This window comes from Podarcis raffonei, chromosome 2, assembly GCF_027172205.1.
Source record: "Podarcis raffonei isolate rPodRaf1 chromosome 2, rPodRaf1.pri, whole genome shotgun sequence".
Classification (NCBI taxonomy): Eukaryota; Metazoa; Chordata; class Lepidosauria; order Squamata; family Lacertidae; genus Podarcis; species Podarcis raffonei.
Genome location: NC_070603.1, coordinates 43447881 through 43558174, shown reverse-complemented (window position 1 = coordinate 43558174; position 110294 = coordinate 43447881). Strand labels below are relative to the sequence as shown.

Below are 110294 nucleotides of genomic sequence, written 5' to 3'. Positions count from 1 at the left end.
CACAGTGGACGGTGAAATGAATAACATAGTTTGGGGTGGAAGGTGAACTACAGTGAAACGGAACCAGCGATGCATGTGATGAATTCAGGGCAGGATGGAAAACAGTGCCTGCTTACATCCCTAACAGGGGCTGGGGCAAAGAGTTAACAACCCCTCTCCCATCTCCACATATTTCCCTACATCTCATCTAGCTTGGTCACCATGTACATCCAGATATACTGGATGTTTGCGTGGTGAGTTCCCGCCTCCCCCCAATGGAAATAAAGACACGTGACAACATTGAATTAGGTTAATGGGCTAAAATTGGCCACAACTTTATTGGTTACAGGTAAGAGCGGTATTGGCTTAGGCATTGGTCCTATCAGACTATCCAGCTTCAGCCTGTTTGCATGAAGACCGGGAAGGGTTAACACCAGTAGGGGGAGCGCTGCTGATGCACATCAACTAGGTACTCCCTCGGGGTCACGGCTCGGGGGCACGCTTTAGGCCCTGACCTCCATAGCCTTTGGAGGAGGCAATGCCCCCCCAGAATCCTTTACCGGACTACCCTTCAGTGAATGAGGGAGGTGATGGCGCTCCCTCCCCCATCTGCATAACAATACCGCTACCAATGCCTAACCGCCAAAACCAAAGGAGTTGTGACGATTTGCTACGAGGTAGGCGAAAAACCAAATGGCTGGTGCCAATTTGCCAAGTGGAAAAAATTCCTACCAGGCCCCTTAACAGCGACCAACCGTTAAAAGAGGGAGATCCCGGGGCCGCGCTTGCCTTAAGTGAGGCAAACCACACACCCCGAGCCAGACGATTGGCTGGCTCGGGGGATGACGCGGCCCGAGGATTCCCCTGATCGCGCTGGGGCTGGAAACAGCCTCTGCGCGCAAGATTGAGGGCATGAAGCCCGCAACTCCACCTCCTCCTTATGTCGGAAGTGGCTTTGTCCAAAAGGGGAATGGGAAGCCTTGAGTCGGGATTGTGAAGAAATCAGGTTTGGCATTTGCTAAAGCAAACTAGCAAACAAAATTGACAAGGTGCTGCAGTTTGGCGGTTCTTGACTTGTGGCTTAACAAGCTGCGCTGGAAGCTATTCAAAAAAGTTGGGCAGAAATAATAATGTGCAGTTAGGAAAGTTGCAAACAAGCCACCACAAGGGTATTTTGCCTCTTTGAGGATCATTTGCTTGTTACAGAACCCCTTGGGTGTGAATCCCTGGGGTGTCATTAAAAAAAACTAGATCCAAACAAACATTCCCAACAGACAAAATCCCACAGTTCCCTGTGTTGATGACACAATGAGCTCCCTTAACAGTGAGCAAAGTGTAAAGCAGAGACAAGGCAGTGGGACAGTATGCTGTATACACAGAAGGGCCTAAGAGAAACCTCAAACCAATGAGAAATCCCTACACGCCACAACTAGTCCCCATTCACTAAACTCAGTGCACAGCTTGCTTGGCAGAACTCTTTCTTCTTCTTCAGTAATAATACTACTGTACTAATAATAATTTATTTCTTATCTTCCCTCACCCTAAGGTCCCAGGGTGGGTCACAGCACTTAAAACAAAATGTTAAAAACAGTTTAAAACAAATCACAATCCAGGCCCCTTCTACTGATCTTAAGACCCAATAAAGGGTGTAGAGAAGCTGATGGCCTTTTAGACATTTGGGGGCTAAGCTGTTTAGCGCTTTAAACTCTAAAGGCAAAAGCAACAGAAGAAAAACTTATTTCAATGGGAGTTAAAATAGATGAAAATGTGAAAATAGCAGCTGAGTTATCAACCCAGGTCAACAATTTAGTACAAAAAAATTCAGATCTGACGAAAATAGTGCTAGACCTTAAAGGTAAAACACAGAACCTAGAGGAAGCTCAGAAAAAATTACAAAATGAAAATAGAGAGTTGAAAAGGGAATGCGATAAGATAAGGAAAGAAACAGCAGATCTGAAAGCACAGCAGGATTCAACTTTGGACTCTATTGCGATGTTGCAAATGAGGAGAAGGGAGAATACCCTAAGATTCAGAGGACTAACAGAGGACGCAGAGGAAATAACTGAGAAAAAATTCTCAAAAGATCTAGCAGCTTGGTTAGACCTAGAAGAAGCAGAAGTAGCACAAAAAATAGAAAAAGCATTCAGAGTCAAATCTAATGTAGCAAAAGCAAACAACTGGCCGGCTGATTGTTTAGTCTCTTTTAACTCTATGGATTTCAGAAATAGAATTTTACAAGCTAGTAACAAGAAGAAATTCCAATTGGAAGGAAGGAAGGAAGGAAATGATATTATCGTCCACAAGATTATTCCAAATCGGTTGATAAAAAAGAGAGAAGCTTATAGACCTCTGGCCGAGGCACTAAAGGCAAAGGCCTTTAGTGACTATAGGTGACTATAGACTATAGGTGGGAGTACCCTGAAGGCATCTCATTTTTCTTTAAAGGGAAACGTAGAAAGTGCTTGTCGGCATTAAATGCGGACAAGTTCTGGAGAAAGTACCGGAAAGACCTTGGAGGAAAAAGGCAATTGTTGGGAGAATCAGAGGAAACTGAACAAACAGTTGAGAGTTAGGAGACAGATCCAAGAAGGGAATTTATTAAATGTATACTGAGACCTTGAATGTGTAATTTTTTAAAAATATATTTTTTTAACCCATTCATAAGAAATAAAGTATGGATTATAAATTTATTACTTGGAACGTAAATGGTTTAAATGAAAAATAAAAAAGGAACAAGGTGGAACATATTCTGGTTAAGCAAAAATATGATCTAATCTGTCTGCAAGAAACTCATGTAGCGGAAAAACATAAAAGAGTATTAATAAATAAGAGATTGGGGCTTGAGTTTATTGCATCAAGTAAAGAAAAAAAGAGAGGGGTGGTAATCTATGTAAAACCTCAGCTGGAGCCAAAACTGCTTTACAATTATGAAAAAGGCCGAACAGTGATTATAGAGGTTAAGATCAATAATGAAAAAGTGATAGTTATTGGAATTTATGCACCAAATGAATGTGCTTCCAAAATTAATCTTTTTATTTCAAATGATTCCAATACTGGGTGAAGCAGGTTGTCTCAAGATATGGCAAAGAGAAATTTCCAAATTCCTGTGGGAAGGGAAGAAACCTAGGATTAAACACCTGATCTTAATAGACATAAAAGAGAGAGGAGGCTTTTCCCTACCCGACCTAAAACTTTACTACGAGGCAGCCTGTTTCACCTGGCTAAAAGATTGGTGCACGTTGCAGGATCCGGACCTCCTGGACCTGGAAGGTTTTGACAACCGTTGGGGATGTCACGCCTACCTAATATATGGAAAAGTGAAAATTCATAAAAAATTTACCAACCATATAATAAGACAGTCACTCTTTGCTGTATGGGAAAAATATAAAGACCTGCTGGAGCCTAAAGTCCCGTGGTGGACTTCTCCAGTAGAAGCCATAGCAGTAAAACGGAAAAATACTCAGGAAAGCTGGCCAACATATAAAATACTTCTAAAAAATGAAGATAACCAAATAAAATTTAAAAACTTTGAGGAAATAAGAGAACACATTTCAGACTGGTTCCAATACCATCAGTTATTTGAAAAATTTAAATCTGACAAACAAAAGGGGTTCTCAGCAGAAATTTCCCGATTCGAATCTGATCTTGTAAATTCTAAAAGAAAAACTCTTTCCAAAACTTACCGACTCCTCCTTGACTGGAGAGTCAAGGAGGAGGAGGTAACAGTGGCAATGGTGAGGTGGTCCCAGGATTTTGGCCATTCAATAACCATGGCCCAATGGGAAAATTTATGGAAGATCAATTGGAAATTCACAAACTGTTACACGATTAGAGAGAACTTTCAAAAAATGCAACATTGATGGTATCTAACACCATGGAAACTTTCAAAAATGTATAAAAATGTGTCAAGTAATTGTTGGAGATGCGGAGTCTCAGGAACATTCTACCATATGTGGTGGATATGTAGGAAAATGCAGGTATTCTGGGAGAGTATACATGCAGAACTGCAAAAAATGCTAAAGATCTCTTTCAATAAAAAACCAGAGGCCTACCTCCTGGGAATAACAGATTTGGATATTCCACAAAAGAGGAAGGGTAACTTTTTATATGCGACGGCGGCAGCAAGAGTTTTGATCACAGCAAAATGGAAGAGTAATGAAATCCCCTCTATACAAGATTGGATCCAAAAGCTGACAGAATATGCCGAATTAGATGGTTTATCAGAAAAAATAAAGAATAAATCAAAACAGGAATTTGTTTCTAAATGGGAGGTTTTCAAAGAATATCTGAAAAATAAATATAGTTTAAATTCTGTTGCAGCATTCGAGGAACTTCAGTAATAGTTTCTAGGTAGATAGAAGAAATTAGATTTATTGAGAATAAGTTTAATTATGAAAAAAATGTGTATTGGCAATAAGTAATATGAATTTGAAATATGGAATAGATGGGAAGTTGGGTTTTTAGTGTTAAGACCAATAGATGTTTTATTGTTTGTCAAGAAAATTATGTGTCTATGGTTATTTTTGTAATTTGTGTGTAATTTGGTATTTGTGTTTTTTTGTGTGTTTTTTTCTTGTTGTATAAATAAATATTAAAAAAAACCTCTAATGTGAGTTTGTGTTAAGGAGGAGAAAGTGTGTAATAGCAGGAAAACCCAATCTGTTTAAAGCATCCTGGATTATTGTTTATAGAAAAAGAAGGCTTTAGCTCTTTGTCTCTGCAACAATCCCATTCACAAATGTACAATACACAGACTGTACACAACTAAGCAGTTCAGCCATCCTTAGCTAGGGAAGGGCTATCCCTTGCCCCTTTCCTGAGGTGGTGATTTGACTGCGAGAATGGCACTTTCCCAGTGGCTTATCTAGTTAACAATAATATATATTCCCCCCTCCCTTGAGCAGTGAGGCATTAGTCAGGCATCAGGGTGCCTGGCTTTCCTGTGGTTTATTACATAGAGGAAGCTGATAGTGATAGAAAGAAGGCAGAAGTATCCGGTTGCCGATTACTTTGGAAACCATTACAGAAGAAGATTTGAGGCCACCATGGATGACAGCTATGAGAATGAAGAGTATCAGAATGACATTGTTTCAGAGAAACTGTCCCATGCTTCGGAAATGTCCTCGAAACATGGAGGAACAGGTAAACATTGACATTGACTTCCTTTCCCCTAATTTCAGTTCCGTGGCTTCCTCATTTCTCCTGAGCTGATCATGTGCTCAAAGGAACAGACTCTACATTCCCAAAGCATAAGCTTTAGCAACACCATAGCCTCAAAATATTTGTGTAGGTCCCCTGACAGTTCCCAGCATGTACAATTGTCAAGTTGAGTAATGTAAGGGTGGCTACTGCTTCTTTCCTTCTGGGCTCTGCCTCACCTTTAGGTGGCCTCGCCAAGTAGCTCTGTCCAAGGCTGCATGGAGGAACAGATCTTGATACCAAGGTGCTAGCCAGCTCAAGAACAGCCTCTACAAAATTAAAGGGAGGGAGATCTAGTAACATCTCTCAAGAAAAATGGGTCTGTGTTTGGAAGAATGTCTCTATAGGTGCATTAATTAAAAATAAAAACTCGATAAAATATGTGAGGTGCGACGGTGGGAGAGCGACCATTGTATATGACAATAACAACCAGGGCTATGACTACATTGTAGACAACGACATGCTGATGAGAAAACTACCAGAGAAAGAACTGGAAATAGAGCAAGGTGAGAAATATAGATTATAATTATATAGATTATATTAAGATGACCTGCCTCTTACATGTTAAAAAAAATGTAAACATGTCTAATGGAGTGTGCAATACTGAAAACAACAGTTTTTAAGTTGACTTATGCTCCTCAGAAATGTGGTGAGTATTAAATTATTGATAAAGGCAATCCCCTCCCTCCTTGTTCTTGTGTTCCTAAACAGGAGAGGGCAGATTTCAGCCCTAAGACATACCAATTGAAGACAGGAGTAAAACCTATGTTGGGGACAGACATATACTTAGACCACTTCCAGACTATTTTGCAGGTGGGAATTCAATTGAATTCCAGATGATCTGGAAATGACCTTAGACAGGATGAGTACATGCTCAGCCCAGGTATTTGTTTTCAAGGTGGTATAACTGAGCGCATATTCCTATCCCACAAAAATCCACTCTCTGTCCTCCTCAGTTACCTGCCTAATTTGAAGGTTGTGTCTTCGTGTGTGTGTGTGTGTGTGTGTGTGTGTGTTTGCTTTTGTTAAACAATTGGGAATCAGAAGCCCTTTGCCAATCTAATGCAAATAGCAAACAGAGCCAACAGTAGACCCCAGTCTACCTTCTACCCATCCCTCAAGATCAAAATGTTAATGACAGAAAAACATAGAATATGGGCTGCCCTTTCAAGGAGCATCACATATGTTGCCCTTGGAAATTATGGCCCAGGAGCATTAGAGTTGCATGACCACCGTTCATATTCGAATGTGCACAATGCAGATCTGGAAATGGTAGGATCTGCACTATTGTCTGTCTCAGGGTTTGATGGCATGGCACGCACAGTGTCTTCTACAGGGCTTGTGAAATTTCTCAGTGAATATCCCCTCAGAAATCCACGATTCATAAGATACTGTTTGCACTGGCTTGGCCTCTCCTACACTGAACACACTCCCTTAAAACATGCCCACATTTCATTGGGTGATAGGATGGACACCCTCTCTCCCTTCTATTCTGAGCCGAAGTGCAAATAACTTTTCTCTGTGAGCAAGGATGGTGGTGGCTGGTGTAGGTGCCTTTCTTCCATTGATGGGCCTGCACCATTTTTGTGTTTCTTTCTCTTTTTCTGCTCTTTTTTTAAGACATGGAACCATTTTGTATACTGCCCCACCCTATGGTGGCCATTTTGTGTTGTTCCACCTTCCTTACCCATGGCACATTCTCAAAATTCCAAATGTGTCCACTGGCCCCCAGAAGCTGGCAAACTCTGGTCTATATGGAATATAGTAGTGGGTATCAGTAAGCTTGCATGCCCCCAGTCTGTAGAGGGCAGGGATGACACTAACAGACAGTCAGGGAAAATCCACTTTGTGGTTTCCCATTAACCACCTAAGCTCCACTCCTTCCTTCTGCTCTCTCTCCTTCCTCCTGCACAAGGCAGCCATGAAACCTCCTCTCACAATGTAAACTTAGAATCCAAAGCCATCCTTCTGACAATGAATAACTGTAGGTACAGAACCTTTTGTTCTTTACCAAGGGGACATATTTTATTTTAACTTTTAAAGCAATGCTGTTGATATGTGAATGAGATAGATGTTGGTTTGTGGGTTAGCTTCAGCTTCCAAGCCTTTCTTTTTTAAAAAAACAACACACACCTCTGTTAAATACACTTGCACAATAAGCCAACCAACATTATTTTAGAAACTGATCATATGGGAATGATTGGAAAGGAGCTGCATGTGTTCCTATTGATAATCCTCTTGATAATCTCCCAGATACTGTACAGATGCCTTTCCCTTGCCTAGTAGCCTGGCAATTGAAACAAGCTGTTCCTGCAGTAACTTTTGTGAATGTCTTCTCATTTCTTTCTAGCTCTGTTTGCATCCAGTTTTGGCAAATGGGACCGCCACAGGATAACCTTTTTCGTAATCTACCTTCTGACAATCTTTTCCCTGATAATGGCAAATGCTGCCTTTGTGATTGCATTTCTCAGATGTAAGTCCAGGTTTGAAGCTAATTGCTAGCTTGAGTCTGCATCCTCCATAGCAGGCCATGGGCAATGACTGCTCCAGGGCTGGATCCGCTGGGTTTATGTTTGTGGGTTCACTGACTAAGTCTTACAGCAGTTGCAGAAAAGAATGTGACATGGTCTGGCCTTCCTTTCAATATTAAAACTCCTGTCCCTTAGGGTTTCATAGATTTTCAGACCTCTGCAGACTTGTGGCAAGGCGTGACTTAGCTGCTGAAATTGTACCCAGGCATTCACTGTACTGTATAGGAGCCCTAATACTGAAGGCCTGTGGTTGGTTACAGTGATCTCTTAAACTTGATGGTGCCTTTCCAAGAGGACTGAGCTCTGCACACCAGTTCTGTTCTTGAAGAAGAGCCATGGAGGAAACTAGCTCCCATCCTGGTATGTCAAAAACTGGCAAGGACCGGCAAGCACACGTGCATATGTTGAGCCTGGATTCCGATGCTTTAGAGTTGGAAAAAGTTCAGAAAAGGGCAACCAAAATGATCAAGAGGATGAAGTGACTCCCCTCTGCGCAAAGGCTGCAGCGCTTGGGACTTTTTAGCTTAGAGAAAAGGCAAGCGAGTGGGCACATGATAGACATTCATAGTATTATGCATGGCATGGACGAAGTGTGTAGAGAAAAATTGTTCTCCCTTTCTTATAACCCTAGAACTCCCAGATATCCAATGAAGTGGAATCGTGGAGGTTTCAGGACAGAGAGAAGAAAAAAGTACTTCATGTAGCACATAGTTTAACCATGGCATTCACGCCCAGTGGAGGCAATGGTGGCTCCCAACTTGGATGACTTTAAAAGAGGATTGGACAAATTCATGGAGGACAAAGCTATCAATGGCTGCTTAGCATGATGGCTCTTATCTGCCTCTACAGTTGCTCAAAACCGCAGGACAGCAGGGAGGCTACTCTTGTGCTCCAATCCTGTTTGTGGGTTTTCTAAAGGCATCTGGTTGGCCACTGTGAGAATGTAGTACTGGACTAGATGGGCCATTGGTCCAGCAGGCTCTTCTTATGTTCTAATGTTATGTAATGCTCAAGCTACTGTATGAATCAATTAGCATCAGTCAGAATGCTAAAGAGTTTATTTGCCAGTCCAGTAATAGTCTAGAGGCCACACTACCAATGGGGAAGACGCTGGTGGAGGCATTGTGTACTACAATATGGATAAACAGAAAAGACCTACAGGCCACATGTGTGCATTTGCTAAGTGTCCGTCTGTAGTGGTATATGGTGCCAGTCACAAAAACATGCTGTAAACAAAGAGGCATTCATTCTGTGCTGCATTATTTCACAAATCTGTGTATTGCAGGCTTTCCAATATGTGCATTCGATTGGCATGAATTCCAGGACAAATGCTACTACTACTCCAGAAAACAAGTCTTTTGGGAAAAGGCCAGGAGCACCTGCCAAGACCTGAGTGCAGATCTGGTGATTATAGATAGTGAAAAGGAACAGGTGAGTTTTCCCTGTGATGGACATCTTGCACAAGAAGCTCCTCTTCTGCTACCAGGAATGTTATGATTGCAACCTACCTTGAATCTTCCCAATCAGAACAATAAGGAGGGTAGCACACAAAAACACCTGCTAGGTGTAACCTCATGGAAAGGTGTAGTTAAAGATCAGCTTGGGGAGCCCCGAATAACAGCTATTCCAATTAATTTTACTTTCTTCTCAAATGAAATTTTCTCTTTTATATTGCTAAAAAAGTTGGGTGCGACCCCCGAGTGGTAACAAGATTCCAGGGAGTTCCAGGCACCCACCCAGGGTCTGTGTTCCTTTGGAGAATTGAGAAATGGCAGAGACTTTAAGAAATATAGTTTATTCACCTAATTACACCTTCAGTCTGCATGTTGGGAGTCCCAATCTTACAACATGGTGATCTCAAGCAGGAATTGTTTCCTAGAGCCAGTGCAACACAGGAGTCAAAGACATCTCTCCCAGCCAGTCTTCAGCCAGCCTGCCCAAGATGGAACTCACTCTTGTTTCTTCCCCTTCTCCTTCCCAGCTCACCTTGCTCTGAAGACTCTCCTTTCCTGACACCTTAAGCACACACCCCATCACCATGGCAACCTCTGTGTGCCCAAGCCCAAGAATCCATTTTGAGCCATCAACAACTTTTGTCATGTTTTATACCCAGGTGAAGAGCTGGCTTGGAAAGGAAGTTTAGCCTGTTTTCCCCCACCGGCTTGCAATCTTCCCTTCAGTACTCTAAATAATCAAATTCCTACCATTTATTAATTTATAGGGTTTAGAGGAGGTCCCCCTCCACAAATCTATAACAATTTGTTTTTCATTATGATCAAACAAAAGTTTATTGCAGTAAAGGAAGTTAAATAAGAAAGCAGTGTCACATCCCTAAGACACTCTTCACATGGGCCAAACTTGGACTTTGGCTCTTTTGCATCAAATGTAAACAAACTAAACAAAAATGCCTCCTATTGAGGTGTCTTTGGTCCTCCTGGCAGAGGCTCTTTGAGGTCTCTCAAGCTGAGGTCTCTCCCAGATGTGCTTCTGGAGATTCTGCAGTACAAGTAAGCTGCTCCTTTCATACGACCTAAATGCTTTCACTCTCCAGTGATACTTATTTAAAATTCTAAAGCGGGACCTCCAAAATTGTACTGCTTGCTTCTACCTGCCCCCCAAAGGCCTTTGTTTCTCATATATTCCAGTGGCAAATGAAAAATGATCACAAAACCAACCAGTAAATGGTAGCACAACAGAACATTTAAAGCTGTCGGCTTAAATCCACAGTCATAAAAAGACATAACGTAAAAGGCAACCCTGGGAGCACTGGAGGGAATGAGGTCTTTAGTAATGTTTCTAGCTGTAACTGCTTTTAGATGTTTTCAATTGTAATTATTTTTAGAATGCTTTAATTGTTTGCCTGTTTAGTTTTTGAAATGTTGTTGTGTTTGCCACCCTGGGCTGCTTCAGGAGGAAGGCGGGATGTGGATTCAATAAATATATAAAAGAAGTAAATAAAGAAGTTCTTCTAATGTCAGCTTTCTATGTTCTAAATTGTTGCAAGAAGATACTGTTTTTTTCCGTGTATTGGACGAGGTTTTTTGACTCTAAAATCATGTCAAAAACTGGGGTCGTCCAATACATGGATAGTGGCATGTTGGGGGGGGGAGGAGAAGCGGCACGCCGCTAGTGGGAGTGCGGCTTCCCCCGATGCTGGAGCAAGTGGGGAGCGATCTGGGGGGGGTGTTTCCTGCCCACAGCTGCGTGAGGGCAGAGGCTCAACAACTTTGGGCCATCTCCCCTCATTTTCTTAAAACTGAGTCCCCCAGAATGGGGGTGGGAAGTATTATACATGGGGGCGTCTTATAGATGGAAAAATACGGTAACTGTTTTGCAAGAGTTAAAATTCCCTGTCCCAAAGTTGGGGCTTGGAGACAAGAAATCTCTGGCTGTGTGAGCACATTCCTGTTTGCTTTGTATTCAGTTTGGGAAGCAGTGAGCACGTGACGTTAGAAAAAATTCATATCTATCTTGTTTCTTATGAAGCACCACGTGTCAATGTATCCACACACCCCCATCCAAACCATCTTCAATTTCAACTGTTCAAAAAGAACAACCTAGCTACGTTTTAAGTAGTCCATGTGAGGCCTGAAAGGACAAGAAAAACAAGAAGGCAGAAGTTCACCCATCCCTCAGCATGCTAAGTGTGTGCTCTACTTCTTAGCTATGTGAACATATGATTTACTCATATTTGTGCATATGATTTACTCACATTTGTACAAATAAATGTGGGGTGCGGTCCCCAGGCCCACTGCTGGGAACACTGAGGAGCGGGTGAGGAGAAAATCCATCAATTCTCTATCTTTTTCTAGGATTTCCTCGTTTATAACATGAAAAAGAAGACCTCACAGTGGATTGGCTTAAGATACATGACAACAGAAATGGCGTGGCAGTGGGTGGATGGCACAAATGCCTCTTACACGTGAGTGTTGCTTTTCAGTCGATTTATCTCAGATCTCTCATGATGTTTCAAAAGCACAGCTGGCTAACCATGTTAAATGGGCAGTTTTGAGCTGAAAACTGCCATGTGCATTACTGTTTCTATCTGTGTTGGGGTAGCAGCACATCCGGGTTTTTAGTAAGTGGCCAAAAGAAAGCATTCTGTCAGAATTCACATCACTCCCTCTGTTTCTCGCCTCCCCCTCCAACCCCCAGGACCATGTCACACGATGCCTTGTTATGGAATTCAGTATCTCATCACAAGACTTCAGAAAGAGAGGACTCATCCTCCTTGACCCAAAAAAGCTCAGTGCCCCTGGTCTTACAGCCACATGCTACAACATTGTTGGGGTGTGGAGGTGGGCTTGGACTCCAACTTCGGTAATGTTACTGGTTATAATAGTGGCAGCAAAGTTTGCAAGGGATTGCTTGTGTTCTGTTCAGAGCCGAGTGAGACCAGCTGGCTTGCCTTAGTTTGCGGCAGAAATTATAAAAAAAGCTGCTACCTAGGGTTGTGCTGTTGCACTGGGTAAGGAAACAGCCCCTTTCCTATCTCAGCAAACATTTCTGGTAAATTATTATTATTAATGAGTTTGTATTGAACTGCATTAACTGTTCATTGAACGGTTTGTTTTCTATTTGACTGGTATGCCACTATGTTTTTTAGCTCTGGTTCTATGGATGGAAATATGGTCTCGTCTACTTCGTTGTTCAGCTTTGTTGTTGGGAGAGCAGCATGCAAATACTAAATCAAAATCAGCACCTGAAAGAAAAGCATCAGAAATGGCACCGAAGGGGCAAAGGGCATTTCTTGGTGGGTGGGGAAGGAGGTGAGCATGTGAAGAGTAACCACAAGGGACTAGAGAGAAGAAGGCGAGTGAGAACTGACAGTTTGGCAAGTTCATCACCAGGCAAATGTTTGCTTTTCTTTTTCTTTTTCAGACGATGGGGGCCTTCTGAACCGACTAGCAAAGCTGGCCGTAATCCAAAAGACTGTGTTGTCATGAAGAAAGGAGAGAACCATAAGTGGCGTAATGGCTCGTGCAACTCCACCAATCTGTTTGTTTGTGAAAAGAGCATGCAGCTTGCCTGTGTCTGGCAGGCTTTTCATAGTTCTCACTGAACCATCTTCTGTTTGGTATTGGTGTACATCCTCAATCAGTTACAGAATGCTATGCACAAATGCTATAGATCAGTTTATTGCTCTGGATCTGGTGTGGGTGTGTGCCCACTCATGAGAATCCTTCCAGAAGGGTACTCCAAATCACACAGCCATCTATTATTGCAGCAGCAACAGGCCACACAACAGAGACACAAACATGGAGCCCACACAGCCATGATCTCCTACATCCTACATAGGTGTGACTTTGCCCCAAAGGAAAAATGAGTCACATCAGAAAGGGCCATACTCTGAAACTAGCAGACTTCCAGGACACCCCAACACTGACCTCAAGGTCATGAACCAAAGGAGGGGAACTTCATCATGAACTTGCTGAATGAACACTTATCAGGAAATTCAAGTGTATTTCATCTGGTCTGCATTAAGATCATGGGGTTTGAACCCTCTACAGATGTTCATTAGCCAATAAATAGCAGGATGTTGTCCTCAGCGCTTCTTTGTGACTTGTTATTGTAAATATTTTCCACTAATTTCAGCTCTTTTGAGAATACATTGCTTTTGTTTTCTTCTTATATGACAATTTATAACTTAAGAACAAAGTGTCTGCGATAGAGAACAATGGACAGACTCAGACCACATGGCCATCATAGAAACTTTTATAAAATTTGCATATGATGATTTATATGGATAGATTCCTCTGGGAAATTTAAGATGATGTGTGAGTGTGAGTACTTCAATTTGCAAGGCCACCAGTCACTCTATAAGCCAAGAAGAGGATTAGGCAGGGCACCCATGGTCAAATATGAAAGACCCAGGACTCATACCCTTTGGGCTATCCTCTAACATGAAGACATTTGCTACACAACCTAGCGATACACTGAAACAACCACAAATACAATTTGGTTTAAATGGAATTTGTTTGCATTTATTGTATTCATATCTTTTGGGAAAGTACCTTTTTAGTGATTACCTTCCTTACCGCAACCTTGATCTCTTTGTTTCTCAAAGTAAAGATAATGGGACTGAGAAATGGAGTAATTATGGTGTAGGGTATGGAAATCAGCGTGTCATCCTCTAATGTGTCAGCTGAGCTCGATTTGAAATAAATGATGGAGGCAAATGTATAGTGCACACTTACCACAATGAGGTGGGCGGCACAGGTGGAGAAAGCTTTCTGGCGGCTCTCCGTGGAGGGGATGCGCAGGATGGTGGAGAGAATTAAGATGTAGGTCAACATGATGAACAGAAGGCTGCCAGCCAAACCCAGCATGGTGATAGTAGAGATTGTCACTTCAGTTGTATTGTCGGCAGTGCAGGCTAACCTAACCACTGCCCTCATGTGACAAAAGAAGTGCCGGATGGCATTGGGGCCACAAAAGGGCAACCTAAGGATCTGAGCAGCCTCACTTAGAGATATGAGGAATCCCGCAATCCAGGAAATGACTATGAACCAAAGAATTACCCGCATATTCATAAGGACAGGATAGCGCAAGGGGTGGCATATTGCTAGGTACCGATCATAGCCCATAAATGTAAGAATGAGACAGTTTGTTGCACCCAGTCCAAGGAAAAGAAACATTTGTGCACCACACCCTGCAAAAGAGATTGTTCTGACTTTTGCTAGCAAATCAACCAGCATTTTGGGGACAATGACTAAACTGTAACAGGTTTCAGAGCAAGACAAAGCAAAGAGGAAGATGTACATGGGAACATGGAGGCTCCGATCAGAATAAACAACGGACATTATCAGCAGATTTCCTATCAGAGTTAGGATGTACAGGAGCAGGAAGAGGATGAAAAATGCAATCTGTAGCTCTGGAGGCACAGAGAACCCAAGCAGGATAAATTCTGTCACTTGTGTGTGATTCTTCTTCATTGTGTTGTACCAGCACCTTAGAAAGAAGAAGATCACAGTTACCAAACACAAGGCTCAGTCTTATGGACAATGAGCAGCATGGATCTTTCACATTGTTACTAGTTATTAAAAGATCACTATGAGCGTACGAGGATGTGGGTGGCGCTGTGGGTTAAACCACAGAGCCTAGGACTTGCCGATCAGAAGGTCAGCAGTTCGAATCCCTGCGATGGGGTGAGCTCCCGTTGCACAGTCCCTGCTCCTGCCAACCTAGCAGTTTGAAAGCACGTCAAAGTGCAAGTAGATAAATAGGTACCGCTCCGGCGGGAAGGTAAACGGTGTTTTTGTGCGCTGCTCTGGTTCGCCAGAAATGGCTTAGTCATGCTAGCCACATGACCCGGAAGCTGTACACCGGCTCACTCGGCCAATAAAGCGAGATGAACGCCGCAACCCCAGAGTCGGTCACGACTGGACCTAATGGTCAGGGGTCCCTTTGCCTTTACCTATGAGTGCACCTAGATTGCGTCAGAATCCCTTCTTAACCATCTGATATATTATAGTTTAATAATTACAAAATTTAATAAACCAATTATAACCTCCTTGCCTTTTTTACCAGCAAAATATGTACCACAGGACTCAACCTCAAAAGTTCTGACTTCATCCATTTTACAATTGGTTCATCTGTCTTATGATTGTCTACACCTGTCAACTGCCCTGAGACCTCCAGATATAGGGTGGTATATAAATTCAATTAATACTAATAATAAAAAAAAACAATAACCGACTGGCTCAAAGAAAAGGATTCAAAGACAGATCTACCTAGCATCTTGTCTGACTCCAAGGATTTAAATGATGCTTCTTTCTGCAAGCTTAATTTCTTTGCCAGGATCAAAGCATTTTTAGTTTTCTCTGTCTATTTGCACAAAACTGGCTCTCCATAAAAATACATGGAAAAACTAGCTGCAATTGCACTTTAGATTTTATTCTGAAGCAATTAGTTTAGTGGCTAAGTGTTCAAATGCATGTTTGATTCATGGAATGCCTATCATTTACAGGTCCACACTTTTACTATATAAAGGATGGTATTTAACTAAGTTCTATTCAGAGCACCTAACTTAGGTTGTTTCTTAATTTCAGTGGATAATACTTACTTGAATATCACTCAAAGTGGGCAGAAGCTTACTTAGTTGAATACCACCCAACCTGGACACAGGGTTGGTGAGATCTAACTGCAGTAGGTTTGTTGAGGAGAGTGACACTGCCCCTTTCCTCTCCTGCACCATACCTCTATTAAGTTCATCGCCTGAGGCATTCTTCTCCATTCCCAGATCACTTCCACTAACTGCAGTGGTTGAAATTTATATACTTTCCAACTGCACACCACTGTGTGGATCAACAAGAAGGCCAAAAATGATATATATTTTTAAGGACATTGCCATATACCTGAGCTGGTTAACAGCTAGTTTCCCAGGTAATTCAGCACCATTAGAAGTCATGCAATAATGCTTTGGTCCTTCAGAATGTGAGAGAAGATCAGTAGTGATGGAAACAAGTGAAAAGTTCAAGAATGCTTGGTTACCATCTCTGTTGTTCTCAGTGAGGAACCCTAAAGAATGTTGGAGTTCCCTGAAACATTGTTTGAAATGAGTTCTCAAACAAAGCACACTTTCTGATTGTCAGAATGATCCCAATAACAGGAGGCTTACCTTCCGTTTCTGATCTGGAGCTGCAAAAAGAAAAAGAGAAGGAGGAAACTACAACTGGCCAAACAAAAACAAAAAAGAGAGTAAACTCAAGTAAGGACCAAAACGTCTTGCCACAATTTCCACTGAAATCTGTGGTCCTGTTGCAAAGGAATGGGTGGAGAGCATGTCATCCCCTAACTATGCAATAAGTTTAACATTCCATTCCAAAAAGTAAAAGAGAAAGGTAGCTTAACCCTGTTCGCAGGTTGTGGGGATTCAGTGTCAAGATCCCAGAGACATTCGTGGAGCGAGGTCTGTGGGGAAATTACACTAATTTGGCTCAGGAGATGTTTAATAAAGGAAAGCATATCAGATATTTCATCATTTGTTATTTACTCCAGAAAAACAAAATTAAGTTCAAGTTTCAGAAACTCAACGGGCCAATGTTTTTTAGTTTAAATAAATACTAATTGGTCATATTTCTAATTAGTCATATTTCTTCATCTACACGCACAGCTATTTCTTACATGCATAGCTGAGATATGAAAAAGCACTCTATGTTTTTGGATCCTGTCTGTCCATTGAGCCATGCTTGGTTCACTTCTTGAATCCTTCTTAAGGACTAACCTTTCAAGAATAAAAATGGTTCAGAACTGCTGCTGACTCAAGCCCACTTTGCGAAATGCACCAAAAGAGTCTTGGGCTGTTTTTGCTGCAAGAGACTAATATGGCTACACTCTTTAAATATCTATAAATTTTAGTTGAGATTCTTTTGTAGACCACATAAACGGTTGTCTGAGGTGTTGTTGTTTTTACAGAATCATAGAATTGTACAGTTGGAAGAGACCTTGAGGGTCATCCAAATTCCTGCAGTGCAAAAGTCTCGACTAGAACATCTATGACAGATGGCCATCCAACCTCTGCTTAAAAACCTCCAAGGAATATTTTCATTCCACTTCCAAAGGAGTCCATTCCATTGTTGAACAGCTCCTATGTTCAGAACATCCTTCTTGGTGTTTAGTCAGAATCTCCTTTCTTGTAACTTGAATCCCTTGGGTTGGGTCCTACCCTCCGGAGCAGGAGAAAAGAAGAAGAAGAAGAAGAAGAAGAAGAAGAAGAAGAAGAAGAAGAAGAAGAAGAAGAAGAAGAAGAATTTGGATTTGATATCCCGCCTTTCACTCCCTTTAAGGAGTCTCAAAGCGGGTAACATTCTCCTTTCCCTTCCTCCCCCACAACAAATACTCTGTGAGGTGAGTGGGGCTGAGAGACTTCAAAGAAGTGTGACTAGCCCAAGGTCACCCAGCAGCTGCATGTGGAGGAGCGGAGACGCGAACCCGGTTCCCCAGATTATGAGACTACCGCTCTTAACCACTACGCCACACTGGCTCACTTCAAGCTTGCTTCATCTTCTATATGACAGCTCTTTAGATACTTTTGTTTTTAAACTAAAAATAATAAGGATTTTTATTTAATTTTAACAATTCAGCCCCTTAACAATGTAGAACTTTTATATACCCTTAATCTGGAAAATAAAAAAAGAAACTTTTCTGATTGAGAAAGCATAATATTATACCTATTAAGCACCAAATGTTGACAAAAAAGAAAAGAAAAAACATAGAAAATCTATAAATAGAAAATAAGACAATATTTATTGATGATAAGAGGTCAGGTTTATTTGAGTGGCAGTCATTTAGTAAAAAATTCAAGTGAGTTTGGGGCAGGGATGATTATTAATGAACTAAGTGTTTCTTTTATTAGACAATGGAGAAAAGGATGTGCTTGTGTGAATGTGAATGTGGGGGGAAAGGGGGTAGAAATGGAATCCCAAGGCCTTTTCCTTTTGTAGGATCACTCTAGCCATATAGAGCTATACACTGCTTTTTGAGGGATTATTATCTAGAAGACTTGCAAACGTAATAAAACTAAGCCAAACCATCGTGAAGCTATCCTTTTGTTTCCGTTCCCTCAACAACTGTAATTTATTGCTTAGTTTTTTCAGTAGGGTGACGTCCCATTTTTGAGGTGGCAAGGGCCCCATCAATGTTGATGGGCATAGCCATTCAAATGGTGTGTGTGTTGTGAATGATTATGTGGGGCGGGGCTTACCTGAGCCCCCCAATATTTTGTTCATGTTGGCACCCCTGATGTAGTGATTAACAAGTTATTGATTGATGTTATAAAGCATTGACTTCTGCTGAGTCATATTACTACCCTTGTCTAGCCCTCAATAATGTATCTTTCACTGTTCAGGAAAAAACCTCCCTCTACTAGCAAAAGATCAGAGTTCAGTATACTATAGTAGAAAGCTACATTGATGGCAGCTAGCCCAAGGAATCAGGATAAATCATGTTGTTGCATTCTTCTCTTTTGAGGCACTTTTTAAAATCAGTGTTTGTGACCTTTCCAAGCCCTTTCCCACACGCTCCATGCGTTTGATGCTCCTGTGAATTAGGAGACCAGCACAATAGTAAACCCGATGTCAGCAACCTTTTGGGGCAAATAGAAATGCTACACACAAAATGGCTCCCATGTGGAGTGGCATCACACAAAATGGCCGTCACATCCAAAAGAGCAGGAGCTCACTATTTACTCTGCATCCAGTGTGCTCCTGCTACTGGTTTGGGAAGCAGTGAGCACATGATGGTAGAAAAAATTCATATCTATCCTGTTGTTTCTTATGAAGCACCATGTGTCAATGTATCCACACACACCCCATCCAAACCATCTTCAGCTTCAATTGTGAAAAAGAACAACCTAGCTATGTTTTAAGTTGTCAATGTGAGGCCTGAAAGGACAAGAAAAACAGGAAGGCAGAAGTTCGTCCATCCCTCAGCATGCTAAGTGTGTGCTCTGCTTCTTAGCTATGTGAACATGTGCATATGATTTACTCACATTTGTACAGAGACATGTGGGGTGCAGTCCTCAGGTCCACTGCTGGAAATACTGAGGAGCGGGTGAGGAGAAAATCCATCAATTCTCTATCTTTTTCTAGGATTTCCTTGTTTATAACATGAAAAAGAAGACCTCACAGTGGATTGGCTTAAGATACATGACAACAGAAATGGCGTGGCAGTGGGTGGATGGCACAAATGCCTCTTACACGTAAGTGTTGCTTTTCAGTTGATTTATCACAGATCTCTCATGATGTTTCAAAAGCACAGCTGGCTAACCATGTTAAATGGGCAGTTTTGAGCTGAAAACTGCCATGTGCATTAGTTTCTATCTGTGTTGGGGTAGCAGCACATCCGGGTTTTTAGTAAGTGGCCAAAAGAAAGCATTCTGTCAGAATTCACATCACTCCCTCTGTTTCTCGCCTCCCCCTCCAACCCCCAGAACCATGTCACACGATGCCTTGTTATGGAATTCAGTATCTCATCACAAGACTTCAGAAAGAGAGGACTCATCCTCCTTGACCCAAAAAAGCTCAGTGCCCCTGGTCTTACAGCCACATGCTACAACATTGTTGGGGTGTGGAGGTGGGCTTGGACTCCAACTTCGGTAATGTTACTGGTTATAATAGTGGCAGCAAAGTTTGCAAGGGATTGCTTGTGTTCTGTTCAGAGCCGAGTGAGACCAGCTGGCTTGCCTTAGTTTGCGGCAGAAATTATAAAAAAAGCTGCTACCTAGGGTTGTGCTGTTGCACTGGGTAAGGAAACAGCCCCTTTCCTATCTCAGCAAACATTTCTGGTAAATTATTATTGCGTGGACAGGCGGAGTCCCCAGATCCCCCGCGGTCCCCCCGTCATGCGGAATAACGACTCGAGACAACGTGCTATGGGATTAAATTGGCCACAACTTTATTGAATTTCAAATGTGGGTAGACCTTGGCTCAGGCATTGGGCGTTCTCCCTCCCCAGTCCCCAGCCGGGGATCTAGGGAGCATCAGGGTTATCCAGTGTGTGTGGGGGGGATGGGCCGGCTCTGGAGAACATATGTTCAAGCAGAGACAGCCGCCCCCGTTACGCCGCCGCCGCAGGGGAGAGCAATGACAACCTTTCGGCGCACGGCCAAAGCCTCCCTTCAGAAACCCCTTTAACGGGGAACCCTGGTATCGCCGCCGCAAAGAGGAAGATGGACTAAAGGATTCCGCCCAAGGCCTGATACTGCCAAAGTTGTGACGTTTTGCTACGGGAAAGGCGAAACCTGCCAATGCAGGGAAATTCCTTTCCGGCCCTTTAACAGCGACCTTACGTAGCAGCGCCCGCATACCTGTGAAGAAAAGTTAACCTGCGAAACCTGTGAAGAAAAGTTAACCTTCAAAATAAGACATTAACTGAGGGTGGGTAGGGTGGGAGAAGCTCTGGAGCCAAGTGAGGATTCCCAGGTAAGATCCTCCCTCTATTGTGTGGGCAGGTAATCCCTCCCCTACCTGGACTGGTCTCCTTGGCAACGCTTCCCCCAGGTGGGATTGGGCAAATGACTGAGGTAGGCAGAGACCTCCAGGTACCCCACCTGAGGGAAGGGAAGGCCAAGCCTAAGCTATTGGAGCCGCTCGAGATCCAGGGGCTGCACGCGTCCACGCAAAGGGCGCCCCCCGTTTTTAAGCGGGGAGCGGTCATTATTAATGAGTTTGTATTGAACTGCATTAACTGTTCATTGAACGGTTTGTTTTCTACTTGACTGGTATGCCACTATGTTTTTTAGCTCTGGTTCTATGGATGGAAATATGGTCTCGTCTACTTCGCTGTTCAGCTTTGTTGTTGGGAGAGCAGCATGCAAATACTAAATCAAAATCAACACCTGAAAGAAAAGCATCAGAAATGGCACCGAAGGGGCAAAGGGCATTTCTTGGTGGGTGGGGAAGGAGGTGAGCATGTGAAGAGTAACCACAAGGGACTAGAAAGAAGAAGGCGAGTGAGAACTGACAGTTTGGCAAGTTCATCACCAGGCAAATGTTTGCTTTTCTTTTTCTTTTTCAGACGATGGGGGCCTTCTGAACCGACTAGCAAAGCTGGCCATAATCCAAAAGACTGTGTTGTCATGAAGAAAGGAGAGAACCATAAGTGGCGTAATGGCTCATGCAACTCCACAAATCTGTTTATTTGTGTCTGGCAGGCTTTTCATAGTTCTCACTGAACCATCTTCTGTTTGGTATTGGTGTACATCCTCAATCAGTTACAGAATGCTATGCACAAATGCTATAGATCAGTTTATTGCTCTGGATCTGGTGTGGGTGTGTGCCCACTCATGAGAATCCTTCCAGAAGGGTACTCCAAATCACACAGCCATCTATTATTGCAGCAGCAACAGGCCACACAACAGAGACACAAACATGGAGCCCACACAGCCATGATCAGAGCTTGTAGGGCAGCGGCTGAAGAAGGAACAAAAAGGGTTTTCTTGTGTGAGTTTCTTGTGGCTGATTAGCTGCTTTCTCTGTGCAAAGGTCAGAGGGGGCAGGGCTTCTGTTGAGGTAGGGGATTAGCTGTGGGAGGAGCTTGTCAGAGCTTGTAGGGCAGCGGCTGAAGAAGGAACAAAAAGTTTGATCCATCTTTTAGATTTAGGGGAGCTAGTCTCAAACGTTTGTTGGGGGAGATATAGGTTTATTTGGGGGGATTTATTTGTCCTGTCTTCACGCTTTTTATGATGGAGGACCGCTGTAGTCACCCCCAACGACACCTTCTCAAGATGGAGGGTGAGGGAACAGCTGCAGTCGCCTGTGGTTCCTGCGCAATGTTTGCCATCTTGCCAAAGGTTGCAGGCAGCTTTACCTGCAGCAATTGCATGTTGATTGCCCTCTTAAAAGACAAAGTCCAGCAACTGGAGGAACGTGTAGCTACGCTCCAAAGAATTAGAGAGCTGGAGCTCTCCTTGGAAGCAACAGAGCACACCGTCTCCACCAAGGAGGAGACAGGGGACTCCCCTGAGAAGGAGGCTAGTTCACCAACACAGGAGCCAGATATATGGAGAAACGTGACTCAAAGAAGTAGGAGGCCCAGGGTTCGCTCTGATTGTTTAGAAATACGCAATCGCTTTGAGGTCCTTTCCCCTAGCATGGAAGACGAAGAGCAGACTCCATTTGAGGATCTCTCCCTCATTACAGTCGATCAGGTATATGAAGACGAGCAGCAAAGGCAGTCTTCAGGGAATGTGCAGGCGACCTTGGAACGGACAGCTCACGGAAGAACCCCGACCAGACCTAAGAGGAGGCGTGTAGTGGTGATAGGGGATTCCCTACTGAGGGGAACAGAAGCAGTGATCTGTGGGCCTGACAAGATGTCTCGGGAAGTGTGCTGTCTCCCCGGGGCTAAGATCCAAGATGTAACTGAACGACTGCAAGGAATCATAAAACCCACTGACAAATACCCCTTCCTCTTGGTTCATGTGGGAACCAATGACACTGCAAGCAATAGCCTCCAGAAGATCAAAAGAGATTACGAGGCTCTGGGCAGGAAATTGAAGCAATTAAATGCACAAATTGTCATCTCATCTGTCCTCCCAGTTGAACGACGTGGCCCAGGGAGAGAGGGAAAAATAGTGGAAGTGAACAACTGGCTTCGCAAATGGTGTAAACAGGAACGGTTTGGATTCTTAGATCACGGAATGCAGTTTCTTGAAGATGGACTTCTGGCAAGCGATGGGCTGCACCTCACAACGGTTGGTAGGAATGTTTTTGCAAAAAATCTCAGAAACCTCATCAGGAGGGCTTTAAACTGACTAATGTGGGGGAGGGAGACAGAGTTCCTGAAGGTAGGAGTCTATCAATTGATGAAGATGATCATCCAAATGTCATAGACCGAATGGAGCAAACAGCACGCAGACCTAGTGGTGGGAGGAAAAAATCCTTAAATAAGAGACACGGGGGAATGATTAATGGACTTCAATGTCTGTACACTAATGCGCAAAGTATGGGAAATAAACAAGATGAGCTTGAGCTCTTGGTACAGCAAACTAAATATGACATAATAGGCATCACTGAAACCTGGTGGGATAAGTCCCACGATTGGAATGTAATAATGGAGGGATACAATCTATTTCAGAGAAACAGACCAGACAAGAAAGGAGGAGGAGTGGCGTTATATGTCAGGGATGTGTATACCTGTGAAGAGATCCAAGATTTAGAACCTCAAAGCCAAAGTGAGAGCATTTGGGTCAAAATTAAGGGAGAGAAGAATAACAGTGACCTCATTGTGGGAGTTTACTATAGATCCCCAAGCCAAACGGAGGACATAGATGATGCCTTCCTGGAACAGATGGCCAAGCATGCAAAAGGAAGGGAGATAGTAGTAATGGGGGACTTCAATTACCCGGATATTTGTTGGATGTCAAACTCAGCCAAGAGCATAAGGTCAAACAGATTCCTCACTGGCCTTGCAGACAACTTCATTGTCCAGAAAGTGGGAGAAGCTACAAGAGGAACAGCCATTTTAGATCTGGTCCTAACCAATGTTGATGACCTGGTTAGTGGGGTAGAAGTGGAAGGATCATTAGGCGCGAGTGATCATGCTCTTCTGAAGTTTACTATACAGCGGAAAGGAGCAGCCAAGCATACTAGGACTCAATTTCTCGACTTTAAGAAAGCCGACTTCATAAAACTTAGGGAAGTGCTGGGTGAGATCCCATGGACAGTAATACTAAAAGGAAAGGGAGTTCATGATGGCTGGGAGTTTGTTAAGAGGGAGATAGTAAAAGCACAACTTCAGGCAATACCAATGAGACGGAAACATGGAAGGTGCCTAAAGAAGCCAGGGTGGCTATCTAAAGAACTTTTAACTGAGTTAAGATTAAAAAAGGATGTGTACAAAAAATGGAAAAGGGGGGAAACCACCAAAGAGGAATTCAAACAAATAGCCAGCACATGTAGACACAAAGTCAGAAAAGCTAAAGCACAGAATGAACTCAGGCTTGCTAGAGAGGTTAAAAGCAACAAAAAAGGCTTTTATGGGTATGTTCGTAGCAAAAGGAAGAACAAAGAAACAGTGGGGTCACTCAGAGGAGAAGATGGTGAAATGCAAACAGGGGACACAGAAAGGGCTGAACTCCTCAATGCCTTCTTTGCCTCAGTCTTCTCCGATAAAGAAAACAATGCCCGACCTGAAGAATTTGGAGCAAATGATTCAGCAGAGGAAACACAGCCCAGAATAACTAAGGAGATAGTACAAGAATACTTGGCTAGTCTAGATGTATTCAAGTCTCCAGGGCCAGATGAACTGCATCCAAGAGTATTAAAAGAACTGGCAGATGTGATTTCAGAACCACTGGCAGTCATCTTTGAGAATTCCTGGAGAACAGGCGAAGTCCCGGCAGACTGGAGGAGGGCAAATGTTGTCCCTATTTTCAAAAAGGGGAAAAGAGAGGACCCAAATAATTACCGCCCAGTCAGTCTGACATCAATACCAGGGAAGATTCTGGAGCAGATCATTAAGCAAACAGTCTGTGAGCACCTAGAAAGGAATGCTGTGATCACCAATAGTCAGCATGGATTTCTGAAAAATAAGTCATGTCAGACTAACCTGATCTCGTTTTTTGACAGAATTACAAGCCTGGTAGATGAAGGGAACGCAGTGGACGTAGCCTACCTTGATTTCAGCAAGGCATTTGACAAGGTGCCCCATGATATTCTTGTAAAGAAGCTGGTAAAATGCGGTCTTGACTATGCTACCACTCAGTGGATTTGTAACTGGCTGACTGACCGAACCCAAAGGGTGCTCATCAATGGTTCCTCTTCATCCTGGAGAAGAGTGACTAGTGGGGTGCCACAGGGTTCTGTCTTGGGCCCGGTCTTATTCAACATCTTTATCAACGACTTGGATGATGGACTCAAGGGCATCCTGATCAAATTTGCAGATGACACCAAACTGGGAGGGGTGGCTAACACCCCAGAGGACAGGAACACACTTCAAAATGACCTTGACAGATTAGAGAACTGGGCCAAAACAAACAAGATGAACTTTAACAGGGAGAAATGTAAAGTATTGCACTTGGGCAAAAAAAATGAGAGGCACAAATACAAGATGGGGGACACCTGGCTTGAGAGCACTACATGTGAAAAGGATCTAGGAGTCTTGGTTGACCACAAACTTGACATGAGCCAACAGTGTGACGCGGCAGCTAAAAAAGCCAATGCAATTCTGGGCTGCATCAATAGGAGTATAGCATCTAGATCAAGGGAAGTAATAGTACCACTGTATTCTGCTCTGGTCAGACCTCACCTGGAGTACTGTGTCCAGTTCTGGGCACCACAGTTCAAGAAGGACATTGACAAACTGGAACGTGTCCAGAGGAGGGCAACCAAAATGGTCAAAGGCCTGGAAACGATGCCTTATGAGGAACGGCTAAGGGAGCTGGGCATGTTTAGCCTGGAGAAGAGGAGGTTAAGGGGTGATATGATAGCCATGTTCAAATATATAAAAGGATGTCACATAGAGGAGGGAGAAAGGTTGTTTTCTGCTGCTCCAGAGAAGCGGACACGGAGCAATGGATCCAAACTACAAGAAAGAAGATTCCACCTAAACATTAGGAAGAACTTCCTGACAGTAAGAGCTGTTCGACAGTGGAATTTGCTGCCAAGGAGTGTGGTGGAGTCTCCTTCTTTGGAGGTCTTTAAGCAGAGGCTTGACAACCATATGTCAGGAGTGCTCTGATGGTGTTTCCTGCTTGGCAGGGGGTTGGACTCGATGGCCCTTGTGGTCTCTTCCAACTCTGATTCTATGATTCTATGATTCTATGATCTCCTACATCCTACATAGGTGTGACTTTGCCCCAAAGGAAAAATGAGTCACATCAGAAAGGGCCATACTCTGAAACTAGCAGACTTCCAGGACACCCCAACACTGACCTCAAGGTGGCTATTCATGAACCAAAGGAGGGGAACTTCATCATGTACTTGCTGAATGAACACTTATCAGGAAATTCAAATGTATTTCATCTGGTCTGTATTAAGATCATGTGGTTTGAACCCTCTACAGATGTTCATTAGCCAATAAATAGCAGGATGTTGTCCTCAGCGCTTCTTTGTGACTTGTTATTGTAAATATTTTCCAGTAATTTCAGCTCTTTTGAGAATACATTGCTTTTGTTTTCTTCTTATATGACAATTTATAACTTAAGAACAAAGTGTCTGCGATAGAGAACAATGGACAGACTCAGACCACATGGCCATCATAGAAACTTTTATAAAATTTGCATATGATGATTTATATGGATAGATTCCTCTGGGAAATTTAAGATGGTGTGTGAGTACTTCAATTTGCAAGGCCACCAGTCACTCTATAAGCCAAGAAGAGGATTAGGCAGGGCACCCAGGGTCAAATATGAAAGACCCAGGACTCATACCCTTTGGGCTATCCTCTAACATGAAGACATTTGCTACACAACCTAGCGATACACTGAAACAACCACAAATGCAATTTGGTTTAAATGGAATTTGTTTGCATTTATTGTATTCATATCTTTTGGGAAAGTACCTTTTTAGTGATTACCTTCCTTACCGCAACCTTGATCTCTTTGTTTCTCAAAGTAAAGATAATGGGACTGAGAAATGGAGTAATTATGGTGTAGGGTATGGAAATCAGCGTGTCATCCTCTAATGTGTCAGCTGAGCTCGATTTGAAATAAATGATGGAGGCAAATGTATAGTGCACACTTACCACAATGAGGTGGGCGGCACAGGTGGAGAAAGCTTTCTGGCGGCCCTCCGTGGAGGGGATGCGCAGGATGGTGGAGAGAATTAAGATGTAGGTCAACATGATGAACAGAAGGCTGCCAGCCAAACCCAGCATGCCAATAGTAGAGATAGACACTTCAGTTGTATTGTCGGCAGTGCAGGCTAACCTAACCACTGCCCTCATGTGACAAAAGAAGTGCCGGATGGCATTGGGGCCACAAAAGGGCAACCTAAGGATCTGAGCAGCCTCACTTAGAGATATGAGGAATCCCGCAATCCAGGAAATGACTATGAACCAAAGAATTACCCGCATATTCATAAGGACAGGATAGCGCAAGGGGTGGCATATTGCTAGGTACCGATCATAGCCCATACATGTAAGAATGAGACAGTTTGTTGCACCCAGTCCAAGGAAAAGAAACATTTGTGCACCACACCCTGCAAAAGAGATTGTTCTGACTTTTGCTAGCAAATCAACCAGCATTTTGGGGATAATGACTAAACTGTAACAGGTTTCAGAGCAAGACAAAGCAAAGAGGAAGATGTACATGGGAACATGGAGGCTCCGATCAGAATAAACAACGGACATTATCAGCAGATTTCCTATCAGGGTTAGGATGTACAGGAGCAGGAACAGGATGAAAAATGCAATCTGTAGCTCTGGAGGCACAGAGAACCCAAGCAGGATAAATTCTGTCACTTGTGTGTGATTCTTCTTCATTGTGTTGTACCAGCACCTTAGAAAGAAGAAGATCAAAGTTACCAAACACAAGGCTCAGTCTTATGGACAATGAGCAGCATGGATCTTTCACATTGTTACTAGTTATTAAAAGATCACTATGAGCGTACGAGGATGCGGGTGGCGCTGTGGGTTAAACCACAGAGCCTAGGACTTGCCGATCAGAAGGTCAGCGGTTCGAATCCCTGCGATGGGGTGAGCTCCCGTTGTACAGTCCCTGCTCCTGCCAACCTAGCAGTTCGAAAGCACGTCAAAGTGCAAGTAGATAAATAGGTACCGCTCCGGCGGGAAGGTAAACGGTGTTTCTGTGCGCTGCTCTGGTTCACCAGAAATGGCTTAGTCATGCTAGCCACATGACCCGGAAGCTGTACACCGGCTCACTCGGCCAATAAAGCGAGATGAGCGCCGCAACCCCAGAGTCGGTCACGACTGGACCTAATAGTCAGGGGTCCCTTTGCCTTTACCTTTGAGTGCACCTAGATTGCGTCAGAATCCCTTCTTAACCATCTGATATATTATAGTTTAATAATTACAAAATTTAATAAACCAATTATAACCTCTTTGCCTTTTTTACCAGCAAAATATGTACCACAGGGCACAACCTCAAAAGTTCTGACTTCATCCATTTTACAATTGGTTCATCTGTCTTATGATTGTCTACACCTGTCAACTGCCCTGAGACCTCCAGATATAGGGCGGTATATAAATTCAATTAATAATAATAATAATAATAATAATAAAACAATAACCGACTGGCTCAAAGAAAAGGATTCAAAGACAGATCTACCTAGCATCTTGTCTGACTCCAAGGATTTAAATGATGCTTCTTTCTGCAAGCTTAATTTCTTTGCCAGGATCAAAGCATTTTTAGTTTTCTCTGTCTATTTGCACAAAACTGGCTCTCCATAAAAATACATGGAAAAACTAGTTGCAATTGCACTTTAGATTTTATTCTGAAGCAATTAGTTTAGTGGCTAAGTGTTCAAATGCATGTTTGCTTCATGGAGCGCCTATCATTTACGGGTCCACACTTTTACTATATAAAGGATGGTATTTAACTAAGTTCTATTCAGAGCACCTAACTTAGGTTGTTTCTTAATTTCAGTGGATAATACTTACTTGAATATCACACAAAGTGGGCAGAAGCTTACTTAGTTGAATACCACCCAACCTGGACAGAGGGTTGGTGAGATCTAACTGCAGTAGGTTTGTTGAGGAGAGTGACACTGCCCCTTTCCTCTCCTGCACCATACCTCTATTAAGTTCATCGCCTGAGGCATTCTTCTCCATTCCCAGATCACTTCCACTAACTGCAGTGGTTGAAATTTATATACTTTCCAACTGCACACCACTGTGTGGATCAACAAGAAGGCCAAAAATGATATATATTTTTAAGGACATTGCCATATACCTGAGCTGGTTAACAGCTAGTTTCCCAGGTAATTCAGCACCATTAGAAGTCATGCAATAATGCTTTGGTCCTTCAGAATGTGAGAGAAGATCAGTAGTGATGGAAACAAGTGAAAAGTTCAAGAATGCTTGGTTACCATCTCTGTTGTTCTCATTGAGGAACCCTAAAGAATGTTGGAGTTCCCTGAAACATTGTTTGAAATGAGTTCTCAAACAAAGCACACTTTCTGATTGTCAGAATGATCCCAATAACAGGAGGCTTACCTTCCGTTTCTGATCTGGAGCTGCAAAAAGAAAAAGAGAAGGAGGAAACTACAACTGGCCTCAGGGAAAAAAAGAGAGTAAACTCAAGTAAGGACCAAAACGTCTTGCCACAATTTCCACTGAAATCTGTAGTCCTGTTGCAAAGGAATGGGTGGAGAGCATGTCATCCCCTAACTATGCAATAAGTTTAACATTCCATTCCAAAAAGTAAAAGAGAAAGGTAGCTTAACCCTGTTCGCAGGTTGTGGGGATTCAGTGTCAAGATCCCAGAGACATTCGTGGAGCGAGGCCTGTGGGGAAATTACACTAATTTGGCTCAGGAGATGTTTAATAAAGGAAAGCATATCAGATATTTCATCATTTGTTATTTACTCCAGAAAAACAAAATTAAGTTCAAGTTTCAGAAACTCAACAGGCCAATGTTTTTTAGTTTAAAAAAATACTAATTAATCATATTTCTAATTAGTCATATTTCTTCATCTACACGCACAGCTATTTCTTACATGCATAGCTGAGATATGAAAAAGCACTCTATGTTTTTGGATCCTGTCTGTCCATTGAGCCATGCTTGGTTCACTTCTTGAATCCTTCTTAAGGACTAACCTTTCAAGAATAAAAATGGTTCAGAACTGCTGCTGACTCAAGCCCACTTTGCGAAATGCACCAAAAGAGTCTTGGGCTGTTTTTGCTGCAAGAGACTAATATGGCTACACTCTTTAAATATCTATAAATTTTAGTTGAGATTCTTTTGTAGACCACATAAACGGTTGTCTGAGGTGTTGTTGTTGTTTTTACAGAATCATAGAATTGTACAGTTGGAAGAGACCTTGAGGGTCATCCAAATTCCTGCAGTGCAAAAGTCTCGACTAGAACATCTATGACAGATGGCCATCCAACCTCTGCTTAAAAACCTCCAAGGAATATTTTCATTCCACTTCCAAAGGAGTCCATTCCATTGTTGAACAGCTCCTATGTTCAGAACATCCTTCTTGGTATTTAGTCAGAATCTCCTTTCTTGTAACTGGAATCCCTTGGGTTGGGTCCTACCCTCCGGAGCAGGAGAAAACAAGAAGAAGAAGAAGAAGAAGAAGAAGAAGAGGAGGAGGAGGAGTTTGGATTTGATATCCCGCCTTTCACTCCCTTTAAGGAGTCTCAAAGCGGCTAACATTCTCCTTTCCCTTCCTCCCCCACAACAAACACTCTGTGAGGTGAGTGGGGCTGAGAGACTTCAAAGAAGTGTGCCTGGCCCAAGGTCACCCAGCAGCTGCATGTGGAGGAGCGGAGACGCGAACCCGGTTCCCCAGATTACGAGACTACCGCTCTTAACCACTACACCACACTGGCTCACTTCAAGCTTGCTTCATCTTCTATATGACAGCTCTTTAGATACTTTTGTTTTTAAACTAAAAATAATAATGATTTTTATTTAATTTTAACAATTCAGCCCCTTAACAATGTAGAACATTTATATACCCTTAATCTGGAAAATAAAAAAAGAAACTTTTCTGATTGAGAAAGCATAATATTATACCTATTAAGCACCAAATGTTGACAAAAAGAAAAGAAAAAACATAGAAAATCTATAAATAGAAAATAAGACAATATTTATTGATGATAAGAGGTCAGGTTTATTTGAGTGGCAGTCATTTAGTAAAAAATTCAAGTGAGTCTGGGGCAGGGATGATTATTAATGAACTAAGTGTTTCTTTTATTAGACAATGGAGAAAAGGATGTGCTTGTGTGAATGTGAATGTGGGGGGAAAGGGGGTAGAAATGGAATCCCAAGGCCTTTTCCTTTTGTAGGATCACTCTAGCCATATAGAGCTATACACTGCTTTTTGAGGGATTATTATCTAGAAGACTTGCAAACGTAATAAAACTAAGCCAAACCATCGTGAAGCTATCCTTTTGTTTCCGTTCCCTCAACAACTGTAATTTATTGCTTAGTTTTTTCAGTAGGGTGACGTCCCATTTTTGAGGTGGCAAGGGCCCCATCAATGTTGATGGGCATAGCCATTCAAATGGTGTGTGTGTTGTGAATGATTATGTGGGGCGGGGCTTACCTGAGCCCCCCAATATTTTGTTCATGTTGGCACCCCTGATGTAGTGATTAACAAGTTATTGATTGATGTTATAAAGCATTGACTTCTGCTGAGTCATATTACTACCCTTGTCTAGCCCTCAATAATGTATCTTTCACTGTTCAGGAAAAAACCTCCCTCTACTAGCAAAAGATCAGAGTTCAGTATACTATAGTAGAAAGTTACATTGATGGCAGCTAGCCCAAGGAATCAGGATAAATCATGTTGTTGCATTCTTCTCTTTTGAGGCACTTTTTAAAATCAGTGTTTGTGACCTTTCCAAGCCCTTTCCCACACGCTCCATGCGTTTGATGGTCCTGTGAATTAGGAGGCCAGCACAATAGTAAACCCGATGTCAGCAACCTTTTGGGGCAAATAGAAATGCTACACACAAAATGGCTCCCATGTGGAGTGGCATCACACAAAATGGCCGTCACATCCAAAAGAGCAGGAGCTCACTATTTACTCTGCATCCAGTGTGCTCCTGCTACTGGTTTGGGAAGCAGTGAGCACATGATGGTAGAAAAAATTCATATCTATCCTGTTGTTTCTTATGAAGCACCATGTGTCAATGTATCCACACACCCCCATCCAAACCATCTTCAGCTTCAATTGTGAAAAAGAACAACCTAGCTATGTTTTAAGTTGTCAATGTGAGGCCTGAAAGGACAAGAAAAACAGGAAGGCAGAAGTTCACCCATCCCTCAGCATGCTAAGTGTGTGCTCTACTTCTTAGCTATGTGAACATGTGCATATGATTTACTCACATTTGTACAGAGACATGTGGGGTGCAGTCCTCAGGTCCACTGCTGGGAACACTGAGGAGCGGGTGAGGAGAAAATCCATCAATTCTCTATCTTTTTCTAGGATTTCCTCGTTTATAACATGAAAAAGAAGACCTCACAGTGGATTGGCTTAAGATACATGACAACAGAAATGGCATGGAAGTGGGTGGATGGCACAAATGCCTCTTACACGTAAGTGTTGCTTTTCAGTTGATTTATCACAGATCTCTCATGATGTTTCAAAAGCACAGCTGGCTAACCACGTTAAATGGGCAGTTTTGAGCTGAAAACAGCCATGTGCATTACTGTTTCTATCTGTGTTGGGGTAGCAGCACATCCGGCTTTTTAGTAAGTGGCCAAAAGAAAGCATTCTGTCAGAATTCACTTCACTCCCTCTGTTTCTCACTTTCCCCCTCCAACCCCCGGGACCATGTCACACGATGCCTTGTTATGGAATTCAGTAGCTCATCACAAGACTTCAGAAAGAGAGGACACATCCTCCTTGACCCCATTACTTTGATTAAAGGCCAGAATCTGAGAGTTCCTGTGGTCTTGCAGTAAGGCCCTCTCCTAACATGGGTCCCATCTGCACTATACATTTAAGATAGCATCATGGCACTTTTAACTGGCATGGCTTCCCTCTAAAGGCTCATGAGCATTGCAGGTTGTTAAGGGTGCTGAGAGCTACACAGAGCTCCAATTCTTAGAGTGGTTTAACATTCTGTCCCTCTTCCCAGGGAACCATAACTTTGAGAGGGTAGTAAGAAGTCTCCTAACAACCCTCAGAACTGCTGCTGTCCCCCACAGAGGCGCCACCTTGCGCCAAATATTGAGGGAGCTGGGTGAAGATGCAGGTTGGGTGACATTGCAGGAGGAGCAAGGGGATGGAGCTGAATGCAATGGCTGGCAGCTTCTCCTCTCTTTCCCTCAGCATCCTTCCAGGGCAGCAGCAGCAGGAGCTAGTCACTCAAGCTGGTCTCCCAGCCACATGCTACAACATTGTTGGGGTGGGGAGGTGGGCTTGGACTCCAACCTCGGTAATTTCACTGGTCATAGTAGTGGCAGCAAAGTTTGCAAGGGAGTGCTTGTGTTGTGTCCAGAGCTCAGTGAGACCAGCTGGCTTGCCTTAGTTTGCGGCAGAAATTATAAAAGAAGCTGCTGTCTAGGGTTGTGCTGTTGCACTGCATAAGGAAAAAGCCCCCTTCCTATCTCAGCAGGTATTCATGGTTGGTTGGTTGGTTGGTTGGTTGGTTATTTATTTATTTATTTATTTATTTATTGTTTGTATTGAACTGCATTAACTGTTCATTGAATGGTTTGGTTTTTTCCTTGACTATGTTCTTTAGCACTGGCTCTATGGATGGAAATATGGTCTTCTCTACTTCGCTGTTCAGCTTTGTTGTTGGGAGAGCAGCATGCAAATACTAAATCAAAAGCAGCACCTGAAAGAAAAGCATCAGAAATGGCACTGCAGGGGCAAAGGGCTTTTCTCGGTGGGTGGGGAAGGAGGTGAGCATGTGAAGAGTATTGGTGTACATCCTCAATCAGTTACAGAATGCTATGAACAAATGCTCTAGATCAGTTTATTGCTCTGGATCTGGTGTGTGTGTGTGTGTGTGTGCGCGCGCGCACGTCCACTCATGAGAATCCTTCCAGAAGGGTACTCCAAAACACACAGCCATCTATTATTGCAGCAACAACAGGCCACACAACAGAGACACAAACATGGAGCCCACAAAGCCGTGCCCTCCTCCATTCTACATAGGTGTGACTTTGCCCCAAAGGAAAAATGAATCACATCAGAAAGGGCCATACTCTGAAACCAGCAGACTTCCAGGACACCCCAACACAGACCTCAAGGTCATGAACCAGAGGAGGAAAACTTCATCATGAACTTGCTGAATGAACACTTATCAGGAAATTCAAGTGTATTTCATCTGGTCTGCATTAAGATCATGGGGTTTGAATCCTCTGCAGGTTTTCATTAGCCAATAAATAGCAGGATGCTGTCCTCAGCGCTTCTTTGTGACTTGTTATTGTAAATATTTTCCACTAATTTCAGCTCTTTTGAGAATACATTTGTCAGGGGCTCAGGAGCAGAAGCACAGGGGAGAGAGGAAATGGAGAGCGAAGGAGAGGAATCCGAGGGGAGCGTAGGGGAGTATGACAGTGACCCGAGAGATTCCATGAGCTTCTCCAGCGAATCAGAAGATTCCCAGAAGGGGGCGCCGATGGTGAGGGCAAGGGGGGTCCCAGGGGGGACACACCAGAAGCAAGGGGCCAGCGGGGAGTCCCAAGGCAGCAGCGGGGGATCAGGACCAGCTCCCCCACCAGAGCGCAGTGGAGGGGAAGAGTCACATGTGTCAGGACCAGCCTCTCCTCCAGCGGGGAGAGAAGATGAGTCAGGGCTGACCACGCCCCCATCGGAAAGTGGGGAAACGGAGGGGAGGTCAGGTCCAGCTAGCCTCCCCGAAGGAGGGAGCAGTGACAGCAGTGTAACGGTCAGAAGGAAAGTGGGAGGCTGGGTGCGCGCGCCAAGTTCAAATGTGCAGGCGCGCGGGACAGCAGAAAACCCGGATTGGGAGCCAGGTCCTAAAGCCCGACGGAGGGAGGGGGAAGAGTCAGGGGACTCAGCGTCAGAAGAGTCTAGGAAGGGCGAGACCCCGACGGGCAGGCGGACCCAGAGGAGGAAAGAACAAAGGAAGAGGTGGAGCAAGGCTAGAGTCTTAAACTGGTGTCAGGGGGGAGGAGATTCAGACGGAGCTTCGGCGGTCTAAAGTTTGAGACGTAGTGCTGCACGCTGCAGCTGTGGAAGTGAAACTGAACTTCAATAAATAATTTTATACTAAACAACGAAGCAGCGTTGGTCCTCTGTGAGCTGGGACCTCGGGCAGCTCTGACAACATTGCTTTTGTTTTCTTCTTATATGACAATTTATAACTTAAGAACAAAGAGTCTGCGATAGAGAACAATGGACAAACTCAGACCACATGGCCATCATAGAAACTTTTATAAAATTTGCATATGATGATTTATATGGATAGATTCCTCTGGGAAATTTAAGATGGTGTGTGAGTGTGAGTACTTCAATTTGCAAGGCCACCAGTCACTCTATAAGCCAAGAAGAGGATTAGGCAGGGCACCCAGGGTCAAATATGAAAGACCCAGGACTCATACCCTTTGGGCTATCCTCTAACATGAAGACATTTGCTACACAACCTAGCGATACACTGAAACAACCACAAATACAATTTGGTTTAAATGGAATTTGTTTGCATTTATTGTATTCATATCTTTTGGGAAAGTACCTTTTTAGTGATTACCTTCCTTACTGCAACCTTGATTTCCTTGTTTCTCAAAGTAAAGATAATGGGACTGAGAAACGGAGTAATTATGGTGTAAGGTATAGACAATAGCGTGTCATCCTCTAATGTGTCAGCTGAGCTCGATTTGAAATAAATGATGGAGGCAAATGTATAGTGCACACTTACCACAATGATGTGAGCGGCACAGGTGGAGAAAGCTTTCTGACGGCTCTCCGTGGAGGGGATGCGCAGGATGGTGGAGAGAATTAAGATGTAAGTCAACATGATGAACAGAAGGCTGCTGGCCAGAACCAGCATGGTGATAGTAGAGATTGCCACTTCAGTCGTATTGTCGACAGTGCAGGCTAACCTAACCACTGCCCTCATGTGACAAAAGAAGTGCCGGATGGCATTGGGGCCACAAAAGGGCAACCTAAGGATCTGAGCAGCCTCACTTAGAGATATGAGGAATCCCAAAATCCAGGAAATGGCTATGAGCCAGACAATTACCCGCGTGTTCATAAGAAGAGGATAGCGCAAGGGGTGGCATATTGCTAGGTACCGATCATAGCCCATACATTGAAGAATGAGACAGTTTGCTGAACCCACTCCAAGGAAAAGAAACATTTGTGCACCACACCATGCAAAAGAGATTGTTCTGACTTTTGCTAGCAAATCAACCAGCATTTTGGGGACAATGACTAAACTGTAACAGGTTTCAGAGCAAGACAAAGCAAAGATGAAGATGTACATGGGAACATGGAGGCTCCGATCAGAATAAACAACGGACATTATCAGCAGATTTCCTATCAGGGTTAGGATGTACAGGAGCAGGAACAGGATGAAAAATGCAATCTGTAGCTCTGGAGGCACAGAGAACCCAAGCAGGATAAATTCTGTCACTTGTGTGTGATTCTTCTTCATTGTGTTGTACCAGCACCTTAGAAAGAAAAAGATCACAGTTACCAAACACAAGGCTCAGTCTTATGGACAATGAGCAGCATGGATCTTTCACATTGTTAAATAATAATAATAATAATAATAATAATAATAATAATAATAATAAAGCAACTGACTGGCTCAAAGAAAAGGACTCAAAGACAGATCTACCTAGCATCTTGTCTGACTCCAAGGATTTAAATGATGCTTCTTTCTGCAGGCTTAATTTCTTTGCCAGGATCAAAGCATTTTTAGTTTTCTCTTCCTATTTGCACAAAACTGGCTCTCCGTGAAAAATACATGGAAAAACTAGCTGCAATTGCGCTTTGGATTTTATTCTGAAGCAATTAGTTTAGTGGCTAAGTGGTCAACTGCATTTTTGATTCAAGGAGCGCCTATCATTTACGGGTCCACACTTTTACTATATAAAGGATGGTATTTACTAACTAAGTTTTATTCAGAGCACCTAACTTAGGTTATGTTTATTAATTTCAGTGGCTCTACTCTGAGTAATACTTACTTGAATATCACTCAAAGTGGGCAGAAGTGAGCGGTGGTGAGATCTTACTGCAGTAGTCTAAGGTTTGTTGAGGAGAGTGACACTGCCCCTTTCCTCTCCTGCACCATACCTCTATTAAGTTCATCGCCTGAGGCATTCTTCTCCATTCCCAGATCACTCCCACTAACTGCAGTGGTTGAAATTTATATACTTTCCAACTGCACAGCGCTGTGTGGATCAAGAAGGCAAAAAATGATATATATTTTTAAGGACATTGCCATATACCTGAGCTGGTTAACAGCTAGTTTCCCAGGTAATTCAGCACCATTAGAGGTCATGCAATAATGCTTTGGCACTCCAGAATGTGAGAGAAGATCAGTAGTGATGGAAACAAGTGAAAAGTTCAAGGATGCTTGGTTGCCATCTCTGTTGTTCTCATTGAAGAACCCTAAAGAATGTTGGAGTTCCCTGAAACATTGTTTGAAAACTAAGCCAATGGCTTAAATGAGTTCTCAAACAAAGCACACTTTCTGATTGTCAGAATGATCCCAATAACAGGAGGCTTACCTTCTGTTTCTGATCTGGAGCTGCAAAAAGAAAAAGAGAAGGAGGAAACTACAACTGGCCAAACAAAAACAAAAAAGAGAGTAAACTCAAGTAAGGACCAAAACGTCTTGCCACAATTTCCACCGAAATCTGTGGTCCTGTTGCAAAGGAATGGGTGGAGAGCATGTCATCCCCTAACCATGCAAAATGTTTAACATGCCATTCCAAAAAGAGAGAGAGAAAGAAAGAGAGGGAGTTTAACCTTGTTCATAGGTTGTGGGGATTCAGCGTCAAGATCCCAGAGACACTCAGGGAGCGAGGCCTGTAGGGAAATTACACTAATTTGGCTCAGGAGCTGTTTACGAAAGGAAAGCTTATCAGATATTTCATCATTTGTTATTTACTCCAGAAAAACAAAATTAAATTCAAGTTTCAGAAACTCAAAGGGCCAATGTTTTTGAGTTTCAAAAACCACACAATTCTGATCAATGTATGTGGCCTTTCCAAGCCCTTTCCTGCACACCCCATGCTTTTGATGGTCCTGTGAATTAGGAGGCCAACACAATGATAAACCAGATGTCAGCGACTTTTGGGGGCAAATGGAAATGCAGTGGGTGCTACACACAAAATGGCTCCCGTGCGGAGTGGCATCACACAAATTGGCTGCCCCATCCAGAAGAGCAGAAAGAGACAGGGCTGCAAAATGGTGCTGGCATACATCAACCACCTTACCGGTGGGGGAGAAAGACACCTTCATCAGCCACTGCTGCACTCGCTCCCATAGAAAGCCCGTGAACCTCTTTTCTTTTCACAATAGTTAGGACGGTAAGTGCCCATCATGGCCTCCAATGAAACATGGAAACATTTAAGAGGGCATGCACATCGTATGAGAGGCTGAAAACAGTAACCGAGCAAGAAGACCAAATAGTCTCTAAGGCATTGTAGATTTGAGTGGATATTTAATGAAACCTTTTGTGAGTGCCATAGGATGTACTGGTGGCCACTTTCAGGCCTAGGATTAGGTTACTTTTGTAGGGATAATGAAGAACTATTCTAGGTTTCACACCTTCTCTAACTTCCATGAATTGCCTCATGCCTCAGGCACTCACAGGAGATTTGTCTAGCTAGTAGTTACTGAAAGTGGTGGAAGAGAATAGGAAGCACTCAAGACTTCTTACCCAGAAGCTGATCCTCAGACAGAACCTTGCATCATGCAACAGCTGCACCAAAGGGTGAGCACCAGATACCCAGGTGAGTACCACAAGCACTCAATTAGCAAACATAGTATATCCGATAATAATTACTGGATGGAATGAGCACCTTTAAATGGCAGGGGAATTATCCATTAGATAACAATGGGTCTCAAAGTGAACCATTAACAGTGGGATCAGGCATTAAACAGGGATGTGTTATCACCCCAACTCTATTATCTTAATCAACATTGTTGAAGGGAAACTCCCCACCAGAGTAGAAATCATATATTGAACAGATGGAAAGCTCTTTAATCTGAGTAGGCTGAAAGCAAAGAGTAAGGTTGCCATACCTTCTGTCATGGAGCTTCAGTATGCTGATGACAAAGTAGTGTGTGCACACTCAGAGGATGACCTCCAAACTGTATTTTTCGCTCTAGAACACGCACCCAACCATAACACGCACGTAGTTTTTAGAGGAGGAAAACAAGAAAAAAAATATTCTAAACGAAACAGTGGATGTATGATTTTTGTGGTTCATGCTGTGGCCACAGACATGTGATCTGACAGTGAGTTTGGAGTAGCCCAATGCAAAAATCCAATCTTTGTAACCATGTTTTAAGTGGGGAGGGAAGGAAAAGCACTCAAGGGACAAGGAGCATGCGTGGGGTGTGTGGAGAAGGATGCTGCTAATAATGCAGAAGAGGGGTTTAAGGGGAGAAGGAGCACGCGTGGGGTGGATGGAGAAGGATGCTGCTAATAATGCAGAAGAGGGGTATAAGGGGAGAAGGCTCCTCTCCTCTCCCACTTTGCTCCTTTAAAGCAAGCAGGCTCTGCTTTTCTCCCTCTTCCCCGCTCATCCCTGGCTAAGCGAGCTGAAAAACTTTGCTGCTATGTAGCAAGCTGAGTGGGGAGGAGAGAGGAACAGAGAGCCTGCTTGCTTTAAAGGAACCAACCGGACAGGAGCTGCTTACACTCGTGTAAGCGGCTCCTCTCCTCTCCCGCTTTGCTCCTTTAAATAAACAGGCTCTCTGTCCCTCTCTCCTCCCCACTCAGCGGCTCTTCTCCCACTTTGCTGTTTCAAAGCAAGCCACGGAGGAGGGAAGGAAGGGGAACCATGGATCCTCTGCTCACGACTGCAGCAGATCCCCCCCTCCACCCGTAGGCATTCCCTCCATAACACGCACAGACATTTCCCCTTACTTTCTAGGAGGAAAAAAGTGAGTGTTATGGTGCAAAAAATACGGTATCCTAAATATATTCACAGAATCTTATGGAATGCTTGGCCTATTGCTCTATATCCAAAAAACCAAAGTGCTGCACCAACAGGCACAAAACAACCCCTCTGCAGCACCACAGATCCAACTTAATGGTGTAATGTTGGAAAATGTCAATCGCTTTTCCTTCCTGGGCAGTTATCTTTCCACAAGGGCTGACACTGATGCTGAAATCCAGCATCACCTGAGCTCTGCGAGCGCAGCTTTCTCCCAATTGAAGTGCATAGTGTTTGCGGACCATTACATTCCCAGGGAAACCAAATTGCTTGTTTACAAAGCTGTGATACTACCAACTTTACTGTACGCTTGTGAAACATGGACCACTTATAAATATCATCTTCAAATTGTAAATGATTCCAAATGGTGTCTCCAAAACATTTTACACATTACTTGGGAAGACAGGTGAACTAATGCCAATGTACTGGAAGAAGCAAAGATCACCAGTGTCAAAGCAATGATTCTTCAACATCAACTTTGTTGGACGGGTCATGTTGTTTGGATGCCTACTCTATTCCCAACTTAAGAATGGAAAGCGAAATACCGGTGGACGATAAAAGAGGTTTAAAGACGCTCTCAAGGCAAAAAAAAAAAAAAAAGTGTATAAGCACTGATAACTGGGAAACACTGGCCTGCGAGTGCGCCAATTAGGAACAACCTTTACCAAAGGTGTCATGGACTCTGAAGAAGCACAATGTACTGGAAGAAGCAAAGATCACCAGTGTCAAAGCAATGATTCTTCAACATCAACTTTGTTGGACGGGTCATGTTGTTTGGATGCCTACTCTATTCCCAACTTAAGAATGGAAAGCGAAATACCGGTGGACGATAAAAGAGGTTTAAAGACGCTCTCAAGGCAAAAAAAAAAAAAAAAAAAGTGTATAAGCACTGATAACTGGGAAACACTGGCCTGCGAGTGCGCCAATTAGGAACAACCTTTACCAAAGGTGTCATGGACTCTGAAGAAGCACAATGTACTGGAAGAAGCAAAGATCACCAGTGTCAAAGCAATGATTCTTCAACATCAACTTTGTTGGACGGGTCATGTTGTTTGGATGCCTACTCTATTCCCAACTTAAGAATGGAAAGCGAAATACCGGTGGACGATAAAAGAGGTTTAAAGACGCTCTCAAGGCAAAAAAAAAAAAAAAAGTGTATAAGCACTGATAACTGGGAAACACTGGCCTGCGAGTGCGCCAATTAGGAACAACCTTTACCAAAGGTGTCATGGACTCTGAAGAAGCACAATCTCTGGATGAAAGGGAGAAACAAGCTAAGAGGAAGGCATGTTTGGGAAACCCTCACCATGATCAACTCCCGCCTGGAAACCTATGTCCCCACTGTGGAAGGACATGTGCATGCAGAATTGGCCTCCTAAGTCACTTATGGACTCACTGTTAAGACCATGTTCATGGAAGACATCTTATTCAGCTATGAGTGATCACCAAAGGAGAAGACGACCCATTAGAAATGTCTCCAGAAACTTAACTTCCTAGGTCATCAGCAGATGTTGATTTGGCACTCAGTTAATAGCATTATTATGCACTCAAACTTCCCTAACTGAATTAATGAACTTTTCCCTATGATTTGGGAGAGAACCATGTGGATGATTGCTCTGTCCAATGGTTACATGGTTAACAAGTCAAGGATTGGCTTTCAGAACATTAGCCCTGTTTTGAATGTAGCCACAGATCAATCACAGAAACTCCACAGCCATGATATGTAGTGGGAAAGGACTATATGCCAGGATACGGCCCCAAATGGTATCACGTGAAATTGCAGTGCAAAACTCCTGCAATTTTCTGAGTAAATGGGGTTGCAATGAATTTTTTCCAGAGACAACATGGAAATGAACACTAAACTTGCATTAAGTTCCACTAAATTTCCTAAAGTGGCTTTTATGTTGTGTCACGTAAAATGCAAAAATTAATAGGTAATGAAGTGTTGTGAACACAGAATGAAGTACCATGGCCTGACTGCAAACTAATACATAGTCATCTGCTCCAACATGTAGTTAATGGAGGACAATTCTACCAACAGTTGCAAGCCATGACAGCTACTGGTAAATGGAAACTAAATGCTGAGAGATAGTTTATCTATTATAGATGCTGGAGACGGATAAAATAGGCTTCAGTTCAAAACAGGATGCTAGACTAGATGGCCTGATACTGTCAGGCACACCCAAACGTCTGAAAAATACATACACATTAACTGTAGAAGGACAAGCCATGTATTTTAAATGACTACATTTTACTAGTGCTTTTTTTCTAAAAAAAAATGTTTAGGGGTACTCTCATTTTCCTGCTCATATTGAAATACTGCTCTTAATGAGGTCAAACTTAGATTCACAAAATGTTTAGGGGTAATTAGTATTATTAGTATTAGTATTAGTATTACTACTAGTACTACTACTACTAGTAGTAGTAATACTAATACCGGAATTGGAACTTAGGAGACATGGGAATGTAAGCACATTTGCAGGTCATAAATCAGTGTTTTAATTGTGTTACCGGAAAAATCCGAGGGCTCCCTTGGACAAAAAATAAAGACACCAACCAGAGTAAATTGGAGCAAATCAACAGCCTGTAGGCTTGGCCTTTATTGAACTGTTGCAACAGGGTGCTCCCCTCACTTGCAGGAGAGAGGAAAGACACAGAAAAATGGTGTGTAAGGCCTTATAAAAACTTTTGAAATTCCCATCCTGTAGGTCAAGCCCACCCCCAGAAACATCATGCCTACATCACAGAAAGGAGGGGTTGAAGGAGGGGTGGTGGTGGTAACCTGAGTGTCCTGTCACCTGGCTGGTTCCCTTCTCCCCCTCCCCATGAGTCATTTTCAGAAGACAAAAGGTAGTTTTAGTTTCCTGCCCCCTGAGGGGGAATCCAATCACTGTTCTTTTGTTATAGTCCATGTTGAATCCACTCATGTATGCAGTCTGTTGTGTTGTTGATGGTCTTCTGTCTGAGACATCAGGGTTGGCATAGCAACTGGGCATGGCTCCTGTGGATGTGCTGGTATGCTCAAGGGATTGTGGTGGCCTGTATCAAACCTTCCCCATTTTGTAGTCCTTCCTTCATGGAGTAAAATAAAAGTGGAACAGTGCAAATCCGATGTATGGTTGATTTTCTATGAATTTATAACAGAAGCGTAGTGTATGTAGTGTGTGAGTGTGAGTGTGTGTGAAGTTTGTAGAAACTGAATGATTGGGGGGGGGTTTCCTGCTACAGTTGCTTGCTTAAAATGTTTTTAATACAGATGTTTTACACAACAGCAGATTTGTATTGAATGAATATGGACAGGAACTGAAAGCTACAATATGTAAACATAAATTCAGAGTGAAGGGAAATGGAGCTGATTCTTCCCTCCGCTAGCTGCCTCCACAGGAGCCGACAACATTATTTAAGCTACCTGAAACTGGACAGACTCTTTTCCATTTCAAAGCTCAAGGAGGGGGGAAGCCTTTTTGAACCTTCTCCAAGGTTTTTAATATTTGCAAAATGCTTAGGTGACATCATGGCTTATTCAGAAAGCCACCCTCTGCTGAAAGCGGCGAGCATAGGATAGGAGGGAGGGAGGGAGGAGAGCAGGCAAGAAGATTTCCTAGACTGGCTTTTCTTTACCAGTGACAGATCCAACGGGGTTCTTTTGCAGGAATCTGCATTCATCACAGAAGGATGTCTGTTTTGCCTATTGTGGAATATGCTGGTACGATTTGGCTCTCGCACCCTTCCTGGGTATTCCTTTAATGATAATAAAATGTAATGAAATACCTGTGCACGGGCCCAGTTTGACCAGGCATAACCATTAAATTGGACAGCCGTGTTTAGGGGAGGTATACTTCGGAATACAGATCTTGGAGACAGATAGCAGGGAAAGCCTTGCTGGTGGCATCAAACTGGTCACTGCTGGCTCCAAAAACCAGGGCAGAGGCATGGAGAGGGAGATGCTGAGGGAAACCCATGTGCTTCGTTCCTCCCCATGACACCATGTACATTCAGCCAGGCTTATTTCCTGACTGGTTTTGACTCACAGTCTAGAGGACCAGAAAGACATTGTTCTAACCCTGCAAGTTCTTGCAACCTTTAAAAAAACACTCCTATGAATCAATTCTGCTTGTACACGCACACAAATTAGCCAAGTTTCAATGAGGTAAGAATGGGGACTGCAGGGCACAGGCAATGTGCCTGCTCTTTTCACAAATGAAGCCGAAGCGTCTTAGGCACTCGGTGTTCTTCCATTTTAATTCATACTTGGGGTCCAAAATCACACAGCATCGGGAACTGATTGGTTCTGTCTTTCCACCCCAGTTTCTGAAAATGAGAAACACAAATTTGTCTGAATTGCATGCTATCAGGGGAATCCAGTATATGGGGCAGGATCATGAACTTGGGAGCAGAGGTGGTAAGCAGATGCTGGCCTCAACTTTTTTGTGTGGGATAACTAGTCTCATATAACCAACATGCTTAAGTCTAATTAATGCATGAATGGGTTAATGCCACAGACAGAGAGAAAGCTGCCCTGTCAGGCTTAGCTAGGTCATTCTCCCTCACTTTGGTAAGGAGGGAATCAAGCCCATTGCTGTTCCCCTTCAGTTTATCTGAGAAACTCAGTGTGTAAAGAGGTCTGAGCTGATTGATCTTACAAGCCATTCTTGTGTTCCTATACCAATAATTTAGAAACTTTCACCACTGAAACAAAGCCCAGGTTTACAACCTGTGTTTTCTGACTGCTGTATGGAAAAGTACATGAATCTGACCTTTGGAGAGTTTGGGAAGATCTGCTACCATATTCTAAGAGGAGAGGTACTCAGAGGACGAAAATGGTTCAGCTTTAGCTGTCAAGTTTGGAGGGGGGAGACGTTGCTAGTGCACTATAAGCACTAGGGAGCAGATCTAACTGTAGCTAATGCACATAGTAAACAGGGGTGGACAAGGAGTCATTGCAAATCAGTGCTATGATATGGTAGAGAATTTTCAACTCAATAATGCTACTCACGTGTAGGAATGATTTTTGAAGTCTTGCCACATCCACTTTCTTTCAGCCTCTATGTAAGTCAGTCCAATCCAAGTGTTCTCGCTTATCTGCCGTTCATCTTTCAGAAAGTCCTCATAGAAAATGAAAATAACATGAATTTGCAGTTCTCTAGCCATATAATATTTGCAAAATTGCACATATTAGGCAAGTGTTCATAGAAATGAATATATTAGTGAAAGTAACAAACTCAATTATATTTTATTTATTCCTTAGATAGAATTACCTGTTCATTTTCACTGTCAATCACTATTAGATCTGCACCTAGGGCTTGGCAGAAATTTCTAGCTGTATTCTGTTGCATTTTTTCTTTGGAATAGTAGTAGCATTTTTCCTGAAACTTATACCAGTCATCTGCACACTTTGGAAAGCCTGCAATATATGGAAATGTTGATTAATGCTACCCAGCATGAATATATCTTAGATGTTTTGCTGGTCAAAGGATGTTATTGTGCCTGGAGTCATACACTACCATAATTGCCAATAAACACACATTTCAAAACCAGTCCCTTTGCCTTATCCAGATGGTGTGTGTGTGAAATATCATCACCTAAGGGCGAACCATAAAAATCTGGGTTCAGTTAACGGAGAAAGATGTGATCTGTGATTTGACTTTGGACTTTGGCTGTGTGTGCTGGGGAGATATGTGAAAAAACCATGTAATTCCAAGAGGATCTCTTTTACCAGTTCGTGTGTGTGTGTGTGTGTGTGTGAGAGAGAGAGAGAGAGAGAGAGAGAGAGAGAAACTTCTCATCTCTCTTGCTCCAGCATTCCATCCCCTCCTCTCTGTGTGTCCCTCTTGATCTCTGTCTTTGTTCTCACCCTGCCTCCTCACAGGGACTCCATTTTCCTCCCCCTAGTCTCTCAAACTGCTCCTCCTTTCCCTCGTATTCTCTCTTGTCAGTTTTCTTTCTTTTCAGCTGCTGATTTGAGCCTTGAAAAGCAATGTTATTAGTTTGTGGTTGCCAGACCTCTTTATTCACTGGATCCAGCAAATGTTAGAATTTAATCAAGTCAGGCTAACTGCCTGGGTGAGGGGCCATTCAGATAACAAAAGAAAGGTGATGGGCCATTAAGAGAATAAAGGAAAGAGGGCTCTGTGTCCAATGGCAAATGGGAGGGCTCCTCCTTCAGCTCTCAGATAGATAGAAAGGCAAAGCCTGAATCTGAGGGCAGAGTTTGCTGCGATGTGAACTAGAAGCTGGAGAAAAAGCTGCAGGCTGGAAAGGCAGAGAGTGGGCCATAGTTGATTTCTGCTTCAATCCAAGGCTGCAGCTATGGGAGAAGCAAGAACTTTTTGGGGTGTTGATACTGTGAACCCCTCCATCATAGGCTCAGGTTGCATATATGGGTAAATATATCATAAAGACACCACAGTCTCTGCTGTGCCTCATTTCCAGAAGGAAACATCTGAAACCCCTGGAATCCAGGCACTTCTCGGAGATTGGAGTGGTGTGCAACAATACATATAAGCTGAAAGAGGAATACATACAGCTGAATACATAGAGCTGAAAGAAGAAGTGGGACAGAGTATCGCTCTCTCTACTTCCTCCTTCAGCACTATGTACTTCTGGGGGTGGGGTGGGGCAGGTGGAACTACACAGAAGTAATATCCAGAAGATTTTACCTTCTTCAGATCTGAACTTACATCTAAGACATGCCATTATGAGAGTAGCTGTTGTTATGATCAAGGAGCAGAGCAACAGACCTGAGAAGATCATGAAGGGTTTCCTGCCAAAGGGTCCCCACTTGCCGTCCTCAAATGTAAACAGTGCTGCAAATAAAGAAGAATAAACCTGGAAGCTCAAGGAGGACCACAGGATTTCAGGAGCAGGACTATTGAGAATAAAGAAGGCTTCCCTCAGAGAATCATGGCCTCTTTGATTTGTTAAGGGTTCTCTTCAGAGAGCTACAATTCCCAGGATTCACAGGGAAGAGGGATTGGCTAGTCTCCCTTCCATCCAGGTTTCCCTCTTCCCCCCTGCCAAAATGCAGCAAGCGTGCCTACTGAGCATGCTCATTCTGGGTTTCAAAATATTTTTTGTCCTTCTGGAAAACCTTGAGGTTTCCCCAAAGCTTCTGATACTTCCCTCTTGTGTGTGGACGGTGCCATTTTAGCTACATGAGGCTCCTCTGAATTTTGGAAACGGAAGGAATGAGAACAGCAACAATGTTCACGTGGTCCTCCAATACATCAGAGCCCAAAGAGGGACAGGGAAGTAGATGAACAGTGTAACTGGTGTCTGAATTGGGCAACAAAGGCTTTTTAAAGTCTAATGAGGAAGGGGGATATTATTTGTGCTCCTCTTCAGACTGCAGTACAATAGAGAGACTAAAAACATTTATTTGTGCCATTTGTGGAGGTATGTTAATTCTTTTCACCTGGTTCTCTTTCCTCTCCCTTCTCTGGTAGCCTTCTCAGCTGGATGCCAGAAAACCCGATATACTCATATTCCTGCGCAGCATTCTCATATCCTTGCTGGTCCAAAACCACTGATTCTAGAGACAGAAGAGGTGGTGTTTTTTAAAAAGATTGCCTACTTGGCTCTCCGTTGTGACTTTCTAGATTTCATGGTCTTGCTACCCACTGGAAGTGGGCATGTCCAGCTTTGTCACTCATTGTGGAATTGTATATCATTCAAAGAGCCAAAACTGGGGCAAAAGAAGCTTATTAGCAAATGTAAATATTAAGAATGCTTGTGCTGATAGCAAGTAAGAGGCTAACATGTTAATGTGACCATGCTGCAACTGCTGCAGCAACTGTGACTGTTTATTGCAATCTTACTAAACAGCCTCCCAAGACTGGATAACTGTGGCAGCATGATCTAGTCCTAATGAGTATAGAGTATAGAGGAGAATTACTAGAGTATAGAGGAGTAATGAGTATAGAGGAGAATTACAGTTAGGAATGATAACCTTGTTAGATCACTCACATAGGGAATTGTGTGTTTTATATGTGATGTGGACACAACAGCAGCAGAACTAGAACAGCCTTTTGAGAATTTCCCGTTCTCCTCCCTTCCTGCTTCCTTCCACTGCCACCCTGATTTACCTGTGCTTCCAGGTTCTGACTCTGAGGAAACTTCAGCATTCTGAGAAAATTTGTCTGAAAGAATGTCATTCTGGTAATCTTCATTCCAATAGTCTTCATTCTGATAGCCGTCATCCATGATGGGTTTGATTCTTCTCCTCGAATGCCTCTCAGAGCAGCTAAGTTCAGTAACCGGATGCTTGTGCTTGCTGTCTATCACTATCAGCTTCCTTTCTATCTAACAAACCACAGATATGTCAGGCGCTTGCCCCACTCCTAATGCTCAGGAAGGGGAGTTCATGGCTGAATGTAGCAAAGCAGGATGGGATGGTCCTAGCTAATTATGGCTGAACTGTGAAAGAGACTGAAGCTGATTCGTTACAAAAGGTTCAGACAACTATGAGTGGGCTCTTAATGAAAGAGCAAGTGATCAGGCTTCATGTTATTTGAGAAAAGAAAGGGACCGCAAAACAAAGGTTCAAATTATCATAAGAAATATCTGGAGGTGTCTGAAAGAAGGTTGATCACCCAGGTATCTGCCAAAATTTTCATTTGCCCTAACACTAGCAAGACGCACACTCCATCTGTGCACAGCATTTTTCTGGAAAAGTAATTTCATCTGTATTCTTTTCCTTGCTGTTGTTATTTTTAAGTATTTGTTTTTTATCTTATTGATTTACATTGAGAAATTATCCACAGTTTCCCACAGGGCTCCATTTTGTCACCCATTTGTTCAACAATGGGCTGGGGGGGTGTGGGGTGTGGGGGTGGTCCTATAAACTGAAATCAAATCCAGACAAGACAGAGGTCCATTTTATTTATCAGATCTCTCTTCTGCTAGGTGTCAGGGTGGTTTGCAAAATTAATACATGCAGTTATAAAACAATTGCAACCACAAAACAGGAAACAGGAAAAAACAGCTTCATATATAAAACAATGAAAAACAATTGCATACATACAAGTAGTTTAAATAGTTTTAATACAGATGAAAACTTGGATAAAGCTTGTTGGAAGAGGAAGATAAATGTGTGTGCCAAGTTGTTGAGTCTAGGAAGTGAGCCTCCTTGTGTATTGGGATGGGCACTCCTCTAGAAAGGGTAAGTTTGTAATTTTGGGGTGCTCTCTGGGACAGTGGTATGCAGCAGAGCCTTCTCTGTAGTGACCTCTTGACTATTGGAATCCCTACCTTTTAGATGTGTGCATGGCACCATCTGCTTATATTTAAATGGCATACTAAGATGTGATGTTGGAAATAGAAGTTTGGGGAAGAGATTCTTCCTCTCTCCTCGCAGAGATAGGCCAATTGTTACAAAGCACATTAAAACTCAGTTAGATTCTGCATCTGCCTTCATCCACCTTTAAACCAATGGTCCCCACAAAAATATGTAGGCTAGAATAAATCACAGACACCTTGTTTTGTAAATAAAGATTTTACTTACAAAGTTTCAGTAGTTACAGTAAACAAGTCTCTGTCCATCAGAAGTAAAAATAAAGAAGAAAAATGGAGGAAAAGAATGTGGTTTCATTACAAAAGGATCATGCGGTCTTTGTGTTAACAAAGACATGCAGGCTGTGTAAATCTCCTAGCTAGGAAAATTTACTTGCATGTATATTTTGTTGAGCTGGGAGCCATGCATAGCCACCAGCTTTTTCCAAGAAAGAGAGTATATAGGTACAACTGAGGTATGTAGAGAACTGGTCTTAACTGACCAACTAACTATGGGCTTTGGGTTGTGTATGCAGAAACCTGTTCAGTTGATGGAGCACAATTAAAGCTGTTTGAAATTATCACAAAGAAAAGCTACATGCAAGAACTAAACACATTAGGGTTAAAAACTACCATGTGCATTAGGTAATACAAGACAGACATGTTGAATTGTGGTGTATTGTCAAACCAAAGAAATGACAGCTGATATTCTGACCAAGCCACTACCAAGAGACAGTTCTGAAAACCTTCAAGTCAAGATGGGACTCTGAGTGGGTCGTTAATTGTGCATGCAATTGCTACATTTGCTTGAGAGGCAGTTTGTGGGATAACCAGCCTCAAAGAAACAGCATGCCTGAGTCTAATTAGTATTTGAATTGGTTTCTAGGATTCTAACAAGACACACCTTTTAACCCAAGCTTTGGGGAATACTTGGTTGGTTGTCTCACCTTGCAGTTGTTGATTTTTAATACAATGGAAACGATGAAATACCGTTAGGAATAGAGCACGTGTTTTCACAGCAGTGACACATCTGTTTGACTGGTGTATGTCCTTACTACAAGTTGCTTTTGCTTTTCTTCTGTATTTGCTTTGTACAATTATCTTTTTTAAAAAATTGTTTCTATGGAATAAAAATAAAGCAAATCATTTCAGTGGGGTGAAAGTGGAGACCGCAGAACGCAGGTCACCTCCTTGTCCCTCTCACAGACAGATAGATGGAGCTTATCACAGGGAATGTTGTTCCACTTGCCCTTTGAGGCTTCATCTGAAGTAAGAACACAATGGGTCTTATAATTATATTTGTCGGTAAGTTGAATGTTATCTGGCGTCTCCCAGTTTCTGAAAAAGATAAAACAGCGTGAGTCACATACCAGCAGGGTGATGAGAGGGGACAGAGCTTGAAGTTGGGAAAGAAACAGCTGCTGGCCTCAAATTTTCTGCAGATTCTGAGCAGCAGGATCAACTGCAGGTGACTGCAATCCTAGGAGCACTTTGCCCGGGAGGAAATCTCCCTTAAACACAGTGGTAAAGGTAAAGGTAAAGGGACCCCTGACCATTAGGTCCAGTCGTGACCGACTCTGGGGTTGCAGCACTCATCTCACTTTATTGGCCAAGGGAGCCAGCGTACAGCTTCCGGGTCATGTGGCCAGCATGACTAAGCCGCTTCTGGCGAACCAGAGCAGCGCACGGAAACACCGTTTACCTTTCTGCCGGAGCGGTACCTATTTATCTACTTGCACTTTTGATGTGCTTTCGAACTGCTAGGTTGGCAGGAGCAGGGACCGAGCAATGGGAGCTCACCCCGTTGCGGGGATTCGAACCGCCGACCTTCTGATTGGCAAGTCCTAGGCTCTGTGGTTTAACCCACAGCGCCACCCACGTCCAAACACAGTGGTACTGACTTCTAAATAAAGATGCCTAAGATTGTGGTGCATGTGAAGAAGAGAACATCACGTTGACCAAAGAGGATGGTGCTGCTTTCACACAGCCAGTCCCAGATCAAACATACTTGTCATTTATATTGAAGTACTGTTTACTTCAATGGCTCTGGTGGCAGCAGGATCTATATTCTTCCTTCTCCATCCAAGTTTCCTGCTATGCCCTTCATGCTTTTATCTACCACCTATAAAATCTAATAAATACAAATAGCTGCTGTTTAGATTAAAGACCAGGGGTGAGGAATAGGATATAACTAGGGGGTTGAATCCTTATCTCCTCCACCCACAGGCCAAGTGTGACAGGTGGGTAGGGCTGGCTGCCTGTCAATCACCTGGCATCACAATGACATCATATGACCCATTGTTGGACACTAAAACCCTGACAATCAGCTGATCAAAGCACCACATACAGCACAGGGATACTGGCCCAGTCCCATTTTTATCGCTCCACACCTGATGGAAGAAGGAGAATTAACATGGGAGGCTTTTAGCCAAGCTGGCACTCCATGTAACATCCACCTCCATATGGACCATATATACACTGGTCACATCAACACCCTACATTTAATTCTTTGCCATGGGTGCTGACAGCTGTTAGGAGACACTTAATACACCACAACTCCCAGGATTCTCTGGGTGAATCCATGACTGATAAAGTATAAGAGTGCTTTAAAGGTTTGGTTTGGTGTGAATATGTTGTTTCCTGTCCGTATTATGGGAAACACACTTCCAAATTTTTACTGCTGAAATTCTTAAAGCTTTCTGAGCCTCAGTCTCAATGTGTAAAGATAAAGGATGATGCATTGAGGAATTCTACTCACTCAAAGGTCAACTCTGTACCATCCACCCATTGCCACCCTGGTACACCCTCTGCATAACGCAAGCCAATCCACAGATTCTTCGTGGAATCCATTTTATAAATTAGAAAGTCCTAGACAAAATGAAAACAGAATCAAATTACTCCTTACCTGCTGCCCAATATTTTTGCCAAGCACTTTTGCATGTTCTTTTCGGTAATATATTCATTTACATACACTGTTTATCCTAGTATATAGTTTTGTACACATTACAAGGATTGCATTGCAAAATTCAGAGAAATGCAAATCTTAAAGGATGACAGCACTTTGGTTCACATATTGTTTCGGGAAGTGTGAATTTGGTTCACATATTGTTTCGGAAAGTGTGAACTCAATCCAATTTCTCTCCTGTCTATACTTAAGTCTCAACTTCAGATCAGGGCATAGGACTGGCTTTTATGGGAAAGCAGTTCTCTGCCATCTGTTGTTTGCCTGCTTGCAGTAATTTCTACATAGCAAGGAGAGGGTGTCCTATGCAACAGTCTCTGAATCTCCACATCTTAGATGAGAGAGTCAGGACAGGAGAGACTCACCTGTTCCATTTTGTTGTCAATTATCATCAGATCTGCACCCAGCCATCGGCAGAAGCTTCTGACCTCACCCCAATTTCCTGTTTTTATGGGAAAGTAATAGCATTTCTCCTGAAATGCTACCCATTCATCTGGACACACTGAAAAGCCTGCAAGATAAGGAGCCTTAAACAATATATCCCACAGCAAGTGCATCCAAAATGTTCCACTGGTCATTCATCCGATATTTCTATGACTGGTGTCACATACTACATGAACATTCAGCAAATGATACAATATCTAGGAGTTTTTAATCATATGATAGTTAATCACATGATAGTGTGACAGCAGAGACATGGGAACCTGCTCCCTTTTGGAAATCCAAAAGGGGTATTTAGGTTTCCCATTCAACCCACATACCCCACTGACCTTAAGATGGTGTGCTGCTTTCCTCACAACTTTCACCATAATGAGGAAGAAGTCAAGAAAGACATCAGTGCAAGTATTTCAGCTTACCAGGTAGAAAAATCTCCCCTCTCCTCCCCCTGCACACTGTTCTGGGGTTCTTACAACCCTCCAGATAGGATTTCTTATTTTCTCATATATTGTGAAGTGAATTGCAGTAAGTATCAGCTAATCAGCAATGATTTTAAACTGATGCATTTCAACAGTGTGATTCAGCTGCAAAAAAAAAAAGGGGGGGGAGGCTAAGGCAATCTTCAGCCTCATTAACAGGCCTATAGTTTCCAAGTCATGGGAATTCATAATCCCACTTTATTCTGCACTAGTCAGACCTCATCTGGATAACCATGTCCAAGAAGGCTATAGAGACAATAAAATGGGTTCAGTGAGGACCACTGGCTAATGAAGATACAGTGGTACCACGGGTTAAGAACTTAATTCGTTCTGGAGGTCCGTTCTTAACCTGAAACTGTTCTTAAACTGAGGTACCACTTTAGCTAATGGGGCCTCCCGCTGCCACTGCGCCGCCGGAGCACGATTTCTGTTCTCATCCTGAAGCAAAGTTCTTAACCTGAGGTACTATTTCTGGGTTAGCGGAGTCTGTAACCTGAAGCGTCTGTAACACGAGGTATTACTGTATTTAGGGATGTGGAAAATAAATAAATAAATGAAGAAAGGAAGGGGTAAACTAAGAACTGGGTATATTCATCCTGGTTTGATTTGGTTAATTTGGGGGATTGGTGGGGGAAATGTGGCACTCTTCCAATAACTGAAGGGCTGTCACACAGAAGCTCATTTTCTGCTGCCTCAGCAAGCGGGACCAGATCTAGTGAGCTGAAGTTACAGGAGGAAAGGTTTTGGCTGAACAACAGGAAAACATTCTGGATGGTAAGAGTAGTGTGGCAGTGGAACCAGTTTCCAAGGGCGGTGGTGGGCTCTCCCCCATTGTAGGTCTTCAGTTAGAGGCTGGAGAGTCATCTGCTATGGATGTTCTAACTCTGGATGTCCTGAGTTGAGTAGAAGGAGGTGGCCTGAGGCCTTCAATCACTCTATGATTCTATGTCTATTTTGTCCTCAGATTTCTGTAGCTGAATGCAGGTTGTCAATGTATACTTTTAAGAAAGGAATCGTGTGTGTGTGTTGGAGTTTTTAGACATTTAAAACGTAACATGGCTGTATGCAATTGGCATTTCTTAAATAAAATGAATTAGAATCATAGAATCATAGAGTTGGAAGAGACCACAAGGGCCATCGAGTCCAACCCCCTGCCAAGCAGGAAACACCATCAGAGCACTCCTGACATATGGTTGTCAAGCCTCTGCTTAAAGACCTCCAAAGAAGGAGACTCCACCACACTCCTTGGCAGCAAATTCCACTGTCGAACAGCTCTTACTGTCAGGAAGTTCTTCCTAATGTTTAGGTGGAATCTTCTTTCTTGTAGTTTGGATCCATTGCTCCGTGTCCGCTTCTCTGGAGCAGCAGAAAACAACCTTTCTCCCTCCTCTATGTGACATCCTTTTATATATTTGAACATGGCTATCATATCACCCCTTGACCTCCTCTTCTCCAGGCTAGGTGTTAGATATTTAAAAGGTGAGGTGCATGAGAGGTGTTAGATATTTAAAAGATGGGTGCATGCGTGCCATGCTTTAAACGTGCATCATGCTTTAAGCTTCACAGAAGTAATAACCAAAAAAAGTTTAGCCTTCTCCAGATATGGACTTACATCTAACAGATGTCATCACAAAAGCAGCTTTCACCATGATAAGGGAGCAGAGCAGCAGAAGTGAGAAGATGCTGACGGGTTTCCTGACGAAAGGTCCCCGCTTGTCATCCTCAAATGTATACAGTGCTGCAAATAAAGAAGAGTAAGCCACCTAGAAGCTGTAGGAGCGTCAGAAAATTTCAGGAACTAGAAATCTTGCAGGCAAGCAAGAGGCATTAGCACAGTTCAAGGACAAATTCCAGCCAGGAAAAGCAATCAAGGATGCTAAAAAGCAGGGACTGTGGCCTGGGGAGGAAGCATGACTCCGTGAGTGTCCTGAGGGCCGGGCCACATTTGACCCCCAGGCTTTATGTTCACCACCCATTTTAAGGGATTACAGTTTGAATTGAAAAAGTCTGATTCTGTCAGGCTGCTGCCAGCAACTCCCATGGCCGGTTTACCCAAGAACATATAAAGAAGGCAAGGAATGTTCTTGCCATCCGCTTTTTATTCAGTATTTACAGAGAGAGGCTTTAGAACCCAGCCTCTTGGATAATGGCGTTGTCCCAAGTGAATCTCCACACACACCCCATCTCTCCCACTTCCTTATTCGTCATCCTCATCACCTCTACAGGTGCTGACAAGTGCCTTTGAGCTCTGGCTCTCCTACTTTCAAGGCTCGACGGGTTCTGGGTGTGTGTGTCTGGAATGCTTTCTAAAGACACTGAGTCCATCTGCTGTCACCCTCTTGGTACTTCCTCCTCCTCCTCCTCCTCCTCTCCCATTATTTCTCAACTTTCCCCCTCATCTGCCTCTGAGCTATGACCTCCCTCAAATCCCTGTTGTAATTCTAAACAGTCCTCCTCTTCTCTGGAAGAGTCAGGCTAGGGAGGCAGTCTCTACCATTCCTCCTCTGCCCAGTCCCTGACAGTTTCATATATTGCACAAGCATATTCCCAGAGTTTTCCAAGCACATTAGAAAAGTTCGTAATATCATTTGTCAAGTTCATTGAACCTTTCACCTGGCTCTGCTTTCCCTCTGTTGTCTGGTAGCCTTCTCATCTGTATGCCAGAAAACCCGATGTACTCATATTCTGGCTCAGCATTCTCATATCCCTGGTCCAAAATCATTGAGTCTACAGAGAGGAAAGAGCACTTTTAAGAGACTGACTGCTTTGTGACTTTCTGGATGAAAGGGTCTTGCTGCACCCTGAATGGGTGCACATCTAGCCCTCTCTTTCTACAGTGCACAGGTAAGAAACTGTAACACAAACCAATGAGAATATAGCCCTTTTGGTGGCTTCTGTGGGTTAAACCACAGAGCCTAGGACTTGCTGATCAGAAGGTTGGCGGTTCAAATCCCTGCGACAGGGTGAGCTCCCGTTGCTCAGTCCCTGCTCCTGCCAACCTAGCAGTTTGTAAGCACGTCAAAGTGCAAGTAGATAAATAGGTACCGCTCCAGCAGGAAGGTAAACGGCGTTTCCGTGCACTGCTCTGGTTCGCCAGAAGCGGCTTAGTCATGCTGGCCACATGATGGAAGAAAAAGATTTTTGGTACCTATAATGACAGGGTCCCCTGACCAGAACCCCCTTGACATGATGTTATATCTCCTTGCAGACACAGATAAGTATGTGACCTGGCGGGTAGCACTTTTTGCAACTGCTGCTAGGAAAATTAGAGCAAATTATATAGCCAAGGTAGCCATTAACTGTAAAGGAGATGAATTTATTTGATCCCATCTATCTACCTCAGGCTATGCTCTATCTTTGTCACCAAACTCTGAGTATAAATTGCACACTGTATTAATTGATACTGTTTTTAACATTAGTGACCATGTGATGATTTTAGCTTATGAATTTTATTGTTTAATGTTTTTATTTGTACATTGGGGTACTTTTATAGCTTTGTTTAGCGTACGTAATGTTTTAATAATACAAATGTTTTAAGTCTTTTTTTACCAATTCAGTATAATTTCTTTTAATTGTCAAATAATTCTGTGTACATTGCGGCAGCCTTTGGCTATGTGCAATAAAACTGACTGAGACTGAGACTGAGACTGGACCTAATGGTCAGGGGTCCCTTTACCTTTACCTTTTTTCCTACATTTATAACATTTATGTATTGCATTTTATTAAGAGCGTATTAGTATAGGCAATACTAGGGCTACCTTCTGGAGCCTCCTGGTTTGAGTGAAATGTCTTTGGGGGATAGTCAGACATAAGCCTTGGAGAACGTGAATCAACTAGTAATATGGTTGCTTTAATCAAGTTTCTTTCCCCACCCCCATCACTAGTCCTGACCAATGTTTCAGGTCAGCCTCTTCACTTTGGCAAATATTTCTCCCCAAATTCAGTTTAATGTATTGATTTACTTTTTGGAGGTACCAAGAGATTCCAGATATACTAAACTACTCCTTTTCCAGTCAATTTGATGGCTGCTGACTAGTAGTCTCCCTATAGACATTGCTTCTAACTTTTGCCCACTGTGGGACAGGGGTCCCACCATCCAGCCCTCACTCTTGAAAATCGAGCCCTTTGGAACACATATCTAAAAATTGAGAAAAAAAGTTTCGATATATAAGAGCTGACACTTTTTAGCAGATATACATTTTAAGAAAGTTTATACAGCAAGCCAAACGTTAGCAAAAAGCAGCTGACATTAACTAAACTGTAGTGAAAAATGTGACTGTTTCTTACAATGTTTCCACAATAACCTCCGAGTTCTGCAGCAAGAAATTTTATTGCTCTTGGAGAACTGTGGCTACATGGCATAGTGCATAGAGTTGCAAATTTCACTTCGGAATAAGACACCTTCCCTAGGTAAGGGCACCTCCTTTATTTTGCTTCTGTTGTTCTGTTTTGCTTCTGTTGTTCTGTTGTTCTGCTGCTGCCGCTTTGCCGTGAGTTTGTGGGGAGGACCGCTCCCCCTGCAAGCCCATTCTCCACCTTGGGCCTGGGGGCGGGCCCCATACTCCACCTCAGCATATAAGGCTCCAAGGAGGCCTCGGGACATTGCTGCTGCCGCTTCGCCATGAGTTTGTGGGGAGGACTCTTCCCCCTGCAAGCCCACTCCATCAGGCCAGGGGGCGGGGCCCACATTCACCACCGCCACAACTTTAAGGACACTGGTGCTGCTGCAGCAAATGTTAAAAATGTTTTTATATATTTTAAAGTGTTTTAAAAGTGTTTTTAGTTTTTACTTTGTTGTACCACCATAAACGGTGGTTTTTATTCATGTATTTTTATTTTGTTTTGTTTTATTTTGGGTTGGGGTGGGATGGTTGTTGAGTGGGGTGGGGATTGGTTTTGTTTTGGTGTAATTGTTTTTTTGTTTGTTTGTTTTGCTTTTATATTTTGTAAATGGAGGTGAGTATGAGGCTTGGGATTCCTACCGTGGAGGGGCGAGGGAGGTATGTCGGAGGGGGCAGATGTCATAGGCGAAGGATCGAGATATGGATATGCTTGTACCCCTTCCAATCTGCGCCCCATCCCGAGAGACGAGGGTAGGGTGAGCAAGGATTACTCACCTCCGTCACTGGTGTTGTGCAATGCCAGGTCTATAGGCAACAAAACTGCCACCCTGCGAGATTTCTTCACCTCACAGGGGGTCGACCTGGCTTGTGTGACGGAGACCTGGGTGCGCGAAGGGGAAACTGTCACCTTACGAGAGATGGCACCCCCGGGTTTCTCCGTCCTCCACCAGTCGCGGACTGTGGGCCGGGGGGAGGGGTGGCATTATTAATCCGGGAAGATTGTTCTTTCAGGGCTCTACCATCACCATCAATCCCCAGCATTGAATGTGTTGGCCTAGTGTGGGGCTCCGAGGTGAGCTTGGCTGTCTGGCTGGTGTACCGGCCACCTAGCGCACCAGCAGCCACCCTGTCAGGCCTGCTGGAGACGGTGGCCAGCTGGGCCTTGGAGTTCCCTAACCTATTGGTATTGGGGGACTTCAACATCCATGCTGATGCCACTCCCTCCTCACAGGCTCTGGACCTGGTGTCTTCCATGGCAACACTAGGGCTCTCCCAGTTTGTTTCGGGCCCCACACATCAAGCAGGCCACACGCTGGATTTGATCTTTGGCGTCGGTATAGATGTGATCATGTTTCCTTCGATGAAGGTGCCATGGTCTGATCACTACGCTCTGAAAGCCAGGATTGACGTTCCACCCCCACCCTGCTTAGGTGGCGAGCCGATTTGGACTCACCCGCAGAGGCTGATGGACCCTGATAGATTCCGTCAAGCCTTGAGGGACCTTTCTCCCCCTGGCGACTCATTGACTGAGCTGTTGAGGGCTGGAATACCCAGCTCCTGGCAGCCATCAATGAGATCGCACCTAAGCGCCCTCTGCGACCCCGCAGAAACCAGGCTCCCTGGTTTACCGAGGAGCTCCGGAAAATGAAGCGGGACCTCAGACGGCTAGAGCGAGTATGGCAGGGTGCCCATGACGGAGCTTCAAGAACATCTTATAGGGTTTTTATGAAAACCTACAAGATGGCAGTGAAGGCCGCTAAGAAGTCCTACTTCTCGAACTCCATTTCATCCGCTAGCTCTCGCCCGGCGCAATTATTTACTATAATTCAGTCTTTAACGTCCCTTGAAGGACAGCCAAATTTAAATAACAATTTGACACACAGCTGTGAGGCATTTGCGAGCTTTTTTGTGGAGAAGGGCCTGTTGCTCCGCCATGACCTCCCTGCCAATTTGGATACAATAAAGGAACTGGACGCCCCTCGACTGTCCTCGGGTCCAGTATTGGACCACTTTGACCGGATATCCCCAGCCGATGTGGACAGACTCCTCCGAGCTGGAAAGCCCACCACTTGTCCTCTTGACCCGTGCCCGTCTTGGCTGATTAGAGCGTGTCCAGACGAGGTGCGGGCCCCCCTGGGGGATATCATCAATTTGTCCCTTGGCCCCGGGACATTCCCAGGGGAACTAAAGGAGGCAGTGGTGCGCCCGCTCTTAAAGAAAACATCATTAGATCCCTTAGATCTATCCAATTACCGCCCGGTTTCGAATCTTCCATTCCTGGGTAAGGTGATTGAGAGAGCGGTTGCTGAACAGCTTGGTAGGTTTCTGGATGAAACATCGGCTCTGGATCCATTCCAGTCTGGCTTCCGCGCTGGTCATGGGACCGAGACGGCTCTGGTCGCCCTAACAGATGATCTCCGCAGGCAGCTGGATCGAGGCGAGTCGGGGCTGCTGATTCTTCTAGACCTGTCAGCAGCCTTCAACATGGTCAATCATGAACTCCTGGACCACCACCTTGCCGACGTGGGGATCCAGGGCACAGTCCTTCAATGGCTGCGCTCGTTTCTCTCTGGTCGGGGACAGAGGGTGGCGCTTGGGGGGGAATTGTCATCGCGCCACTCCTTGGTGTGTGGAGTGCCCCAGGGTGCGATACTCTCCCCGATGCTTTTTAACATCTTTATGCGCCCCCTCGCCCAGCTTGTCCGGAGTTTTGGGCTGGGCTGCAATCAGTATGCTGATGACACCCAACTCTATCTGTTGATGGATGACCATCCTGACTCGGCCCCAGACACACTGATCAGATGCTTGGAAGCTGTGGCTGGATGGTTACGTGGGAGCCGGTTGAAGTTAAATCCTTCGAAGACAGAGGTCCTCTGGCTGGGACGGGACGATATGGGATTGAGGGGGCAACTCCCATCTCTTGCGGGGGTGCAATTAGTGCCAGCACCGTCCGTTAAGAGTTTGGGTGTAATCTTTGATACCTCCCTCTCCATGGAGGCGCAGATTGCAGCTATAACAAAGGCGGCATTTTTTCATCTCCGCCAAGCTAAGCAGTTGGCTCCTTACCTCTCTCGCCCTGACCTAGCCACTGTGATCCACGCGACGGTCACCTCCAGACTAGATTATTGTAACTCGCTCTACGTGGGGCTGCCCTTGAGACTGACCCAGAAACTCCAGCAGGTGCAGAATGCCGTGGCGAGACTTCTTACGGGGTCTTCACTGCGAGATCACATTCATCCGGTGCTATACCAGTTGCACTGGCTCCCGGTGGAGTACAGGATCAGGTTTAAGGTGCTGGTTTTAACCTTCAAAGCCCTATATGGCCTAGGACCCTCGTACCTACAGGACCGCCTCTCCTGGTATGCCCCACAGAGGAACTTACGGTCTTCAAATAAAAACATCTTGAAGGTCCCAGGCCACAGAGAGGTTAGGCTGGCCTCAACTAGAGCCAGGGCTTTTTCGGCTGCGGCTCCAACCTGGTGGAACGCTCTGTCACAAGAGACAAGGGCCCTGCAGGACTTGACATCTTTCCGCAGGGCCTGCAAGACAGAGCTGTTCCACCAGGCCTTTGGTCAGGGCGCAGCCTGACTCCCTCCTTTGGCAATCTTTACAGAACTTTAGTATGGTTGCCATCAATTTTGATTTTAATTAATTTTTATAATGTTTTTAGAATGTTGCACTATTTTAGTGTTGTTAGCCGCCCTGAGCCCGGCTTCGGCTGGGGAGGGCGGGATATAAATAAAATTTATTATTATTTATTATTATTATTGTGTGAACATAACACCTTATTACAGAACCAGAGCAACCCTTTGAGAATTTCTTCTCATTCTCCCCGTTACCTGCTTTTGTAGGTTCAAACTCCGAGTCCACTTCCTCAGTGTGGGATATTTTCTCTGACACATTGTCATTGTAGTATTCTTCATTCTGATAGCCGTCATCCATGGTAGGTTAAGGCTGCTCCAAGTCAGAGTTCTTGGGGCAGATGCAACACAGCCACTTGTGCTTCCTTTTTGTCACTATCAGCTTCTATCTAGCAAGCCACAAATGAGTCAGGCCCCTAAATGCCCACCCCTAGCACCACCTCGCTGCTTGGGGTAGGGGAAAGTCTTCTTGTTTACTTGGTAAAAGCCAAGGGAAAGCACAATTTGTTGTTCTGTTTTTCCCCCCTTGTGCACCTCGCTTGCAACGATGCTGTGGACACTTTAAAGCATTGCAGTTCTGCAACTACGTAGCACTTAAAATGCAACATGCCTTACTTTGGTTCAGAATGTGTCCCTGCTGTCACAGTCACTTCTCTGCTGGGAGAAGAGTTGTGTGGTCTCCTAAAGCTATATGGACATGCTTTGCACTTAAGTTCCTGTTTCCACAAGCCAAACACCTCCTCAGAAGTGGCTCTTATTAGATGGAAGCAGTTTACAATTTAGTTGTTACAATCACCATCAAGTCATTTGTATCATGAGTTGCACCTCCTACCTACTCAGCATCTGATTACAGGAAAAGCTCAATTTGTTCCAAGATAAGTTTCCAGCTTTTGGTGGTGAATAAAAGCCATCCTGTGCACCCTTATCAGTAGATCAAAAGACCATGAGCAAAAACTCTGTTAACACTGGTAGAAGTCTGCAATCCTATGTAGGCTTTAGTAAGAATGCATAAAAGTGGTTATTCGTTACGTTCCATGACTTGTAATCTTATTTAGTAATTTTCTAATGAACTGCATGGGGAGAGGAAGGAACTAGTACTACTGTACATCTGAGAGTGATCAAGCAGCATATACAAGAATCCACTCTTGGAATTGTAAGTACAGAATAATAGAATCATTGAATCAACTGTAACTTCTCCCACTTTTAAGAAGCATCAATTTGACGGTTTTTATCCAAAATGAGTTATGATGCAAGATACCACTTCTGGGGTGCTTCTGGAGGTAGCTGTATCACTGAAGGCTCAGGCAGCCTCAGTGGCTAGAGGTGCCTTTTACCAACTGTGGCTGGTTCAACAGCTGCAACCATTCCTAGACTGGGAAAGTGTGGCCACATTTCCTCAAGGCAATGGACTATGTGGGGCTTCCCTAGTCACTTGATCCAGAAGCTGCAGTTAGTGCAAAAATGCTACAGCCCAGTTGCTGCCAGGGGTGAGACTTTGTCAGCATACAACAGCTGTACTCAGGGATCTGCCCTGGTTGCTGATTTGCCACCAGGCCAGGTTCAAGGTGTTACTATTAGTATATAAAGTCTTTAATAACTTGGGCCTAGTTTACTTGCAAGATCACCTTACCCCATATATGTCCACTTGACCACTTCGAGCTGAGGAACTGGCACTATTACAGCTGCCACATAATACCCATTCTGCATTTGTAAAAATGGTATTTTAGTGTGGTAGCACCTATACTTTGGAACTCCCTTCCTATTGATACCAGGCAGGCACTTTTCAGCACCTGCTAAAACATTGTTTAGTGAAGTCTACCCAAATATCTAGAATGCTGTTGTGCTTTTTGGTTTATTGCTGGTTTTAGCTTTTTGAATGTTTTAAATTGTTGTTTTAATTGTTATTACCAATAAATTTTATTGTTTTATTCTTTTTGTAAACCACTTTGAAGTTTTTCCCCCACTATCCAAAAATAAATTTTATGACAAAAAACAAATAAATTCACTTACATCTTCATAATAAAAACAAAGATATAAGCCCAACAATTCAATGCTATTTGGAAAGAATGTGAACACTATTACAGTCACACAAAATGGACTGTGCACAGAACAGGAACAACACACTAAATGAAGTTGAGAGAGAGACAGACAAAAACATCCTTAATGGATTACTTTATGGAATTTATTAACCAGGTAAACAATTCTTCAAAACCATTAGCATCTTCATTGTATGGAATGATTTGAAACTGACTGGTTTAGATGAGATTTCTGCAATAAAATATCTTTCAACAGTATATTCTTGGTATTTTAGTTAATTTATTTTACCATTTTTTAAAAAAAGGAAAAGAGAGAGAAATCTTAGTTTGGGGGTGACATCACTTTCCTCTCTTCTCAGGGCAAACAGGAAACACTGTGAAGGACCAGTTATGCTGAGGGAAAGCCCTGTAAGAACAGCTCTTGGAATAACTATCAAAGGAGTCTTTACAACTCTTAGATATTTTCCTCAGGTGTGGAGACAAGTATTCAAAGAAGAAACATGGGCAGTGAACAGTGTATTTTACAGAAGCAGGTAAAGCTCTCACCGGTTCTGGAGTGTTTTACCCCTGCCCTTGAGCTTTTTACTTAAAGTGCTTCATTTGCAAGTCTGAGCCACTCTTAAGCAAACTGGTAATTTGTGGGTTTCACTTGATTTGCTAAGGCAGCTGCAGCTCATTCCTAGAGGCAAGACAGCAAGCAGACTGCAAAGTTAAATAATAACTGATAGGCACTAGGTAAGAAGCAGCAACAGAATGAGTAGGGACAATTTAGCTCATTCCAAAGCTGGCAGCCTAGCAATAACCTTTCATCCGTGCTTTTCTAGTGATAATGTCAGTGGGGTAACAACAAAACCAATATAACAGCATGAGAGGAATCTTTACATCAAATTACATAGCTCATATGCAAATCAGGACTGTGTTATCTCTTGGCTAGGAACGTGAACTGCATTCCCTCCTCAAGCCTTTGCCAAGAGTCAAGCAACAGAATTAAGGGTAGATTTCTGGAAACAGAATTGGTCCTGTGTAATCAGTACAAATGCTGTAGAAACATTTACCATCAGTATATGGGACACAGTCACTTGTTCCGATGCCACTTGGTCAGGGCAGTTATTTTAGGATACTGTCAAAGTGTGTGTATATATGCATATACATATACATACACACACAAACAATCCAGATTAAATGAAATGAAGCAGTCAGCGGCCATCCAGGGCTTTGTCACGTGCTATTACTGACTCATCAAATTTTATCATGAGGGTGGTTCCCTTGTGCCAGTGGGCTGTCACCTTGGCAGGGAAGCCGCTGCAAGTGAGCATAGCCTCCACGATGCCAGCTGTGAAGGAAGCACAGTTGAGTGTGCTGTTCTCCTTGGGAACAGAAATGTAAGTATTGATAAGAGGCTCCTTCTCAATGATGTAGTAAGTCTTGTCATCGTCATTGGCTTGCTCCAGCTTGTCAGCCTCCTTCCCAAAGAGAGCCTTCCATACGGTAACCTTGATGAACAGGAGAATGTTGATGACCTTGGTTTCTCTCTTACCATTTTTCTCCCGCATCACCAACACATCCAGGATACGAGCACCCACCTGCTGACCTAGCTCAGAAAGTTTGTTCTGAAGCTCAGAAACAGAGTAGACCCTGTTCTGACAGTACTGCACAATCTCAGAAAACAATAATGAAAAGGCACTAAGGCTAACATCAGTCTTGGGTCGGGTGAGTGACCGTTCAAGGATAGCAGACTTTCCACGGGTAAAACGTGCGTCCATGATGCTATTAAGAAAGAAATTTAAAAGGGTAATAAGCACCTTTCTAAAATTCACACAACTGCATTTCAAATGGGGCACTACTTTATACAGCAACTTCTAAATGATATTTATTTTGCATGGGAGGACAGACATATAAGCTAGTACAAGGAAGTGAATAGGATGCTGAATCTGGGTATTGCCAGCCTAAGTTTAAATCCCCACTAGGTGACTTTGGGCTAGCCATCACCTCCCAGCCTAACATAATTTGTGGATTTTTGTGAAGGTAAAATGTGAGAATTCCTATAAACGTATAACATTCAGATGCTTGGGAAAAGGATTCAGTAAAACCACAATATAACAAGATATGCATATCTGCGGGGGGGAAACAACCAAAATAATGATGCTTGATCACCTTCTCTACAAAAAAGGGCCGAGTAGTTCATAGCTAGTAGTTCGTAGTTAGCCTAGCAGCCCCTGAAATGGTGACAAAGATAACAAACTTGAAACTCCAGGTTCCTTTAGTCTATGCCACAAATGGAAACTTATTATTGCAAGCCTCTTTTTATTCTATGTGAATTGAAGTTCTGTGAAAGGATTACCAAGGGATTCCTAGCACTCCTGCTAAATTGCAGTTCCCGGGGCTTCCTGTGGGAAAAGGCATGTCCGATAAGCCATATATCAAACCTGTTTACATTTATAAGCCAGATACGAGACACAACCCCACTTTGCACCACGAAAGAGCTGCATCTGGGACGCCACTAGGTCTTTAGAGGGGACCTTCCCCCTCCCACTGTTTCTGCAAACCTGGAGGAATCACGGAGATTAAGAGGGGAAGACAATAACAATAATGCTTCCTCTGCCTCCCCGCCAACTTTTACTGAGCCCAAATGCTCTTCATATCTCTTACCTACTGTGTGAAATTATCACTCTTTTGCAGCGATGTTCACCTTCCGCCTGTACGACAATCTTTACGGCCGCTGCAAAAGGGGAGGGGAGAAACGAATGCGTTTAACGGAAGTGGCGAAGACTCGGAAGCGTCACCATGGCAACGAAACGGGGGCCTAGGTGGTCTTGCGACCATCGTTCCGTGAGAATGAGCTAAAACCATAGGCGCCGACTCCATGGGGCTTGAGGGGGCCCGAGCCCCCTCAAAAATTCGTTTGGGGGGGCTCCGCCCCCCCAATAATCTCCGGCGCCCCTCCAGCAGAGCGCCATCGCCGCCCCTCCCCCAGCCCAAAATGCACAGGGGGGGCGGGCTGCATGCCTCCTGCCCTCCCTCCCGAGCAAAAGCTCCACCCAATTTCCTTTGGAGCTGATTAATAGGCGCAGCACGCTCTCCCCTATTCGCTCACGAGGAGGCGGCGCCACTTTATTTGCATATTCATGAGCTTATTTATTATTCATGAGCTTTCCCGGGCCCCCCCAATATTTTTTATAAGTCCGCGTCGCTGGCTAAAACGGAGGGTTTCCTCGGAACGCGAGTTGAACCTAAGGGAGTATTATAAGGCTGGTAATAACAACCTGCGTCTCTTTACCAAACTGCGGAAGAAAACAGGGCTTGGTAGAAGTTCAGCGGCAGAGGTTGTGGCTTGGAAGGTTGAGCGATCACCGTGGCAACCTGTCATGTACTCTATCATGTACACACGATGAACACCCGGCTGGATTTCCGGTCTCGTCTCTATGGCAAAAGGCAGTTATACGCATGCGCCCCTCATTTCCCTGTTTAAAGGGAAGAGTACTGGTGAGGTTGTGGTTAAGGCAGCTTTTCTCGCTGGTTAGAAAAAATGTAGAGAGGCATGGTGTGTGCCTTGTGCCCCTCTAGTGGCCAGCCTGGCATTGCAGTGATTTCAGCGCGGGGTGCGGGAATAACAAAAATATAGAGAGAGTAGAGAGTCTTGTGGCATTTTAAAGAGGAACAAACGTATTCTGGCATAAGCATTCGTTCTTACTATGCCGTAGCACATTGGTTACAGTCTTTAAGGTGACTCAAAACTCTTAGGTTTTGCTGCATCAAACACACAGCTGACCCCTCTGGAAATGGTTACAGTGGTTTTTAAGTGATTGAAACACACAGTTACTTTGCATTCAGTAAGTGGAAGGAGCATCCATACTTTCTTTTAGGGTTGGCCATGTCTGGAACTTACAAAGTCTGAGGTAGGTGTTGAGTTTGTTGGCATCTGAGCCAGTCCCCCCTCCCAATTGTAGGCAGCTTTTCTGTCCATCTAACTCCCAAAAGCTGTTTTTGGTTGGAAGCACACCGTAGCTGCAACATTCCAAGATGTATTTCAAATTCAGATTCATCAGTGGACTGAAGTATATTGGGAAACACTTCATGTACCTGGAGAAGGATAGAGCATTGTTTCATTTGTGAAGGTACTCCCACCTCTGCTCCTCAAGAAAGAGAAAATCTTCACTAATTATTAGCAGAATATTAGACTGGGGCATCAAGAAGAATGGATCAAATTAAGTTTTTTCTTTATTTTTAAAGATTCTGTGCTTCGTGATCCTCATCTTTCTCTGGTGTCTCGTATTTATACAATATTCAAGGTGTTGGCTCTAACATATAAAGCTCTAAATGGCCTAGGTCCTACATACTTCTTGAGGCTTCGTCATATGATTATTCCTGCCCAGTAGTTAAGGGTCATCAGGTGGTCCTGCTGTGAAGCCAAGTTACTCACTCCTCACAAGAGGGTTACAGTGTAGGGCTTTCATAGCAGCATATTCTGTGTGGCAGCTGAAGTGCTGAATTGGTGCCTGAAATCAGTAATAGCCTGCTTTGGATGAGGACCAATAATCTGAAGCACAATTCTGACAAGATGGAGGTTTTGAGGATTCCTGTTTAATTTTCTCAGGGAGAAGGTGCTTAGCCTGTTCTGGATGGGACAGTACTCTTCCTACAGGACCAGCTTTGCCATTTTTGGATGCTCTTATATTCAACTTTAATCAAGCCTCCCAAACCCCTGGATCCAGCAAGGGTTAAAGCCAGACTGGCCATTAAGAAAACAAAGGGAAGATGATGAGCCATTAAGAAAGCAATGGAGAGGGGGTTCTGTCCCAGATGGTAAATGGATGGGACCCTCCTCTATTGCTGAGAAAATTAGAAGAACAAAAGTCAGAGTTGAGAGTGGGCTATGATGTGACCTAGGGGGGGAAATGTTGCAGGTTGCAAAAGGCAGCAAGCTAGAGGATCAGAGCACAATGGTTGATTTCTGTTTGAATGAAGGCTGTGGCTATGGGAGAAACAAAACCACCTTGGGGTGTTCATGCTGTGACCCCTTCCATCATAGGCTCAGGTTGTATATATGTGTAAATAAACCCTGTATGATGAAGACACCACTGTCTCTGTTGTGCCTCATTTCCAAAACGAAACATGGACCTGGTGCCTGGAACTCTTGGAATCTCACACTGCTTGGAGATTTTGGTGGTGAGCAACGGTATATTAAATAAATAATGTTTAATTCTCTCACTCTATTACTACTACTACTTTTATTTTAATAACTTGCATTCCAGTCCATCAAAGATCGACCCAAGATGGCTCATAAAATTTAACAACAACTAAAACATTAAAACCACAGAATATAACATTTGGTGTCTTTGAGTTTGCATCCTGGTGTCTCTTGTTCCAACAGGGCCAGAACTTTGTAATAAGGTCTGTCACAGAGTTCCATGTTACTTAGAGCGGAAGCAGAATTGTCTGTACAAGGTTAGGGAGGCTATTTTGTCTTAATTGCTTGGAAACTTGTAAGTGGTATATAAATTGATGACTGGTGATAATTCATGTCCCATAGCCTTTTTCTTCCTTTCCTCTTCTTTGCCCCTTAGTGACTCAGCTTGCTTCGAAACTGATCTGCTTTGTGCTATGACTAGCCCAAGATGTCTCACCATTATTGTATTTCATTTATTAATAATCACATTCTAAACCACTGCCTCAAGGCGATTTACATATAAGGTAATGAAAAACAAGTTAAAAGCAGCTAAGGCTGCTCGCCCTCCCCTCCCAGCAATACACACTAAGCAGGGTTAAGGAACTGAGGGCGCTGGTAGAAGAGTCATGATGTGTAGACCTTTTATGGCTTGTGGTCTCTGAGCTAAAGGAAGCTTCTGAGAATTTTGCAAGACATAACATTTAGGTCCACTTGTTGTACAAGTCAGTGACGCCTGCCTTTGGGGAAGTAGCAAACAGTGCTAAGTGCCCAAACAGTTCTGGAGCGCTGGAGCTGTACTACACCACGAGAAAAGAACAAATGGCACGTCGGAGGCCAGGTAGGAACTGGACAGCAAAAAAAGAACCTTGAAGGGTTTGTGTGTGTGCACGTAGGCCTGTCTTCTCTACCTTGACCAGCGTTTGCTTTGATGGATTGGTCTACTTACTCTACTGAAAGAAGTGACGTTTGAAAAGGGAGACCAATACCAATTTAGAGGGTAATTATTAGGCCAACTATGTGGGCAGAACAGAGGCTTCATCAGGTTCAGCAAAAGCACAGTGTGAACGGGATGGAGCAGTGTGTGCTTGCTCTGCGAAATCAAGTAAAGAAGCAGCCTGACTCTATCCGTGAGGATACTGGTCTCACCAGCATTCCTGGTTGACCTACTCCCAACATGTGTTTCTGGTAGAGAAGCAGTGACTCATCCTGGCTTATTGATTTAATATTTGCCCCCAGTGTTTCTTGACTTCTAGCCCACTGTCTTTACTAAACAAAGAGCCCTTGTGATATAGCGGTTAAAGTGTTGAACTAGGACCTGGAAGACTAGGGTTCAAATCCCAAATCAGCCAGAAAGTTTACTGAGTGCCCTTGGGCCAGTCACCATTTCTTAGCCTGACCTACTGCATAGGATGTTTGTGAGAATAAAATGGGGGTGGGGAGAAGTGTGTCTGCCTCCTTAAGCTCCTTGGAGGGAAGGTAGGATATAAATGTGATGATGATACAAAGGACCACACTGCTTTTGAACACACCTCTGCAACCTGGCATGCATTCTCTTCCATGACCCACCCACCCACCCACTCCTGGCTGCCTCTTTGAGATTATGATTTGGGCATTGTCTCTTGAGTTTCATTCTACTCTCTTTATCTCTGACTCTGGATGGAAAGGGAGGCTTTGGGTTAAACCTCTTCTGGATAATGTCTGTATGTCTGTCTCTCCCCGCCTCCCCCCCCCCAATCTACCAAGTGTGTCTGTGAAATAACACAGGATATCTAGAAACTGCCCTGTACATTGCATGTAGAGTGGGATATGAATGTTATACATAAAAAATAAAGTTTACCTCCACATAATATGAAATGGGTATCTGCAGTTAGTTTATTTAGATGTTTCTTTATCTTTCACTGTATGGTCTCAGGGTGGTGTACAGTGTATTAAAACTCACCAATACATATTTCTAAAACATATTTACTCTAAAGCAATAACCAATATCAAAGGTTACCTATATCTCTACCTGGATTTTATTTATATTATGGGTTGTATCCAGCTTCTCATTCCACATGAGGACTTCAGTTTCACTCTCTTCCCCTTGCTTGGCCCCCAGTTCCCACACTCAGCCTTGGAAAACAAATTTGGGGCAGTGCAGGAGGCACGTGAGAAGAGGAGAAGGAGGAGAAGTGCCATTCTACTTACGGAAGTTGTTCTGCATGCACAGTGATTTAGCTGGCTGCAACTGTAGCATTCTTTGATAAGGCATGCCAGACAGGAAGAGATGTAATAAGGAAGTGCTAGCACTGCTGTGAGAGCAGTTTAAAAATGGAATTTATATATATTTAAGGTAGATGTGTGCTTGTATCAAACCTGTCCATTTTACCCAGCCTTCCAAAACAAAAACCATAGTAACACATAAGGCAGTGGCCAACTAGATTACATGATTAGTTTGTTACCCTAGAATCAATGGGATGTATGGAGCACCATCTCCCCAGTTTGTTCCCTGCCCTCTCTTGCAACATATGCTTAATGAGATCATGGTGATATGGGCAGGAAAGCCATGTGAAGTATACTGCGTCTGGCTGGGACTCAACTTTGCAAAGGTTCTACTCATAGAAGGCAAGAGATAGAAAGCAGTTCCTATAAAGAGGCAACAGAATGGCCAAATAATAAAAAGAAATTTTGGCTCAGCTTACAACCAGAGGCATACATTTCCTGTTCACCTTTTCTTTCTCCTTTCTATAAGCTATGCATACTTGCCAGATGTATTTTCAGGGAGCTTAGGAATTTTATAGGCAGACTCTGTAGTTTTTAACTGATGTGTTTCTTTCCTGCTCATATGCTAGTATTACAATATGTATTTTATTTGTTTTACTATCAGGTGTTTTTTGTCACTATCCCCCGCCCTGAGATCATGTGAAGAAGGGTTTCCTCTTGTGGATTCTAACCTCACATACATAGGATCACAGGTTTGGAAGGGATCCATGAGTATCGTTCAGACTGACTCCCCTCAAACCTATAACAATATAAAATAATGCCCTATTTGCTTTGATGGTTATAACTACAGTGGTACCTCGGGTTACAGACGCTTCAGGTTACAGATGCTTCAGGTTACAGACTCCGCTAACCCAGAAATAGTACTTGGGTTAAGAACTTTGCTTCAGGATGAGAACAGAAATTGTGCGGTGGTGGCACGGCAGCAGCAGGAGGCCCCATTAGCTAAAGTGGTGCTTCAGGTTAAGAACAGTTTCAGGTTAAGAATGGACCTCCAGAATGAATTAAGTTCTTAACCCGAGGTACCACTGTACAAGAAGCCTGTGTTTAGTGTTTTGGCTGGTGAACTCAAAGGCACACTAGCTAATTGTCAGTCTTCAGGAAGAACCTTGCTCTACCGTGTATTTCTCTCCTCCAATGCACCCTTTTTCTGTCACACATCTTTTCTCTTGTCCATCCCTTTCCATAGCATTTTCTGTCTCACTCCTGCACACATGCTGTGAGTGGGGCAGTGGGTGGCTTACAGCTTGCAATGGATGAATATGTCAATTTCTGTTTCTCAGTTTCTAATTTCTTGAATCTTAAATTCACTTCTCCGCTCTTCTGCATCAGTTTAAGGTTTGTTTGTTTTTTAACAAAAAATTAACATCATGAACATTCATTTGTATCATAATTCGTTTTGGAGAAAGATCGTAAATTTGATGCTTCTTAAAAGCGGGAGAAGTTACGGTTACATTCATTTGCATTCTAGTGTGAATTTCTCCTAATGGACACATTCATGCATGCAATTTTGCCAAATATACACATGCAAACAGCACTCCTTGAGAACATAACACAGGAAGAGCCCTTGGCCAAAGGCCCATCTAGTCAAGCATCATCTTCCCCACTGTGGCCAACCAAATAATAATAATAATAATAATAATAATAATAATAATATATGCCTTCCATCCAGAGGCATAGTTTGGGGGGGGCTAGCCAGATTGTTTTGCCCCAGGTGAAGCCTCCAGAGGGGTGCCATTAAGGCTCCTAGCCTGTGTGTATGTGTACGCATATGTGTGTTTGGTGTGTGTGCCAAACTGGGTCTTTGACCCTGGTGAAATAAAGCCTGGGTTCGCCCCTGTGCCCATCTGCCTGGATTGCCCAGCCACTCTAGGCAACTCCCAACAGAAAACATTAAAACCACAATATGACATCACACACTTAAACCTTTGGCCCCCAGCCGTGGTGGAGCTTCAAGCTCGGGGGGTGGCGAGAGCAGGCAGGGGCGCGGCTGGCGCGCATCCCAGGGGGCGTGGTGCACCACCCGCAGGGGTGTGGCATGTGCCCTGGGGCCTTGGCGCACCGCCTGCAGGGGCATGGCACCCAGTGCTGGATGAGGGGGCAGCCGCGATGGCACCCCAGCCGGATCGTACCACCAGGATCTTGCGCTCCCCCCCGCACCCCTGTTCCTTCACCAGTGGCCCCCAGACTAAGGAAGGTTCCCCAACCCCGATATAGAGGGTGCCCTCCTGAACACCCTCATACATCTGCGAAGCCCAGAAGCAGAACATGAATGTAGAAGCACCCTCCCACTGTGCTCCTGAGCAGCTGGTATTCAGAGGCATGCTGCCTGTGGTACTGGAGTTAATATACAGCCACCATAACTAGTAACCATTAATAACCTTATCTTTCATTAATTTCTCTAATCCTCCTTTAAAGCAAACCAAGCCCTTCATATATCTTATGGTATTGAATTCAAGGGGAATAATTCAATGTTGCACAAAGCCAATAGTTTCAACATTTGGGCTTTCCAGGAGGAATGATCTTCATTCTTCTCCTTGCACGCACTGTTAAGGGGGGTGGTGTTTCTCCTGGCACCCCTCAGTGACCCAATTTTGAGGCATGTGGATGGGAGCAGGGCGGGAAAAGCACCATTTAACAAGTAGAAGTTCTTGCATTGCTTCCACGGATGGGACTCTTTGTTGAATCCTGTTCCATGGTTTTAACTACCTTATTTTTTGCTCTATAAGACTCACTTTTTCCCTCCTAAAAAATAAGGGGAAATGTGTGTGCGTCTTATGGAGCAAATGCAGGCTGCGCAGCTATCCCAGAAGCCAGAACAGCAAGAGGGATTGCTGCTTTCGCTGCGCAGCGATCCCTCTTGCTGTTCTGGCTTCTGGGATTCAGAATATTTTTTTTCTTGTTTTCCTCCTCCAAAAACTAGGTGCGTCTTATGGTCTGGTGAGTCTTATAGAGCGAAAAATACGGTATATGCTGTGTGAAGAAGTACTTCCTTTTATATCTTCCAATGTTTAGCTTCATTGGATAGCCCCAGGCTCTAGCATTAAAAAATACTAAGATACTCTCTTCACTTTCTTCACACCATGAAGCACATGTCTTTATACACGTCTATCACTTTCCACATCTTCTAAACTGAAAAACCCAAAATGATGTAACTTTTCTTCAAAGGGAAGTTGTTCCACCCTCTCCATTGGTTGGGCTTTTCTGAAACCTTTTCAGTCCCCAATATCCTTTTTGATGTGTTGTGACCAGAACTGTACTGTATATCGTATTCCTAGTGCAGTCACATCATAGATTTGTATAAGGGCTTTATGATGTTGACAGTTAATCCGTTTCCTAATGAGCCCAACACAGAATTTACTCTTTTCATAACTGCTGCATGTTGGGGTTCAACATTTTCATTTAACCATCCACCAAGGCCTCGAAATTCCTGGTCAGTCACCCCCACTTCAGACTAGATTAGTATATAAGTGAAGTTATAATTTTTTGCTCCAATGTGCAAAAGTTAGTTGTTTTTGCTTTAAGAAATAAAAACAAGATAATTACTAATTCCCATTGAAGGGTTCTGTGTCAACTTTGCACACCTGTATCAGTGAGCAACCTAGCACAGAGATGTGGATTTAACGTTGTTGGTTAGCCATGTAGTAAACAGTTGCATTATATGAGAATATGAGGGCTGGGGAAAGAAGCAGAATAATTTTTTTAAACTTATTACCTACTCTACCCCAGCTCATAGAACATTCTCCAAAGGATCAAACAAGTGGGACAGTGACTGTTCTCATAGTAATCATTCTCATACCTATTAGAATACCTCAAACAAAACAATCCAATGGTGGCCACACATGGAGGAAGCAATGCATCTCTCACTGGAACTATGCTACATTTCTGTGGTGATGCATACAATCATAGGATGTGGTGGTTTTTTGGAGGGGGGGGGGTTAACCTGTGTTTGTGTTGAAACATCACTGAAAAGTTGAGTGGTCCCATTGGCTCTTGCAAAATTTGCTCCATACAGCTGGGGCTACAAAGCTATCTGAATGGGGCCTTTTACCAGATTTGGATCTGGCCTCTGTGATACTGATCTCATAGACACTAAGGGGATCCATTTCCCATGTGCTTCATTTATTTTAGGCATTTGTACCCTGCTCTTGAGAAGCTTTCTAGAGAGGCTTACATAAAATCAAAACAAAACACTCCCGGGTTGTAGGCTTGCGGTCTTAAAAACACAGACACACAAGGGAAAAGCGACAAGGAGAGAAGAGAAAAAGCAAAACTCAGGCACCAATTTCTAGGCAGTTGTTCCTATATTGACTATTATTTTGTTCCATGTGGCTTTGTACATGGCCTTACCCATATGGAGAAGAAATACTTGCTAGGTGGTACACAGCCACTTCTGCAGTTGTGGCAGTAGTTTTTCCATCCACTCACAGCAACAGCTCTCACTATCCTGGTTTGCTAACCTGGACCTAAGCCATGGTTTGGCTTAGCATGATGTCTAAACTTGGATTCCTGGGTTCCCTCACTTCAGTCAAGCTACAGGCTGTAGTCAAGGTTTGTTCTCTGCTTATCACTCATAGGTTTGTCTCAGTGGCAGATTTAGGTTTGATGAGGCCCTAAGTTACTGAAGGTAATGGGGCCCTTTATATGTCCAGCTGTCCTTTGTCAACCACAAATTGTCACTGTTTTTTGTGTTGAATATATGCTATATGGTAATTTATGGACCTAATAGGTCCATACACAACACAAACACTGTTGCTGTATGTAGGTTTTATTTTATTTGTTTTTTTCATCTTATATTTTGGAAACGTACATCCAGGTTTTTTCCTTTAATTTTTTTGGGGCCCCCAAGAGAGTGGAGCCCTAAGCTATAGCTTGTTTAGCTTATACATAAATCCGGCACTGGTTTATCTGGGGGAGACAAGCAACATGCCCAAGTTTGCATGTAACACCAAACCAAACCATGGGTAAGCTCTGAGTAATGGAGCAGCTGCTGGACTGGAGGAGGAGTGAAATAGCTGCAGTTTTTGCTGTGAATACCAGCATGCTGTCTTGATCACGTACAGCCATAAGAACTGGGTCACTGTGTACTTTCTAAGCCACATTACATATTTTTCTACATGGCCATTTTGCATAAACCAGTGGTGTCCAAACGTTTTTCAAAGAGGGCCAGATTTGATGAAGTGAAGGGCCGTGGCTGCCAACCAAAGGGCCAACCAAAGTTGTTAACCTTTTTTTAAGGATTGAAGTTGTTGAGCTTCTTTTAGGGTTGGAGTTGTTGAGTTTCTTTTAGGACTGGAGGTTTTTTTAGGATTTTACCCCAGCAAATAAACTGCCACAGGGACCGGATTAGGCCCCCAAAACAGACTTTGGACATGCCTGGCATAGACAGAATACAGTAGATGATGATTTTCAAAGGGTGTGTGGATTTTAATACCACCCCTTAGCTACTGTTTCTTTCTCTAGATTCCATAGAAAGTTTGACCCCATCTGAAAGGGATTATGAGAATGTTGTACCTCCCCATTTGCTGAGATGGCAACAACCAACCCCACAGCAAACACAGAAAGCAGATACAGGTAAGTGATTCTTAACAGCACAATAATGTCCATGGCCTCAATCTGGTTTGGGGATTGGGAAGAAGCTAATGCATGCGCTGTGGAAATGCCTGTGAGGTCTCACCCTATCACCCCACCCAAAGGGCCCACTAGAACCTGTTTAAATAATTGCTCACCTAGATCATTTCCAGGTAAATAAATAAACTATCCTATTGGGGGAGTTAAATCCATATATTGGGGGAGTTAAAGCCATTCGTATAGTTAAAGCCATGGTTTTCCCAGTACTGATGTATGGAAATGAGAGCTGGACCATAAAGAAGGCTGATTGCCGAAGAATTGATGCTTTTGAATTATGGTGCTGGAGGAGACTCTTGAGAGTCCCATGGACTGCAAGAAGATCAAATGTATCAATTCTGAAGGAAATCAGCCCTGAGTGCTCACTGGAAGGACAGACTGTGAAGCTGAGGCTCCAATACTTTGTCCACCTCATGAGAAGAGAAGACTCCCTGGAAAAGACCCTGATGTTGGGAAAGATGGAGGGCACAAGAAGAAGGGGACGACAGAGAACGAGATGGTTGGACAGTGTTCTCGAAGCTACAAACATGAGTCTGACCAAACTGCGGGAGGCAGTAGAAGACAGGAGTGTCTGGCATGCTCTGGTCCATGGGGTCACAAAGAGTCAGACACGACTAAACGACTAAACAACAAATTAGGGGAGTAGGTTGACGCAGATCATGAGCTGAGTGACCACACCATGTTGACATCTTTCCAAGGCCTTCATTATTTTTAACCAATAGGATGTTTCGTTAAATGACTCACTGATGCTGATAGGTCAGTTTCGTGCAGAAAGGTAGAATGGATGTGTCCTTGAGCGATACACCTCCCTTAAACTAAGGCTGTGTGCACACTGTACCTTTATAGCACATTCAAAACACCATTTTCATATAAGCAGCATTTTTTTTTCTAGACAGAATGGTGCCGGAACGTACCTCCCTCAGATGACCCACCCCAGAAGCCCTCCTTCTCCTGCTTTGATCAAACACCATCTATTACAGATCATATATCAGGATGCCTGGTGCTTATCTGCCTGCTGTACACACTAGGCTCATCTGTCCTTTCAGAAGGATTGAGCCTAGAAGACAAGGAAATTGGTGGTCTGAGGCACCACTTAATAGGCCCATGGAGAGTTTGTCTGAGGCACAGGGCAGGATTCTTGATAGAATAAAACTATAAACAAAAAAGCAGCCAGTCCCTGCCCACCCCACCTTCAGCTGGCTTAGGCCTCCGAGGCCCAGGGCAAGTATACCGACCCGTCTCCCTCCCTCTGCAGGGGCCTGTCAATATACATTAGGGGGGTTCACCCCAAGTATCACCCTCCACCACCCCACCTCATCTTTGAACTACAGATCCCACCATCTCCCATCCACAGCAGGTGTAGTGGGGGGAGGAAGTGGGCTGCACTTAAGCATGTCATCTCATATACACATGCCTTTTACATATGTACAGGTCACATCTGGCCCCTTACTCTGTGATACCAGCTATTTCTCTGTGTGTGCTATAATAGTCACTCTTATTGGTTATCTGCAGGTGTGCCCACACCCACCAGATTTACTGATCATACGGACTGCTGTTGTCGGAGAGCTTCTATCGTCACCCTCTACATCTTGGTGTTTGTTTCCCTGTTAATAGCGTCAGCTGCCTTTGTGCTGGCCTTTCTGAAATGTAAGTTCAACAGAGGACCCGGAAGGGCACATCATCCTATGCCGCTGGTCATTTTAGTCCAAACATTCTCAAACTTTATACTGTGAGAGGAACTGTTAATGTGCCACAGGAAACAGACAAAAAAAATAGGATTCCTGCTAGCCTAAAGTACCCACTCCCAGAGGAGGAAGCCCACTGTGTTTCCTCATTATGTACAGTTCTTGCCTTCTTCCATTCAACCCCACCAGAATGGGGCGAGTCATGTTACCACACCTTTCTGCATTGTCTGATCAGTCACTGCTAATGCAGCAGGCCCAGAGCCACTCAGATGGAAATGCAGCAGTCGGGCTTCTTGCGTGGGTAAAGGAAGTTCTCACTCTTAGCATGCTCATGTATGAACCCTTCTTGGATGTAAGAATGAAATGTACCTTCAGCTTCTCTCCAGAAAAAAGTGCACTTATCAGAAGTTCATGAGGCATTGTACTAACTGATGTTAGGGCAAAAGGTGTGTTGTGAGGAGGAGTGGAGAAAATGTGGCACCCTCTTGGTTCGGCACCCCGTGTGGACAAACCGGTTGAGTACCCTTAAATCCGCCTCTGTCTGTGGCCTTCCTGATGCTGTTGGCCTCCAACCTTTGTCAGCCCCAGCCAGCATGGCAAGTGGTTAGGGTGATGGAAGTTGTACTCTACTAGCATCTAGAGGGCCACAGGTTCACCATCTCTGATACACAGAATCAAAGCCTTTTGCTGTGGGCAGCTGATGTGGTCACTTCCTGATGTGATTTTCATGGGACTATTGTGTATGTGAGAAGTTGTCAAGCACCAGTTGATTAAATATTCAAATACAGATTTGGCTCTTTTAGAGGATAGCTAGCTGCCTTGGGTTTCTGAGGATAGTTCAGCTATGTTGCTGTAGCACCGGCATGTACACTGGAAGAACAGTAGCCAAGTTGTTAGAGGGAAGATGGTGTTAGGAGCTCTACAGCCCAAAGGAATAGAGGAAAGACAGGGCTGAATTATAGGTTAAATCCACAGCCTGTTGTGACGATCCATGGGCAATGGATCAAAACCTTATGTATTCTCTGCTGGGCTGGGTAGAATACATTTGTAATATATAAATGTGCAAATATCCACAGCATTAAGCACTGGACAGTATAGAATGGGGAGCCCAGTTTTGGATGGATGTGTATGACTAGCAAGCTATGCTAAGATCTGGAGTTTTCATGATTAGTACATAGAATCGTTTCAGTACCATGGTTTCTTATCCCAGGGCTCTGTGTGTTTCAGTTATTCCTCAGTGTCCAGGGGACTTTCAGAAGTATCAAACAAAGTGCCTTTACATCTCCACTCATAAACATACCTGGGCAGAGGCACGGAGGGACTGCAGTAGGCGAAGTGCGCCCCTGGCAACGGCTGAAGCGGTGAGCATTGGTGAATTTCCTGGAACTAACCTTGCATAGAGAATTAATTAGATTTCAGTGATGCAGGACACACACACACACACACACACACACACACACACTGTTCTTCCCATTCTTGATCCTCATAGTTTTCTGTGATGGTCCATCTGCTACTCAGTTTCTTTACTTAACTCTATTCCTAGGTACAGTAGTGGCATACAACTGCAGCCTCTTATGTACCATGTGTGACCTTTCCCCTTCCCAGAATTTTACTCAGATTCTTGCTTCACAACTTTCTCCTGCCATTTGTTTCCTGAACACTGCCAAATGTGCTGAAGGCACCTCATTGGCCACTGTGGGATGTTGAACCCAACAAAGAAGAAATATGTCCCAACCCACCCACCCACAACAAATGAGATCTAAATATCAAAATTATACAAAATAGAATAGTATCAACTAGTTATATAAAGCAACTTTATATCACAAATAAGAACAAATTCAAGCTGAGTGCTAATCCACACTTCTGCTTGGAGTATGACTTCCCTTGATCTGGACAGTATAGTTCTGTTGATGTAGCCTAGAGTAGCATTAGCTGTTTTTTGTTGTTGTTGCTGCTGCTGCTGCTGGCTCATGTTGTCTACTAAGACCTCTGGATACTTTTCATATGTACTACAGTGGTACCTCGGGTTACAAATGCTTTGGGTTACAAACACTTCGGGTTACAAACTCTGCTAACCTGGAAGTAGTACCTTGGGTTGAGAACTTTGCCCCAAGATGAGAACAGAAATCACGCACCGGTGGCGCAGCAGCAGCGGGAGGCCCCATTAGCGAAAGCGCGCCTCAGGTTAAGAATGGTTTCGGGTTAAGAACGGACCTCCGGAACAAATTAACTTTATAACCCAAGGTACTACTGTACTGGCAAGCCAGGTGTCCCTCATCTTATATTTGTGCAGCTGATTCTTCCTGTCTAAGTGTAGAACTTTACATTTGAGCCTATTGAATTTAATTATGTTAGTTTGGGCCCATCTTGAATCCTGATTCTGCCTTCTGTGGCATTGGCTCCCCTTCCCAGTTTGGTGTCACCTGCAAATTGGATGAGCATCCCCTTAATTCCTTCATCTAAGTTGTTTATAAAGATGTTGAAGAACCATGGGCCTGGCACAGAACCCCATGGCAACCCACTTGTCCCTTTCTTCCAAGATGACGAGGAACCATTAGTGAGCACTCAGTCAGTCAATCTCATTTAGTTTGTTAAATTAGAGTTGCAGTTGCTATAGTCCAGAGCTATCTCAGAGGTCCTAATTTGGAGGGTAACTTGCAGTTCCTTTTTAGTGCTGCTTATACTCTTCTGGAGTGAGGGCAAAGAGCAGACTCTGATCTGACCTTTCCTGCTTTCCAAAGACAGTTCAGAAACTTCAGCAAGTGCAGAATTCAGCAGCTAGGTTGCTCACCAGAGCAAGATGGTTTGAGCATATTACTCCGATCCTGGTCTGACTGCACTGGCTACCAGTTAGTTTCCGGGCCCAATTCAAAGTGCTGGTTTTGACCTATAAAGCCTTAAACGACTCAGGACCACAACACCTCAAGGACCGTCTCTTCCCATATTAAACTACCTGGACCCTGAGATCATATTCTGAGGCCCTTCTTCATGTGCCTCCACCTTGAGAGGTCAGGAGGGTGGCAACATGAGAACGGGCCTTCTCTACAGTGGCTCCCCATCTGTGGAATGCTCTCCCCAGTGACGTTCGCCCGGCACCTTCATTATATACCTTTAGGTGCCAGGCAAAAATGTTTCTTTTTAACCATGCCTTTGGTTGATCTGATTGACATCCTATGCCCTTTTAAAATGTGGCTCTCTTATGGGGGGATGTGTTATTGGGTTGTTGTTTTTATTGTGGTTATATATATATTGTGGTTTTTATGTTTATCTTTTCTGTGAACCACCCTGGAACCTCCGGGTATAGGGTGGTATATAAATTCAATAAAAAAATCATCATCATCATCATCATCATCATCATCATCATCATCATCTCTCCTTAGATCAAGGAGGTTAATCTGAACCTTGGAAATAATTCTGAATACTGGGTTGACAACCCTGAAGGAGAACAGAATAAAGTGACTGGCAGGTAAGTAAGCTTCATTTACTGCTGTTGGCCTCCTCTCCAAATTCCTTTCTGCTCACAAGAATTTTATGACCACATGAAGCTGCAAATGTGTGCTGCACTTTTCAAAAGAGAACATTATGAAATCAGCTGACAAGGGTCACATCATGGGCTGTAGGTATCCATTAAGCTCCAGAAGAGAGAGAGAGACAGAACAAAGACCAGTGTGGGCTAGGTAGAGCAATTATATGAATGCCAATGTATACAACCTTTAGTTTGTGTGATGAATTCACCACAAGTTTATTTTCCCCAGAGATCCTGGGAATGCTACATCATGTACAACACAAGATTCCATCTCAGAGCCCATCCTGCTTCTTGTCCTGTGCCTAGAAAACATGGCTCTGAGTGATTTTCTGCTGGTCCCATGCTTTCTAGGCATAAATCTAGTGGTTTTGCCTTTGCCCCGCCACTTCCCCCCAGAAAACCTGCTCTTTAGCTCTAATTCAGAGCAAGCAGAAGTATGGATGAGCCTTCAGTATATCTCAGTTTTCTTGAGAAACCCTACTAGTGTGGGTTAAGCCCTGGATATGGCAAGTTGTAATTTTGACTAACCAAAGCACTCAGAAAGCTGGTCCGTCATATCAGAATTCTCCAGAGAAGTCTATATATATGGAGAAATTATCACATTAAAAATACTGAGAACCAAGCCTTTAGGTGGGCACCAAATGTTATTCGAGAGATGACAAACCTACCAGTGCTTCCCTAAGTAAATTGTCACACTAGGTACTGTAATTGTTTCCACCTCCTGATGTTTCTGTAGCCTTTACAGACCTGTAAAGGTTAAGGGGTTCAGTGTCAATCGAAACCCCCAAACTGATAGGCTGTCACCACTCCTGTTAACAGTCCACCCCCAACTCAGACCCGGGAGATGCCAGACTCCTGCAAGATTCCAGGAAATAAGAACTAAAACACTGCTCTCTGCTGTGTGTAGCCTCCAGCAGAACAAAACACTTACATGTTAGCCCAGTGTGACCAAAGAGATCTAAGGCACCGGTTTAGATCAAGGCAAGTTTCCAAGCAACCACATAAAAGTATAGCATATATTGAAGATTTCTAAAATAGCAGAATGAGAACCCTGTTAACCAATTAGAATGAGAGATTTTACAGTTGGTAGGAAGTGCTGATCAGTTAGGAAGGGGATTGGCCAACCAAAGGAAGCCAGTTCTCCTTGATATCACATCATTGAGGCTTATCATATCCACCAAGGGAAATTTTATCATTAGCATTTGCCAACAATCCAGTGAGGTGTGTCAAGGTGTGCGAATGGAGCCAACCTCCTTCTGATGTTTCATGTCAGATGGAGAGCAGTGATGGTCCATCTTCTGTGCGTGTGATGCTTTCGACATGAGTTGTTCTCTCCTAAGCAATGGAGTACAGGGTTTCTAGATGTAGATGTAGATTCTCCTAAAGTGATTGAGAGGGGGAGAGACTGGATTTTTTTGTTACCTGTGCAGTGAATCAGCATATTCAACACCTAATAAATCCTTCATCTGGACCTTCCTTTAAGGTCACTTCCACCCTATTTTCACTGGAATTGACCTCCTTTGTTCACTAATTTTTTATGTGTAAATTTCATTTGTAATGACAGCCCATGTGAGCTCCTCTGCTGTCTTCCCAATTTATTCAGACCTGATAAGGGCCTCTTTTTGTTGTAAAATACAATTGCAGCACCAGTCTGTCTAGTGTGGACTGGCAAAGTACTATGGAGAGTACTTTGGAGTTATTGTACCTTTTTAATTAGTCACATCCTCCTAATTAGTTCATTCCTTTTCAGTCACTATGGCCATGACTTTCATGAATTGTCCTTCATAAGTCATTTCCTGTTCCCTGCAAATTACAGGAGTGGAGGAGTTTATTGTCGTTAATTGGTTGTATTTATGTTAGACACTTTGAGTGTTTTATTTTGGAATTGGAGAGCTCAGATGGAAATGCTCCAATAAAATGAATTAGTAATATATAGTGAAACTTTGCCCAATGAAAACAGCGTTATCTAAAGTGTCATGTAGGACCACCGTTTTAATTCTGCTTCCAACTGATTGCAGAAAGGCAATGAATGCCTCACCAGTGCTAAAGGGTCCTGATCAGTTGAAAGCAATCTACGTGTCCTTGTGTGTTCCTTAACTGACACTTGTAGAATTGGGTCATTCTTTCCCAGTAAAAATGAAGCATGTTTTTCTTTCTTTACAGAACTCGGAAGACAGAAAATGAAAATTGTACATTTGTCTCCTGGAAAAACAATACGATTGCTCCTTCACAAACTTCTTGCACCCATCCTTTGCATTACATTTGTGAAAAATATCAAGCATAAGAAACAATATATTTCCATGTTACTTTGTAAGCTTTATATTGTCATTTGTGAAAAATTACGGCATGTAGCTGTAATGTGCTTGTCTATGTATGTGCTCTGTTCATAGTTTCAATGTACGGCGGACTTTGCACTTCTATGCCCGGTTGCACAGGAATATGTCTCACATGGCTGTTATAGTGCTATGGAAGTATATCTCCAGAGCAGAAACAAAACAGCCAATTTTGAGGTGGGCAAACAGCTGAGAATGGTCTTTTTTTAATTTGGTATAACACTAAAGAGCAGGTGTGTCTGCTTGCGGCGACCAGCTCTTGGTCTTCTTGTGTGTGTTTGTGCAGAGACTTTGCATCTTGTCTTCCACCACATCACTGTTGGGGGCAGAAATGGATCATGCTCTGAAAACTGAAAAAAGAAAGAAAAGGAAGTAAACAGGAAATGGGAAGGGCGAGAGAGAGCATTAAATATGGCTTTAAATAGCACAAGCATGTCACGAGAACAAGGGAACAGCAAACTGAAAAACAGTTCCAAAAGTGGATTTCAGCCAGAAAAAAGGATGTTAGAAATGTGCCTCAGTAATAAGAGGGAAATCAGAGAAAATTGCCTCGCTGCTCAACTGGCAATGTGAACTAATATTGAAAATATGAAAGAAGAAAGAGGAAAAAGAGGGAAAATGTTCAGTGCTGGCTTTGTTTCGGCATTTCTAAAGTTCAGGATATGACTGGATGATTATGAAACGTGTAAAAATAAGGGAAGGCAAAGAATGAAAATGAAAATACAGAAGAAGAAGCTCAAATTATACTTACCTGATTTCAAGGAATTGAGCTGAGCCTAAAGTAATACACTGTTGTGTATGGAACTTGCTTGAGAAATGCTGAGTTAAAGATGGACAAATCTCACAGTTTTGGTTTCTCCTCATTTCAAATTTTCCCAATCTTAATTCACCCTTATTTCTGCATCAGTTTGTAAATATTTTTAAAGTTCATGAAAAATTATTTGCATTTTCCTGTGCTTTTCTCCTGATGTGTTTTGGATGCAGTTGTGCCCAGCGTATGCATTTTTGCCAGCATATTCCCTAATATGGTAATATCACTAACACATATTTTTAATGTCTGCATTCTTTTACATACTGTTGTTATTGTTGTTAGAGAACTGCATCACAAAAGTGCAAATTTCAAAGGGTAGCTGTGTCTTGTGCTTGTGTACTGGGTCTAGAAGTCTGGATTGGGTAGATTTACTTCACTATGCAAAGTTTGATCTTTGCCCTTCAAACTAGGTCAAATTACAAATGCAAACACTTCTTGACTGGCATAAACTGAGAAGTATTTCAAATGAATAAGATAGTAGCAATAACGATTGGATTCTGAGTACACTGGTACCTTGGTTCTCGAACCCAATCTGTTCTGGAACTCCGTTCGCAAACCAAGGCATGGCTTCTGATTGGCTGATTGGCCCTGGAAACAATGCCGACAGCCGAAATGGATGTTCGACTTCCAAAAAACGTTCGCAAACCGCAACACTTACTTCCAGGTTTGCGGCGTTTGGGAGCCGATATGTTTGGGATCCAAGCCGTTTGAGAACCAAGGTACCACTGTATTTCACAATTCACTGAATATCATCTTTGCAGATGGTATTTGGAATCAAATTTTGTAGATCTGTGGGTAAACCACACACAAACACACAGCAGTCCCTGTGAGTGAGCACATTTATGTGTCCCGAAAGAGAGAGGGTCAGACAGCTGAGACTTTGTAGATGGAGTTCAGCTGTGGTGATGGAAGCTGCCAAAGTTTCTCTGGGGATCTGCCTGCTGATGGAGTGTCTGTTTGCTTCCAAAAGGCTCTGCTTATATATCACTTCTAGCTCCTGGCAGGTGTTGCATACCAACAAAACTGTAGCTGAAACAGGGCCACTGGGGAACAAGCTGGAGGTATCAGCATACTCATGGAAACCCTAAGTTTTCAAAGTAGGGGGAAAAACCTAAGAAAGTGGAAAACCACCACCTTTCATAAAAAAACCACACCAATGAAGACTGGGCATGCCCACTGGCCATATGAAGAAGGGAATGGAGTATGATGGGAAGGGGCATGGATCTGTGGGTCACCGAACAGGGGCATTTTGCACAGCAGAACTTTTTCTCAAATGTTCAAGGAATGGTAAGTCTTCAATGCTACCTCATCCAGAGGGAATTAAACCCTGTAGGACTGTCCTTGATGTCTTGCCACTTAGGGAAGTGGTGCCATGCACTCATGACAATTTTTTTGAGGTACTTGGAAAAAACCGTTCAGTGTGGGTGGTAAATGTTTCTAAGGAAATCAGTTCATATTGCATAATTGCCTACCAAGTTTTAAGGAAGTGAGAAGAGAGGTGGTTAAAAGTTACAACAGATACCCTAGTTGGATCCATTGTCCTTCTTTGTTCTCCTTCAGTAGAGTTTCTCCTGCTCTTCCAGCTAGCTAACCATCCCAAATCTGTTTGCCAAAGCCCACGACCTTCCCTCTGCTTGTCTCAGGTGGCATTGCTCTGGACTGCTTAGCTCCCTGAAGAATGGATTATTATCAGTAGTTTCATGAACAGGAACACCACCAGTTGAATTGCTGTCTTAACAAAATGTCCCTTGCCTTCACTTGTTCTAAAATAATAGGACTAAAGGTAGGGGCTGAGTTCAGCAAAGGTGCTTTCTATTTCCAGCCCGTTTTAGTCACTCACACCCTACGCTCAAGCACCATTTGGCATACTGGAGTCCTTGACCTAATTTCCCTGTCATCAGAAGGGATAGGCATTGTTCCTGAACCTCATCCACCTTTTGTTGCCTTGGAAACCATGAGAGCTAGCAGTCATATTTGCTAATGGAAGGTCATCTGCCTTCTGAGTTGGACTGGTAGACAGTTTTACTAAAGGCATACTGTGAAAGTCCGCCATTTCAAGGTTCTGTATCGGGTAGAAGAAGAGACTTCAGGAGAAGGGCCAAGATTAACACCAATGTTTAGTCTAATCCTAGCCTATATTCAATATTAAATTGGGGTGGGGAGACCCCATTGACCATGAAACATTAGCTGAAGATTCAACTATTCATGCCTACTTCTAATAGACCCATGGCCTTTAAAAAGATTTGATTGAGTCTGGCTCTGGAGCAGTTCTAAGCTTAAATGTTCCTTAATACCAATTTCATTCTATATCTTTTAAGTTTATGAGGCTGCTGTGAGACAGCCTCTATTTAAAGGGCCTATGAAGGGAGAGCAGAAGAGCAGAAGGGGCCATGACTTTGTCCATCGATGGTTATTACCAGTCCTTTTTTTCAAGAAAATAGGTGCTATTTTCAAGAAAATAGGTTCTCACCATGAAGTTGTTACAGTAAGTTGCTGCTCGACAACCCTGAACAGATGCTGGTTTGACAACAGCTTCGTTCACCGCAGGCAGAGGAGTGAAAAACTAGGGCAAGCTGTCTCTCTAGCTGATTTTTGGGTCATCCCTGGTTCTGGTGCAGGTCAAATAAATGTGCCCCTGCCAGAGCCAGTGTGGTGTAGTGGTTAAGAGTGGTGGACTCGTAATCTGGTGAACCAGATTCATGTCCCTGCTCCTCCACATGCAGCTGCTGGGTGACCTGGGCTAGTCACACTTCTCTGAAATCTCTCAGCCTCACTCACCTCACAGAGTGTTTGTTGTGGGGAAGGAAGGGAAGTACGTAAAGGCAAGAAGCAGGCAGGGGAGAGCTGTCCCTCAATGGCACCCAACTGAGAGGTGCTGGAACTGTGTTCCAGCACACTCTGGCTGAAAAAATGCATTGGTTTTTACCTAGGCAGCAGACTGAGCAGGCACATAGGTAACCTGGGTGAGAGGCATTTTCTTTCTTTCTTTCTTTCTTTCTTTCTTTCTTTCTTTCTTTCTTTCTTCCTTCCTTCCTTCCTTCCTTCCTTCCTTCCTTCCTTCCTTCCTTCTTTTTAATTGGATTAGTCCAACACAAAAAGGAGAGAAGCAAGATAAAGAAAAACAGTATACAACAAAAGGTGAGTAAGCACAAACCTTTCAGTTGTGTACAGAGATTGTGCAAAGCAATGGGTCAGTACATCTGGCTGTTAACCAGAGGTTTGGTGGGTAGGATTGCTGCATTACAGGGGGCTGGACAAGATGACCCTCAGGGTGCCTTCCAAATCTACAATTCTATAATTCACAATGTAGGGATTCTTGTCATTTGGAAACATTTAATTTAGGCTTGAAAGACAAATGCGCGGAAGAACTAGCAGGTGAGCAATAGGTTCTATTGCTATAAGAGAGAGAGAGAGAGAGAGAGAGAGAGAGAGAGAGAGAGAGTGTCAGGGAAGACCTTCATCTTGGTACTGGGCATTAGCATCACATTCTCCCATACCCTTCCGGAGAAGCCAGCCATTGCCATAACTGCATTGCCAATACACAAGTCCAGCTTAGTGTCAATGGAGAGGTTGCTGGTTATGGTGGAACCCACGTGGACAAAATTGTCTGTTAGTATAATGCCCAATCAAATGATGTCAAGAGTCATTAATGTTTCCATTTACAGGCAAGCAAAAATCATAAAAATCGACCAAACAGCTGCAAAATTCTCTGGTTTTTTGTCATCGTCCCCCCCCCCGACTCTTAGATGGTGCCTGAGTTTTTCCAAGACTGAATCATAGAATCATAGAATCATAGAGTTGGAAGAGACCACAAGAGCCATCGAGTCCAACCCCCTGCCAAGCAGGAAACACCATCAGAGCACTCCTGACATATGGTTGTCAAGCCTCTGCTTAAAGACCTCCAAAGAAGGAGACTCCACCACACTCCTTGGCAGCAAATTCCACTGTCGAACAGCTCTTACTGTCAGTAAGTTCTTCCTAATGTTTAGGTGGAATCTTCTTTCCTGCAGTTTGGATCCATTGCTCTGTGTCCGCTTCTCTGGAGCAGCAGAAAACAACCTTTCTCCCTCCTCTATGTGACATCCTTTTATATATTTGAACATGGCTATCATATCACCCCTTAACCTCCTTTTCTCCAGGCTAAACATGCCCAGCTCCCTTAGCCGTTCCTCATAAGGCATCGTTTCCAGGCCTTTGGCCATTTTGGTTGCCCTCCTCTGGACACGTTCCAGTTTGTCAGTGTCCTTCTTGAACTGTGGCGCCCAGAACTGGACACAGTACTCCAGGTGAGGTCTGACCAGAGCAGAATACAGTGGCACTATTACTTCCCTTGTTCTAGATGCTATACTCCTATTGATGCAGCCCAGAATTGCATTGGCTTTTTTAGCTGCCGCGTCACACTGTTGGCTCATGTCAAGTTTGTGGTCAACCAAGACTCCTAGATCCTTTTCACATGTACTGCTCTCAAGCCAGGTGTCACCCATCTTGTATTTGTGCCTCTCATTTTTTTTGCCCAAGTGCAATACTTTACATTTTTCCCTGTTAAAATTCATCTTGTTTGTTTTGGCCCAGTTCTCCAATCTGTCAAGGTCGTTTTGAAGTGTGATCCTGTCCTCTGGGGTGTTAGCCACCCCTCCCAGTTTGGTGTCATCTGCAAATTTGATCAGGATGCCCTTGAGTCCATCATCCAAGTCGTTGATAAAGATGTTGAATAAGACCGGGCCCAAGACAGAACCCTGTGGCACCCCACTAGTCACTCTTCTCCAGGATGAAGAGGAACCATTGATGAGCACCCTTTGGGTTCGTTCGGTCAGTCAGCCAGTTACAAATCCACTGAGTGGTAGCAAAGTCAAAGACTGCAATGTGCAGAGCTTCCCTAAGCCAATTATTCACTGTGATGTTTGAGGGATCCTTATACCCCTGGGCCACTATGAGCTGAGCAGCCATTAACAGATAGATAATAAAGAGTTTCAGCACGACAGAGAAGTTACTGCCTTTGAATATAGGTAGGAGGCACAAAGCCAGGTCTGCCTGTACCACATTACCAATAGTAGTGCTAGTTTCTGCTATTACATTGGACCAGAAAGTGCAAACTGATGGGCAGGGGCACCAAAGGTGCCAATATGTCCCTATGGCTCCACAATTACACCAACAGAACTTGTTACCTGGTTTCTAAAAGCTATCCCCATCCATGCAGGCATGAGAAAACAACTGTGAATTATTTTCATTGAATTTTCTGTAATGGTGGTTGAAACTGAAGACAATTGTTTTGAGGGCCAGATCTTACTCCACCTTAACCATATTAATTTCCTCTCCCAGGTCTTGTCCCCCAATGGAGTTCACACTGGAGAGCCAGTGTGGTGTAGTGGTTAAGAGCGGTAGACTCGTAATCTGGTGAACCGGGTTCACGTCTCCATTCCTCCACATGCAGCTGCTGGGTGACCTTGGGCTAGTCACACTTCTCTGTAGTCTCTCAGCCCCACTCACCTCACAGAGTGTTTGTTGTGGGGGAGGAAGGGAAAGGAGAATGTTAGCCACTTTGAGACTCCTTCGGGTAGTGATAAAGTGGGATATCAAATCCAAACTACTACTACTACTACTACTATTCTTCTTCTTCTTCTTCTTCTTCTTCTTCTTCTTCTTCTTCTTCTTCTTCTTCTTCTTACCACACAATGAAGGATATAAAAAGTTTAAGGTTTTGCATGACTTTCAGGGACTGTCCCCTTTATTTGAGTGGCTGGCAGTGTTAAAATGTGTTCAAAATGCATTTAAAATGGAGATGAAATCTGGATAATATGCACTGTATTTCTGTTTAAACTGTAGTCATTATTTCCAAATTTGCATCTCTACACATCCTCCTCTACATGCAAATTTAGAAATAATGACTATAATTTAAACAGAAATACAATATACCTCCGCCATAGTTAGGAAGTCTACAAAACTGGCCTCTCATTATTATTCTTTTCCAGTTAATGCACTTCCTTGATGATATGAAAGTGGCCTCCGTAGTTATTGCCTGTATAATTCTATTCTTTTTACTGTACTATTCTGCTTTTACGTTTCGGTTCCGTTATTCCTCTTTTAATGTGTTTAAAGAAGAAGAAGAAGAAGTGTTGTATAAACTGCCTTGAAAATGAAAGTTCAGACATAGGCTCTAAATATTTTATAAACATGCAAATAAACCACTTACTGGCTATAGGAAATCAGGTACCTGCACCTTTAGTTGTTTTGGAATACCTTCTCTGTGGGTTGCAAAGATGTTAGGCACATTAGCCAAGCAAAGTGAGGAGCTTTGCAAGCTACAGGGAATATGCTCCAGGACAACCACAGGCACACGTTTCCAAACTCCTGTTCATGTAATCCCTATGGTTCCTTGTTTCTGACAGGGCTACTGACATTACCCCACTTCTACGCATGTTTTCTTATAAGTCAGTCCTACTGAATCTAATGCACACTCTAAGTAAGTGTGCATAGGATCTTATACTTAACCTCTGTGATAACTAACAGTAACAGCTAGTGCCCATTAGAACTGGCAGGACAGAAGGCAGAGAGAGTAATAGTAGGTGGAGCCAGGGCCAATGACCAGTGTAGCGAACCAGTTCTAGTTCTTCCCTCTTCCTCCTTCTTCCTGCTGATTTATACAAGGGGCAACAGGAAGTTGATGAACAGAAACAGATGCACATATATGCACTCACGAAACCCCACATGGATTCTTGCTAGTCTGCAAAAACCATTTACTTCTCCATAGAACCTGCAGCACAGTAAGGAGGTCGACTAGGGTTGTCATATTTCAAAAAGTAAAAACCAAGACCACCCAAAACGGTTGAGCTTCTTTAAAGGAAAACCCTCATGGCAGCCCTAAGGTTGACTACTTACATCTTAACAAAGTGTTGACAATGGCTACATAAAAGCAGTTTTTCTTTGGGCACCAATGTGCTTAGTTTGGACCTTTTTAAAATGTGCATTCCAGATTAATTGGGTATTAACAGCACAATCCCAGGCATTTTTATTGAGAAGCCTCACCGAGTTCCCATCATAGCTGTCAACCATCCCTTATTTGGCGGGAAACTCCCTTATTCCAGCGCCGTGTCCCACTGCTGTCCCTTATTGATGATGTCCCTTAAATTTCCCGGGTTTCAAAGGAAGCAGCTCCTCTCCCTCCCTGCTGGCCAGGGAGGAGGGAGGCTCCAACTGTGTTGCCTGGCTGCCCGGTCCGCCCCCCTCCGGCCTCCTCTCACCAGCCTCGGCCCCCGGGAGCCCCTTCCCGCTAGGACTGGCGGGAGCCTTGGGCCCTTCCGCCACCATCCTCCTCGCGGCCGCCAAACTGAGCGTCTCTGCCTGGGGCCTCCCCTCTGCCCCCCGCCGCTCCCACTAGGCCGTACTGTGGCTGCGCCACCAAAGGACTCAGATGAGATGGGCAGCCTGGCGCGGCCTATGAATTGCTGAGGAGCCTTGAGAGGAGAGCGAGGGCAACTATAGAGAAAGCAGTTCAGAGAGAGGAGGTGGAGGCGGAGGCGCGGGCAGGTGTTCCAAGGGCTAACCATAGAAAGGGAAAGCGGAGGAAGGACCGCAAGCGCTTCTCCCATAGATTTGTAGTGGTAGACTAGCATAGATGGTCTGATCTGTGGGTTTACTTTGGGCGCTATTTCCCCCCCCCCTTCCTCCCGCCCCGCCTGATGGAACTGAGAGCTGCAGATGGAGCACGAGAGAAAAGATACAGAACTGCAGCAGCATCTTCGTAGCTTGGACTTCGTTTTGCGCGAGAAGTGGCTGCTGCTTGTAGTTATTTAATTGCAGTGTTTCATCAGCTGGTGTCTTGAGCAGCAACCTCTGGAAATGAAGGGCTAAAAACCAGCACTGCTCTCCCAAATTATCTGGTCCCTATTAACTTCGTATTTCAGCTGGTTGACTAAAATCCCTTATTTTGGCTGCTGATCCCTTATTTTCAAGGCTGCTGGTCCCTTATTTTCAAATCTGTGACGGCTATGGAAGTTCCCATATAAGCAACAGGACTGCAGCCTGAAACATCGACCAGTAGGTGGCCCTTGAGAACACAGAACAATGTGCAGAATGAACCTACCAGGAGGAGCAATAGCTGTTGATAATGTAATTTTCCAGAACTTCGGGTGAAATTATTGTGGCTACTGCTCACTTCAACCTGCCTACGCAACACCTTCTAATGAGAATGACGAGAAGGAACATTTTGTGCTTTTTGACCTCTGGATTATCCCATCTTCATGGCAGGAGAAAGGTGAAACATCTTAAAAGGAGGTTGCTACTATCTAATGTCTGTCTGCAGTGGTATGGACAATGGAACCTATGCTGCTGGCCCTGTGGCAGTGTGGTGTAGTGGTTACAGTGCTGGATGAGTAGAACCTGGGAAACACAGGTTGTAAATGTATTTAAGCCTCGGAGGAAATGCAGTTTGAAAAAGCTTTATTCTTACATTTGAAGGTCCAGGATAAATCCAAGATGGAGCGCCAAACACAAAACCATGTTTTGAAGAAGGCAGAGTACACTCATGTTATCCACTCCACAAACACAAAAAGAGAGGCTTGCTTCTGCTAATCTTGTGGCATAGCACTTCGGTTCAGATTCCTGCATCATTTAAGTTAAAACTAAAATCCACAATCAGACCTTCCCCCAAGGCATTATTACTGTGTATCGATGAACTAAAATCCTTAGTGTTCTGGTTATTGTATTGAAATAACCACAAATTTCTCTCTGTGAGACCCTTGATGGCTTACAGGTCATCTTGCTCTACGTCTTTGTCCTTCTTGGCATCCTTTGGCAGTGCAGACCAGGCAGAATAGTTCATGACAGAAGCCAGGTCAGGCGAAAGGGTTAAGTTCCCTCCATGACAAATTTCACTTCCGCATTGCGGCAGCCTGAGTGCACGCCATTGTCCGCAACCCGCTGCCGGAACAGGAAGGGGAAAGCCTTCTTGAAGGATTTGCGGAAGCTGTCTCCCATGAAAGCATAGACAATGGGGTTGAGAGACGAGTTGGCATATGACATGCAATTGGCCCACGTCTTGATCTTGTAGGTCTCATAGTTGGCCTGGAAGTGGCGGTAGAAGCCCTGGAAGAGCAAGTAAAGCTGGATAGGACCCCAGCAAATAGTGAACAGCAGCACAATCACCACCACCATCTTGGAAATCTTGGCCCTCATGGCAGCTGAGCGCTCAGACATATGTTGCACCTGCTGGGACTGAACAGAAAAGTCACAGGTGGTCCACCCAGTGTAAGAGAATAGGAAGAGCCCTGGTGGATCACACCAAAGGCCCATCTAAACCCAGCATCCTTTTCTCAGATTCCTATTGGAAGCCTGAAAACAGGACATGCATGTAACAGCACTCTGCCCACACAGCATTATGAGAGAGGGAGATCCACTTTCTCCATGCCATGCATGATTTTATAAATTTCTATCATGCCCCCACCCCGATCATTTTTTTTAACTGAAAAGCCCCCAGTGTTGTAACCTTTCCTCATAAGGGAGATGCTCCAACCCTTTGATCATTTTAGTTGCCCTTTTTGGAAACTTGCTACACGATAAGAGAATAGGGGAGGAATTTGACGTCCTGCTCTTCTACTTGTTCCATCAGTGAAAGCCTTTTGGCTTAGCAGGTGGAATGACCCCCCTCTCTCCTCCCCACACGCCTTGTTCCAAGGGTTCTCCCCCTAATCTCCCCCTAATCACCACCCACCAAACAGGAGGCCTGGAAGGGAGGCGGGAAAGCCCCATGCAAGTGGAATAATGATGATGATGATGATGATGATGATGATGATGATGATGATAATAATAATAATAATAATTATACCCCACCCATCTGGCTGGGTTTTCCCAGCCACTCTGGGAGGCCTTGAACAAAATATTTAAAATACAATAAAAATTAAAAATATAATAAAAATCAGTCCTTGTGCAGGTCTTATGTTGACAGGCAGGGCCAGATTAAGACCTTTAGAGGCTCTAAGCACTTAAAAGATTTTGGTGCCCCCATATATATCTAATTCAAAATATAAACATGTGAGCCTTGGTGGACCAAGTGGCAGTTTACCAGATTTTAATTTTGTTATATATTTTGTTGTATATCATTAATCTCTATTATTATTATTATTATTATTATTATTATTGCACAGATATATATGTAATTTTTTCATTTATTGTGGAGGCCATTTTTTCCCCAGCTGCACCATATGGCCCATGGTAAATTCAGCAATGGAAATTTTTTGTCGTGACCCCCCCCCTTCCCTTGATGCCCTAAGCACATGTGTCTTTTGCGTAATGGTTAATCCAGCCCCGTTGACAGGGCTTGTTAGTTGACTCCTCCCCTAGGTGTTTAGTACTTTGCCTATCTTTCAGCAGTTTGGTATAGATTTCATAGGCCTCCTTTAGAATAGCGAAATTGAAAATTTGCCTGTGATGTGTATAGGGTGACAGAGTTGTGAAAGCCCAACAAGAAACAGGGTGACCATTCAATTACCTGGTAATCATGGTCCATGGGTTCCACCACAGGGCGTCCAAGGCGCTTGAGCATAATAGAGTAGCAAAGGCAGATGGTGAGGAGGGGCAGCAGATAGACAGCCAAGAAAGTGTATAGAATGAAGATTCGCTCCTGGCTCTTGCTGGTGAATGCCTCAATACAGTAGGTGCGCAAGCCGTACCAGTAGCCAACCTCAGTGCGATGGTACACAGCCATGGGCAATGAGAGAATGAAGGAACCTAGGGGGTCAAAGACACAGATGTCAGGCTCTTATGCAGCGATGCTCCATCTTGTAACCTGCAGAGATCAAAATAACGTCAATGAGCAACAGTAAACAAACCAGGCCTTATCTAGATACCATGTGATTAAGGCAGATCCTGTTTTATAGTAAATAGGAGTGGGCCTGTGAAGAAAAGGTGAGATCAGGATTTTGACAGCAACTGAAGTGAACATTAGTGCCAGTGAAGACACTGGAACCACCAATTCTGCTTAGAGCCTGCTTATTTCTTAACATACTGCAGGGTGTTAATTAACTTCCCAATGTCATTGTGTTTCTGTTATCAATACTGATTTATGAATGGTTGCTGCACCCATCTTACACACATGTGTGCTTTAAAGAAATTATGACCATCTGTATTTTTTGCACCCCATTACTCTCTGACCTCACTGTGTATGATTATTCTCTATAAAAGGTTAAAAAAAGAGAAAGGGTAAAGGACTCCTAGACAGTTAAGTATACCCCCATGTAAAAATCCCTGCTAGCAGAGGGTTGCATGTTATGCATCTGATGAAGTGGACTGTAGCCCATGGAATTAGCTATTTTGGTCAATTAAGAAGTTGGTATTAGCATCTAAGCAAGTACCAACTTCTTCTTGATTGACCAAAGTAAATATGGACACCAAAGAGTCAATAAAGAAGCTGGTTCTTGCTTAGATTCTGAGTGGCAAGCCTGATACCAGGAATACCAAACTGGATGGGTTAGGATTTACACTTACCTGGCTCCTCCGTATCAAGCAAGCGCCAGCCCCTTTCTTCCCCATAAATTTGTGTTCATAGACTTTGCTGCCCTCACTCACCAATCCAGATTGCAAAGCTGACTGCCATGGCTACCTGGGGGGTCCGATAACGGAGTGATTGCAGTGGGTACAGTGTGGCGTAGCAGCGGTCCATACTCATCGCCATTAGAGTGATGCACGTAGCCTGCACGGTTACCTGGTGAGAAGAGAAACAACTGGCAAAGGGAGACCATATGATCTGTTCCTGTAGACTCCAGCACTCACCTCCACCCCCTTCACGGGAAAGGGACTGTTCCCAAACAGCTGCACACATGTGTATGATATACAGTGCACAGGCACTCGCCCTCACTGCAACACACGTAATATCGTAAATCCACTAAAATATCACACATAGATTCTTCCACCATTCAAGCTCACCTGCTGCAAATAGTTGACGAATTTGCACATGAAGTCCCCAAACACCCAGCTGGGGAGGGGATAGAGCGTGGCAGTGAAGGGAACGCAGCACACTAAGAAAATTATGTCAGTGGTAGCCAGGTTTGCTGCAAAAGATACAGAGTCAACATCAGCATGGGACTTAGGCATAATAGGCGTACTAAAGATCACACATGTGTGTGCTTGAATTGGTGTTGGCTGCACTGGGAAGTTCCTGTTACTGCCTCTGTTATTAATAACAATCCAGTCAAACGGGAGACATATAAATAATAAAAAGTTTATTATTAACGTCATCATCATCACCATTACATACAGGAGCAATTTATAAAAGATTTCTGTTTCCTGAGGCATGTAATGGCTGAAAGATACTGCTCCTGGAAGCCTTAAAATGGTATGGAAGATGGAGCAAGCTTGTTTTCTACTGCTCTTGAGGGTAGGACTTGAGGCAATGGCTTCAAGTTACAAGAAAGGAGATTCCGACTAAACATTCGGAAAAACTATCTGGCAGTAAAAGCTGTTAGGCAGTGGAACAGACTCCCACGAGAGGTGGTGGACTGTGCTTCCTTGGAGGTTTTTAAGCAGAGGTTGGGTGGCCATCTGCCATGGATGCTTTGGCTGAGATTCCTGCATTGCAGAGGGTTGGACTCGATTAACCTTGGGTCCCTTCTAGCTCTATGAAAGTTTCTATCATTTGCTGTGGAGACATGTGGTTGTTTTGAAATGTTTTTACTTATGTTATTCACAATTCCTTTGCTTTGTGGATTACTGCTCCAGGCTCTTTTAGGAAGAATTGTGACACTTAAAAATGAAATAAATAAATAAATAATATTCTGCTTCATGTTGCTCACTGGATGCTCACTGCATCCAGAATTTTGGAATAGTGACATTTCTGATGGAGCCCCTTGAACACTCCAGAATAAAGGAACATTGAGACCAGGGCTGTTGTTGCTAGTTACTCCTGTGGTATCTTTGCACAGTTCCTGTATAAATCTGCTTCCAGAACTGCAAGTGCAGGTGGTGATGGTGTTTTATTTCCTATCAATAACACTTTAAAATTGAGCAATTTGCACCGATGTATCCCTATACATACCAGGATATTTGAGGATATTTGGTGAGCCAACATGACAGTGATGTGGGATTGAGGATTGGGGTGATCATTCTGTGATATTTTGGCAGCAGCAGACAGAGCTGTACTGCAATTTTTAAATAAAAGTTTTAATAAAATTAACTAATTAAAAAAAATACTGGGATATTTAATGCACAAAAAATAGGGCTGAGGACTTCCAGGTGACCTGTTTATTGAGCATTCACACTGATTTGTTTGCAGAGAGATTAGACAATGCTGGCTCCTGGGCAGTTAGATGACCTTGCATCAAAGCAAGTGTTATCCCATCACTTTCCTTATTGCAAATAAGTCCAGTCTTTTGGGGAAGCAGATATGTCGCAAAAGACCACTCAATCAACTAGAACTGTGCAACCTGAAATTGCTAGTACTATATGTGTCTGAATCCCACCTGAAAAAGTGATAGTGTGAAAGTGCCCTGAGAGCAGGTTGCAGCCAGTTGGATGCAGCTTTTGGTAAAAGAATGTTAGAAAATAGTTTCATTCATGAAAATGGAGAATGGGTCCAGGGTATAATAGGGTAAATCTAGATTAGAAGGAGGAAGACCAATAACAGACCCCAGTAATGACGGAGAATGGGACTGGAAAATAGCTCAGAAGAGGAATAGTATACAACTTCTGTCTAGAGCAGTCACAAAACTATTTTTGATGAGATACAAGCCTTCACACTAATAATGGAAAGCCTAACAATGATTATGAGATGGAAAACAAACTAAACTAGACCATGCAAAATACTGACAGTCTTCACACACTAAGGGAAAGCAGAGGGCAGGGTGGTGGATTGTGGTAATCAGACAAAGAAACAAGTTCTGTGCCAAGGACTGCGAGTGGGAACTTCTCATCTAGACTCACCAAGCTATGCTTTGGATGCAGACGCTGACCAGCTTCACACATTATATTGGCTGAATCCCTTGGCTAGCTCAAGGAAATTGAAAATGTGAAACCATGGGGAGCTTCCCTTTATACTGTCCTTGTCGAACAGCTGTAGTATGGCTCATCAGGCAGCAAATTTGCATCTCTGTTTAGCTTTTCAAAATATTTTGAAGATGTTTTATCACTTCTCATCTGCTGCCTTAGGGAGGAAGGGTAGGATATAAATATATAAACAAACTGCTTAAATTAAACTAAAGCTCCAACCAGTGAGTTGTAGATGTTTCTCGGGCAGTTTAAACATTTAAAGAAACTGAGCACAAAAGGGAGGGAAACCTCTTGCTCCCAAAAGCATAATGTGCATGTGGTACCTCGGGATAAGAACTTAATTCGTTCTGGAGGTCCGTTCTTAACTTGATACTGTTCTGAACCTGAAGCACCACTTTAGCTAATGCGGCCTCCCGCTGCCGCTGTGCCGCTGCTGCACAATTTCTGTTCTCATCCTGAAGCAAAGTTCTTAACCCGAGGTACTATTTCTGGGTTAGTGGAGTCTGTAACCTGAAGTGTCTGTAACCTGAAGCATCTGTAACCTGAGGTACCACTGTACTGTGTACCTGTTGCTGTTGTGAATTTGCATCTAGCACTGAGATACCTGTGTGTTTTGCCCCCTCCCCTGGTATCTGTTTAATGGGTAAAATGCTTGCTTTTTAAAAGAACAAGCTTATATATTGGGATGGTGAACCTCCAGCCTTCAAGCCTAATTAAGCCTGTTACTGGTCCCACTTTGGCCCATGAAGCTGTTTCCCTCAGACTATGCCTGCCTGCTCCAAACCTAGAATTGTATGTGGAGGAAGGTAAGGACACGGTTCAAAAGAAACATTCAGGCGCTTAAAGTGAGCTCCCGAGGGTTCCTTTGCATGTTTTCTCAGAACAGAGTCCCACTATATTCAGTGCTGAACTCAGTGGGACTTACTTCTAAGTAGACACTATAGCTGTGGCACACAAATATATTGATAGTACATGGAGAGCTATGAAATTGTGAGAGTTGTTATATCAGGGTGCCAAATTTGTATGATAAATAATGGAAGAAACAGATTAAGTAATATACCAATTTGCAGTATTTTCTATTGGTAAATCAACGTACGTCTTGAAGATAAATTACACCCACAATTATTTTAAAGTTAGAGCAAGTGAACTGCAGAGACCTGAAGAGGATAGAGAAGAGTAAAATTCTCTCCCCCTGATAGTAGACCATCACTGGAAGACATCAGAACAAGTTAAATCCCAGGAACTGTGCAAGCAGGAAGCTACAGGTGACTATGGACCATAAATGTACTTTTAGAAGCTCTTAGAATTATAAGGATGGAAGGGATCCTAAGGATCATCCAATCCACCCCCCTGCAATGAAATTGAACCTGCAACCTTGGCATTGTCAGCACCATGTTCTAACCAACTGAGATATCCAGCAGGACGAGAATCAATTTAAAATGAAAATAAAAATCGGGATGGATGGGTATTTTAACCATCTGTCTGCGAAATCAGTAAAATGCAATCAAGACTGAATTGTCTTAGCGGTGGGAGGCTGACCAAAAATAGGTAATACTTTATTTACCACACCGGGGGGGGCATTTCTGGCAAATTCACTATGAGGTTAGTTTTCAACAGCCTTTCCTGTCCTGTTTATGTTATGGAAGAACTGGCGGTAACATTGGGGAAAGGGCTGTGCATACTGGGGATATGAAATATTCCATTAGCAATCCTGGTTAGGATGGATGGGCACTCTCTGGCATAACAGAAGCCTAAAGTCATGTCTGGGCACTGTGACATGTGGCAGGTTGAAGAAGATCAGAGAGGAGAGTTGGAAGAAGTTTTAGACTCCTTCTTCTCCCCCAAGACACCTGTCAGCAGTCAAGGTGGTTGTGGAGCAAGCCTAGAGAACAGAAAAGCAAGCAGGCGGGGTTCACTCACCAATGTAGAAGTTGGTGGCTGTGCGCATCTGGCGGTGCTTGCTGATGACATAGATGACCAGTGAGTTCCCCACCAGACCAAGCAGCATGATGAGGGCATAGAAGACAGGCACAAGCCAGGCGTCGGTCAGAAACGGGGGTGAGGTGTCCTCCTCTCCACTGCTGTTGAAGATCCACAGCTGCATCCCAACTGGAAGGGCACCATCTGTGCTGGGCCCAACACTGCTAAGCTCCATCAACCAGGGTGTGGTGGGTTCTGCTGTCCCGCTGGACCAGGCCTCGGAAGGCGAAAGCTCAGCCTCCATTCCTGGAGCGAAGGGGAGGACCCACAATAACCCTACCTGTGCAGCCTTCCTTCCTAAGCAACGTGGGTGGGAAGTCTTACTAATTTCTCTGAAAGGCGAGAGAGAGAGACAGAGAGAGAGATGATGTAGCAGGGACTGGAGCAACTACTGATGTCCCAAGGGTGATCAATTTCCTCTTAGCCACAGGAGAGAGGGGTGTGTGACTTGCAAAGTCCTGGCAGAAATAGGGTTGGGTGCCAAATGTAGGGAAAGGAGACAACCCCCGTTAAACTTCAAAGCTTAAGCAGGTCTTTGGGTGGAAGGAAGAAACAATTAAGAAGCTTCCTAAGGTTTCTCCAACCTTTCAGGCTCAGGGGGAGTAGCAAGGTGATGCAGCAATTATTAGAGGCAGGGTTGGCAAAAGAGCATCTTTTGCGCTGGTGGGTTCTCTCTGAGTTGATCCCATTATTCCTGCAATCCTTCTCCTGTGCCAGAACAGAAACCCCCGCACACCCCTTCTCCCTCATCTGCACCACAGCGTGCTGGCAACTCTCTCTCCTTCTCTCCGTCTGCCCTTTCCACTACGCTGAGGGGTCCTGAGCTCCTTCCTGTGCCAACTCCTTCTTTTCCACCCGCCTCCTTTGGCGCAGCATCCTTCCCGGGACTTACCCTGACCGACGCTGGGCTCTGCACCCAAGGATAGGCACAGCAGGCAAGCTGAACTTGCCGATGAGGGGAGGAAGAGGCGGCTCTGATTGGCTCCCAGGGATGCAGTCCACAAGTGCGCGGGGGAGGCTTGAAGATGCCCAGTCCGGGACGAAGGGAGCGGCAGGCAAGTGCACAGCAGAAAGGATCCACGCGATGCGCGCTAGTGTTTGGCAGAAAAGAAGAAGACCATCCTCTGTCTCACACGCCGGCTCGGCTGCAACCCCTCCCGCAGAGCGGGAAAGCAGAGGCGAAAAGAGAGCGAGGAGATCAAACGTGGACGCTTAGAAACGTGAGTCTGGCGGACGGGAGCACTCCAGAGGTCTCCCTGAAAGTTACTCCGTGAGAACACAGAGGCCACTATTTTCCTGAGATGACCTTGGGTGTTTTCCGTGGTCCTCTCTGATTTAAATCGAGGAAGGAATCACAAGCCTTGCTTCTTTCTGCAGAGGTACTGAACTGAACCATGACTTGCAAAGGGTTGAGCCTGGGGATCCCCTCCAACTCCACAATTCTATGAATCCATGACACAAAAAACTTTCCCGGTTTTCCTGCATATTTGGATTCTTTGACAGTGTGAATGGGACTGTGAGTTATTGGGTGGGTGAGTGGGGGGCTGATTTTCCTTTTCAGCATTTCTGAAAACTTTCAGTTAGGGTTAAGCACACTATCCTGCACAATTAAAAAATGAACAAAATCTTTATTTTATTTGCAAAAAACAACAACAACATAAGTACCCAAAGCTCAAGAAAACCCATTTAAAGAAAAATAAATCCTTGCTGAGTTCCCTGCTCCCTTTTAAATAAATGGCTTGCATTTCAGAAGGACTCAGGTTCAAATCTGGGCATCTCCAAGTGAAAGCACTTCAGCAGTAGGTGATGGGGAAAAAACTACTTCTGCAGATCCTAGATTTCTGCTGACCAGCCTTCCCTAGTCTGTGGCCCTTCCAATGTTGTGGGACTCAAAGTCCCATCAGTTCCAGACAGCATGGCCAGCAGACAGGGATTATGGGAGTTGCAGTCCAAAACGTCTAAAGGACACCAGGTTGGGGAACGTGGGTGTAGCTAGACAGTACTGAGCTACATGGACAAATGTTGGCTCCTTGCCTAGTAATTGTTTGAAATGGTAGCCTGTGAGTTGGAACCTCTCATTTGCTTAAACAACCAAAACATCTATAGACCAACCTTCAACACCTGCTGTGCTCCCCCCCCCCTTATAGTGAATGGGGTTATATAATGAGGGGGATTCTAGGTGCCCCTCCTGCCCCAATCACAACAAGCCTCTGAGGGTAAATCAAGCTTGGAAAAGGTTGGCACCTTCATGGCCTGACACAAATTGAACCTAGGCCTCCACTGTTTGTTTCCAACACTTGATCAGAAGGGATTCTCAAGCTTCTGATACTTGAAGCAAGGTTTGGAGAAGAGCCCTTCCCATAGTACACAGGGAGAGGGTCATCTTCTGTTTTATAATTAGGGCATGGATTTATTATAGGGACCACCTCTGTTTGGAGAACAAGGCAGACCTAAGCAACCAACCTCAGCCAGGTCCTTCAAAGATCACACCCTTTTACATGCATTGTCTCTTACTTTTGCCACTCCACTTATTTTGATAGTCTCATCCCCTCCAAATGAGTATTTGTCCTTCACCCCTGAGGCATCTGCTTTCCAGCCTCTTAACTAATATAAGAGCATTATTTTTCTTTCCCCCACCCCGTCCCTCCACCCCAATATCTCCAGTTTCTATAAATGAAGAATGAATGAATGAATAACCACCTAGAATAGCAATCGTTCTCAGGAAGAAGCTTATCTTCTCTCTTGAATGCTTCTGAAAGGTATGAGTGGCTTGGCTTCCTGATATAAAAATGTCCAAGTGTTTCTTTATTTGCTTTTCATCCTAAGCCAATTTTACCGAGAGATGACTGTCTCATCTCTTTGGGGGGGCTGCTCAATATTCTCTTCTTCTTCATTTGCTAATAAGGCACAGCATTCTCTCCATCCATTCCCTTCTATGATTTCTTTGGAAGAGCTTTTCATAGGCCTCTTAGTTCCAGTGCCATGGTGACACATGCTGGCATAAAGACCTCAATAAGCAAAGAGGCACTAAGGATGGGAAAGCACACAATGAGGCAGAGCCATATTGGTAATGAAGTATAAGGGCAGACAAAAGGGTGCTTGAATGAGGAAGGGGAGAGAGTGGGGAAATAACAAAATGGGAGGAAGCCAAGTGCACAGTCCTGTTCTACTCTTGGACCACATTCAACTCCTGTTTGCTTTGCACTTACTGCATCTCCAATGCTGGGTTTTTAATCCATATTCACACAGCATGATCCAAAATGCATATGTATCCTGTACTGTCTCATTTCTCAAACCAGCTTCACGCTGATTGGATTCCTTAAGCTGTTACTAATTTGTTTGTGTAAACAAACAAAAATGAACCTCATACTAATTAAGCTATACTGAACAGCTGGTGGGGAGCGGAAGAGCAGTAAAGCACCTCAGGGGAAAAACAACTGTGCTGCACTGTAAGGCAGCAATGTGAACACACCCTTGGTCTCTGCCTCTCTCCAAAGCTTGCTTATGATGGAGCTTCTCTCTGCCTTCCTCAAATTAATTTAGAACCAAGGTGTCTAAGCAAATGCCTGATGAGACTACCACAGCTAGTCCTTTTCTTAGTGGCTCATAAGAACTCATGGTGAGAATTCAATTGACCCATCAAAAGAGCTTGCTTTTGATGGAACTTCTCTTCCTCAGTTCCCCTCAGGTTAATTTAGAACCAAGGTGTCAAAGCAAATACCTGCCAAGGACTACTATGGCTACCACAGCTAGCCTTCCAAGAAGCTCAAAGTTGCATACATGAACCATTATTATTTTTAATCTCAAAGCAACCTTGTGAGCTGGATTGTACTGAAAAACAGCAGCTCCCTCAAAAGGTTTGTGGCTGAGTGTCATGAGGACTTGAACCTGGATCTCCCCGGTCCTAGTCTGACCCCTCTAGAGACTGCACTACACTGGACTGCCATTGCCTTATGGATTGCTCAATCTCTGGGACTGTCTGATATCACCTTCCCTCAATCTAGATCATTGTAAATGATGGCTCAATCCCCAGACCTGCATGCCAATGTACCTGCTGTGAGATCAGATTCCTGGATATTCTTGAACCTTCCTGCACCTGGGATTAGAGAGCATGTGTCTTGCAGGCTGGCTTGAACATCAACACCTCTGGTCTGGTCTATGGATAGAACAGAATGAGATAGTACAGTCTTCCTGGGCTGAGCTGGGGAGCCTGTGGTCCTCCAGATGTGCTTAGGCTACCATTGATAAATGTGTGTTGAGTTGCAAGGAGGGCAACACAGATCACAGTCACTTCAACCAGCTGAATGCTATGAGTATGCATTCAACTCATATTCAGAACACACCACTATGACTTAGCCCTATCTCTGATCCAGAGGTGTAGTACAGAGCTCCCTCACAGACCTTTTTGTAAAGTTGTTTGCGTCATGATGTAAAGCCAGCAGGATCATTCTCAAGAACACAGACTCTCCCCCAAAGAGAACAGCAGACATCTGAGTCAGAACTAATCAGCAATAAACACATTACCAAGCTGGCAAATTGGATGATTAGGAAATCAGCAGCCAAACACCAGGCGGGTTAGCAAGCACATCACCTGGCATGACCGTCTCTCTGGAGAGGCTTGACTAAATTCATCTAAAGATAAACTCACAAGGAGACTTTGCAACCCACAAAAGGCAAAATATTGTGTCCTCTCTGCATCATTGGAGTGGCTGAAAACCACTCTGCCAGATAAATATTTTTCTTTGTTTGTTATAAATCTCTTGCCAGCTTAGATATCTATCTCTGACTATGGTATATTTTTCTACAAGAGCCCAGAACCATGAATTCCTGCCATAAAATTATATTCTCTGAAGGGCAGTGGTGAGGGGGAGTCCTTCAAACTCTGGTACTGAAGAGAAGGCATTTCCACAGAGGTTGGCTGAGGCAGCCTTCAGAATCACATGCTGTTTGGCCTGCACAGTCAGTGGTGCCATCAGGACAGAAGTTCAGGGCCTCACTCAGCAGATTGGGAGGGAAAGCCCCCAAGTTAGGCAAGACCGACTTACACATTTTGAAGTACATGAAGTAATACACATTGCCATTTAAAGAAGGGCCCTCATATGAGACTGTGAAGTCCAAGATTGCCTAACTTCACCACAGATTATTTTTTTAAAAAAAAAATATTTAAAGAGTGGAAGGGCTTCCAGAGATTGTAAAGAACAACAAACAAGCGTAGAGCTTGTTTTTGAAAAGAGCTTTTTCCTTTTCTTGGGGTTATCCCGACTTTCTTGGTATAAGTTTAAGTCAAAAAGCAGCTTTAAAAAGATAGTAAGTTGCTTTCTAACAATGAGGCACAGTGTGGTGGTTCAATCTGTCATACTCAAAAGTGAGGCAAAATTAAACTGAAACATTGGTAGTATTAAAAGGTACAGAATTTCAGTAGGAAGTTACAGAACACACATTTGTTGGAAATGAAGCAGTATGTCCACCCTGAAACTTTTGCAGGTACAAACAGTATTGAAAGCGGGATTGTGTATAACTGCCCTGATACCGCCATGAGTACAAATCATCGAGAATGCACACTTAAAAGGGCGGCTGGAGGCGCCATAGATTACTCCTATGTCTAATTCTTGTCACATCTTGACTCTTAACTGCTTCTGCTTCATGTAAAATGGACCATCCATAAAATATGTCACACTTACTAAAGCCTTTTATTTAGCACCCCCTTTACGCCTCTTTGAATTGTTTTGACAAAATCCTTCATTTGTCACAGCTTTGCAGTTTCCTCCTAGCTCTTCAATATATGGCATAGCTTATGGATGATTCCATAAAATGGCGCATATCCTACAACACCACAGGAGATATTGCTAACTTCCTTGCCTTAATCACCCCAGACACTGTCCCCTGAGGCATCTTGGCACTTTCCTTGCTTCAGCCCCATAGCAAAACAGAACATCAGTGCCTTAGAAATAATTCCTGGGTTTTCTGCCTAGGCGTGGAGACAGTGGAATCCTTTTGACATTCTCTGTGCCTGTGAGGCGGCTCTTATAAATAAGGCTGTTTAATTTCAACCTAATAAGAGGTAAGAGTTGAGAAGAGATAACTCATCCTAATTCAAGGAAGCCAAGAGACACAATTACCAAGTCTTATTGTGTAATAAGATAGACTGATGTCCCTGCTCTCGGCTTACGTTGCTGCACACGTCAGCCAGTGAATGGAAAGAGACGGTTGAGTGCTTGGGAGATAATGAATCTCCTGGGACCATTTTGTTCACAGAGAGGCCTGATCTCACACCCCAGGCATCCTAGGGCCCTACTGGACAAAAGCAGGGCCTTATTTACAGGCAAAGAGCAGCTCTTGCTGATCTCCTAATGCATCCTAGGGATGAAGGAATAGGACAAAAAGAGAGAAGGTCATTGGCCTAGGACTAAAATGTGGTGCTAGATGGATGAATAAGTCGACTCCTTAAATGGGCAGAACCCTAAATTCCAGGGTTAAAATCTAATGACATGAGCACTGTTTGCAGTCAGCACCTTGATGCATTCCCAAATAATTATTGTGAAACAATGTTATTGCAGGCATGTCTAGTCACCATCTGGATGCTGAGATTGCTGCATCCATATCTTCCCACCACACCCATCTTAAGCTGAGCTATTCTCTTGTTTGGGCACAGCTGGTTTTTAGTGTCAGAGAATTAAGATGCTCCAAAAGAAACCTGTCTTGTACCAATATCTCCCAGGTGGATGTGCATGGGTGATGACTTAAGCTGGCTCGTGGAAGCTTTACTGACTTACATCTGCACATTAGTTAAAGGGCAGAGTTGCCAGTTCACCTTCAGCTTTAGAGTTTTGATATGCAGGAACATGGTCCACCCTCATAGGTCGTGCTTCTGGGCTTTGTGTAAGAGTTGTGAATCTATTTGCCCATAACAGACATACCTTTTGTCATTGTAACCACAATGACCAAGGAAGCTAATGAGCAAACTTAGTCAAGGAATGTTAATGCAATGTGTGTGAATGTCCACCTCTTGATTTAGAGCAAGGGTCTTAAAAGCAGAATAGGGAAATTAATTTCTTCCAAGGAGTTGTGGTTTTCACCTTTCTGACAGTCCTAAAGCCTTAGACATGAATTTTAAATAAATGAATATTTATTTTTGCTGTAAAAAGAATAAATTCAAATCTAAAGTGAAACTGAGACTGCGGTCCTTATTGTAGATATTAATATTGCACAGCTTGAAGCAATAGGTTGAATAAAAACAGACTCCTTAGCATAAAAGCTGTCCAGACCTAAAATACGGTTTCAAAGCTTTAACAACAGAACTTGTTCCGAAACAGAAACAAAGAATGAGATATCCAAATAATTGCATAAAATCATGTGCTTATCCAAGCACAGGTTCAGCTTCTTACAAATATGAAATAACTCCAAACAGACCTAAAATCAAAGGTCTGTCTCTCTCCATAGCCTTAATTACAGTCTTGAGCTTTTTTCAGGAGAGGCACATTTGGTCGCCTTCGTCTTCAGTGGCTTGAGAACAAAAGCTCTCTCATAATAGTGATTTGCAACTGCATACCTTACTCATGTGATCTAAGGTTAAACACCACATGACAGCTAGCAGAGATACATCCTAAGTTAATTATCAATCCACTAGGTGCTCAGAGAGCTCTTTGGTTTAGCTCAAGGGAATTTTCCATGCCACTTTAGCAATACACATACAGAGCATATAAATATATTTTTGTCCATTTCAATGTACAATTAAACAATTACACTTAACAGTCCTATGCCCTGGTTCCTAGGTGTAAGCACAATTGAATTCAATAGAGCTTACTTTTAGGAACATAGAATAGCTGCTTTATATTGAGTCAAAACATTGGTCCATATACACTGACTAACAGGAAATCAGGGTTTCAGACAGAGGCATTCCCAGTCCTTCCTGGAGACGGCAGGAACCGACTCTGGGAGCTTCGGCATGTAAAGGAGATGTTCTACCACTGAGCTATGGCTTTCCCCCTTTTATCTCTTGAGAAGATGCACATGGCAACAGATACTTGATACTAATAATCCAAATCTTGAAGATGAAGAAAAACATGAAAAAAATATTTTTGAGCTAGCAATATCTGCTATCAAGGTTATGGAAGACACACTACATTGACATATCAAAATCAGCTACTGTAAGAAGTAGAAACGGGAAAACGAGCATGCAGTTTTTCAAAACATATACACATTTGGTTTTCCTTCTTGAATTCCACTAATATACATTTGGTTTAGGCTTCATCTTTCAGTTTGTGTTGCTGTTTGAAAGCTAATTTAGTTGTTATTTGTTGCTTATTAAGATTCTGTGTTGTAATGAGAAAATGTGAAAGGCATGGCAAGTGTGAAGATGAATAATTCAAAGTGGATTGCTTTGTACATGTTCGCATGCAAATGTAAAACTTGACTGGCATTAAAAAAAAGACGTTTCAGAAATAAAAAGGACATGGAGTCATCAGTGCTTAGAGTATGTAAGAGTTGTGCTGTTGTAAAACTTGTTGACCCAGTTGCTTTGCAACTGCGGGGGGGGGGGGAGTTACTCAATTCAGAGCACAATTACTCTCAGGTGCTGAGGTCCCCCAGTAGCTGCTACAGCCTGGAATGTGAAGCAGGGCCACTGGGAAGGGAGCAAAGCTCACTATTAATGGAGAGTCATTTTCATGCAATTGCAGCTCTTAGTCTGGCAAGTGTCGGGAAGGTGCCATGGACTGCAATTGCTCAGAACGGTAATTCAGTTCTCTCCAAAGGCACTTATATGAAAAACATGTCAGATTAACACTGCCAAACTGCAAGAGAAAGGCAGGCTGTTTTCCCTTACAGCCTGTGTAACATTTTCATCCATCTCCGAGAGCCATTTTATATAGTATTCAATATGCATCTGCTTCATGGTATTCCTTCATATATCCTCTCAAGGGTTTTGTTTTGTTTTGTTTTTTTAAAAACCAATAATGCAGCATTTTGGAAGTTGATTTGGGAACTCACCCACCTCGTTCTTAATTTTTTTCAAAAGTGGCTGTCAAAGTTGGAAGCAGGGTTCAATTAAGTGTGTACCACAAGACATGGCTTCTGGTTCATGCAAATGATTGGAAAGCTGCTTTTTCTGTTCCCCCGTTCCATGGAAAGCCATTGTTGTTGGGATGTGATAGGTGCCCACTGGAAACAATGGAAGACACCTATTTCCCAGCAAGCTTTCTCAGCTGGATGTATAGCTGTCTTTATCTCTGTAACATTTGCAATACATATCAATGTGAGGAAAGGCTTCTGTAGCGTCTCGTTCCAGGTTGCAGCCCGGGATGGATATATTTTAGAATGATCATAGAATTACCATAGAAAAGTAGCACATCAGGAAAAAAGATTTACCAAAGCCCTATCCTTGAGGCACTGGGGTATTTCAGGCAGGGAGCCCTCAGTTTGGAAAACAACATAAACGTAACACACACCTTTCCCCAGGTACAGTGAAGTAGTACAGTCCAGAATTCTACCCCATTAGTCTGTCACCCAAGTCTTCTTCATACATTATAATAAGCGGGATTGTGGCTGCTGACCTCTCTTTGTCTTCCTATGCATGTTCAGCATAATATCTAGGAAAAACCCAGCATCATGGGGTAACCAACATGGTGCCCTTCAGATGCTGTGAGCCATGGCCAATACTTGGGAGTGATGGAAGTTGTAGTCCATCTGGAGGCACCATGTTGGCTACACCTGACATACACAATAAAACTTTTCTACATATGGGACTCAGCTACACATTTTAAGTGTGTTGTAAAGTGCATTATGCAAATGTGATACTAGATGGTGATGGTGAGCTATT

General features: G+C 43.6%; 7 protein-coding genes and 1 long non-coding RNA gene across 10 annotated transcripts; 2 read left to right on the top strand and 6 right to left on the bottom strand.

Annotated features, from left to right (window-relative positions):
* Positions 1-13683: 13683 nt before the first annotated feature.
* Positions 13684-14762, bottom strand: LOC128409593 (olfactory receptor 10X1-like). Its single transcript, XM_053380176.1, has one exon. It carries the CDS (start codon positions 14642-14644, stop codon positions 13703-13705), a length of 942 nt encoding a protein of 313 aa, XP_053236151.1. The 5' UTR covers positions 14645-14762; the 3' UTR covers positions 13684-13702.
* Positions 14763-26588: 11826 nt separating this feature from the next.
* On the bottom strand, positions 26589-27973 carry LOC128407657 (olfactory receptor 10X1-like). Its single transcript, XM_053376293.1, has one exon. The coding sequence runs from the start codon at positions 27633-27635 to the stop codon at positions 26694-26696; it is 942 nt and encodes a 313-aa protein (XP_053232268.1). The 5' UTR covers positions 27636-27973; the 3' UTR covers positions 26589-26693.
* A 2976-nt stretch (positions 27974-30949) lies between these two features.
* Positions 30950-34208, top strand: LOC128407659 (uncharacterized). Its single transcript, XR_008328851.1, has 3 exons — positions 30950-31927; positions 32276-32385; positions 33540-34208. It is a non-coding gene; the product is annotated as an uncharacterized LOC128407659 (long non-coding RNA).
* Positions 34209-35480: 1272 nt separating this feature from the next.
* LOC128407658 (olfactory receptor 10X1-like) lies at positions 35481-36463 on the bottom strand. Its single transcript, XM_053376294.1, has one exon. It carries the CDS (start codon positions 36420-36422, stop codon positions 35481-35483), a length of 942 nt encoding a protein of 313 aa, XP_053232269.1. The 5' UTR covers positions 36423-36463.
* Positions 36464-42949: 6486 nt separating this feature from the next.
* On the bottom strand, positions 42950-48733 carry LOC128407655 (C-type lectin-like). Its single transcript, XM_053376292.1, has 6 exons — positions 48030-48733; positions 47360-47476; positions 46605-46751; positions 45204-45349; positions 44942-45051; positions 42950-44256 (listed from the first exon to the last, which is right to left on the bottom strand). Exons 1-6 carry the CDS (start codon positions 48145-48147, stop codon positions 44088-44090), a joined length of 807 nt encoding a protein of 268 aa, XP_053232267.1. The 5' UTR covers positions 48148-48733; the 3' UTR covers positions 42950-44087.
* Positions 48734-64215: 15482 nt separating this feature from the next.
* On the bottom strand, positions 64216-66474 carry TRAPPC5 (trafficking protein particle complex subunit 5). Of its 3 annotated transcripts, none has more exons than XM_053376289.1 (2): positions 66378-66474; positions 64216-64881 (listed from the first exon to the last, which is right to left on the bottom strand). In XM_053376289.1, the coding sequence occupies exon 2, from the start codon at positions 64875-64877 to the stop codon at positions 64311-64313; it is 567 nt and encodes a 188-aa protein (XP_053232264.1). In that variant the 5' UTR covers positions 64878-64881; positions 66378-66474; the 3' UTR covers positions 64216-64310. The 3 variants fall into 3 exon arrangements, with proteins under 3 accessions (XP_053232264.1, XP_053232266.1, XP_053232265.1); XM_053376291.1 differs by lacking the exon at positions 66378-66474 and adding an exon at positions 65768-65926; XM_053376290.1 differs by lacking the exon at positions 66378-66474 and adding an exon at positions 65764-65922.
* Positions 66475-68226: 1752 nt separating this feature from the next.
* LOC128403601 (uncharacterized) lies at positions 68227-84556 on the top strand. Its single transcript, XM_053368522.1, has 7 exons — positions 68227-68280; positions 69005-69119; positions 76004-76114; positions 77681-77815; positions 79081-79214; positions 81234-81319; positions 83543-84556. The coding sequence occupies exons 1-7, from the start codon at positions 68227-68229 to the stop codon at positions 83661-83663; spliced, it is 756 nt and encodes a 251-aa protein (XP_053224497.1). The 3' UTR covers positions 83664-84556.
* An 8414-nt stretch (positions 84557-92970) lies between these two features.
* On the bottom strand, positions 92971-101714 carry LOC128409592 (G-protein coupled receptor 54-like). Its single transcript, XM_053380175.1, has 6 exons — positions 101370-101714; positions 100418-100809; positions 96440-96564; positions 96083-96218; positions 95007-95245; positions 92971-93733 (listed from the first exon to the last, which is right to left on the bottom strand). Exons 2-6 carry the CDS (start codon positions 100719-100721, stop codon positions 93368-93370), a joined length of 1170 nt encoding a protein of 389 aa, XP_053236150.1. The 5' UTR covers positions 100722-100809; positions 101370-101714; the 3' UTR covers positions 92971-93367.
* Positions 101715-110294: the final 8580 nt, after the last annotated feature.

What these genes read in the sequence shown, in the direction of transcription:
- LOC128409593 (XM_053380176.1), bottom strand. Translation starts at nt 14,644, where the DNA reads ATGAAGAAGAATCACACACAAGTGACAGAATTTATCCTGCTTGGGTTC.
- LOC128407657 (XM_053376293.1), bottom strand. Translation starts at nt 27,635, where the DNA reads ATGAAGAAGAATCACACACAAGTGACAGAATTTATCCTGCTTGGGTTC.
- LOC128407658 (XM_053376294.1), bottom strand. Translation starts at nt 36,422, where the DNA reads ATGAAGAAGAATCACACACAAGTGACAGAATTTATCCTGCTTGGGTTC.
- LOC128407655 (XM_053376292.1), bottom strand. Translation starts at nt 48,147, where the DNA reads ATGGATGACGGCTATCAGAATGAAGACTATTGGAATGAAGATTACCAG. An exon ending in GTCAGAACCTGGAAGCACAG is followed by an intron (nt 47,477 to 48,029) that starts GTAAATCAGGGT and finishes TTCTGTCTCTAG; the next exon opens with AATCAGTGGTTTTGGACCAG. An exon ending in TTGACAGTGAAAATGAACAG is followed by an intron (nt 45,052 to 45,203) that starts GTAATTCTATCT and finishes ATTTTCTATGAG; the next exon opens with GACTTTCTGAAAGATGAACG.
- TRAPPC5 (XM_053376289.1), bottom strand. Translation starts at nt 64,877, where the DNA reads ATGGACGCACGTTTTACCCGTGGAAAGTCTGCTATCCTTGAACGGTCA.
- LOC128403601 (XM_053368522.1), top strand. Translation starts at nt 68,227, where the DNA reads ATGGACCTGGTGCCTGGAACTCTTGGAATCTCACACTGCTTGGAGATT. An exon ending in ACTGCTTGGAGATTTTGGTG is followed by an intron (nt 68,281 to 69,004) that starts GTGAGCAACGGT and finishes TTGTTGTACAAG; the next exon opens with TCAGTGACGCCTGCCTTTGG. An exon ending in CCCTGGCAACGGCTGAAGCG is followed by an intron (nt 79,215 to 81,233) that starts GTGAGCATTGGT and finishes ATCTCTCCTTAG; the next exon opens with ATCAAGGAGGTTAATCTGAA.
- LOC128409592 (XM_053380175.1), bottom strand. Translation starts at nt 100,721, where the DNA reads ATGGAGGCTGAGCTTTCGCCTTCCGAGGCCTGGTCCAGCGGGACAGCA. An exon ending in TCGTCAACTATTTGCAGCAG is followed by an intron (nt 96,219 to 96,439) that starts GTGAGCTTGAAT and finishes TCTTCTCACCAG; the next exon opens with GTAACCGTGCAGGCTACGTG. An exon ending in CCATGGACCATGATTACCAG is followed by an intron (nt 93,734 to 95,006) that starts GTAATTGAATGG and finishes TTTTCTGTTCAG; the next exon opens with TCCCAGCAGGTGCAACATAT.